The 121,896-nt window shown below is 42.2% G+C and overlaps 7 protein-coding genes across 14 annotated transcripts in view; 4 read left to right on the top strand and 3 right to left on the bottom strand.

Moving 5' to 3' along the window:
* Window positions 1-759: 759 nt before the first annotated feature.
* On the top strand, window positions 760-8,452 carry LOC147304562 (uncharacterized). The gene is made up of 3 exons (XM_086280562.1): window positions 760-823; window positions 1,613-1,658; window positions 6,838-8,452. The coding sequence occupies exons 1-3, from the start codon at window positions 760-762 to the stop codon at window positions 8,444-8,446; spliced, it is 1,719 nt and encodes a 572-aa protein (XP_086136688.1). The 3' UTR covers window positions 8,447-8,452.
* Window positions 8,453-8,801: 349 nt separating this feature from the next.
* On the bottom strand, window positions 8,802-15,157 carry s100v2 (S100 calcium binding protein V2). The gene is made up of 3 exons (XM_086281158.1): window positions 15,018-15,157; window positions 12,950-13,081; window positions 8,802-10,116 (listed from the first exon to the last, which is right to left on the bottom strand). The coding sequence occupies exons 1-3, from the start codon at window positions 15,024-15,026 to the stop codon at window positions 9,946-9,948; spliced, it is 312 nt and encodes a 103-aa protein (XP_086137284.1). The 5' UTR covers window positions 15,027-15,157; the 3' UTR covers window positions 8,802-9,945.
* A 9-nt stretch (window positions 15,158-15,166) lies between these two features.
* On the bottom strand, window positions 15,167-24,702 carry thap7 (THAP domain containing 7). 3 transcript variants are annotated; one of them, XM_086281157.1, is made up of 5 exons: window positions 24,576-24,702; window positions 23,464-23,543; window positions 22,028-22,165; window positions 21,770-21,880; window positions 15,167-20,558 (listed from the first exon to the last, which is right to left on the bottom strand). In XM_086281157.1, the coding sequence occupies exons 2-5, from the start codon at window positions 23,541-23,543 to the stop codon at window positions 19,229-19,231; spliced, it is 1,659 nt and encodes a 552-aa protein (XP_086137283.1). In that variant the 5' UTR covers window positions 24,576-24,702; the 3' UTR covers window positions 15,167-19,228. The 3 variants fall into 3 exon arrangements, with proteins under 3 accessions (XP_086137283.1, XP_086137281.1, XP_086137282.1); XM_086281155.1 differs by having other exon boundaries at window positions 24,563-24,664; XM_086281156.1 differs by having other exon boundaries at window positions 24,260-24,619.
* On the top strand, window positions 24,230-61,969 carry arhgef2a (Rho guanine nucleotide exchange factor (GEF) 2a). 4 transcript variants are annotated; one of them, XM_086281154.1, is made up of 23 exons: window positions 24,230-24,382; window positions 34,020-34,182; window positions 35,448-35,515; window positions 37,654-37,702; window positions 37,911-38,043; window positions 39,247-39,356; window positions 40,396-40,539; window positions 40,745-40,995; window positions 41,070-41,195; window positions 43,185-43,305; window positions 43,676-43,752; window positions 44,561-44,732; window positions 47,170-47,246; window positions 48,086-48,258; window positions 48,842-48,909; window positions 49,974-50,162; window positions 51,713-51,799; window positions 53,498-53,547; window positions 54,312-54,347; window positions 54,433-54,483; window positions 57,274-57,594; window positions 58,110-58,278; window positions 59,823-61,969. In XM_086281154.1, the coding sequence occupies exons 2-23, from the start codon at window positions 34,038-34,040 to the stop codon at window positions 59,849-59,851; spliced, it is 2,646 nt and encodes an 881-aa protein (XP_086137280.1). In that variant the 5' UTR covers window positions 24,230-24,382; window positions 34,020-34,037; the 3' UTR covers window positions 59,852-61,969. The 4 variants fall into 4 exon arrangements, with proteins under 4 accessions (XP_086137280.1, XP_086137278.1, XP_086137277.1 ...); XM_086281152.1 differs by lacking the exon at window positions 24,230-24,382 and adding an exon at window positions 26,138-26,357 and having other exon boundaries at window positions 43,188-43,305; XM_086281151.1 differs by lacking the exon at window positions 24,230-24,382 and adding an exon at window positions 26,138-26,357.
* Window positions 61,970-63,932: 1,963 nt separating this feature from the next.
* LOC147304558 (histone H1.5-like) lies at window positions 63,933-67,756 on the top strand. The gene is made up of 3 exons (XM_086279518.1): window positions 63,933-64,010; window positions 65,375-65,437; window positions 67,373-67,756. Exons 1-3 carry the CDS (start codon window positions 63,933-63,935, stop codon window positions 67,754-67,756), a joined length of 525 nt encoding a protein of 174 aa, XP_086135644.1.
* An 11,759-nt stretch (window positions 67,757-79,515) lies between these two features.
* On the top strand, window positions 79,516-99,300 carry LOC147304557 (tropomyosin alpha-1 chain-like). 2 transcript variants are annotated; one of them, XM_086280023.1, is made up of 10 exons: window positions 79,516-79,706; window positions 79,977-80,102; window positions 85,704-85,837; window positions 87,898-88,015; window positions 88,192-88,262; window positions 88,441-88,516; window positions 88,707-88,769; window positions 88,969-89,038; window positions 97,529-97,607; window positions 98,675-99,300. In XM_086280023.1, the coding sequence occupies exons 1-10, from the start codon at window positions 79,593-79,595 to the stop codon at window positions 98,676-98,678; spliced, it is 855 nt and encodes a 284-aa protein (XP_086136149.1). In that variant the 5' UTR covers window positions 79,516-79,592; the 3' UTR covers window positions 98,679-99,300. The 2 variants fall into 2 exon arrangements, with proteins under 2 accessions (XP_086136149.1, XP_086136150.1); XM_086280024.1 differs by lacking the exon at window positions 98,675-99,300 and having other exon boundaries at window positions 97,529-97,611.
* An 18,558-nt stretch (window positions 99,301-117,858) lies between these two features.
* Window positions 117,859-121,896, bottom strand: part of lrrc3b (leucine rich repeat containing 3B) — a 49,319-nt gene continuing 45,281 nt past the window's right edge. For both annotated transcript variants that reach the window (XM_086280348.1, XM_086280349.1), the window contains exon 2: window positions 117,859-121,896. This exon is cut by the window's right edge and continues 914 nt beyond it. In XM_086280348.1, the coding sequence (XP_086136474.1) occupies window positions 121,882-121,896 (15 nt within the window). In that variant the 3' untranslated portion in view covers window positions 117,859-121,881.

The raw sequence follows: 121,896 nt of genomic DNA, 5'->3' as shown, positions 1-121,896 counted from the left end.
CACCACAACCAATCACAGCAGATGGCCCCGCCCCTCCCTGAGCCTGGTTCTGCCGGAGGTTTCTTCCTGTTAAAATTGAGTTTTTCCTTCCCACTGTCGCCAAAGTGCTGCTCATAGGGGTCATATGATTGTTGGTTTTTTCTCTGTAGGCTCTACCTTACAATATAAAGCACCTTGAGGCGACTGTTGTTGTGAACACCTCGAGCTTATTTTCTTAGCATTGGCTGTTGTCCAGTGCACTTAGGATATGATTATTACTAATGTCACAGTTTTCATTCCACTTTTATGTGTGATATTTTTTTACAAAACAGTCAAACTCTTACAATAGATTCTCTCTTGAAATATAAAGACTCTAATATTTAATCTTGACTCATTTTAATGAGGTGGGAGTCTTTTTTTCATCTCTCACATGATGTTCTTAACAGCAGTGCACCTTGTAAATAATCTACTTGCTGTTTTAAAAGTGAAGTTGTCTGCTGGGACATCTCAGTGGGATCTACACTTACAACATTTGCATGTGTCAATTAGGAAATTGAGTCAGTTATGAATGGTAGTAATTCACAGTCAGAGCAGAAAGAATATGTTGGTGCACACACTTTAAACAGTGAAGTAACTGTTTAACTGCATGGGCATAGATGCAGGTTTGTCATTTACATTACTATCTAACCAAATGTGGGCAGAGATATAACCTGAAGCTCGTCTATCTGCTGAATCCACAGTGAACTTCATTTCAGCTGCACTTCACAGAGCGTCACAGCTATGTTGAAACTCAGTGGATTTTGGCTTATTGTTCAGCTGTCTTTGGCAGCAGGAATGAACTCTGGTAAGATCATTATATGTTTTTTTTTAATGTAAACATATCAGGATGTCTTTTTTTGAAATAGCACTTCTTTCATTGTAGAATTGTTAAAGACGGAATATATATCAGTAACATGATATCTTAAAGTCTACAGCACCATTGTTAGTGGTCTTTACAGTGATAATGTATTTCTGTACATATGTAAAACAAAGCTACTTAATTTTGATCTGCAATAATAAATAAAAATGCATCGGTGGAAAAAAAATGTCCGAAATAACTTTAATTCAGCCACCAAATGAATCCTCAGTAAGAGGATAGTTTGAGCACGTTGGGAGAAGCATGTGTCAAACTCGGGCCAGGCTAGCTTGTTCCTGTTTTTTGGTCCTTTGTTTATTTAGTGGGTGACTGATGTTAGGACTCAGTATGCAGATGATCCAAGCCCGTCATCGGCATACTCTAAACTACCCTTTGCAGTGGGGATAGTGGGTGCTGACCAGTGAGTGTAGAAAACACTACAGTCAATTGGTGCTCACGTAGATCATACTCCAGAATGTTGTTGTGGCAGCCCCGGATCTGGTGGGGTGTGGGGAACTGGGGAGCTGGCCCTCTCCTTCCATGGGTAGTCCTTATTATACATTTCTTAGGCTGGAGTGGGGAGGGAAATTTGTGCGGGTTTGTTGACTGTGCCTTGTGGCCTTGTGGCCATCTGCCCCCCACACTGTCATTATGGCTTATGACATATCACTGTGCACATAGGACCTTCCCTGATAGTACATTCAGACAGATTTATTGTTTGATTCTCTGTCATTGCAGACTGGAATGTTCAAAGGAATCAATCCACCTTCATTCCAGGACACTGGTAAGCCACCGCATGATGTAACAGACCGATACTTTTAACACTAGATTAAGCCTGGCAGGGAACAAGGCAAGGCAAGGCAAGGCAAGTTTATTTGTATAGCACAATTCAACAACAAGGTGATTCAAAGTGCTTTACAGAGACATTAGAAACAAGAACAAATAAAAAGCATGATTTAAAATTGAATAAAACAAGCAAATAAACTAACTAACTAATTAACAAACAAACAAACAACAGTATATAAAATCAAAACAGATAAAATCAGAACAGTAGATAAAATCAGTAGTTAAATGTAAGTTTTGAAATTTAAGCTTAAAGTGTGGATTTGGTGCTTTATTCAAATGCAGCTGAGAACAGGTGAGTCTTCAACCTGGATTTAAATAAACTGAGTGTTTCAGCTGATCTGAGGCTTTCTGGGAGTTTGTTCCAGATATAAGGAGCATAAAAGCTGAATGCAGCTTCTCCGTGTCTGGTTCTGACTCTGGGAACTGATAAAAGACCGGATCCAGATGACCTGAGGGATCTGGAAGGTTCATACTGGGTCAGGAGGTCACTGATGTATTTTGGTCCTAAACCATTCAGAGCTTTATAGGCCAGCATCAGAACTTTAAAGTCTATCCTCTGACGGACAGGCAGCCAGTGTAAAGACCTCAGAGCTGGACTGATGTGGTCCACTTTTTTGGTCTTAGTGAGGACTCGAGCAGCAGAGTTCTGAATGAGCTGTAGTTGTCTGACTGATTTTTTAGGTAGACCTGTAAAGATGCTGTTACAGTAATCAAGCCTACTAAAGATGAATGCATGGACTAGTTTTTCCAGGTCCTGTTGAGACATCAGATCTTTGATCCTTGATATATTCTTGAGGTGATAGTAAGCTGATTTTGTTATTGTCTTAATGTGTTTTTCTAAGTTTAGGTCTGCATCCATCACTACACCCAAATTTCTCGCCTGGTTTGTGGTTTTTAGATGTATAGATTGAAGTTCTCTGGTGACCTGTAATCGTTTTTCTTTGGCGCCAAAGACTATTACCTCAGTTTTGTTTTTGTTTAGCTGGAGAAAATTGTGGCACAACCAGTCATTGATTTCCTCAATGCATTTACCAAGAGCCTGTACAGGGCCTCGGTCTCCTGGTGACATTGTGATATATATTTGTGTGTCATCTGCATAGCTGTGATAGTTTATTTTGTTGTTGTTTATAATCTGTGCCAGTGGGAGCATGTAGATGTTAAACAGAAGGGGTCCCAAGATGGAACAAGCACTGCATATCTGTAGGTTCAATGTTACATAGAAAAACAATGTCCCTTGACATTGACAGGGAATGCTCCTAATGAGACAACAGATCGTGTCCTGGGGCATCTCCTTCCAGATCTGGACCAGGGTATCACTGAGCTCCTGGACAGTCTGAACCTGGCAGTGATGGATGGACTTTCATATACAGTAATGTCCTGGAGGTGTTTTGTTGGATTTACGTCTGTGTAAGGGCAAGTCAGTCATATCAATTTCTTGATCCTTCAATGCTCTGATCAGAGGATGAAGGAATACTCGGGCACTGTTGTGCACCAGGAGGAACCAAGACCGTCTGCACTAGTGTAAAGTCTGATGATGGGTCCATGGATTTCATCCCAATACCTAATGGTAGTCATGGTGTCTGCTTCCCCAGACCATCACTGACCCACCACCAAACCAGTCGTGCTGAATGATAATATAAGCACCAAAACATTCTTCGTGGCTTCACCAGGTGAACCTGCTGTCTGTGCTGTCCTGTGGAAACCAGTGGTTTCCAGTTGTAGACCTACCAATTCTGGTATTTTATGGCATATGCCAGTGAGGCTCCACAGTGTGGAGCACAGGGCCCAGTGTTGATGTCAATTCTTCAGGCCACCCAGACCACACAATCCGTTTCTGATTGTTTGGTCAGAGACATTCACACCAGTGGCCTGGTGGAGGTAGTTTGGTTGGGCTCTGGCAGTGCTTATCCCGTTTCTCCTTTAACAAATGAGCAGATACCCGTTCTGTTGATGTTTAAGGACTTCTCTGGCCCTGTTTAGCTCTCCTAGAGGAACCGCCTCTGTCCTGGAACCTCCTCCATGATTATGAGACTATGCTGGAAGACACAGCAAATCTTCTGGCTATCTGTGCAACCTCTCTAGGGCCAAGGTATTGCCTCATTCAACCGTTAGGAAAATGACCCTAGTAATATGCAAAACTATTGAAAAATTGGTCAGAAATGGTCTAGCTGTTTTGGGGGTTGTGTTGCCTCACTAGTGCACCTGGTGATAGTTTCACTAACACCAAAGCAAATGAAAGTGATCAACAACCCCCCTCTCCCAATTAACTGGCCAGATCAATATTCCAGACGTTTAACTGAGGTGATGATATACTCTGATTAAAAAGAGTTCCTTTAATATTTGAGCGGTGTATTTGAGCTTAAAATCATGAAGATAAATTTGTATTTCTAAGACCTAGAGAAGGATTCAGAGTATCACTAACATAGCTGTAGACTGACGTAAGCAATACTTAAAAGAGGTAATGTTAATAATTCAAATGCTTTTTAGGTGGGGGCAAAGGGCGTAGGTCCTGGCAGACTATTCCCCGCCTATTGAGATGACTGGGAAACAAAATGTGACCTCTCTGGTGGTGAATGAGCCTGAGCTAGTGCGTGAGGTTGGAGACATCGGCTAGATGACTCAGATGTGACTCACACCGATGCACGCCTTGGGTTCTGGAGCCAGTCTGGAGAGGAGCTGGACTTTGTTCTAGTCCAGTGTTGCTCTCAGTGAGAAGCAGCACATTGGGGGTGGGTATTTTTGTAACCCCTTGGCTTTCTGCCTGTATGTTGGAGTTTTTGCTGGTGGACGAGAGGGTTTTTTTCTTGTGCTTTTGGGCCAGGAAATGGGTCCTGACTGTCGTTTGCCCTCATGCGCTGAACGATAGCTCAGGGTATCCAGCCTGTCGCTGGGAGGGGCTCTTGAGGGTGCTCCATTGGGTGACTCCATTGTCCTACTGGGAGACGTCACCGGTCACATGGTCACGTGGTCACATGTTAGTGTTTTGAAATTGCATAATCAGATCTGTGACTGTATGTTCTGAACACTCTTAGGAAGAGAGGAGCTGAGCTGTCAATATATCACCTGATCACCACCTGGTGGTTAGCTGGATCAGTTGGTGGGGGAGAATGCTGGACAGACTTCATGAATCTAAATATGAGGATGCACTGGGAAGGCCTGGTAGAGGCCTCTGCCCATAAGATCTTCAACTCCCACCTCTGGCAGAACTTTGACATCATTTCGAGGAAGGCTGAGGACACTGAGTCCATATTGACCATGTTCTGCACCTACATTGCTGAGGCTGCTGTATGATGCTTTGGCTTCAAGGTGGCTTGTTTCTGTTGTGGTGGTAATCCCCTAACTGGACAGTCAACATCTGAGGTGATCAAGCTGAAGAAGGAATTTTATTAGCCTTGGTTAGTGTATGAGACTTTGGAGGCAGATGATGGACACTGGCAGCCCAACTGGAATGCAACTTGGGCAGTGGTTAAAGCAAAAAGTTGAATGCGGAAGGAGTTGAGTGAGAGCATGGAAAAAGACCAGAATCGCTTTGACGCAGTCCCAAAGTCTTTTTCCAAGGTTCAATTGTAAGGCAACTCAGGAGGGGAAAGAGGTCCTAACACAGTGTATAGTGTGTAGGGAGCACTGCTGACTTCAGTTGAGGACATACTTACACAGTAGAAGGAATTCTTTGTGGACCTCCTTAATCCCACTGACATGCCTTCTGTAGAAGAAGCCAAGTTTGGGGAAGAAGGGGATGATTCACCCATTACTGGAGGCCATTAAGATAGGTAAACAAGGTGTGACAATGTGGTCGGTCTGCCATGCATCTTCTGCAGTGGTGCCAAAACCCAGGATCATGGCATAGCTTGACCACGACCGGGCGGGAGGGGAGGTGCGGGCCCAAATGGTGGCCGAGCTCGCAGTCACGCGGGGGGAGCAGGTGGTGGTGTTTTGCTGCACCCATTCCTGGCAGCTGAGCAAGCTCCACCACCTGCTCATTCACCAAAATAAAGGTGCTGAAATGAACGAACTGTGTCGTTGGGTCCGTCATGCGACATGCTCGTGGCCACTTGGAGGAAGCAAGCGGCGGTGTTTTGCTGCCAGTGGGAACAATTGCAGGACTGGACCAAGCATTGGATCCAGTTGATAGAGGATCTGGGGCAGCTCGGATGGGGTCCTGGCTGACACTTGACCGCATAGTTCGTCATAGGTCGACGTGGTTCGTGGTGTGGCTGCGGTGGAGGTTGTTGCATTGTTGTTGTGAATGTATGGCTGGCAGCTGAAAAGCTGCGGCCGAGTGTTCAAGAAACAACAACCAAAATAAAAGAAAGTGTGGAAAGATGTGACAATGTGGTCGGGTCACCATGCATCTTCTACAAGGGGTCTCACACTCCCCAGCCTCCCGAGCAAGGTCTATGTCAGCATACTGGAAAGGAACTCAGATCTCATCTCTGCTTTTTGGGGATAATGAGGCCATGGTTGTCAGCCGGAAAAGGGTGGAGTTCCCACTTCAGATCAGAGACATAGAGATAGAGTGCGAAATTTAGTCATTCAGAGAGACTGAGTAGAACCGCTACGCCTCTATATCGAAAGGACCCAGTTGAGGTGGTTCTGGCATCTGACTAGGATGCCCCCTGGAAACCCACTGGATGATGTGTACTGGGTATGTCCTACTGAGAGGAGGCACCAGGGTAGACCCAGGACACGCCAAAGAAATTATATTTTTTGGCTGGCCTGGGAACCCATCTGTGTTTTGTTGGATGAGTTGGAAGAGGTGGCTGACTGCTGGCCCTGCGATATGGCACCAGATCATGGACGGATGCATTTCCAATAACTCTAATAGTAAAAACAGTAATAATGCAGACAAATTGGAAAGCCCAAAATGGGACTTCAAATCAAAATTGGCATGTTGATTGTGATTTTCAGACATTTCACAATACCAACACAATGTCAGAGAATAACTAATTGCCAAAATCATGCAGTGTTTTCTTTAACTGGGTGTTGCCTACTTGTTTTTTCTTATGTGATAGATGAAATCATTCCAGTTTATTTAAATTAGTCAGAAAGTTATACATTCACATACAATAACAATTTGAGGCATAATTAATGTCTAACAAAACTCATGTAATCCTCAGGGAAAATGACACAAAATACAGCCATCAAACGATAGTAATCATGGAAGAGGAACCTGCAGTGATTGAGTCAGCCACTTACCTGTTCCAGAAGCATCCCAGTTCATCAAATCTGCTAATGTACCATAAGAGGGCACTGTACGTTCTGCAAGGAAGCAATTTGTTTTCGACTAGAAATCATGACATTGTACTGGTTGGCCATGGTAGTCAAAGCCCTACTGGAGCAGCCCAGTTAGCTGGTTATGACCCAAAGGAACTTGCCAGATTTGTTTTCATCTTAAAAACTAAAACAAACATTGGTCATCTTGGTACCATCAGGCTCATAAGCTGCAATATTGGAAATGACCAACACTTCATGTTGCAGTTCCTACAAAGTCTCCGGTCTTTTAGTGTGGAAACAAAGCTCAGCCTATACAACACACTCCTGTCAGTTAATTCTGATGGTGATATACTGACGACAACTAACGGTGTCTGGAGGTCCCATGAGCACTACAGCACAGTCAAAGCTGAACTAAACCAAAGAGGTGATCTGGTGATAAAAAAGGAACTTGGCTGTCCAGGACCAGTATTTCACAATTATAAAGGAAATATTTTGTATCTGCAGATACTGGACTGGCCAAGCCACCCGCAAATGTTTGTCCCAATGGAACTGCGCAAAAAGTATCACTTTATCGACTGCCTGGAGGGGCTGACTTGGAGCTTGTTTTTTGAGGAAAACGAAAGAAGGCGTGCTCCTGATTATACCACAGATGATTCAAGACACCTTAAAGCAATTTGGCTAGAAAAGCCAGCAGCAGGAGAAGACAACATTATCCTGAAGCATATCATAAGCATTCAACATCTGCTAGTGGAGATACGGTACAATGCCAGAGAAGAAATTCCATTGGACCTTTACTACGTTCTCAATGAATGCATTTACAAAGTAAACGGGAAAACTCTGAATGCAACTCTGGTGGGAAAATTCATGGATCCTGACAATCAAGTGGAAATTCAAAATTTTCTTCAGAGCTTTAAGGACCAGCAGGACGAGTCCTCCCTGGAGAAGCTGAGAGAGGGTCTCAAACCATCAAAATTCAATGACTTCTGTCGCCAAACCTTCCAGTTTCAGCAGTGTAATTACAACTGTGAGCGATGGGGCCATTATTTTATGGCAGCTGTGTTTTCAGCATCGGTGCGTAACTTCAGAACCTTCTCACTTTTCCTCATGACTGTCATTGGTTGTGAAGTAGGCCACTCACGAGGAAGTGACAGTCCCTTGTGCACAGCATTTGTGAGGGATGACCACCCCATGATAACCGATCAACCCTGGCCTGAACATTTGAAACGAGGATTCTATGGCTGTGCTGTTGACAACTTTGAAATGGCACCACAGAACATGCAGATTTGGTTAGATCAAGTTGTTGCAAAGGAAAATGCACTGTACATTAAATCAAAGCAGATTATGAGTGCTATTATCCATGATGAGCAAACAGAGCTAGATATCTTTGGGAGGGTTAAAGTCATGAATAAGTACGCATTTTCATCTTATCTTGAATTCTTCCGAGGTACGCCCGAGGGGAAAAAACTCAAAAGAGGATGTGCACCTTCTTTGCATGGGAATATGAATCCATAATGCTGATGTAACAGTTCATATTGTCCACTTCATTGTTTTCATTGTATAGTTACAATATTTTTCTGTGCTAAAAATACTGTACTCTGGATGAATTACAACATAAAACTAAAAAATGCTTCACAGTCATCTACCGCTTCACTTTTGTAGCTAGAAGAATAAAAGAAAAATCTTGATGCATTAAAATGAAAGATTTAAAACAGAACTCCAGAGGTTTTTGTGATGTCTTCTTATGTCAAAATATAAAATATCTGGAAAAGTCAACACTATTCTAAAATTAAACATTTAACTGCATCATATAAACCAGTTAAATTATGTTTCTTTAAAATCAACAAAGGAACGCTGTAACAACAGGTGATATTGGGAAACTCGTTACATGTTTATTTAAATGTTCATTAAATCACTTTTCTTTTGGCGTCAAAGGTCAGACTACAGAGAATTATAAAATATAAATACACAGAAATCAGAATCAGAGGCAAAGCATTCTAGAATGAGGGAATATTACAAAGGCACAATTTGAGATTTCAAATATAATTCTATTATTAGAAATAATACAAAACAACGTGTTTTGTTACTGAGAAACAATTTACTCGCGAGTCAACTTTCTACAAGCCAGGAAATAAATTCTACACTTCAGAGGTCTGAAAGTGATGAATATTTCCAATGACTTGATGTTAAATCTCTCTTAAAGTTGACCACATAATTGGAACGTCACCTGGCGTGACTATTATTAGGCAAGGGAAGGCGGAGCTTGTTTTTTGTTCCCTTTTCTAAAATAGTAAATCATGTTTTACCTTTTTTTTTGTATTTCATTGACCTAACCATTTAAAATGTTGACCTCTGACCTATTAAGAAATACATATCAAGTTGAAAATACCACACCAGCAGACCATTAATATAGTGATATGGACCAGTTTTAAAGCACCCAACACTTTTGCAAATCAAAAACATGACAAACTGGAGCGACATGAACGGGACAGAAGTTATTCACTCTGGTTTTGACGATAGCTAACAGCTTTCTTTTTCAAACAACCAACTTAGTTCCATGTATGTTTTTATTCAAAGCAGAGGTGTTTGTAAGATTTATAGTTTTAAAATTTGTAGAACACTTTTTGGACCAAACACCCAAAGAACTAAATATGATGAGCATCTTGAAGCAAAGAGAGAAGAACATTCAGACACCAGTGACACTGTGGAGTCTAATCACATAAGGTTTAGGCTATTGTAACATGTGCAGCATGATAAATGGAAAAAAAAAAAATAATACAAAGGAGGACAAATTGAGTATTTTATTCAAAATCAGTTTACATTTTACTTTGAACTTAAACAAAGTAATCTGAATTCAAAGGTAAACTAGTTAAAACTGTAATGTTTAGTCATCAATGCTTAGAATGGATTTTGAACCCTTGTATTATGTTTGACAATTCTTTATGAGCGTGATGTGTATGTGTTACTCTGCTGAGTTAAATTTCCAAATACGTGTTGGGCTGAGAAGCTGCTCTTTACAGGAGAATACAGCTGCATGACGAGCCCTTCTGACCGCTAAGGTGGCCAAACTGCGAGGTGGCTAGTGACTGGATTAAATTCCAGAAGTGCTTGAAAGAGATCCCCTCGCCATCACCTACACCCATCTTCCGCAGGATATCACCAAATCCCTGGTCGGTGCCGACGCCCTGTCAGAACACGACAAAACAACTCACGTTAAAGTGAAAATGTTAACACCTAAACCAGACTTACAAGAAAATATCATTCCAGTTAATTACAAACCGTTAGGTTACTGATCACAGTTCGGAATATCACCTAAGACAAATCTGATCAGACAAAAACAAACGCAAACAGGGAGCACTGAAATGACAGAATTTTACCCAGAATAAAACTAGTACAACTGAAGACACTCTGACAAGACTTGCTCAAGATACTGAGCACCAAAATGGTCCCAACACATCCACCGGTGTATTTGTGCACTCAAGAGTGCATGCATTGTAAGAATGTGGCTATGTGAATGTGCCTTATAGTGTGAAGAGCTCTGAGTGGTAGATACGCCAGTTCATTTACCATGGGTTAATGTTTTTAATGTATTTAACTTTGTAAAGCTGGTGCTTTGAGGACATCCGACAGATGGTTGTGGATCGGCTGGGCCTCATGCCTGAAGACCACCATTGATGCTTCCTGAGGATCTGCCTTTTGTCTATGCCAGACGGCACTTGAACCCGGTACCGTTAATGGAGGTCCCATTTGAGCCATCTGACCATTTCACAGGAGTGCACTGGGATATTGTTTTGAGTTCTTGTGGATTATAAAACACGATAGTGCCACAGTAAAATGACTTGCTAAGTGACGAGGGCCCTTTAGAGTCACCCAGTGAGTGGGGGATGTTGATTTTGAAGTGATGCGGTCGGACCAGGAAGGAGCCACACAGGTATATCACCTCAAAGCATGGAGAGTGGCTGAAACCACTTCTCTGGTGATTCCCGCCTCCCTCCAGTGTGACGACCAACTCACACAGACCCAGACAATGAATGTTGCTGCACTGCAGCAGTAGTTTTCAGATGTGTTCTCCCTTGTCCGGTCACACCACGCTCATGGAGCACCACTTTGACGTGCCCTGATGTGATGGTGCATCACGGCTCTACAGGCTACCAGAACACAAAAGGCAAATAGTTCAGGCAGAACTGGCTGTGATGCTGAAGATGAGGGTGAAAGTCCCACAGTGCCTGGTGTAGCCCCATGATTCTTGCAGTGATGAAAGATGGGTCTATACGGCTCTGTTTGGACTACCGCAAGGTGAATGAGGTGTCACAGTTTGATGTTTCGAATGCTCCGGAGTGCTGACCCAGCAGGAAGGAGCTGAAACCCTACACTACTGTTGCTCGTACATAAAAACACTGTAAATAAACCCTAATCACAATGGAACGCTGCGTGAATTGGGTTGCATCTTCACATGTTTTTAGACAGACTCACTCTGTATGTTTAATTAAATGGATTCATCTTTTACTATATGCAATATTTGCCCACTTTATTAGGTACACATTGGTCACACAGGGTTGGATCCACCTTGTCCTCTCAGAGCTGCCGTAGTACTTTGTCTTGAGATGCGGTGACTGTGGAGTCCATTCAGTAGATGGATATAAAGGGGTTTACATGGTCAGCGATAATCTTCAAATAGGCGGTGGTATATAAACTATGGTCAACTGATGCTAAGGGACCACAAAGGGCCCTAAACCATTACATGCATTGAAAGCAGGATGGAGCAGCAGAACTCAAGACTCAAAAGGTCAGACATCTTCTTCAAATGTTGTCCAATTTGTTGGGGTGGCTGCAGCTCAGGAGGCAGAGCAGATCATCTGCTGATCGGAAGCTTGGTGGTTTGATCTGCATGCCAAAGTATTCTTGGGCAAGATGTGCGTGACTGTTAAATAGAAAAGGACTTGGGCCTAGAAAAAGTGCTTGTGTGAATGAGGTAAGTTGTGCTTTGAGTAGGAAAGTGCTATATAAGAATCAGTCTATTTACCAATTTTGATGAGGCTGTGCAAATTGTGGCCTCATTTCCTGTTCTTAGCGGACAGGACTGGCATCTGGTGTGGTTTCGCATTTATAGATGCTCCACTGCATTCTTTTTTTAATCAAAGTTCCTGTTACCTTCTTATCAGATCGAAGCAATCTGGCCTGTAATTTAAGTCCTTTCTTCCTCATTCTAATACTTGGTTTGAACTTCAGCAGACACTCTTGACAACAGCCTAAATGCATTGTTACCACCACGTGTGATGGCTGGTTAGATTGCCTTAATGAGCAGATGAAAAGGTGTACCTAACAAAGTGGCTGGGGAGAATATATAGTGCTTTTCAAGTCTTACTGACACTCAGAGCTCTTTAGTTTAGTATTAATGATTAAATACTAGAAGTGTGCATGTTGGCATTTTGTCTGATAGCACAGCTGAACCGTAAGTTTGTGCAAAATAACAAAACAAAACTGCCAAAAACTCTCACAGACTTATACAGAATTGTTACCATGAATAGAAATGATTTATATTATTGAGGAGATTAATGAAAAAACATTGAAAAACATGTTTCAGTCACAGTAAATTACAGCAATCTTCAAATGAATCTGTAGAGAGTTGATGATGCAGGAGAGACTGGTGTGCAGTTTTAATCTTAATGCCTGTCCGTTAACCTGACCATGTCAGAATTTACTTGTAAATCTAATCTAAGGTCTAACCAAGTAAGACTGCCTTAGAAACTTTTACAGATCAGCAGTTATGTTTGTATTCAGAGGTTAGGCTGAGACGCTGTTAGATTAATGGAAAGGAGTGCATGTCTTCAGAGGATTAACATTTTTTAGTGTGTGTTTGCCTGTGTGTGGATTAGGCTTGTATAACTCTGTTGTAAGCATGTTCCCCTTAGTCTTTGTGCAAGCTGAATATGGTTAGGTGTGCTGCCACACCCATTTGCTACAGATAACTGCGATCCCGGTCAGAGAGAAGCACAAGGAGGCTTACGGTGGACTTACCTTCATCAGATTGGGCATCTGGGAGGACAAAAGATTTTTGAATTCATCACTTTTCAGCGTCGGAGACTTGTCTGCTGAAGCGGAGTGGAACTGGCTGACCAGTGTATCAATGGCACTCTCCAGGTCAGAATACTGGGAAAAATTAAAGGCGAAAAGAAAAAAACAACAAAAGAGAAAGCCAGGTAATTTTAAAAGAAACCTGTTTTTCTTAAAAAGTTTATTATGTCATTTACCCTAAAACAGAACAAACAAAAAACACTTTCAGATCTTGCTTTATGCACCACATTTAAGTCCAATTTTACCTGTACATTAATTTAGCACTCTGTACCCTTCAACCGTTTTATCTCCCTCAGTCATGGCCAATTTAGAGTCACCAGTGAACCTAACTGGGAAGGACGCTGGAGGACCCAGAGGAAAGTTCCCACTCAGGGTTCAGACCAGGTGCCTTCTCGCTGTGAGGAAACCGCATTACCCACCGGCGCTGTCCAACATGCATTTTAGATCTTGTTGCGGCTGCATTTTGAGCAAACACCAACCTAGAAACGCGACACATCATTGCCCTATGAAGTCATTACAATGAGCCTGTTGAGAAACTCATCCAATTATTATTCGTTGGCCATCAGAACCAGTGCTCCTGCTGTTTCTCAATGCATGTGTGGCAGCAGCTTTGTCAGAACCACACCCTTTCTGACTAACGTACCACAAGCTGCAGCAAGCCTTCTTCACCGTTGTGAAAAAGTATTTCAAAGAAAGTAGCAATGGTCAGGAGATCTATTTATTTCACTGAATTTGTTGTTTTTATATTTCTTTGAAGTCTATTAGTGATTTATCTTAAATAGTTAACGTGGGTGCTCATTAACATATCGAATCCAGCTTGTTGTAAAGCTTGATGTAAACTCCACACAGTGGAGATTCAAAAATGAGGTGCGACAAAGTCTGGGTCAGTTTGTGGCTCTGTAATGGCCGTGTGTTCCTTGATCATGGGTTACAGAGCACTGGCTTTCCTTCAGGAAATTCCTTGCCTTGACTGTTTTGTCTCATTTACTAAACGGTTCAAGATGTAACCATGGAATAATGCGAGATACTCGCTGTTCCTGTGAGCAACAGGGATATGAGAAGGAGCATAGAGAAACAGGAAAATGAGGAAACGCTGCAGAGTCGTGGAGCACACGGACACACAGAGGTGGATCGCTGTCTGAGCTCGTGCAGATAAAACTGCTGTTTCAATAAGTCGAGAGCTACAAACGTGTGTGCAGACTGGTGCCAAATGAAAGGAGTGAGTAAGCCCTTCAGCCATCATGTGGAACAGAATTCTTCCTGGCAGCATTCACCATTTGGTGTCTGAGAGTGGCGAAGAGTCAAAACTCTTCAGCAAATATGAAACTGGTTTGATTTCTGTCACGTGCTGTGGCTGTACAGGCATTAAGCCCTTCCACTATACCCGAGGCTCACTGACACCCTGCAAGAGACAACACCCATCACGATAAATAACATTTCATCAGAGGATAAAGGTGATTACTCAACTTTGCACTCATTCACAGACACTCGTGTAAGTGGACCCGAACCGCGCTACAAAATGCGACCCACAGTATAACAGACACACGCTTTTACGGGTCAAGGTACTTTACCCGCAAGTTAACTGTTTGTTACAAATTAGCACAAAACTGTGATGAATTACACGCGTGTACTGTTACCACTTTGAATTCGTCGTGGAGGAGCGGCAGGACCCTGCGCTTAGCACTTCTTTTCGGGGAGGGGCCGCATACCTCTGGAAGTTTCTCCCCGAAAAAAAAGTTCGAGAATAATCCATTGCTGCTGTTTCAGTCACTTCTGAATGATAAGTATTTACACCTGCGTATCCAAACAGTCCCCCCGCTGATAATCTGACGCCTTGTGTGACACGTCGCTTCTCCGTGAAGCGCACAGAGGCCATTTTTTTAAAAAAAATTCCACATATTGATTTCGCACCAAACCACCTTTTCCCGGTTAAAGAGCCGACGGTGTAAACGTCTGCTGCCAAGAGGTCCAATTTTACATGTCGGCACTAAAAGAAGTTGTCTTTACCTACCTGAGGCATGTTGACTGCGGTAACTCGTCTTCCTGTGTTTCTCGCTGCTGGAGAGGTTCAGTGAAGCCCTGCATCTGTCACCAGCTGGCAGCATTCCGAGATCCTCCCTCCGCCACAAAGAAGAGCCAGGAAGGAGCTGTGCTCTTAGATAACGCCGACGCAATGCCATGAATTTACCACAGTTATACAAGACAGTCACACATGTACATCTCAGGCTGTGTTTTTCGTGAGTGTGTCATTACACAGCACAAAGGATGTGCCACACTTCGGACAGCAGTCAACAGCTTGTTCCACATCTGGAAACTTTTAGCAAAGCTGGAAACTGCTGTTCTCTGCAACAACTGCTTTACTCGGACTGTACACGGTACAGCTTATAGGAAAAGTCCCTAAAAGGATGTTCTCTGATTAAAAAGAAACAAAACTAAAAGAGTAAGGACAGAGACAGCAGGTATGAGCACATTCCTGTTATCCGGTTTGTGTGGTGGCGCAGAGGGGGTGGGGGATATTGGAATTTAAAAAACATTTTTTAAAGAACTGCATCCAAGCTGGGAAAGATAAGAGCAGGCTGCATTTGCCCCTCACCAATAAAGACCCGCTCCCCCTCCTTCTCATGTATGCGCCGGTGTTCGTACGGTTAAGGGTTAATGCCACACCCAATCCCAGAAGCTGCAACGCAGTTTCAGCAGGATGCCGTCAATCATTCTCAGGATTGTAGCTCCTCCCACAGCTTCTACAGTAACAGCCACACGGCCTCCGCTCTTCAGAGCACTTTAAACTTTAATTCTTTGAAATACAAACATTCAGTGAAATTTACCAGCAAAAACGGGCACCAAGCTTTAGCTCTCGGGGCCTTGACAACTGTGCTAAGCTTCAGATGGGTTTTTATTAGTTACCCGGGCAAAAGACTTGTTTCTGAGTTAGTCTTTGATTAAGTATATTAGCATATTACTGGAGAACCGGCTACATCTCTGAAAGCCAGAGACAACCATCCATGTGTTCATTAACTTTCCCCCCACATCGTGACTGTGTGCAGGTGTAAAACCTTGGGCCATATTCAGTTTGGTGTCCTTACCACAGTGTGTAGGAATACATTTCCCAGCATGCCCCTCCACTATCAAAACCTTTCAGTAATGGTCCCTGTTTTAGGCAATGGAGTGAAAAAAATGAGTAAATATTTGTAGATCTAAAATTCAATTCACAGGTAAAATGCACACTGTTTAAAAAGGTTTACACGATCTCTATGATGTAAACATGAGCAGCTCTTGTTTTTTGTACGTTACCTCAATGTTGGGAATATTAGCATCCAGAATAATGTAGAGAAAGGATACTTTGAGTGGTCTCCTCCTACTTTCAGGACCCCGGGGGATATGTTACCTGATGTTGGCAGCTGGCAGGCTCCCTTGCACTGAAACATGTATATCTCTCACCCTGTGCAGTACTGGAGTACTTTGTGAAGCTTTTTCCAAAGTTCATGTTATTAGTTATATTATTATTATTCCACAGCCCTCCACGCTGTGCTGAGTCACCTAGAGCAGCGGCAGAGCTACGTCCGAATGCTCTTCGTGGACTTCAGCTCCGCCTTTAATACAATCACCCCGGACATCCTCATCACCAAACTGGTCACTCTTGGCCTCCCTCCTCTCACATGTGCCTGGATTAAGGACTTTCTCACAAACCGGCCCCAGACTGTAAGACTCGGCCCTCATCTCTCCTCCACTCGCACACTGAGCACCGGCTCCCCACAGAGCTGTGTGCTGAGCCCCCTCCTGTATTCTCTCTACACCCACGACTGCAGCTCAACCCACAACAACACTCACCATCAAGTTTGCTGATGACACCACAGTAGTTGGACTCATCTCAAAGGGAGATGAGGCAGAGTACAGAGAGGAAGTCCTGAAGCTGGCAGCATGGTGTTCAGAAAACAACCTGGCACTGAACACTAAGAAAACCAAAGAGCTCATTGTCGACTTCAGGAGGCACTGACTTGGCCCCCTTTACATCAACAGGGAGTGTGTGGAGAGGGTCCACAGCTTCCGGTTCCTTGGTGTCCTCATCTCTGCTGACATCTCCTGGACAGACAACATCTCAGTGGTTGTCAAGAAGGCCCAACAGCGGCTGCACTTCCTGAGGGTCCTCAGGAAGTAGAAGCTGAACTCCAACCTGCTGCTGACCTTCTACTGCTCGTCCATTGAGAGCCTGCTGACATACTGCATCACGGTATGGTACAGCAGCTGCACTAAGGCGGATAGAGCGAGGCTTCAGAGTGTGGTCAAGACAGCACAAAAGATCATCGGCTGCCCTCCCCCCTCCCTGATGGACATTTATTCCTCCTGCTGCCTCAGCAGAGCAGCAAACATCATCAAGGACAGCTCAGAAAACCCACAGACTCAAAAACAGTTTCTTCCCTAAAGCCATAACCACCCTGAACTCACACATGCACCGATAACACAGAAGGAAAAACTCCCTTGTAAGAGGAAGAAACCTCGGGCAGAACCAGGCTGTGGTGTGACTCATCGGGCACAAAGGGAGAGAGAAGAGATAGAGGAACATGAGACCAAACGCACAGTGGAAGAGAGCCAGCATTTAATACAGGTGTAATGTCAGGCGGGGCAGCCCTGAAGGAAGGAGATTCCCTTCTCTACCATACACTGGATGCTTGTATTCTTAAAAGAGCTCCGCTGTATGTTTAAGTCTTTTAAAGAAACGCCAGCAGTATGAACTATGAACTTTTAGCTCTAAATGTACAGTCACACCGATTAAAGTAGTTACCATCTCTGAAAAGTTTTAATGGTGAGTGGGAGCTGGGAAATGTACTGCTTGCACTTCCTGACCTTGTTTCCTGTCATTTGTGCAAAATATTTGCAAACCTTTGGACCTCAGCTAAGCAAAGCAAAAGAGTAGAGCTTAGAAGAGGAAGTAGAGACGAGAGCAGGGTGAGCATAATGCCAGGAACTTGGATTTAGGCTGTGTTTTCAATGCTTTGGCTGATAGCACAGATGGGTGAGCATTTTTAACCTGCTGCCAGATTGAAATGTGCAGTCACATTAAAATTATACAGATATATATTAGGGCTGCTCAATTAATCGAATTTTAATCACGATTACGATCTGGGCTTTCAACGATCATTAAAAATGACTGAGCCGATTATTAGCCCCTCCCTCATTTATCCGCGACACCTTAAAGGCCGGTCCGTGAAAATATTGTCGGGCATAAACCGTCCGTGGCGCAAAAAAGGTTGGAGACCGCTGATTAAGAGGACCCGAGGGAAGCTCGGAAAGCTAAGCAGAAGTTATTTGGAGAGGAGAGTGACTGCCGTTGGTTGAAAAGAGAAGTAAAAAAACAAACTTCAGTGGTGTTGCACACTATTTTATATTATTTTTTAAAGTCATTGTTAACCCTTTAAAGCCGGTCAGAGCAGCACGCTCCGTTTTGTGTAACTATTGTTAAATCCCTGTAGAACCTGAACCGTGTAAGCTAGCGCAATAATTTGTTTTGCATATGAAACCGGAGGAGTTGTACTTACATCTTATGCCATCAGCTTGTCCTCGGTCACGGTTTCCTTCCACATATAGCTTTGCAAAAATTGCATAAAAAGCGCTTGCAGGAACAGAAACATAATATTCCAGAAACACGCTTTGCCGTTCCTATCAGCTGTTCGTAACACTTCCCACAGTGAAATGATGCACCTGCTGTTTTCTTTGCAAATTTGCATCATAGGATTGTTTTTTGTTTTTCCTGCAGTATATAAAAATTGCTGTATCTCCAAAATAAAACTATGAAGACACTCAAAATAAATTTCCTGTGGTGGGAAACTATTTTTTGCAACTTTATTGTATTTAAAGTTTTGAGGGATAAACCTCTTAAATTTCTCCAAGTAGAAATATATGTAAACAAAACAAAAGCGATTTTCAATTTTTTTTGTAGTTTATTGCACTTTTTTGCAATTTATGTAATTACTATGGACTTAATGCATACATATTATTAAAATATGGGCTATAACAGTTGTATTGATGTATAGCAACTTGAAATGCTCCCACAAATGGCACTACAGCATGTAAAAAAATAATATAAGCTCTGGTGGACTTGGTTCTATAGTAGGTCTTAAAGGGTTAAATAAATATCGTCAAATAATCGTGATCTCAATTTCAGTGAAAATAATCGTGATTATCATTTTTGCCATAATCGAGCAGCCCTAATATATATAATCCTTGTCAGTTTGTAAACTCGGTGCTCAGTTGAAGGTGGAAACCCTCCAGGTGCTCTTTAAGTTTCATCCTGACATCGTCCCGTATTTCCACTAACGCACCATTTGAATTCTGCTCGCTGTGTTGATCCGGTGATGACTCAACTCTGGACATGCCTCCGCTGCTCTCTGTTAAGTATTCCACACCTTTTAGATCCAGTTCTGACAAAAGAGTGTTTTTTTCTTCGCCGGCCACGTTCTCCATCGTGACAAAACGTTGCGGCTCGTCGTCAGTCGGGACAGTCAACAAGATCACCCGCCCGTCTGCGCTGTCCTGTAACCATAGCAGCTGGTGCTGCAGGTCGCGGTGGTGATCCTGACTCGTCACGTCAGACTCTCCGTGGCGTTTGTCAGAGAGCAGCAGCTTCTGCTGAGAGCCTAGATAATGCAAACTCTGCTCGTCAGTTTTAAGAAAGCACACTCCAGCTGAGACTATATGCTGAACACCTGGATTTTGCAACAAAACTTGGGAACTTGTTACACTGGTATCACTGGTTTCAACCTCTTTCCAGGTTGTTTCTTGCTGCCTATCTATCTGAACGTGATCCACATTTTCAGCTGTGTCACAGGAGCTTGTTGCAACATTTCTCTGGGTGTTCGGTGAGTCCTCGTGCTCCAAATGCCCACCACTCTGCCCCTGCCCTTTTCCACAGTACAAACAGTTTCCCTTGTCCGTCTCAGACCAGCTACTGGACTCTGGTAGAAAATTACATCCTGTCTCCATTTGATCAGCACATTTGTCCTCAATCAACTTCATATCTTTGGATTTAGCCTCATTCTCCTCTAGGTCAGGATCTCCTTTGTGCTGTCTTTCTTCTCCCCCCTCTATGCAGCTTCCCCTGTTTTTGCAACCATTCTGTGACAGAAGCAGAATGTGCTTTAGTCGCTTATCACGGAGCCCCAGCACGGTGCTCCGCAGACGGCTTTCCCTCCGCCTGGCTGCATGCAGTTGTCGTAGGGCTTTTTCCAAGCAGTCTACAACTTGGTCATAACGTCTCCTCCACAACAGGGGACAGAGCTGAGCGTAGCTGTGCTCCTTTGACAAGTAGAAGCCTGGAGGGGGGGGCAGACGTCTCATGTAACGTGACGGGGAAACGGGTCGAGACTCTGGAGGTGGAGGACCGAGTTCTTGCTGCGACAGCTGCTCCAACCCTGATGTTTCTTGAGAAAATCCAGGCATGTCTTGAGTAGTCTCCTCAGTGGAGCTCACTGACTTTTCAACTGTGGGTTCTTCTGCAGTGTGACGCTGGTTGATCTCCTGATGTGTGCCATCCTGTGCTCCTGAGTGGGAACTCTTCCTGCAGAAGAAACTGTGACAAATTAGTTTTTCCTGGACAATCAAATAGCCACTAACACTACAGCCGTCTAGCAGATTATGGATGACTGTATTCTTTTTTATTTCTATTCAAACTGCAAATGCAGTAAAAGCATAAACTGAACACTGTGGACCTCAACATAACCGATACAGTGTGGAACCATCTTGACAGAGAATGAAACAAAGGTTATCTTTAAACACTAATGTTAATGTGTGTTTGCACATCTTTAAATGTTTGCAGCCTTTCCTGTTTTTCTAGAAACACATGAAGAAATGAGTGACGGCTCAAAACCTTCACAGCACTGCAGGCTGTGAAGGTTTAACATCTCACATCTGTCACCACTGAGTGCTTCAGATTCATTCACTATTTCACATCTATCTTTTCTTAAACATTTATTTTTTCCTATTTTCTATTCACTATATCATTTCTATTTTTATGATAAATTTTTCTCTGTTCATTTTAATCATCGTGGCAAACCTTTATGCAGCATCACAGTTGTCACAGGATGCTAACATGGTTGATTTCTTCCCTGTTTTTACCCTGACTGCTATGCTGACAGATGTCATGCTAACTGTAGGCCACACCCAGCTGCCCAGCTGGGTGTGGCCTCCTTCCACTGGGGTTCAAAACTTTAGGCACTCATTCATCAACACCTGCTCATTATGGTTTTTCAGTATGGATATATTTACCCTATTCAGGGATCACTTATAGTCATCTCAGATGATTACTTCAACCTTAATTAAAGTAAATCCCTCATCTCATCACCTCAAAGAGCTGGTCCTAGATCAGCCAGCTGGTCTCAGATCTTTTGCATGTAGAGCTGACCCCAGCACGTACTCGGTGCTCGAACCAAGAATCAGAGAGCTGCTGGAATTCTCATGTTTTCCTGATACTTGGTAACTAAAGTAACAATTTCTTAGTTTATTGTAACTTATCACATACTAATTCTTATGCTAAATTACACCAAAAATCATTGCACTTTGACTTGCAGGCATACCTGATGCTCCCGTAACAGAATCAGAAGAATACAAGCGAACGTTAGAGTTGGCCTGTTCTTTCACAGAGCATCCTCACAGAGTGGGAACTGAAGCAAAGACTATGTTTAAATAACTATAAAATAATGAATCACTTCAGGAGCTCAGAATCTGCTCACAGATGATGACAAACTATCAGCCTGTGTGAGGTTTGATTACCTGACAGGGATGTTGTCTTCTTTCTGCTGCCTTCCTGCTCTTTTGTGTTTGGCTGCTGGAGGGAAATCAAATAAAGTAGGAACTGCATCTTCCTTTAGTCGTCTGATTCCACTGTGTGAAAGGGTCAAAAACAATACTTAGGCTGCTATCGCAACACTGCCATAACTGAAAACTACACCAGCAGTTAATAACAGAAAATTCTGGTTTTAGCTGAAGTGGTATCTGTAACCTGTGAAAGTCCAGCTGGTCGATACACACCTGCTTCCACTCAGCTCAAAACTCTCGGGTGGGAAGTGCTTTGAACAAAAATAGACAAAGTCTGTCTGAGGATCCCAGGAGTCTGCGCGGTGACAGTTACTGATCCAAAGGTTTCTCCGAGCCGCTCCTTTGGGTAACCTAGTCAGCCACAACATCAGTCTGTGTTACATTAAGCTTCCATTTCAGGTCAAGTTCAATAAAGATATATTATAATATTTCAAAGAACATAACGTCACAACATCATCAGTACATCTCCATTTGAATGTGAATAACACAAATTCACTGCGACCACGTGCCATGAACTTCCTGTTGAAAGCGTTGCTTTGACGATGGCGACCAGGTGTGTGACCACTCGCAGAGAGATACTGGTGCATCAAAACTCAACAGCAACGTGATGGAGCCTGTCTGCTGAAGGTCTGAATGGGGTCAAAGTGGCAGTCACAGCAGGTACAACAAGTACTGAAATACTGTGTAATTTTAAAAGTGTGTATATAATGTTTATTCTGTGTATTTATTATCTCACTCTTACTGCCTGTTGATGCCCTGTCCTTCTCTTCAAAGTCATGCTGCTCTGTTGGACGGTAACTGCCCCTTGGGGACTGTCCATGCTATTCGCACCTCTCTTTCTTCTTCATGCGTTACTTTTTCCTGAGTCATTTCTCATTATTACACATGACCTAATTTATGGACATCTATGGTTTGATTTCTTTGCATGTGTGGATTGGATGGGTTGTTACCAACATCTGGTGTGAATTCCACGTCAATAGCACCTTTACAAATAAATTTGGTTATGTTTTCCACACTTATTGTACCTGCTGTACATGCAATCTGTTTGTGATAACATGGGAATTAACTTTGTTGCTGCCTGTTGTGTTTGTTTTGTCTGTATACACACAGGTTCACATTAACTACTTAGATTTATATTTCAGTCAGAACCTCATAGATTAGACACATTCAGACAGGTTCCCTCCCACCAGGCAACCCGCGTACTCGCCTCGCGATTCAGCGTTTGAGGGTGTTGTACATGTGGCTCAACTACTTGCAACCTCTTTCCAAATGTGAAAAATTAAATCAACCGTTGATTTTTCTAGTTATAAGGAGGTTGGGTATTATTATGATTAACTTCTCTAACTTTCCACATATTGCTCAAATAAATTATTCTAATCGTGTTATAAAACCCACAAAGTACTACAGCTAAACTCATGTCTTCTGGTTCCAGTTTTACAGAGCTTAATATTAACTGTATTTTGACCTGAACGTCAGCCTTGTGTATTACTGAGTGAATATGAGAACAGGAGAAATATAGATGTGCAGATGATTTGTGAGCTTTTGAGTTCCTCTGTTTCATTCATGTGTCTAAATGTGTGAGAGAATGTGAATAAAAACAATAGCTGGTTACTACACTCTGACCCAAACATAATGTGTAAAGTGCTCACTTGTGAAAGGTGACGCCAGCATTTCGAGTCTCATGGTTGTCCCTGGATTTGCAACCCCCTGCTGAACAATGTCTTGGCATCTGAAAGTAAAACAAAGAGTAGAAAAAGTAGAAAAATGGAGAGTTTATCATGGAAGGGGGTGTGGTTTAGCAGAAAACACATTTTACTGCTTCGAGATGGAGATTTTATTTTGCTTTTTTAGTCTTATTGACCGTCAGTGTCAATTCCTTTCTCTGCCTACCAGCTTTAAAATGGTAGAAAACATTTACTCTGTATCGTATCAACTGACAGCAAGTGAAAAAAAAAAAAAAAGAAATTAAAGACGGATGTTTGAATTTTTGTGTTTTTATTTTTTCCTCCCCAGCTCCTTAGTGTCCAACAACATTAAGCATTCGTCTGACTAAAGTCCTGTTTTCCATTGAAAAGCTGCTTCAGGCTAACAAATAGATTAATACTCATTCTCCTGAATCGAAAGCTTGCAGTTTTTCATTTAAACGTTTCTCTAAATTTGAGTCAAATTTTTAAAAAGGGGGGGGGGCATCATCATATAGACACGCTACACCTAACACAGGCGGGGGGGTCATGCCTGTGTTGGCGTGTTGCCAACATTAGCATTAAGAATACGATCGATATCGAAAAGGATAGAAATGTTTTTGTTTCCATCCACCCCACAGTTGTTCCAAACTTCATGCACCGCCCCCTCCTCATTCGTCCAATCACGGAGTTGCTGATCGCGGTGTGTAGTATCGATACGTTTGCCGCTTATCTGTGACCATCTCGGATGTCTGAATCATACCTGATTAACCCAAGTCCCCATGTAGCTTCAAACAATCGAGTAAACGGGACTAGCTGGTCCTCGATCACCTGACGGTGCAGGTTCAGGTACACATGACCGAGCCGCCTGGAGGCGCGTCACACAGTACGTTACACTGGACATTTAACTTAACAGGGTTTTCTGCTGTTTCTGTAACGAGCAGGCGAAGGGCCTAAAACGCGAAGCCGCCATTACGGAAGGTCTTACTTTCGGTTGTAACGCATTTCAGTTCATGGAAGTGTATATTATTTAAATAATAACATTAATAATAACAAAAATATCAACCCCGGCTGTTGACCTCAGAATGATGGCTGAATTTTTTTCTTCTTTCTTCATCTTCCGCTTCCTTCTTCTTCCTCTTGCCCTGCTCTGCCACTTTTACCGCCGTATACCTGATAGTGGTCGCATTACTGCCACCTACTGGACTGGAGTGTAAGCAGGAACGCGTCCTTTCTGTGGTTCTGCCCCCCCAGAGTAAAATTTGAACTGCTGTCCTCATATAAAGCCACCTCTCTCTCTCATACTTATCAGAGATGAGGGAGACATAAACTCTGATACATAAATTCTTCATATAGTCACTCTGAATTATAATTTCCTCAATTTTTACACTGGGTGCTTTCCTATTACTCTTAGTGTTCATTTTAAATTTAAACAATATATTTATATTGTGTTGCAAATAATGAAATATCTTGTCATTCTTTACAATATAAAGAGCCATGAGGCGACTGCTATCATGATTTGGCGCTATATGAATAGAAAAGAATAGAACAGAATAATTATTACTACTATAAGTGCTACTGTAACGTCAGCTGTGATACGTATTTCAGTGAAGGTGGATGGTTGACAGCCTGCCAGCTGCCTCGCTGTCCACAGAGTCATCGCGTCACAGATTATTTCCTAACAAAAATAACTTCAGTTTCAAACAAACAAACAAAAAACAAGTTGTCTGAGTGCCAAAGGTTCAGCAGACCTGCACTGTGCTACTATGGTCAGTGGTCATAGTAACATAGTAAAATAAGTCCACTGAAGGAATAGGGAAAAGCATACTAACAGTGCAGTCAATACTTGGATAAATAACTGTTGTTATTTATTTTTTTCCATTATTACATGTTGCGCCATATGTTAATATGGGATGTGCTCACATACATATATGTCCATGTTTGAAGTGTGAACCAGCCAGCACACGGTACCATCACTGCATACCCGATGGACTAAAATGCACCTTGTGTAAATGCATACACTGCCGAGCACCATATGGACACGCTGCACCTAACTCAGGCGTGGGTAGCGATGTGAATATGTTGGAGATGTAAATGCAGTGCGTTTTATAACTGTCCTACAGGAAACACCTACATCCTTGTCTGGGCATTTAATTGTGCGAACAAAAAAATCCTTTTTTGTTAAAAAACAAACAAAAAACTCTCAAACATGTCATGATGCGTGTACAACACCAGTAATCCATCTTTGTTACCCTCAGTATCAGAGACTGTGTGATCATCTGTAAGGGCCACAGGTGAGTGGATCACACAGTCACTGGTCGTTGTTCAAACAAGCAGGTTCATGTGTGAACCTGCTTGTTTGACTCCCATAATGTTTTTATTTACAGGCCAAACACATTTATAAATTTAATAGTTAATAGTTTTACATATTTTCATCGTCTTGGTAGCTATTGTAAAATTTCAAGTTTTTAAAATGGTTTCATTTTGCTGCTCAGCAAACAGCAAATGTAGTCTATACTAAAATTTCACAGACGGACGAACACTGTGTACGTGTGTGTGTGGATGCGTATGTGTGTGAGTGTGAGGGGGCGGTGATGATTCAGAAGTCAGATTTCTCACAGGAACAGTCACTTCACTAAAAGCAGAAACACACTGCAGTTGGCTAGTGAGGACAGACTATTCCTTTTTCTCTTTGATGGAGAATTGAATGATTTACAGAAAACTATACAAACTTTCAAACTGAATATTTTATTTCGACTTGCTCACTGCTTTTTCAGTCGGTCTTGAGAAAGTGCGTTATGTCCAGAGTTACCAATCTGTCAAAACTGCGTCAGGAGAGGATGCGGGAGATCAACCTGCGGGTAAGTTGGCATGTTCTCGAGTTCTGCATTAATAATAAAGACTACAGCATCGGTGGCAAGTGTTGGACATATTTTGACGACAGGCAAGAAAGCACATTTACAAAATCTTGTGATTGTTAGAATGTGTGTTCATTAATACAGTATTGTAGGTCATAGACCGTAGCAGTTCATGGTTTTGTCTCCACCCCCACTCACTTCCTCACTCCTTCACCCGCTTTTGCACTCTGAACCATAAATTTGGTCATTTCCGTGTTGTGACAGAGAGCCAGCTCTTGAAAGACATGAGCACAGGGCTGGCAGATCACTGGGCCTTATGTAGCTGCATGGGCTGCAGCTAAGTCTACATGCAGCATGTAGGTGGTTGTGAGTATGTTTGCTTGTACACTGTGTGCGAGCTCCTAGGACTATATTCGACTATAGCAACTGTTGCCATAGAAATGGCTGTGACTGTGTGCTGTTACCAGTTTCTGTTGAGCTTTCTTGGCGCAACAAAGACATTTTCTTTGTTGGGCACAATGTCTTGTCTCCAACCTCCATGCTTGCGATGAGGCAGACTGGGGTGGTGGTTCCCATTTTCGAGATGAGGAGCTGAAGGAATTGTTCCAATTACAGGTTGTTTCACACTGCTCAGTCTTTCTGTGATGTTTCTTCGAAACTATGATTCATTAAGTGTGCTGTGTATTTTCAGCATTCCCAAAAAGTGCTATAGGGAAGTCTAATATGATTTTACTGGACCTCTGAAATCGTCATCAGGGTCAAGAAGGTCAAACTTTCAATCAATCAGACTTTCATAAAAAGTGTTTTATCTTTAAAACTGTGCTTAAAATCCCCCTGCCTTGGTTTTTATTGCCAACATTAACATTAGCATGACCTTAAAATGGCCTCTAATGATTGAAAGCTTTCCAGTGCAGCTGAATTAAAGCAATTCAGTTCAGTTTTATTTATACAGTGTCAAATCACAACAACTGCCTCAAAGTGCATTATATTGTAAGGTAAAGACTAGAGGTGGGAATCACCATATATCCCACGATACGATATTATCACGATACTTAACGCACGATACGACATTATTGCAATTTTTAAAAAATATTTTGCGATATTCAGATTCTGTACATAAAGGTAAACTTTATCAATATTCATTTTATCTAATATCAAAGTCTCACACTCAGTCTTTCTCTCAGTTCAGTTTTATTGTTGACAAACTGAACGGTTTGTATTACAGTCTAGTCCAACTTAACTGAATGCAACCATCTGGTACAATTACAGCTATTCTGAACTATGCAATTTATGAAAACTATGCAGCCCATTCAGCAACTGAAGAATTTGAAAGTAAATTAAAACAAAATATAATTTTACATTAAATAAAAAAGTTTTAAACTTAATTAAAATAAAACATAAATTAAAGTTAAACACATTTGGACAGTGAAGGAATGTCAGGATTCTTGCTCAGAAAAAGGATCAACATGCTCTGAAGTCAGAGTTCCAGTCCACAAAAACTTTTTTGTAACAAAATATCGATTTCTGCTGTCCCTGTATCGATACATTATTAGCAAACAAAATATCACGATACTACACAGTATCGATTTTTTCCCCCACCCCTAGTAAAGCCTCTACAGTAATGCAAAGAATACAGAGAAAACCCCAATAGTTATATGACCCCCCCGTGTGCTTTGGTGACAGGATCCAGGGTCACCTGGTCCAGCCCTAACTATATGCTTTAGATAGTGTCTGTCTCCTGAATCCAAACTGGAAGCTGGTTCCACAGAAGAGGGGTCTGAAAACTGAAGGCTCTGCCTCCAACTCTACTTTTACCTTAGAAACCCCAAGTAAGCGCAGTCTCACACTGAAATAAAGAACGTGTTAAATCAATAGTGGACATTGGTTGCACACATTTGCTTTGGCATAAACTTAAACAACTTAGTTAAATCAACACAACTTATTCACATTCAATAAACCTGTGCATTTTGTGTTGATGAAACGTGATTGAAACATGTTTAAATGAAGTAAGTTGAGCTCTTGGAATATTTTAATCCTTCACAATTTTGTCACTTTATTCCAACAGTATTCAATAACTTTTACCTCAATACTACTTGGTCACTTGAATACTACATGTTGTCTTCATATTACATAATGTTCAACAAAGTCTAGAGTCTGGCTAACATAAATGGTTTTGTCTCCACTTTACAACAACTTCCACTGCCATCCTACTAGCTTTATCCGGGTTGCAGGGGGGCTGGGGCATAACCCAGAAGTGATAGGGTAAGAGGCAGGGTCCACCCTGGACAGGTCACCAGTCTATCACATAGAGACAAACAACAGGTTTAGAATCACCAATTAACCTAACTCGAATAACTACATGACTTTTAACTGTGGGAGGAAACCAGATTACCCAGTGAGAACCAACTGCAAACTAACCAGATTGTTTAACCAACATTAAACAATGTTTGAACAATAACTGCTTCCAGCTAAACCCAGCCAAAGCAGAAACTTTGATTACTGCACCAGGCAGTGCAATACCTGATATTAAACAGCATCTGGGTGATTTAGGTTCCTCACAGAAGCATAAGCTTAGAAACCTGGGTGTTGGTTTTGATGAAGCTTTTTCTTTGGAGGGACATTTAAATCAGACAGTAAGAACCTGCTTTTTTCACTTGAGGAACATTTCAAAACTTAGATCCATCGTGTCAACAAGTGAACTCGAGATGATGATACATGCTTCTGTCTCTACAAGACTGGACTACTGTAACAGCCTGTTTACTTGTCTAAACATGAAAGGGCTAGCTCGTCTACAGGTTGTTCAACTATGCAGTGAGGCTGCTGACCGGCTTGAACAAGGGAGCTTGTATGACCCCTGTGTTAAAGTCGCTGCAGTGGCTACCAATCAGATTTAGGTCCCATTTTAAAACTTTTACACCATTACAGGGACCACCCCCCCCCCCCCATTGCTGATGTGATTCGTACACATACCTCTTCTCGTAACCTGAGGTCATCAAACCAAAACCTTTTAGTGGTCCCCCACACTCGCTGTAAAACTCGAGGGGACCGATCTTTCCAGGCTGCTGCATCCAGACTGTGGAATGCACTTCCTTTATTTCTACGGGCTTTGGACTCAGTGGAGACCTTCAAAAAGCAGCTAAAGACATTTTTATTTCAAAAAGCTTTTAATGCTTTTAAAACAACTAGCTTTTAACGCACTTTGTGACACGTCTGTGAAAGGTGCTGTATAAATAAACTTTACTTACTTATTACAAGGCTTGATGCAGAATTTTCTTTATGTTTTTGTCTTTGACAGGTTAAACCACAATAAATAGTGATAGCATACACATGGTGTGGGCAGTTGTCTGCCTCTTATAACCCGTGATCTTGTGAATTTCATGAGTCCAGCAACTAACCACTCTTACTAGATTGTATCATGTCATCTCAACAAGGACAAAATAAGTTGAATTTCATACAGATCCTACATGATTTAATCATGTTTACCATAGAAACATGAAATTATTTTCTTCAAATTACAAGTTATACTTTTGTAAATGTAACAACCACCCAATTTTCTTTTTTTGAGTGCAGAGTGAAGTGCTCTAATGGGATAACATAGTACTATAAGGTCATTAAGATAAGACGGGGCAAAATGAAGCAAGACCTTGTACGTGATAAGAATGATTTTGAATTTGATTTTGGATTTAACAGGGAGCCAATGAAGCAAAGCCAATATGGGAGAAATATTCTCTCTTTCTAGTGCCTGTCAGGACTATAAAGGAGGAGGACTCTTCACTGACATGAACAAATTGTAAATACAAATACAACTACTCTTTCAAGGATGTTTGATATAAAGGAAGGTTGGAGATTGGCCTATAATTAGCTAAGACTGCTGGGTCTAGAGATGCTTCTTGAGTAAAGGTTTAACTACAGCCAGCTTGAAGGCCTGTGGTACATAGCTGATTATTAGAGATAGGTTGATCATATTTAAGATCGAAGCATTAATTAATGGCAGGACTTCTTTGAGCAGTTTTGTAGGAATGGGGTCTAAAAGACACGTTGATGGTTTGGAGGAAGTAATTATTGAAGTTAACTCAGAAAGATCAATTAGAGAAAAAGAGTCTAACTTAACATCAATGGTACTAAGAGTAGCTGCAGATAATATTTAAGAGTTACATAGAATAGAAGAATAATCCTTTAATTTTCCCACAAGTGAATAATTTGGGTGTGACAGCAGCAAGAGAGACACATATACAAACAAACAGTACACAAGACACAGAACAGAGACATACACAATTTTTACATAATTACAACAAGGACAATAGTTACCGAAAGCAGAGTACTGTACAGTTATTGAAATTAAATAAAATGAAATACAGATAAGAGGCAAACTCAGGTTGTAGTGCGAATCTGTTGATAAAATAGTGTCAAGTTACAGCGCAGATGTAAACATCTGTGTTTGTTGGGAGCAGGTCTGATTGTACAGTCTGACAGCTGCAGGGAGGAAGGACCTGCAGAAACGCTCCTTCATGCATTGAGGATGCAGCAGTCTGTCACTGAAGCAGCTCTGCAGCAACATTTACATGCATGGGCTGGGAGACTCTGTCCATCACAGATGTTATTTTGGCCACAGTCCTTCTGTCTCCCACCACCTGCACTGGGTCCAGGGTGCATCCCAGAACAGAGCTGGGCTTCCTGATGAGTTTATCCAACCTCTTCCTCTCAGCTGCTGATAAACTGCTGCTCCAACATACCACACTGTAAAAAATGCCACCACAGAGTCATAGAAGGTCTTTAAAAGCGCTCCCTGGACTCCAAATGACCTCAGCCGCCTCAGCAGGTAGAGTCTGCTCTGACCCTTCCTGTAAAGAGCATCAGTGTTGTGGCTCCAGTCCAGTTTATTATTCAGGTGAACACCCAGGTACCTATAAGAGTCCAATATCTCAATGTCCACTCCCTGGATGTTCACCGGTGTCAGTGTGGTGGGTCTGCATCTCCAGAAGTCCACCACTAACTCCTTGGTTTTCCCGGCGTTGATCAGCAGGTGGTTCTGCTGACACCAGTCCACAAAGTCCAGAGTCCACTGTCTGTACTCTGAGTCGTCCTCACCTGTGATGAGGCGACTATGGCAGAGTCGTCAGAGAACTTCTGTAGGTGGCAGCGTGGGGAGTTGATGGAGAAGTCTGCAGTGTAGAGGTTGTTCCCTCACATACTGTGGGCGGCCTGTAAGGTAGTCCAGTATCCACTGTGACATGTGGTGGTCCACTCCTGATAGCTTCCAGCTTGTCCCTCAGAAGTCGTGGCTGGATGGTGTTGAAAGCACTGGAGAAATCAAAGAACATGATCCTCACAGTGCTTCCAGGCTTCTCCAGGTGAGTCAGAGCTCGGTGGAGGAGATAGATGATGGCGTCCTCCACTCCGATGCCAGGCTGGTAAGCAAACTGCAGCAGATCCAATGAAGACCTCACCAGGGGGCGCAGATGGTTCAGAACCAACCTCTCGAGGGTCTTCATCAGATGTGATGTCAGGGCTACCGGCCTGTAGCGGCTGAGGTCCTTGGGATGGGAGGTCTTTGGTACCGGTACCACACAGGAGGTCTTCCACAGCCGTGGAACTTTCCCCAGTGACAGGCTCAGGTTGAACTGATAACCTGGGATGCCACACAGTTCATCTGCGCAGCATCTCAGGAACCTGGAGCTGACGCCATCTGGACCTGCAGCCTTCTGCACCTTGATCATGCGAAGCTCGTTCCTCGCTTGAAGTGCAGAGATAGAAAGAGAGGATTTCGTGGGGGGGGGGGGGTATGTTGGAGTCCACAGAAGCCGGGGTGTGTGTGATGGCTGGGAGCTGAGAGGTGTGAAGTCCTGAGATGAAGGACAGGCAGGCCCTAAAGATGAGGGAGATTGCAGCAGGGGGGACGATGCTGGGGGAGGGGTGGGTGGTTGATCAAACCTATTCAAATATTTATTTAGGTCATTCACCCACCCCAAGTCTCCTGCAGCCTGGGGGGTTGGTTTTTGTCCTGAGATTGTCTCCAGGCTGTTCCAAACCCCTCTGATGTTGTCCTGTTGCAGCTGCTCTTCCACCTTCCTCCTGTAGTTTTCCTTCCCTTGCCTTATCTTCCATTTCAGCTTCTTCTGGACAGCTCTCAGCTCCTGTTTGTCTCCAGATCTAAAGACTCTCTTCTTCTCCCTGAGGAGAGGCTTTATTTCAGGATTTATCCATGGCTTGTTAGAAAAACACCGTACCTTCATGATGGGTACGGTGTTGTCCACACAGAAGTTCATGTAATCTGTAATGCACTCTGTGATGCTGTTGAGGTCATCCTCCAGGGGGCTGCAGAGGTTGTCCCACACAGTAGAATGGAAACAGTCCCTCAGGGCCTCTTCAGTCTCTGCCGACCATTTTTTAACTGTGCGTTTCACAACTGGTTCTCTGTAGTAGAGGTTTATACACAGGGCTGCACATAAGTGGTCCGCAGGTGCGCATTCGCTGTCAAAATAAAAGATGCGACGCAAAGAAGTTGCAACGCGCGTTTGCGCATATAAGATTTTCTGGAGGAGGACAGACATTTGTTTAGAACTCTTAAAGATGTCAAGAAGCTCCTTTAAGCAGTTACTTTGGTGTTCCTCCACCTCCAAAGAATAGCAGAAGGAGTCCGAACTACAAAAGAAGCGCGTATTCTCAGAAAAGTGGTTGCAGGAGGTGAGCTGGCTTCAAACAAATGATGGTCGCACAGAGATGTGGTGCAGAATGTGCCGTGAAAATCCCACTCTAGTGGACAAAAACACTGCCTTTTATATGGACGCAAACACAGGTTGCAACTTCTTATCTGGTGCTCGTCTTTTATTTTGACAGCGAATGTGCACCTGCGGACCACTTATGTGTACCCCTGATTATACACAGGCTGGAGATGAACCAGGGGAGGGAGAGGTGATGAGCTGTATGCCTGGTGCTGTGTTTGGAGTCTGCTGGTTACAGTGTGCAGGACCTCACAGGCTGCTGCAGCGTTAGCAGAGGGCGGGGCATGCACAGCTATCATAATGACGTGTGGAAACTCTCGCTGTAGATAGTACGGTTTCATGCTAACCGTCCTGGCTTCATAACTATGTGCTACAAGCATACTCTGATGGGCAAAGTTAAGTGGCAAACCGTCATGCCTACTTAAATTTGTGCTGGAATTACTCTGTGACAGCAGAAATGTGCATAAACTAGTTATGGTAGGACATTTTGCCAAAGTAGGATGGTTTGTCAGAACACTGGAAGTATATCACATACATGGTGATGGTTGTGATCATTACTAGTTAACGTTAAAGGGATGGTTGGCTCAACAGAACTCTGACTGTTTGTCAGCCTGGCTACAGAGCTGCAGAGAAATCTCGGGCTGTTCTTATTTACATCAATCAGTGATGAATAGTCAGATGTTCTGGCTTTATGGAAGATATTACAACATTGCATTTGTTTATGGCCAAGTTAACTGAACATGTAGTTTAGTAATAATTCTGCTTAAATTGCTCCTCTTTCATCCCAATCTGTCTTTAGACTCATGCTATGATGTAAATAAGCAGAACTAATTTCACAGATGTTAAGCAGCAGATTCAGTGCATAAGCTCTACTGTCTCTCAGTAAATGTATGTGAATAAGTATTTCATACTACACGTTTTTTACATTCTGTTTCATTTTCAGAATAAAGAGCGAGAGCGCATGAGGGAGCAAGAGAAAGCTGCAAGGGAGAGTGTGGTGCTCAAGCCCAATGGTCACCTTTTTACATCTCTGACAGTGTCAGGAACCACACTCTGCTCAGCATGCAACAAGAGCATCACTGCAAAGGAGGCTCTCTGCTGCCCTAGTAAGTAACACTCTAGTTATTCCACCACTGTCTCATCATTATGCTTTATATAGTGTAGTATGACGATGTGTAGTATGACGATAGTATGACGATAAAGCCAGAGACACAAACCTCAGAACAAAGTTCTCTCTATGTCTAAAAACACAGGATGTGCACTGAGTTATGCGTCACCTCTCTCTTGGTTTTTTAGTATTTGGTCCCTTTTTATTAACTGAATTAGACTTTAAAAGGAGGGAGACAGGAGGGGTATTTTAAGGCCATTACATTAATATTTAATTCTTAAATTAAACTAAAAAAAACTATTTATGGTCAAAGATGAAGAGACCTGGTTCCACTCTTATTTTCAGTCAGTCTTCACTTTAGTCACAGGAAACAGAGAAGCAACAGAGAAAACCCGACAATCACATGTCCTTTTATGAGCAAGCACTTTGAAAACAGCGGGGAGGAAAACTCCCTTTAAAACAGGAAGAAACGCCCAGCACACCCAAGCTCGGGGGGGGCGGCCGACCGCATCCTGACTACATCAGCAGTCACAGTAATGCTGATGGGAGAATCTTTATTATGATTGGATGACTGAAGAAATAAAGAGCAGTCAGTGAACAGCTTCAATCACCAAATTAAATAACCTGTCAAAATACAACAATAGGAGTTTTTGCTATTTGTTTTTATCACAGTGTGACGATGACAGCTCAGTCCACTCTCAAGTATCAGTGTTTGGATCAGAGCTACTGGCTGGCTGCAGGCTGTGTGCCCTCATGCACAGTATATGCCATAATAAACTATCGCTCACAGCTTATCATGTGTGAAAAATACTGTTGTTAAGTGAAGTATGTTTTAATCTAAACTGTGAGCCAAACAAGTTGTCATCAGTGCATACGACTTTCTGTCAGCTGTTTCTTACTTTCATTCCCGTCCATACCCGTACATTTACACAGCGCCACTGTTTTGCCCACTGAGGACTGATGTGTTTTACATCACAATTGTTGGTTTAACCAGTGGGTTCCTTTGCCCTCTTGCTGTTTTAAAAATGTAGGTAAAATAAGCACTGAATAGGTTCTGGATAAATGAAGAAGAGGAGCCTCCCAGGTTACGTTTGAAAACTGCTGGCTTGCAGGTTTTTGGCAGTGAAAATCGTGACTAAAGAGATTATTTTGGTTGTTGATGTGATTATAGTGAAAGATCTGTGTCTATGAATGTGTTGATTTAACTGCATGTTTTATGTTCCTCACTGTTTACTTTGCCTCTTGTGTCTTCATTTACTCCAGCATGCAGTGCCACTATCCACAACCGATGTCGAGATACTTTGCCAAACTGTGCCAAAATGAAACAGAGGGTAAGACACAGACATCACTACTAATCACAGTTTCTGCAAAGAGTCTCTGTGTATCAGTTTGAACACGTGGTCTTCATCCGTCTGGTCTGGGTGAGGCTGAGCTTGTTCAGATGCATGGTCATCTCATTTTCTTCTTGTTTCCTAAGCACTGGCAGTGTCCAGAGTGTCCTGTTGTATCCATCACTGAGTGGCTGTGTGTGTGAATGGGTCAGTGTGGCTGAGAGCTCTTGTGCAAAAGAGCTTCAAGCATTGACTAAGATTAGCTAAATGCTGTTTAATTGACTGATCTCACAGACATGTCACAGATTTAGAGCTACAGTTACCAAGTAAAACAGTGATGTTATAGTCAAACCAACAGACGCTGCACTAGTGAATCCAAGCAATGGAAGAGTTTTGTACTCCTTTTGTATTTGAAGGTATCAGATCACTTTTTAGAACGATGGTCTTTGGTTAATCAGAAGTTATGAATCACAGCCTGTAACAGTTCATCAAGACTACGAATCGTTTTTGTCAAACTGTGGACGTAGTGCTGCTGACGTTTACATGTAACACTGAAAGTCTGCACTTCAGTGTCTGTGCTGTCCAGATACTTACTGATCTAAACGTATTTCTATTCTGAATAGTTCCCAATAGTTCCAGCTGTGTCTCCTGCTGTTTCCTGTTTGTGTCATAGTCTTTCTGTTCTTGTACTGTTAGTGTTTCTGTGGTTCCTGTAGTTCCAAGCGCAGAGTCATTTCCTAGCGTTACAGCGTTCCCTCATGAACAGCCTATTGGATTACAATGTCACCAGGGTTTTAATAGTTTTGCAGTTTTCATTAGTTTTTATTTTTATTTAGTTTTGACTTCAGATTTTCAATTTTGTATCAGGTTTTATTAGTTTTTACCTTTTGTTTGCTAGTTTAGTTTTTATTTTTTTTAAACCCTTAGTTTCAGTTATAGTTTTCGTCGTGTTTGCAACAATGAAGTGTAACAACATCCCAGTTTCATCATATCAGTCATGCTCTTCTGCTTATCCTTGGGTATGTTGCTCTTCCAGCTACCATACCCTGCACCCTGGACAGGTCGCCAGTCTGTCGCAGGGCTAACACGCAGAGACAGACAACTCACATCCCCACCTATGGGAATAAATAAATAAATGAGGGCAGATGAACAACCATTGATAGCAGGCAACTATAAGATATATATCTTGGCCCCAATGAGACTATTACCTCTTGCAGCTCCGGGTGAATTGCTAAACTTTTTGAAGGCAAAAAGTTGTGTAGATATCCCAGTCTCAATAAACATATTCACCAACGCTTCCTCTCGCTTGTGATGTTCCTGCGAACGGACCAACCAGCAGCCATCGGCTCGCTGTTGGAAGCACTGCATTAATGGTTTTTGTGGAGTTGTCTCGGGATGCATCACACGGGTTAGCTTCTGTTTCTGGGGATGAGGCTTGGGCGTGCTCCCTTACCTTCTCAAGCTAAGCTAGGTTAGCCTTCTTGTGTGAGCTTTTCAAAGGTTCCCTTTAGAAATGTTCCGCATAATTTGTCTCTTTCCACTACAAGACACTTGCTTTATCTAAAACGCAATCATATTCAGAGTAATATGAAATTGGACTCTGGCGATTTCTCCCGACTTTTGCTGACGTGATTCTGCGCGTGGACGGAGCAGCGACACAGACGACTCGACTAACGTACTGCCCCCTGCTGGCACAATGAGACACAGCAAGAAAAAACCTGGAAACTACACTTCACTTTCACCCGACGCTATTGAAAACTAAACACATTTTCGCTATAAATCCAGTTAATTTTAGTTAGTTTTGTGAACGCTCATTACAGTTTTAGTTAGTTTTCCGTTTTTTGCAAAGTCTTGTTTTTATTTTTATTTCCGTTAAAAGAGGTGAAAAGAGTGAAAAATGTTTTTTCACTTCTAGTTTTTGTTATTTCGTTAGTTTTCGTTAACAATAATAACCTTGAATGTCACTGTCAATAAAAGGTTGTTTTAGTTCCTTTTATTTATTCCTAACAGTTTGCTTTTGAGTTCTCAATCAACATTAAATATAATGAATGGTGAATTTATTCTGGTAGCTAAACTGACCTAAAAACTCTCTTTGTTTCATTTTTGTGCTCCTGTAATTGTAGTTTTTGTCCTTTCAGCAACAGAAGACGGCCCTGATGAAGAACAATGTTCCACTGCGTGCAAAAAGTAAGAACAATGGAACAAATCTAAGAAATGAACTGCATATTCTGCCTCACTCTCGTCCTGTCTTCTTTCCTTCCTCCCTCCTATCTATCTCTTTATCAGTATGTTCCTCCGTCATCATTAAAATCCTTTTTAGCTTGCTAACATGTTGGAATATTTTTCCCTTTCTTCAGCCAATTCTCTTTATAATACAACTATTTTCTCCTCTCAGCTCAAGGAATGCGAGAACGTCCAACTTCAGCTATTTACCCCTCTGAAAGCTTCCGACAATCTCTGCTCAGATCACGCCGTGGCCGCTCTCACCTATCCCTGTCCAAGAGTGTCTCCACCAACAACATCGTAGGGTGGGTCATAAACACAGAGCGAATATTAGTGTTGCTCTGTTGTTTGGTTAAAGCTACCTGAGGTCATCAGTGCACGCTGGTTTGCTGGATTAAGGACAGAAACCAGTCACATCCACTAGTTTGGATTTGCTTTGTCGAATGTTCAGCGAACACCAAGAATGCATAAAAAGCAGGACAGGAAATGATCTTTTAAAAACACAGTATGTGACCTTAACCGTGGTCACTCACTGTCACATGGTGGGACAGGAAAGGTCATGAAGCTAATTCAAGATGATTTTGAACTGCAACCACGAGTATTCATGCTTGCTTTCCCCCAACATGTCAATGTTTTTGATGAGTGAGGCACAGAACAGACTGTGGCTGACAGACAGATGATGATGAAGATTATCCATCTTCATGCTACAGTCACTGGCAATGATAAAGATGTATACAGGTTTTGTAAATGCTCACAGGGACGGTGTGATAATATCTCAGATTGCAAAATTTACTCTGCTCCACCTGATTTGAATTCAGCTCAGTTCAGTTTATTTATATGATACAAAATCACAACAGCAGCCGCCTCAAGGCACTTTATGTTGCAAGACCCCACAATACTGAGAAAACCCCAACAAGCACTTAGCGACAGTAGGAAGGAAAAACTGTGAAGGCCCGAGACCCAGACTAAGACATGCAAACTGGACACAGAGACCGGTGGGGGTTACAGGAGGCACACATGGCCCCCGTGAAGTCGTGCAAACAGTGCAGCCTTGTTGCTCTTTTTCTGTGACACATACACCCAAAAAGAGCAGAAAACCTTCAAAAAAGATAATCTATTACAAACCCTCCACTCCATGTTTGTTCGAAACCAAAGAGCTCATCCACTGTGTCTGGGATTGACACTGATTTGTTGAGTTTGTGCTGGCAATTTATACGGCTCCACGCTAATATATATACACGAGGAAATTTTCAGTTAACCCACAAACTTAGTTGGAAACTGTCAGTTTCAGTATGTCTGTCAATCAAAACACCAACATTCCCAACTCCAAAATGTATGAGTTGGTGTGCAGCCAGTGAAATCTCTATGCATTAAACACCACTGTTCAAGGTGCCTCTTATTATTTTAACATTTGGCTCTGTTTGGTTCTCCAGTTTGTTTGCCGCTACATTTATCTCATGCACAATAGTTAGGCACCAATAATACCTGCATGCATGTGTGTGCTGCAGGTCGCTGAATGATGATGCTCCCCTGGGACTACGCAGAATTCTCTCCCAGTCGACAGACTCCCTCAGCTTCAGAAACAGAACGATGTCGATGGAGTCGCTCAATGATGACGGTATCGCAAACATCCAAGCAGCACAAAATCTTAGACAGCTCCATGTGTTCACAGTCAGTTAATTATACATGCATGTTATATACTCACAAGTCTGCAGGCCAAAGACTGGTCATTCTTCCAGCAACATCATAATGCACTGGACTGTAGTAGAAAACAAACCAGAACAGTTCATGAAGTCCATTTCCACCCAGAGAACTGATGCTGCTGATTAGATATGTGCATAAATGAGCAGTTGAACAGGTGTACCTGGAGAATGTAGGTATTTAAAAAAGAAATTCCTTGTGACTATTTTCCACATAGAAAGTAAGGGCTGAATGGGAGACTGCAAAGAGTACAAGTTCCAATAATCTGTCTGATAGTTTATGGATTAATAAGGTGGACAGAACGTTCTGTCCACGCCTGCACACCTTCTTATTGTAACATTGTGACAAATGAATGCATGTTTCCAGAATTTAAGCAAGCTTGTCAACATGAATGCATGTTTGGTGCTTAACTTTAATAGATAATTGCTTAACTACTAGTAGTTGGGGGTGGCTGCAGCTCAGGAGGTGGAGCAGGTGTCCACAGGTGGTTTAATGGGCCGAATATCCTTGGGCAGGATACTGACCCCAAGTTGCATCCATCAGAGTATGAATGTGCGTGAATGCTAGACAGGAAGCACTGTCATATAAAAAAATAAGTGCTTGTATAAATGGCTGAATGACCCTGGTTGTATAAAGTGCTTTGAGTGCTCGGGTAGAGTAGAAAAGTGCCACATGAGAACCAGTCCATTAACCGTTTGGTGCATGCTCTGATTGGTAATAAGATCCTCATAAACATTCTTCCTGAATGTAGTGGAATACAACTGTACAGCAGTAGAAGTGAAACGTGACACATTTCATGAAGAGGTCGTTGAATCTTCAAACCTTCAGGAGAAAGCTCAAGTCGTCTGTTCAAACTTTTGTCTTCAGTCTACAATAATCTCTCATATAACAATAGTAAAATAAACAATAATCTGTGAGTCTGCAGTCTTTCATACTGATCTTCTTTTCCTCTTTAGGAGAACTGTACTACACCTCAGTCCTGGAGGAGATCGAGCTTGAGGGCCAGGACTTTAAGGCTGACTCGTGGAGCATGGCTGTGGATAGCAGTTACTTACAGACACATCGCAAAAATGTTATCAAGAGGCAGGATGTCATCTATGGTGACAAAAACATGATCTATTTTTCATCATTTCTGCCTCATATGCAGACGTTCAGTCTATTGCTAAACGTTATACATGTGTTTGCATATGGACACACATAGAAAACAAATCAGTATGTCACCGTTTAGAAATATGCAATGGTTGTCATTTAAAAATGTCGTATGCATCTCATCTCACCTTTGTTATACGTGTGTGTGTCTCTTAGAGCTGATCCATACAGAGCTGCACCACATGCAGACACTGCAGATCATGGAGAGGGTGTTTCGACAGGGCATGCTGGAGGAGCTTCAGTTAGAGCCCAGCACTGTGCATGCTATGTTTCCCTGCCTGGACCAGCTCATCAAGATACATTCCCAGTTTCTGGCACAACTTCTCCTGCGGCGCAAGAACAGCCTGCAACCTGGATCCAACCACAATTACACCATTCATCAGCTGGGGGATATTCTAGTAGAGCAGGTTTGTGATTCTGCTGACTTCCCCTTACTGACTCATATCCACAGTAACGTGACTTGTTTGTGTTCTTCTGCCAGTTCTCAGGCCAGTCTGCAGATGACATGCAGAAGACTTATGCTGAGTTCTGTAGCCGACACTTAAAGGCTGTCAAATTATACAAGGAGCTGCTCGCTAAAGACAAGAAGTTCCAGTTCTTCATACGGGTAGGAGACACATGCATGGACATATGTATATGTTAACGACCGTACCGACCTACCAAGACTTGTTCCAATTATACTTCCTAATTATTATTTCACCTTCCTCCCTCTCTTCCTCATATTGTTGTTGGGACTGCTGGCCTTCCTGCTGCACTCCTCCACAGCTGTTTCCAGCATCAGCAGCCTCGTGTGACCGCGAGGGCTTGTTACCAGTTGTTGTTGGTGCTGCTGTTGACGACGCAGCAGCATAATAAATATGAACAATAAAGCAACAATAAGCATAAGTAAATAACTGGCTTACTTGGCACCTACAATGTTTCATACTAAAGGCATTTTAATTTTACTAAGCATAGACTAAAGATGTTGATCATGTCGGAGGAGAGCTAAAGGGTTTGAATGAGCATGTCTGAAAGACATAAGGAACCAGATGTCGCTGCTATAATTGGTTAAAAAAGGGCAAAAATGCTGTTTCAGAACAAGAGGACACGTTCAAGAAAAAGAAAACGCAGCTTCAATTGAAGAGTGGAGGAAATGCTTCATCGGTGCCTAAGATAAATTCACTGCCCCCTAAAATTAAAAGAACACTTGGAAAACACATCAGATCTTAATGGGGAAAACATTCATGCTGGATACTGATACTGGTACAGATGGTAATGAGTTAGGAAGGAAAGGATGCCTCATTGTTTGATGGAATGAAATGAAATTATGAACCTACAGACGGCTGAATTTAAAGAATGGCGCAGCAGGCTCTCCCATTTTACTAACGGTACTCAGGAGTTTGTATGACTGACAATGTTGGGACATGCTCCTAATGAGACGGCAGATGGTGACCTGGGGGATCTACTTTTACATCTGCCTGCACATTTGCGCCAGATAAAGTGCACCAGGAGCAGCCCAGTTAACCACTGCACCAGTGCAGGGTACAGTGGGGCAGAGGAATTCCCACTGATACTTAACGACGGTCAGGATGGCGTTGCTCAGCCTGTAGAGACCCGTGTGCGAATTCTTTCCCCCCCATTGATATCTGATGTTTTTTCCAAGTGTTCTGTTCATTTTATCAGGCAGTGCATTTATCTTAGGTACTGATGAAGCACAGACAGGCCACCCCGACCATCACTGGCCCACCACTAAACTTGTCCGGGCAGCAGAGTGTTCCCCACGACTTCTCCGGGTCCTCTTACGTATGTCACGTGTGTTCAGTGTGAACCTGCACTTATGTGTGGACAGCACAGGATACCAGGGTGGACCTGCCAATTCTGCTATTCTGTGACAAATGCCAATCATGCACTCACACATACAGTGTCGATACAGTGTTGATACAGTGTCGATACAGTGTCGATACAGTGTTGATACAGTGTTGATACAGTGTTGATACAGTGTCGATACAGTGTCGATACAGTGTTGATACAGTGTTGATACAGTGTTGATACAGTGTCGATACAGTGTTGATACAGTGTTGATACAGTGTTGATACAGTGTCGATACAGTGTCGATACAGTGTTGATACAGTGTCGATACAGTGTCGATACAGTGTTGATACAGTGTCGATACAGTGTCGATACAGTGTTGATACAGTGTCGATACAGTGTTGATACAGTGTTGATACAGTGTTGATACAGTGTCGATACAGTGTTGATACAGTGTTGATACAGTGTCGATACAGTGTCGATACAGTGTCGATACAGTGTTGATACAGTGTTGATACAGTGTCGATACAGTGTTGATACAGTGTCGATACAGTGTCGATACAGTGTTGATACAGTGTTGATACAGTGTCGATACAGTGTCAATACAGTGTTGATACAGTGTCGATACAGTTAGCACAGGGCTAGCTAGACATTGTCGCGCCCTCAGGCCACCCTCGTGGAAGCTGGTTGAAACCATGACTTCGTGGAGAAAAGTCATACCTTTGACTTCAGCTCTGCTGAGTGTATGATTCAAACTGATCGCTTTTAAATAATGATGAAAAATTAAAGTTTCCTTTCTGTCTCTTAGCAGCAGGTGAGTCGAGGACCCTTGCTACGTTGCCATGGTGTTCAAGAGTGCATCTTATTGGTGACTCAGCGGATGTTCAAGTATCCTGCACTTATTCAGCGCATTCTGGACAACACAACAGGTGACTCATCCCAGTCATCTGCCTCCTTCTTTTCTCAGATCTACAATGTCACTAGAAAATTAAAAAATGCTGGTTTTCACATTTAACTAACATTCATGGTTCCACACAACGAAGCAAAACCAGGCTTCAATGGGAACTTTTTCCTCTTCTCCATTTTTCTGTTATTTACTGTAAACCTAACCCTTTAACACCCAGGGTAATATATTTGGTACATGAAGCTTTTGTGAGCTGGATTTAGTAAATTAAAACTCATATATGCAAATTCATATTTCTTTCTTTCTTTTGAAAAAATTGTCAGAAGATGAAATTCAAACTTCACAGTTTTACTGAAATTAGAGATGAATCAGATGATTGTTTCTATTTTATCCAGATGATGAAGAAGAAGCTTCCTCTGTGGCCCAGGCTCTGCTGATGATCAGAGAACTGCTTAGTTCAATAGACCAACAGGTACTGAAGTGTTTGCTCCCTGTGCAATAATCTGTGCGTCATTCATTCTCTTCATATTCAAATATCAGCAAACTCACAAAGAATTTATGTTCTTTTCTAAATCTTACACATTCAGACATCAAGTACAAGTCAGTGCAAACACTCATTCTTCCTAAATGACGCTTAGATTAGGTCTTTAGATCTCTAGTTTTTAGCTTGTGCTAACAACCCAGCATTCATTTGTTCTCCTACCTCAGCTGTAAAGTGGACGACTTGTTTCACTAACCAGAGAGAGGATTTGTAGCATTTACAGGACAAACAATTGCCTGCCCTGTTCGACAGGCTCTAAACTTCCACACAAGTGCTTTTAGCTCATACTCGAGATCTTTGTTTATTTCTAAGACTGATTTACTTCTGTTTTTTATCTACTGAAAAATCTCATCGTATTTTCTGTCTTATAATGTATTACACTGTAATACAGTCATAATATGTAGTATTTATTAGTTTCAATAGAATAACATTTAGTAATAAGACCTTACTATTCCTCTACTTTTACTAAAACTCAGTAAAACTCAGCTTCATTTTTAAACACTTAGACTTTGTATGTTCATCTTTCCGCCTGACTCCCTCCAATTCACACACATTTATTTTGTCTAAGTGATGTTCATTCCTCTTCTCTTCAGAGCACACCTCCACCTCCATCACCGTTTCGAAACGGATCTTACAAATCTCCTTGTAACATCCATTTTAGCCGACTCAGATTAGCTCGCTGGTTCATTCAGATGATTTAATCAAACTGAAAATGTAAGATTGAATTTCCTGTCGGCAGATGGACGATCTGGAGAAAACGCAGCGGCTTCAGGAAATCCATGCCAAGCTTGACCCAAGGGCTGAGGCCATAGTACGGGATGGAGGAATATTTAAAGCTGGAGAGTTACTCCGAAGGAGACTTATCCGTGAAGGGACCCTTTTCTGGAAAACTCCAGGATCACGACTCAAAGGTACACAACAATTGGGTGATTAATATTTAATTAAATAAACATAATACAACAGGTAGACACTGACTATTGTCCTATTACTAGCTGTCTTAATTCTTTATGGCATAGATTCAACGAGGTGGTGAAAAGACTCCTCAGAGATTTTGGTTCATATTGACAAAATACCATCAAGTCAAAACTGAACATTTAAATCAGCCTCAGTTGACCTTTACAGCAGGGGTGACCAACTCCAGGCCTCGAGGGAGGTTTAGATCTCACCCTGGGTCAACACGCCTGAATCACACGATTAGTTCATTACCAGGCCTCTGGAGAACTTCAGGACATTTTGAGGAGGTCATTTAAATTGTGTTGGATCAAGAACACATCTAAACCTGCAGGACACCGGCCCTCCAGGCCTGGAGTTGGACACCCCTGATGTACAGACTGTATATATAAAACACACGTTATACGTTGGCTTATGTAATTATTCTGTCATTAACACTAAACAACATTAAAATGCACCTTAAAAACCGTGAATCTCAATTATGAAACAAATTCTCAATTTAAAAAATGACAAATATAATGAAATAAAAACAATAATAAAAGTAAGTACGGCTGTGCACAATGAAAAGTTGGGACACTCTGCACAACTAGAATTAAATGGTAAATGGCCTGTATTTGTATAGCGCTTTACACTACATCCACACACACATTCACACACTGGTGATGGCAGCTACATTGTAGCCACAGCCACCCTGGGGTGCACTGACAGAGGCGAGGCTGCCGGACACTGGCGCCACCGGGCCCTCTGACCACCACCAGTAGGCAACGGGTGAAGTGTCTTGCCCGAGGACACAACGACCGAGACTGTCCGAGCCGGGGCTCGAACCGGCAACCTTCCGATTACAAGGCGAACTCCCAACTCTTGAGCCACGATCGCCAAGCAAGAAAGGCAAGCAAGAATAAATGCAGACAGACCGACAAGAGACAGAGGACAGCACAGAGCATAAATACACACAAGGTAACGAGGGAAATGCACAACAGGAGGGAGACACAGCTGAACCTAATTAAACATGAGGACAGGGAGGAAAACAGAATACACTGACATAGGACATGGAGTTTCAAAGTAAAACAGGAAACGCAAGAGACATACACAACAATGCTGTCTTAACACTGAGACATAGAGACATGACTGACTGAGGACACAGAGGGAACACGGAGCACAGGAACAGAAGCCAAGATACTAGAAATGAACTCAAAGACCGACCCAGGACTGTGACATTAACAAGGTAGTTATGTTAATGTTAGTTCCCCGAGGCATGGATTATGGATCCGGTAAAAAAAGAAACATCAAAGCCGATATGAAAAATGAACAACACACCAAAAGACGAAGAAGAATGTCGGTGGAGGACAAGGTCCACCTGATGTGTTTGCCCAGAATAAGAGACTTATGTTGTTACCTTGTATCTTACTGATTAATTTTCATTTCACTCCTCACATTTAACTGATTTTTTGTTGTTGTTTATGCTCATAAAATATGAGCATTTATCTTTTTTGTTTTTCTTTAACAAACAATGTCAGACACGGTCATATTCAATTGCTGGCTGTCCGAGTGGTGTGGGTGATTTTAACACCCATCGAGAAAATGACGGCCTTAACACGACAAATAAGAAATAACATATTACTCCCATACTGGCTTCTCATGATTGGCTCCCTGTTAAATCCAAATGTAAAATCCTTTCAATCACAAACAAGCAAACAAACATCTTAATAGCTTTATAATAACATATCACCCCATTAGAGCATAGCCCAAACTTTCCTTTTTGCTAAAGCATAGTTAGGGCTGGATCAGGTGACCCTGAATCCTCCCTTAGTTAAAGGAGGATCCATTCTTCGTTTTATTATGAATATTCTACTATTATTAATTATAATTAAAAAATATTATTATATTGATTGATAACTTGTCCCGTCTCTGTCCCCTGACCCCAACTGGTTGGAGCAGATGGCCCCGCCCCTCCCTGAGCCTGGTTCTGCTGGAGGTTTCTTCCTGCTAAAAGCACCAAAGGGCTCAAAGGAGATCCAATGATTTCGTTTTTCTCTGTTTTCTCTGTTTTCTCTGTATTATTGTAGGTCCCTACTTTGCAATATTAATCTCTCAGTGCCTTAAGGCAACTGCTGTTGTGATTTGGAGCTGTATAAGTACAACTAAATTGAAATTCAAGTTTTAGAAAGGGGCTGTGTTGTTGTTGCCAAGGTTTGAAAGCCTGGGATTGAACCTGCTGGGTGGTGGCGTCTTTCTCTATGGTTGCCTGCATTGGTTTCCTACAGGTCCTCTGTCTATCTTCCACACTTCCGCATTTAAACCCAGAACCATCCTGCACTGCATTAAGTAAAGATTTTATACAATGACACTAAAGGGTGATTCTAGTCTAAAAAAATGTTTATGTGTGTGTTTGTGTAGATATACAGGTCTTACTGATGTCTGACATCCTGGTGTTTCTGCAGGAGAAGGACCAGAGGTGCATCTTTCCATCTATGGTAAGAAAATATTTGCACACATGTTAAAAACACACAAAAAACTAACCAAAACCCCCCCAAAGCATGCTAAAACTAATTACACAAATGCATCATTTTTGGAAAGACATTTTTTAAACATTGTAACCCTTTTGTTTTGAAAAGGATATTTCAAAACACTAAATAAATATGGATAAATAAGTAAATACTGCTTACACACAGACAGCGATGAAGCAGGTGACAGAGAGCGAATGCAGCAAGAAAGAGAAAGTACAATGACGCGCATTACTGGTAACCAAATAGCTGCGGCATGCTAAGCATGCTAACAGAAATGCACAGAATCTGTATCTTTAGGTGTGTCCTGGCTGTTTTACCTGTTTGTGTGTGTGTGTGTGTGTGTGTGTGTGTGTGCGTGTGCGTGTGTGTGTGCGTGTGCGTGCGTGTGTGTGTGTGTGTGTGTGCGTGTGTGTGCGTGTGTGCGTGTGTGTGTGCGTGTGCGTGCGTGTGTGTGCGCGTGTGCGTGCGTGTGTGTGTGCGTGTGTGTGTGCGTGTGTGTGTGCGTGTGCGTGCGTGTGTGCGTGCGTGTGTGTGTGCGTGTGTGTGTGTGTGTGTGTGTGTGTGTGCGTGTGTGTGTGCGTGTGCGTGCGTGTGTGTGTGCGTGTGCGTGTGTGTGTGCGTGTGTGTGTGTGCGTGTGTGTGTGCGTGTGTGTGTGTGTGTGTGTGTGTGTGTAAGCCTTCATGTAACTGAACTAAGTCGTTTATTTAAAATGGAAAATAAAAGATAAACGAGGGTGAAAAAAACACATAGTTACAACAAGTTTTTCTCTTTATTTCACTAAAACTATCCATGTTGTACGTTTTAGGACAAGCCTCCAGTACTGTCCCTTCAGAACCTAATAGTAAGGGACATAGCCAATCAGGAACGAGGCATGTATCTGATTAGTGATTCCACCCCTCCTGAGATGTACGAGTTTTATGCTGCCTCCAAGGATGACAAGAACATCTGGATACGCCATGTACAGCACGCTGTCAGCAAGTGGGTAAATGCACACACAACACATGCTAAAGCTTTCCATCGGTTTGTAGTCTACAAACTGAAGTTTATTACATCTTGGGTCTTATTTCTGCATTTTGGAAAATATAAAGAAAAATGTAATTACCCAGAGACAATTATGGACTGTAAATCCCACAGAAAACACAAACATTTATTTGCATTTGCAGAGCAGAATAAATGTAGCATGTTTTTCATAGAGCCTGTACTTTCCTCCTATAGGTTATGAGGTCGGCACACTGGTTCCTATATAATAATAATAATAATACTAATAATAACTCCCAGATGGCTGAGCTCCTCACCCCAGAGGCCAGACACTCTTCAGGGGAAGCTCATTTCTGTCTGTACCCGTTTTTTGGTCACTACCCAGAGCTTGTAACCATAGGTGAGGGCAGGGTAATAAAGTCGAGTTACAAAAATGAGACCCAAGTTGTGATAAACTGTTTAATTATTGAGGTATAAATGTCTACTAATTAGTTTATGAACAAAAAAACGACAAATCTAAAACGTTCGTGTCTGTTATGTGACTGATAAGACGGCATGTGTGGTCTGGATTTTGTGTGTTCAGGTGTCCATCAAGAGAGGAGTTTCCCCTGATAGAGTCGGAACACAAGGCTCACCTGAGGAGGCTCAAAGGTCAGGAGAACATACAGACTAACTGAATTACATTCACATTTCAAATACCTGGGAACCAGAAAAAGACGACATGGTAGCTTAGTCTTACTGGTGGCTACGTGTTCTCTACCACAAACTTTAACCAAAAAGATGAATACTCAGGTTTTCTTTCACCCTTTTGGTCCTAAATAGTTATTTAAAGGTTTCCATACTTTTACCAAATACAGAGGTTCCACTGGACCGAACATCACTGTGATCTCCAAACCAAATCCAAAGGCCCTGTCAGAGTATCAAACATACCAAACCTGATCTAAAAATGTAAACTGCTGTAGTATCCACAGGCAGAACATCTGTGCTAGTGTCAGGAATCCTTTAGATCTTCTGACATGCCAGTATTATCTTGGATTGCGTTTTTGCCCACAGTAAATGCTTTTGCACAAGAAGGCAGCATTTCACAAGTTTGGAACAACAGTAAACAGTAAAACCATAAAGAGCAAAGCAGCTTTGGTAACGGTAAAACCATCAAATGCCTCACAGAATTTCTCTCATCAAGCTGCTTTTTTTCTGATGTATTGATTGCAAACAATTTTGGAGCAGTGACATCTAACCAGAAGCAGAGGAAGTGAAGCACGTGACTAAACGAGGAAACAGACATGAACTTATCGGGGAATTGGCACAAGAGTGGAACTAAACTCTCAACAACCAAGAACTGAGAACAGGACAAACTAAAACTAGGAAGTTAAATGAAGATATGAACAAATAACAAGTCGACCAAAGAATCAGCAGGAAAAACCGTTTCTGCTCCACAGTCATAGCTGCACTGGTCTCCTCCTGTTTAGACCATGTCTGAGCTTGTTTCATACAAATAAAATTAAACTGAAAATTGAACTGAATAGTTATTTACATGAACTGTATTTCAAACTAAAGCGTCCTGCATCAGCATTTTCATTTTGTCCAGTGAAGGCTGGGGTCTGCCCGACCTTTCTGTCAGATCAACATGAACCAGGGAGATCTGTGAAGAGGCAGGCTTTGTTTTTCTGCACGTCTGTTTTAGACTGATGACTGATTGATTGTCATCCAATCAGCTGACCTGCAGCACAAGGACCAGGAGATGCTGGAGCTCCTGCAGGAAAGAGTGACTTTATTCTGTGAACTGGCAGAGGTGACAAGTGGCCAGGAGAGCCTGCAGCCTCCCATCACTCGCTACTTGTTTAGGGCTGACACACCACAAGCTCCTCGTGCTGAAAAACTATTACTGGATGCCACATCTGAGGGTAACTATCCACGTTTCATATTAGCATGCTTCACATGTGAAGGTGAATATCTGATCCAACTCAACAAAAAAATAAATAACTGTTTTTGTACATAACTTCACATCATTTTAATTAGAAGTATGAGTAAAAACAAACATTTTGTAGCAAACAAGAATGAAAATATTTACTACCCAAACTCCTACATCCACTTTTTCTCCCTGAATTTTTTCTGAAGTGACCGTGAGCTGTCACATAGTTGAGGCTGAGGCTAAAGCTTCAAGACTGAAGCCGACTTTAGTGGACATGTAGACCGAGGGAACAGAGGTGATGAGGTAGTGCTGGGTAGGTAGGGCTGATGGCTGTGGATTTTTCAAAAACCAAGGTGCCTCTGGAAATCAAGATAAGGAAGTAAGTGAAGGTAAAATCCAGGACTGAATGGCAGAAGCTGGATGAAGCGGTGAGGAAAACTGTACTACAGTATTTTATGTATCGTCTGGAAACAGACTGAATGAGCAAGAACTAAATGTACATCAAATAAGAGATAGAGAGGCAAAGGCTTACAGTGTGCTGTCTGCTGTGAGTAAAGAAAGTGTGTTGAGATGGAAGGAGTTTGATGAGCTGATCAATAAAGAAAATGAGAGCGAAAGCAGGACAGATACGGCAAGTACAGAGGATCATTGTAAGTAAGTGTCACGGTACTGGGCCATGTGGCCCAGGGTTTAAGTTCTAACGCTTGTTTTTGTATCCACATGTGTAGTTTAACACATCTAGTTGTTTTCTAGTTTGCAGTTTAGTCCTTGGTTTCTTAGTCCCTTTTGTCATCTCTCCCTGGTCCGTGTGTCTACCTGTCATGTTTCATGTCTCTGGTTAGGTTAAGTTCATGTTCTATCTCCATGTCTATGTCTCTGTGTTTCCTGTTTTATTTTGAAAGAGTATGGTGTTCTTTGTTTATTGTAGTTAGGGTTACTCTCCCCTGTATTGTCATTATGTTTCCTTCTAGTCAGCTGTGTTCTCATGTGTCTCCACTTCCCCAGATCACCTCATGTGTGCATTTAAGTCCTCAGTCTTCCTTTGTTCGTCGCTGTGTCGTCTGTTCTACTTCCCCCATGTTACGCCAAGATGAAGAGTGGAAGGCAAATGGTCTACATGATATACGTGTGGAGGAACTGAGAGGATGTCTGAGGAATAGTGAACTGGTAGCAATTTTCAAAACAAGGGTGATGAGCAGAGCTGTGGTAACTACAGGGGATAAAGTTGATGAGAAAGGAAGAAACTTTAGCAAAGAGTTGTTGAAGTTAGGTTAAGAAGAGACGCGACGACCCTTTGGAAGTTAACAGCTGTTTTGGCCATATCGAGCTCACTTACCATTGACTGACGCGCTATATATACATCTGACGTGCTGCAGTTTTGACACAGAGAGGAGATCAAACACAAGACATGCAGGAGGAATCAACATGGGAACAGAAAAATAGAAAAAGATGTAAAGTTAATAGAAATATGTGTGTGTTTGTGTTTGTGTGTGCGCGCGCGCGCGCGTGTGTGTGCGCGCGCGTGTGTGTGTGTCCTCACAGTGGACAGGCTGAGTGAACTCCTTCTGGGCTTCAGCATGGACACCCGCCTTTTGTGCCATCACAGCCACATGGAGGTGGTAGACTGTAGTAAGTCAGCGTTTCAGTCTCTCATTCATGATCATCTTAAGTTTGACTGAATTAATTATGGATTTATACATTAAGAAAAATAGTAACAACCTATAATGTGGCACTATCAGGCATTAGTTAGGTATTAGTAAGTGCTTTGGTCATCATTTGGAACACAACACTCCTATTTAGTATGTAATGTATGAATACAGATATAAATGTTCATTCTTGATTAATAAGCTCATAATGTGTTCATGGTAACATTTCTAAATACATAAATAACAAAGTATTTGGACGCTCTATATAATGATTAAGATGATTAAGATATGAGCTCATTGTTTGTGAGGTTAATAGAGGTTTTATAAATGCTGGTTTCATAGTGTAATTCATGGTTAATTAAGACAATTACTATTTGTTAATTGTGAAGTGAAGGTTATTTACGTCTCAGCTATTTTCCCAACAGAGACATGACGCAGACAACACAGAAAGAAGTACAGAACATACAGATGCAAACATAACACACCTGAGGTTTGCACAATAATGCAGGTTTGTAGGCGGGGTTTAAGAGGAAGATGCACCAAGGAGGTGGAGCCACAGGACAGCTCAACTTGAACATACAAAGATTTCTTCATTTAACATAAAACATGAACATTGTTTTTACAAAACAATAATAAATCTTTCACAGAGCTTCACAAATACGTGTATACAATATAAAGAAAGGGTCCATCATATTAAACTGGTAATGCAGGAAAATGTCTCTGGAATGTTTGAGACTTTGGAACTTCTTTAGATCGTTCCCGAGGTTCAGCTTTCGTCTGGTTTGTGGTCTGTTAGCTTTAGTGCAGCTGAATTAGACTAAATAGCGGTTTCACACAGGTGAACAGCTTAAATGAAAGAAGTAAGGACTCCACCTCCTCCTCATTCAGTGAGAACTCAGAGCAGCTCCGTGGGGCGAGGAGGAGATCAGGTTACGAGGTGGTTCTCCACCATGAAGGAGAATCCCAAATCAATGAGCGTTATCATGGAGCCTTGATTTCCCTAGCATGTTACTGCACTCAGTCAGTAAATACTGCTATTTAATGGCCACATAAATCTGAATTCTCAAAAAGGTGCATGAATTCATGGAAAGTAGGGGAGGGGCTGGTTGCAGTAAGGGATGTGATTGGGTGATTTGGTGTCAGTAATGAAAATGAACTGCTGTCAGTGCGATGTGCAGCGGGTCTTCATGCTGCTTACTGGACAGTATAATTACAACGACAAAGGAAAGAAAATATGTGGACACATCAGCCCACATGTGCACTGGGCCACCATCCAAATACTCGGTATGCCAGATTACCAGTCCAGGCCTGCTGGTAACTGCCTGAATTAACCATGAATTATAATCTGAAGTATTAAGAAAACCTTTAAAACACTCAGTCACTGATTTACACTAAATATACCATGGGCGCCTTATGAGTGAGCTTTTTAGTCTAGAATAAACAATTATATCCACATTTATAAATTACATACTAATGAAGAGTAATACTTTATAAATGATGAATTAAGCATACTTACCTTACTAATGCTTAATAGTGTGACATCATTATAAAGTGATACCAGAAAACTATGTTACAACAACAACTTAGAATTACATAAAAAAGCTTCTGTTTTTTTTAAATAAAGGTTAAATTGCACATATCGCTCCAAGACAAGTACTGAGTGTGTTTTGTCTCTTCTCAGGTGACCAAGAGCTGTTGGTCAATGGAGCCCAGCATTTTATTGCAGCAAAGGTGAGGACAAAGAGTTGATGATGGGAAAGGGTTTGGAGGTGCAGTTATGGAACTGAACATGGTCTCAGATTTGGTTTGTGTTGCATATAGTAAAGTTAACGGGACCGATGAGTCATTTTGTCCAGAGACTTTTATTTTATCAGCAAAACTAGAGTTTAATTTTCATCTTTGACATCAATAATGTCAGTAAGAATTTAGCTTTCAATGTCAAATTCAAACTTTACTTGTGTTTAGTAATTTCATTAACTGCAAGTATATCTCTAATAATCATATTTTAATATCAGCACAGCAGGTCATGTATTGTATGACCTCCATTCTTTTATTTTCGAGCCACTATAGATATTTCGGTATAGTTTTTGATGAATACAAAAAGCTCTCCTGTATAATAAAGACAGGACAGAGTGACTCCAGTTCACACTGAAGTCACTGGACTCTTGTTTTAGGGGCGTCTGTGTGTCTGTCCTGATTTGTGGTGGTGGGGGACGTGAGTGGATGTTGCCTTGCAGTGTTGAATGGTGCCTGGGATACTTGTGTTGGTAGGTGCTCCTGGGTTGGGTGTGGGGTCTGGGGCATTGGTGCCTCGGGTCCCCTGGTTCCTTGTTAGTTCTGTCCCTGTGTGGGCGTGTCATGAGTGTAACCATCCAGGTCGAGCTGGATCTGTGCGGAAAATCTGAAATGTTTCTCTGAGTTGGTGAACTGTAATAACTTTGCTTCAACTGTTTTCACTCTCTGCTGTCTGTGGAAAACGTTTTTGCCTAATAAAGGAATGCACGAAGCGACAAGACAAGTCACCGCTAATGGTAAGTAACTTTTAAAGTATGTCTGTTTATTTAAAGTGCATTTAAAACAGAAGTCAGTAATAAGTATGCTGCTCGTGTCTGACAGGAGATCTGCCAAAGGCTGGTGAATCTCAGCGTTTATCTTCATGCACTCCAGGTAAGTCGGACTTAACCTGCCACAGCACTCCATACACCACACCACATGTTACAGACACTGTGTACGAGGTCACCTTCACCTTAGTTTTGTTAAGTTGATAAACTTTAAAGCTTGTCTGAATGCCAATGTTCTGACTACATGTACTTTTTGACTACGATAAAACTAACATGATTAATAACTACATTTTATAAAAGCATGTCTCTGAGGGGAATTAGTTGACATAACTTAACTCAGTATTTCCTGTTCACTTTTGTAATCCTCTTTAACTAAAATTCCTGAAAATTATGTTACAAACCTTTTAAAATGAAGGCAGGCAACTGCCACAACTGCACTGAGTGCTGCTAAATTTAGCAGCTTCAAGAAATATTGAAAATAATTCAAACAAACAAATGAAACAAACTAAAAACAAGGAGCCAGAGTCCAAAGCAAAGCCATGAAATGTTCAAGAACACAGTAAACAGTTCTGAAAGGTTCAGGGGGCCCAGAGGTCGACAGCACAACAGCCCTAAACAGTTCAGTTCACGAGGCCGACTGTGCGAAAGGCAATGGCGGCAGCGGCGCAGGTGAAGGAGGTCTGGAGGCCGGCTGTGCGGCAGGACCAGACAGGCGACGGCAGGACCAGACAACGGCATGGAAGCCGCAGATGGTGGCGCGGCAAGCGATGAAGGCTGGATGGGCCCCTCGGACCCTCCAGCGGGAACAAGACTTACATTCTCTGAATCAACCGATTCAGACAGAATAAATCCTCTGAGTGAAAAACAGTCTTGCTCACAGTGAAAGAAATTGCAGAAGGTTGGGTTGGAATGCTCGAGTGGAGAGGGCAATAAACATTCACTTTCTCCCATGAATGGGGTGTGCTCAGTCGTTCTGGAGTGGCGGCGTTGTGAACGCTGTTTACTCCGGGAAGGGGGTGGGTCGGGCCACGAACCCTCCAGCTGACCGGGCTGCAAATCCTCTGGCTCGTCATACAGGAGCGGTTCTCCAGAACCTCCAGCAGAAACAGTCTGCGGGGGCCATGTTCTGGTCGCGATCTTCTGTCATGTGAAGGCTGTGTGCAGGCAGTAGTGATGGCAAGGTGGACCCAAAAGCGCAGACTCAAAATAAAGATTTATTTCTACATGACACAACTGGCTACACTGGCTACACTGGAAACACTGGAAACACTGGAAACACTGGAAACACTGGAAACTAAACTGGCAGGCAGAAGGCCGGACCACACAGCATGGAGGGATGATAGATCACGACACTGACCCAGAAACACAGGGCTTGAATACACAGAGGGAGCAGTCAGGGAATGAGAGACAGGAGGGAAACACAGCTGGGACAAATCAGGGCTGACGAGACAGGGGAAGCAAAACCAGATACATTAACGTCAGACATGGACCTTCAAAGTAAAACAGGAAACATAACACAGAGACATGGACTTCTCAAGGGGACGCAACAGACAGGGGAGACAGAGCAAGAAACACAGACAGAAACCAGAACATTAAGAAAGAAACCAAAAGACTAGAAACAATAAACAATAAGAATCAAAGTACAATAGTAAAAAAAACCTTCAAAACTCTGCGTCAACGACCCAGGTCTCCTAACACAGTACCTGCTTGGTAACATTCACATCAGGGTGTGTGGAGATTAGTTTGCACTTGTGTTTAGAAGTGCTTGTATGAGTGGGTGTGTTGTCTACAGCGCTTTGAGCACTCCGGGAGAGCGCTCTATAAGAATCAGTCCATTTACCGAAAACATTACTCTCAGGAGTGTCTCATCCAGTTATTGCTATAAAAAAGTGAAAAGAACAAAGGACAGTGTGACAGGATCCAGCCTCAGAAGTTTCTTCCTTGGGCAGTTTACCAGCTTGCAGACTGTCTTCAGAACGAATGCAGTGTCGTTCAGTCCCAGCAGACAGTTGTAGCAGTGCAGGTGTTGTCACGGTCAGTGGGAGCTGACGGTGTGTAGAGTGACCCAAGGTTTAAACAAACAGCGAGATGTTTATTATGGCTGGTAAGCATGAATACAAAAACATAGCCACAACTAACTGAAACCTAAACTGGGAAAACTAAATAACTATGGAAACTGTGGCGAGAGACATGGAACTGAACAGGTTCATGGGACCATGGAACTGTGAAATAAACCCAACATGAACCTGAGCAGTTAGATCTCTGTGACATGACGTGAAACCAAACAGACAACCTGACACAGACTGAACGCACACAGGAGGTGATCACGGGAACACACGAGGAAACAGCTGAACATAAGGACACCACAGGGGAAGTAAAACAAAACACACTGAACATGGAGACTCCTGACTCTACAAAATAAAACAGGAAACACTGAGAGACGTAGCCATGACAACACGAGCCTGACATCATAAGACATGCAGACATGAGACGCATGAGCTCACACTGCAATCTTGTGCTGCTCAAACTTGTACTGCTGCTCACTCCTGCCACTTTTTTATGTGCAATTAATCACTTTTCTATTTCTCTCTCTTATGTCTTTCTGTACATTTAGTGCTTAATATTTCTTTATTTATACATGTTTTGATTTTTTTCACAGTAAAAGCTAAACTAAAGCTGATCCGCAGCAGTCTTTTGGTGCTTATTTGGTCGACTGGTTTGAAATATTTGTAAATAAAAGTCAAATCTACCAGAAACAAAGAAGCGAATCCATCTTTACAAAATAACACAACTGTGGAATCTTTCTAAAACATCACAACACAACAGACACACTTCATATTTGACTCTGTCACAAACCAAAAATATCTGACACTGGATTCTCCTTGTAATATGACAGGGTGCTGTTATTAAGCAAGACTCAATCTTGGAGCTGTTACTGCAGCAGCAGGGCACCATGTCTCCAAGTGAAGTATGGCGCCCTCTGTTGCGAGATGGAGGCCATCGGGAAGCCACTGTATTGTCAACCATAGGAGAACTGGCGCTTCTGCAGAGACAACACAGCCTGCTGCAGGAAGAGCTGCTGAGACTGAGGGATGCAGAAAATCGGTTCAAAGACAGCGAGAGGGCCCGGGCTGAGCTAGAGAGGCAGGTCCGACAAATGAAAGCCACCAGTGGGGTTGCACCTGCTTCACAGCGGTATGGAGAACAGGCCTCTCAGGTAAGTTCAATTACTTATACTGATATAGTATAATAGGGGCAACAAGGGGCGCCAAGACACAGATTTTAAACAAATTTTAACTCCATGGAGGTCAGATCCTTCTGTCATGAACAGAATCATGAACCCACACACAGAGGACACAGGGAAAAGGTCACACAGGTTTATTTACAGAAAGTTGGAACAACGCTACCAGGAGATGCAGGCCATCCATGGGAGTACAGACCATCACATATGCTCGATCAGAACAGACAACGAGGATAGCTGTGAAAAACAAACTGACTGGTAACATGAACAGAACAGACACACTACCTCTGGCTGCTGATCTGGTGATGACTGAGCTAGGTTGATAACCGAACGCGGAGCAGATAGTTTGATCTTTGGAAGTTAAGCATTTGACAAAGAGGCAGAAAAGCCCGAAGAAACAACCTCTGAGAGGAGTAAAATAAACCTGGTGGTTGTTGTAAATCAGCTGTGTTTTCTGTACCCATTACTCATGTTTCTTTGCTCTTTCCTAGATGTCTAAGCCTTTGTCAATGCAGTCAGAAACAGAGATGTCTGGAGTTTATAACATGCAAGCCAACCAAGATTCTGTTCACCAGTCAAGCCTGCAGCAAGTCATTGACCTAGAGGTATATGTGACGTCAGATGATGATGACGATGGGACTGCATCTGAAAGCTCCAAAGGTTAGGTAACAGACAGACACGACGTGACCGACTGCTGTCTATGTATCTATATCTTTCTTGTCCATTTACCATTTCTTTTGTTTTTGGCACAGCGGTTTCTCAAGTGACAGCCCAAATCATATTGAGTGTTAATTGAAAAATAACAAGTTGTTTTTTCTGAAAATAATTTAGTTATTGTGTAAAAAATAGTAATAACTTTTCCTTACTAAAGAAAACTAGAATGTTTGATTCTGTTCATCAGGACGTTTTCAGTGGGAGAAACGTTTCATCATCATCAGGTGACGTCTTCAGTCTCAGCTGACTGCAGGTTTCCAACCTTTAAACAGGACATTTGCACAATGACTGAAACCAGCAGCACTGAAGGAACAATGGGCTGGGAGGTCAGTTCCTTGATCATTAATATCCAAATTGTCATGATCATTGATCAACAACCATGAGTCCCATTCACAGAGAGCTGGGGAATGGCTGCAATCACAGCATTGTAAGATGGTGACAGATGCACCCTTAGGCCCCTCCTCCATTCAGAGATGGTCTTTCCCTTTTCACGTAAATGTCCTCCTTGACTCTGCCCTCAAACCAGCGTTCCTCCCTGTCCAGGATGTTACATCCTCATCATTGAAAGTGTCCACTGGCCTGTAGGTGTGCATAGACTGCAGAGTCCTGGCCTGACGAGGTGGCTCTTCTGTGACTGCAGCCATTCCCCAGCTCTCTGTGAATGGGACTCATGGCCACTGATCAGTGGTTGTTGATCACTGGTCATGACAATTTGCATACTAATGGTCAAGTTACTGACCTGCAGTCAGCTGAGACTGAAGAAGTCACCTGGATGAGTGACGAAACGTTTCTCCCACTGAAAACGTCCTGATGAACAGAGTCAAGCTTTTGGGATTTACCTGTATAACTGAGCATCAGGACAGAAATGTTACAAAACACTTTCTGACAAAATAACTTTATCGTCATTTGTAGATGTAACTAAATGTAACTAAATGTAACTAAAAAAATGTACCAAACTGCTGATGTGGTTTGGTACTCCTAATGTTCCCGTTTGATTTCTTCCATTTTAGTCTAAGCCCTTCTCCTCAGCAACCAAATGCAAATACCACACTTAAGACCTTTTACTGTACTTGGTTGTCTGATTAGGATATAAAGACATAGCCACACCGTTTCCCAAACCATTTACTTTTTGATTTCCCAGAAAAAAGATGGGTTACATGTTTACACTTAGCTTTTTATACAACACCCGCAGCCAACTTGCCAGTCCAGAGGTACTCCCCACAATTTCCATGCAACGTTGCAAAGCTGTATAAATCCGAACAGCTCCACAACATTCAGAGCTTTAAAGAACTTGGGTGACTCCAGAAGTCCAGCCACCAACGAGTTTATTGACTGCCTTTGTATCCTCATCCCTCATTCCTCAAACAAAACACATGAGCTTTAATTTGATTTGTTCCTCCCCCCGTTATGTTTGGATACTTGACACTAAAATACTGCACTGTTAAACTGATGTTAGAGGTCTGAATTTATATTTGTTCTCTTTTTTTCAGATCTTCACGATATTCCAGAGGAGATCTGATCCTGGCATGTTTTCATTCTGCTAATGACTGTATGAATATATTTGCTCATCTGAAGTCTTGATATTTTTGATCTGCTTTGTTTTTGAGTAGTTTGTGTTGACGTGGCAGTGAGTTTTACATTTAATCACACGTTGCATGATAAACTTACAAGTATTACAACTACTAATGTCTTAATGAAATTTATCAACACTTTACCCAAAGCTCTTGGACTTGGAAAAAACACAAAATATAAAATAAAATTAAAAAAACAACTATAACTTAAACATTTTACAAAATCAATACTAACCATCAAACGGTCTGACAGCGACTGGATCATTTCACCTGCTTTTTCCATCAGTAAGCTGTTGATATATTAAAGTTTTGAAGTTCATGCATTAGGTGCTGGCAAATGATGGGCTTCGATTGTAGATACACTGCACTGTTTGTTCGAATGTTGTGTTGAAATTCTTGACGTGATACTTCGGCCTACAGTTTGATCCCTACTGTGACCAACAGCAAGAGGAGGATGCAGCACATACATGTTCTGGTTTTTCATGTTCTGTGTGTCAGTCTATCTTCTGTTGCTCTGTATTATCTGCAGTATTGTTCTTTCATTAATTACTAACCCATGTGCCTAATTGTTGTAGTACTTTGATGACGACACAGTTGTATGCAAAAAGTACTTGTCTCACATATTAACTACTAAGTAACTAGATCAGTGTTGAACTTTTTCTAGCAGGTATCACAACTCTAAATCAGCGCTCCCCAACCCCCGGGCCACGGACCGGTCCGTGAGTCGTTCGGTACCGAGGGTTGAGGCTCGGGAGCGAAATTTATGGTTTTCAGCGTTTTTATCGTTATTTTTTTAAATCGTTTTTATCGTTAACTCGGTTTCCCTGGATCTTTTCCTGTGTTATGAATAAATCTTCTTTTTTTGGTACCGATACTGGTTTTATTTTGTTGTACTTATCCGCAACACCTTAAAGGCCGTGAAAATATTGTCGGACATAAACCGGCCCGTGGCACAAAAAAGGTTGGAGACCGCTGACCTAAATGTTTTCTGAGTGTTTTCATTTTGGATTTAGGAATTTTCAGCCACTGTTCACGTTCTGAGATGTTTTCGATGATCTTTGCATGCAGAGCATGTTTACAATCTCTCCAAAGATGATGTTCAGGTCATGAGATTATGAGGACAACTTTACGTCCCTCAGCTTCTGTTTCTTGAAGACATTTATGATAATTAAGGGCTTTGGGTAGTTCCCCCTATGTTGAAGTCAGGCTTTCATAAATGTTACTGCAGTGACTGATTACATGACATTTGCACTTTGTTTTTGTGGAATCTATTCTTCCCCTCACGGGGGTGCAGACTATATCCTGGTAGGTAAAAGTGTTCAGTTCTCACATCTTCTGTGTCCAGCTTATTCAAATCATGCTTTGCAGACTTAAGACAGGATCAGTGCCATCATCAACACCACCATCTGACTAACTGTGGTAGCCAAGACAGTGGAAGCCTTTTCATGATCACACTATATGATATGGAGTTAAAGGAACAGCTTTTTTCTCAGCATGTGTGCATCTGAACAGATTTTTTCTTCTTTTCTTTTCACCTACAGATGTCAGTAACAGTTTTTGACCACCTTTACAAGTCCTTATTTGGTCCAGATGCATAATTAAAGTTTAGACATTGTAGAAACAATAGTGACTTTTTAAATGGTAATTTATGTGACTGCTGCATGAGATATACTACTGTCATGTCTTTGCCAGAAAAATCAACCGTATTTGATCTGACTTGCATAAAACTGCAAATATGCAGTGAATCTGGATGTAAACTGATTTGAATTAGTTATAACTAATTCACTGGGTCAGCTGAGATATAATTTAGCACATCTATCGATTAAAAAGACAGGATTTGCAACATTTTGACTGTAAACAATGGTCAAAAGCAACTGAGAACAATGATACTGTATGTATGAGAATGTATGAGATAGTAGCATCAAAGTGTGGATTCATTGCAGTGTTTGCCTGTTACAATATAGGGTTGAATGCAATGTAAGCCAAAAACAAGGACTGTAATTACTTTTGCACACCCTTTTCCAATTGTGCTATTTGTATTACTACATAAAATATATAACCTGAAATATATTCTGGTGTCAATTATTTTCTTTATTATATGATTTCTCTTTTCTGAGATTGGTTTCCATGAACTGCAGAAATAGCAGCCACAAAGTAGCGCAGGTGTCCAGATCTGTAGCCACAACCAGGAAACCATTTGTTAATACAACCCCAGGAAAGTAAAAATAATGTCAGCTCGGCATGTTCAATGTTCTCAGTGCATAAGGATTCCCTCTCAAGATGTTTGTATGTGTGACCTCTGTGCATACATCTGGTGTGGGAAAGCCACAGGGCCAAGCAGGTTAGACAGACCCAGTTAAACAATCAGAGCAACACCTCATATACATACTGTATGCTCATATTTACACTGAAAGGTAAGCGGGGACAAGTTCCCCTATAATTTGCTATAGGTTCCACCATGTGCTCCTCCTACTTACAGGGCCCTGGCCATCAGAGGATACACCTTTGTTTTTTTGTTTCAGATCAATTTTCCCAAATGAGCAACTCTGGTAAGCTCTCTGTAGAGGAGTTGCCTCCAATCAAATTTGATCAGACTCCCAATCTGACCACTGATTACATAGCTACATGTCATCCTTCAACCGCTAGCTGTCTATGTGATGCCCAAAAACCAATGTGGGCATTAAAGATAACTGATCTGGTCTTATTAGGAGAGTTTTTGTCATTCCACTTTAGATGGTGCAGCTGTTATTTATAGAAATAAGGATTAATTTATTAAATCAACACTAAGTAAAGACCAGGAATTAAAAGTTGTAGTCTTACTTGGCTCTCTGCAGCTCCCTCCTCCCCCCATAGCCCCAAAACACCACATAGAGCTTTTGTCTGCTCTTAGACCACCTGAGATAAAGCAGCACCAAAGAGCAAAACTATTAAATATGAATTATTAAACATCAGGAGACTCTCTTTATGATCATCTGTTTTGAAAAGACTTTAGAATTGATCAACATATTGATTTATTCTGTCTCAAAACATGTGGTTAAGTTAGAGAGGCGAGGTTAAGATGGTTTGGACATAAGGAGGAAGGACTGTGGGTACATTGGGCAAAAGACCCTGAATGTGGTAGGAGGTTAAAAAAAACACAAAGAGGATTTGTGGATGTAGTGAAGAACAATCTGTAAAAGATTTGTGTGACAGAGGAGGATACTGGAGATGGGGTGAGATGGAAGGCGATGATCTGCTGTGGTGACCCCTGATGGAGGAGGAGGAGTGTTATTAGAATAAAACAAATGTGGCTGCAGCAGGACCCTTAAGACGTCCAGCTGTCATTTTCATGCTCTCAAGACCATGACCTGGGTGACTGTTCCAGCTTATGTAACTCAGCTTCATACAAAATCCCAGCATTTCAATCAGATTCAGGTCAGGATTTTGACCTCCCTCTCCCCAGCCACCTCCTCCAGCTTATCCGGGGGAGCACCAAGGCGTTCCCAGGCCAGCCGAAAGATATAATCTCTCCAGCGTGTCTTGGGTCTGCCCCGGGGCCTCCTCCCGGTGGGACATGCCCGGAACACCTCACCCAAGAGGCGCCCAGGAGGCATCCTTGCCAGATGCCTGAACCACCTCAGCTGGCTCCTTTCGATGTGGAGCAGCAGCGGCTCTACTCTGAGCCCCTCCCGGGTGGCTGAACTTCCAAGAGTCCAGGAGTTCTACGTGGCCTGGTTCTGAGGGTCTTATTTTCTGTTACTGGCTTCCTCTTTTGTATCGTAGAAAGCTCCATCTCTTCAGCCATCAACGGTCACGATGGGACATGTCTCCTTTCCTGATGTTGAGAGCTTTGCTTTTACACTCAGCTCTCTCTTCGCCACAACAGACCGGTACAGCGTCCGCATCACTGCACCAGTCCGTCTATTGATCTCCCGCTCCCTTCTCCCGTCACTTGCGAACAAGATCCCGAGATACTTAAACTCTTCTACTTGGGGCAGGAACTTGTCCCTGACTCGGAGTGGGCACTCCACCCTTTTCAGGCTGAGGACCATGGCCTCGGATTTGGAGGTGCCGATTCTCATTCCCACCATTTCACATTCAGCCGTGAACGTTCCAGTGCAAGCTGAAGTCCGAGTCCTGCAGCCAACAGATGTTCTCCAAGGCTGACTGAAATATCGCTTCAGGGTCTTTGGCCATTTTTGTGGTTGTCAGAATGTCAGATATTTCTGGAAGCCTTGGTTTGTTTGCCTGTTTTTTCATTAGGCTTATGTTTTTGGCTAGCTTGATATTGATTTCTCTTTCTAGTTTTATGTTCCTCCCCTCACCCCGTAGACTTCTTTGGGATGTAACACACTGCATGGTTTTGGATCATTGTCCTGCTGCAGAACCCAACTTCAGCTTGACGTCATGAACAGATGGCCAGACAGTCTCGTTCATGCTTCCATTTACCACAGTGAGTCTTCCAGGTCCTCAGTCAGTACAACAACCCCGGGCCACCACCATATTTTGGTATGATGTTCCTATTCTGAAATGTTGTGTTACTTTTACTGCAGATGAATGGGACACACACCTTCCAAAAGGTTCAGCTTCTGTCTCATCAGTCCATAGAGTATTTTCCCAAAAGTCGTGGGGATCATCAAGATGTTTTCTGGCAACACTGAGACGAGCCTTAATGTTCCTTTTGTTCAACAGTGGTTTTTGTCTTGGAACTTTGCCATGCAGGTCATTTTTGTCCAGTCTCTTGTTTTTATGTTGGAGTCATGAACGCTGTCCATAACTGAGAGAAGTGAGGCAAGCAGTTCTTCGGATATTGTGCTGTTTTTTTGTGACCTCTGGATGAGTCGCAGGATTGTGACATGATATGATTCTGAGAGCCTTTTGGTCTACTCTGCTTTGTCAGGCAGGTCCTATTTAAGTCACCAGGCCTGTGTGAGGCTAGAGAAACTGAACTCAAGTTTCCAAAGATGTCATTCACCACTGTTAATTTATGTTATAAAATCACTGTTTCACACAGGACCATATGGGTTTGAATATTTTAGCCTTGATATTAAACACCTTCATTTATAAACTGCATTTTGTGTTTACTTGTGCTATTTTTGTCTAATATTTAAATTTATTTGATGAAACATTAAAAACAGGAAATCAGGAAGATGACAAACTCTTTTCCACACCACTGTATGTTGTTTAAATGGGCTTCCTGTTGAGACTTTTATTGATTTATTATCATTTCTTTTATTTTATTGTGTCTTATTGTATCTCTATCATGTTTCTGGGTCAGTGTGCCCAGCAGTTTCAGTTTTTTAGACTTTCAAGCCTGTTGATTGTCGGTGTGTGTAATGTTTGCAGTTGCTTCATGTATTTTTAGTGGCTTTGGTCTTATTCTTAGTTCCAAGTTGCTTTAGTCTTGACCTGCTGCTCGTATGTCCTGATGCCCAGCCCATCCGCAGACTGTTTCTCTGTTGGTGTCTCCTGATGTCTCGTCTTCTGTGCAGGGGCAGCAAATTTTGGGGGGTGGCCAGTGCCCCCTGGACCTGCTTGGTGGTGCCCCTGCTTCTGTGAGTAAAGAGGAATTGATGTGGACTGTGGTCTGGTTACTTGATTGTTTCTCCATTTCTTGAACGTTCATATAATCTTAGTGAAATGAACATTTCTGTTTCTGATCAGATTGATGAAGGGAATGAGTTTTCTGTGGGAGAAAGTATAAGTGCATGTTGTGATATTTTGATATCATGGTAGCATTTACAGGATATTGTTTTATAGTGATATTATACAGGAAAACTGTTACTCAATAAGGCCCATTTACTAGTTGTTTTTCTCTTTCTCTGTGACCCAAGAATTAATGTGTAAGAATCACAGGATGGTACCAAGGTCGAAAATACCACAGAGACCACTTCCTTACTCCCATCCTCCCTTCTTTATCTCTTAGAAAAAGGCTCGTTAAAGGCCAGGTGGTTTGTTTCAGAATTCACTAATGAAAGAACTCTGTACTCTATGTCTAGGAGTGTATTTCGCTGGGATGATCATAAATTGTAGCTGAACTATACAAAGGATACTTCTTTGCTCAGAGGGCAGGAAGACGCTTCCTTATTTGGTCTGTACCGGTTTGAACTGAGAATCTGCTGACACACGAACCTTTTTCCTCTATATAAACTGTTGTACTTGTGAATAAAGTTGAGTCAGTTTGGAATGACAACCTAGGACAGTCTCCGCGTCTTCTTGTTCTTCCAAACTGCTCCCGGTACTCCGGCCGGTACCGTGATTAACCGTTGATCATGCATGAGAATATTTTAATTTTGTTATATGTTAAAGGATGAACTCTGCTTATTGGTGCCCACGCCTTAGGAGGAAACTCGATCTACGGATGACGGAGATTTCCCTCAATTTGGTGTCAGAAGTGGGATCAGGCTGACGAAGGTAAATATGCGTCCGTATTATACCTCTCTCAGTGATCGATCCATAAAGAAACGGGATATGCTGACGAAGTTTCACTTAGTGATCCAGAGAGATACACTGACGACTTCCTTAGTCCCCGAATAAAGTAAATTAAAAGCAGAAAGACACAGGAAGTTGCCTGTTGTTTTGCGAGAAGTTGCTCGTTAAGTGAGAAGTTGCTCACCAACAGGTGACACAGGAAGTTGCCTGTTGTCTTGAAACGTACGTTAAAAAGTGAGAAGTTGCTCACTCAGAGAAAGCTAGCAAATAATTAAATTAACCTCAGATGTGCCATCCTTCAAGTGTGTAAACTCTACGTAGAAGAAAAAATGAGTGTGAATGTGTCTGACGTCACGGTGTTTTTGTGCGCTGTGTAAAAATAATTGTTTTTGATTGTGAGAGCTGTGATACTGCAGATCACCAGCTATTTAAAAAAAAAATACAAACAAAAAGAGAGAGATGTGTGTTGATTAAGCAGTGATGATAATAATGAACATGTTTTAGTTTGTCACTTTCAGGTGAAAAGCAGACCTGAATCAATTTTCCACATGCAGCGGTCGGACGAAAATTTAAACAATAGTTGTTAAACAATAGTTTAATAATTGGAAACGTTCAAGCCAAGTTTCTGGCTGACTTATTTACAGCACGATCTGTCTCAAAACTCTCACTCTTACCTGGAAAAAAAACCTGGTCAGCAGCGGCAGTATCGGAGCAGAGGCTGCAGAAGCAATCTAACAAAGCACCAGAGAAGAAGAAAAGCAAACCCATCTTCCTATCTGATTGGATGAATTCCACAGAGGGGCGAGCAAGATGGCGGCGTGAAGAGGAGTTTTTGTTCGAGCTCTTAGAACGAGACATTTATTTGACGTCTTTCTGGCTTTCGGGACTTTTTTGGAGATCAGCGCGCTAAGCTTGCTGGATCTGAGGCCAGGTTCGGCGGCGGCAGCATGTCGAAATGTTCAGAAAGGACTGCTACATGAAAGAAATGGACCCTTAATGATGCGCTCAACGTGCCGGCTGTGGTCGGAAAGGCTCCATCATAAACACGCCCTGTGCAGAGGTCCAAGCCGAAGAAGGTCGGCCCCAGCGTGGGCGAGTTGATCGTGAAAGCCGTGGCCGCTTTCAAGGAGCGCAACGGCGTGTCCGCGGCCGCTCTCAAGCAGGCTCTGGCTGCCGCAGGCTACGATGTGGACAAGAACAAGGCCCGTGTCAAGACCGCCTTCAAGAGCCTGGTGGCGAAGGGCACTCTGGTGCAGACCAAGGGCACCGGGGCCTCCGGATCCTTCAAGATGAACAAGGCTACTGAGACCAAAGCCAAGACGCCCGCTGCGGCCAAAGCCAAGAAACCGGCAGGACCTGCTAAGAAGTTGCCCAAGAAGGCAGCAGCAGCAGTACTTCAGCCACTAGCACGAAGTCAACCGCATCAGAGGACAATAGAATGAGAGTGGTGAGAACACAAATTTTGTTATTAAATATGGGAAATCAAAATTTGGGTTAGCAAACCTGGGGAAAAGAAAACTGACTGCTTAAGTGGAAAATTGAGACGGAGTTTTAAACACTGCGAAAATAGAATATTCAAAATCACACACAAAAGCAGAACATGCATTAACCATACTAACACTCCAAACACAAGAGAGCTCATGAAGATTAGACAACATTTTAAGTGTGTGAGTCTGTTTATCATCTTGTCCAAGTCACCTCGTGTGATGCAAAGACCAGTGGACTCATAGCACATTGCATGCTCTGCTGGATATGCAGCTCCACAGACATGCAATGAAAATTAGCTTGTTATCTTTCATCAGTGTTAAAATAGTGTCAATTTAGCAGACACTTGTTATTAAATACTGAATTTATACAATGCAAAAAAAAAATTGACTCTCTAGGTTGCAGGACAACAATTTAACTTTTGTGGAAAAAAAAAAAAATCCTGGTTTGACGAATCAGTGATCAGACAATAAATTTAGTTGTTAAAATGGTAAATTGGGAGAAGCTTCCTGCTGGATTAATGCAGCATAAGTAATTTACTGTATGAGGGAAATTGTCTTTTGTGATAATATTTTGAACATGCTTTTCTGTCGTCCTGTCAACTTAGTGGGTTAATAGCTGATATGCAAATTAGTTGATCGGTTCTTAGATTAATGAAAGGTGATTGAATTTTAGCACGAGTGAATGAGATGTGTTGGAGTTTGTGTGTTAAGTGGAGACTCTAAAACACTGAGTTTCCTGTTTGATGTGCGAGTGACTTTTGTATTTAGCTACACAACTTTGAATACGTCAGAACAAACTTTTTTTTTTTTTTGTGAAAATTGAATAAAATAGATCTGTGGCTTAAATGAGTGAAGAGCACAGACCTGGTGATTAAACTCATAGCTAATATGACATTAGGCTTATGTTGTGAGTTGTGCAGCTGATGGTTGGTTTGGAGTGAATCTAGCTGATGATTCTTCTCCTGTTGTGAAGTTGATGAGGAGTTTGTGTCATGACTTAACAAGGCCTTTTTTATTTTGATACTTTTACAGTGCACTGAAAGTTTTGTTTGATAATCTCTGTTATTTTTCATTTTTATCTTTTGAACAAGCACTGATTTTGTTTTCTTTAAGCAGATCTGCACGTCGGGAATTAAAAGTGCTAAACGTCGTCGAGAAAATTGTGTCAAGTGAGTTTTCTCCACATTAAAATGGGCTCTGGAGAAAGCTACTTATTTGGGACAATATTAAATGAGAGTCCCTGTCCTAAAAAGGATTCAGCGATGTAATCCTATCTAAAGTTCTTTTTCTTTTATTGAAATGACGTCATTTTGCTGAAAGTGGAAACTAAATGCGATGACAGGTTCCACTATCAGCAAAGAAAGAATGAATGAATGTATGAATGGAAATAAAGAACAAACTGACTGACTGATAGAAGCTGACAAGACTTGACCACGACTCAAGGTTAACCTCCACCTAGACAGGACAAAAGGGTGGATGAATTTATGTGTTTTTGTTACAGGAGCAGAAAGATGACAGCAACATTCGAGGTTGCATGACGATTTAATCTTTTAAATGCCATTTTCTCTGTCTGTGAATTTACTATGTGCGTGTCATTCACTAACTTGCGCAGCGCTAACATTTACATTTCTTTTTACAGCAGATGATTAATCATGTGTTTGATCATGTGGTTTATGAGAGGATTAGTTAATGTTTTTCTACTATAGGATTTCTGGGTTTATATGTGAAAGACATTCTTTCCACAAGAAGGGTTGGCTAACTTTATGGTGTTTTTATGGCACCTCTGGAATGTCGATGGCCGACGCCTGCCCACCAGGATAATCAATGTGCATTGCTAATGTTTGTTTCTCTGAGAATGCTGTGGAGGATTTGGCAGAAACGGACAAGTGACATGAGTAAAACAAATAAGGGGTTACGGTGTTTATGGAATAGTTGAAGATGGGCTATTGAGCTCATGGTGATAAAATGGGAGGAGTGACATTGTTTAAGGAAAGTCACAGATTCAATTGTGGAATAAATTGGGATGATTCATGATTTGGGACAAATTCTGGTAATAATAGTGATTTAATGATTTGAGAAAAACCTGAATATGACACTTGTCTTGCTGATGCTGAATGTTTGTTACCCTTGTGATATACTTGTTTATAAGTGTGAAGTTTGATTTTATTTCCAGATCTTGTGTATGCAGGCTCCTGGTGGAGCCGGTTTTTAAGACAGGGATCCAGGTTTGGTGAGTTGACGCATGAGTGTCCATGCGTCAAGAGGTGGGGTCCAGAATTAACATTAAACAATGTTTACTATTATTGTTGCAGTGATTTGTGTGATTAGCCGTTTATTTACAAGTATTAAACCTATGCAAGTGGTGCATCCAGGTTCAGATGGGGCTTTGATGGCCTATAAGTGAGAGGAATGTTAGGTTTTGTACTGTTTATTGTCATTTATGCTTAGAAATATCCATATATGCTTAGAGTTTATACTTAGTTGTAGATTGGTAGAGGTTTGATCCTTGATAGTCTGCAAACTTTGTGTGTATTAGAGAGCACTCTGGAGCATGGGGGAGTTTGTGCCTTGTTTTATTGTTTTATGGTAGGACGTAAGTGCCATTTGCTTAGGCGAACTCTTGGCAGGTTTGGGGAAGTTATTTATGGGGTCACACTCTGACCCCACAAACAAACACACACACACACACACACACACACACACACACACACACACACACACACACACACACACACACACACACACACACACACACACACAGATCCAGAGGGGAACAGCGTCACTGAAGGCGATTGTCCGACTATGTTTACAATTTGGCAGAAACACTGAATAATAACTATCAGAAAGTTTGTCTTTCTCAGCCTCTCCCCTCCACAGTGGAGACCAGGAGATGCGGTGTTGGTGAAGTCGCTAAAACCAAGGAAACTCGGGGAGGCCGCGCGTTTTCCAGCCCCCAGACTGTACTGGCAGTGACGAGAACCAGCATCCTCACAGACGGACAACCTCAGTCGATTCACGCCAGCAGGGTTAAGACCAGCCCAATCAGACCATCTCAGGCGTCGGATCAAGCAGACGACGACACCGGTGAGCCAGCGCCCGGATCCAATAGATACACACACGCAATCACTGATTAACACACAACGCCTGAAAGAGCCAAGACTCAGAGAGCTCTTTGATCCTTCACGTGAACAACAGCAAGGTGCAGGACAAGAAAGCCGAAAGTACCACATGATGTCTAATCTGATAAAGCTAGACTCATTCTATTTTGATAATGGAGAAAATGAAATGCCCATTGTCATCATACGATGCTTATTTAATGTCTCTCGAACCTGGGACCAGGCCAGGAGACGACTGAAGAACTGCGTTTTTTCTTATATATTTAGGTTATTTATCATATCTATTGCATTACTTTTAGGTTTTTTCTACCTCAATGTATTTGCAATTGGCACAAATTGACCCAGATGATGTGCCAGATGTCACCAATGATGTTCCTGATATATATATATTGAGCATTAGGTTGTGAATTACTCCGTTATCAAAGAAGGGAATGAAGTTTTCTTATTTCTCTTTTTTCTTTTTCTTTTTTCTCTTTCTTTTCTTTCTTAGAATTTTGATATCAAGCTTGCTCGGAGGACAAGTTACGTTTATGATTTGTCTTTAGATTATGTTATTACATTCTGTCTTTATACTATGTTATCATTTCATGATAAAAGGAGGGAACTGTTGTGATATTTTGATATCATGGTAGCATTTACAGGATATTGTTTTATAGTGATATTATACAGGAAAACTGTTACTCAATAAGGGCCATTTACTAGTTGTTTTTCTCTTTCTCTGTGACCCAAGAATTAATGTGTAAGAATCACAGGATGGTACCAAGGTCGAAAATACCACAGAGACCACTCCCTTACTCCCATCCTCCCTTCTTTATCTCTTAGAAAAAGGCTCGTTAAAGGCCAGGTGGTTTGTTTCAGAATTCACTAATGAAAGAACTCTGTACTCTATGTCTAGGAGTGTATTTCGCTGGGATGATCATAAATTGTAGCTGAACTATACAAAGGATACTTCTTTGCTCAGAGGGCAGGAAGACACTTCCTTATTTGGTCTGTACTGGTTTGAACTGAGAATCTGCTGACACACGAACCTTTTTCCTCTATATAAACTGTTGTACTTGTGAATAAAGTTGAGTCAGTTTGGAATGACAACCTAGGACAGTCTCCGCGTCTTCTTGTTCTTCCAAACTGCTCCCGGTACTCCGGCCGGTACCGTGATTAACCGTTGATCATGCATGAGAATATTTTAATTTTGTTATATGTTAAAGGATGAACTCTGCTTATTGGTGCCCACGCCTTAGGAGGAAACTCGATCTACGGATGACGGAGATTTCCTTCAGTGCATATTCTGTTTTTGAGTCCACTGATAACAGGACTAAGTTTAATGAGTCTGTGTGTTCAGTATTTGGGAGACAGACTGTGGTTTCTGTTGCTGTGTCAGAGAATGAACTGTGATTAATAAAGTTACGTGTTGTGGTTTAGAACCTATGCAGGTCTGGAACCTGTGCATAACAAGACTGCGTGTCTTTTTGTGCTGGTGAATAACAACAGTATGTCTGTTGGGCCTGACAGTATTACCTCTGAGACAATGGGTTGTGGTGATCAGCCAGCTCATTCAGAGACTGCCTAGACTGTTGAATGTAGTCCTCTCTCAGAGACCACTCACTGTGTTACCTTGTTAGAAACTACATATGGTACTCCAGAGACTGCTTACATTTCACAGCCTGCATCCTCAGAGGCTAATGCTCCACCATCCTTACTCCAGGCTCAGCCTGATTCTCACCTTACCCCTTTCCTAGGGTGATGGTGGCCAGGCTCCAGCCACAGCTCCAGCTTCCAAGAAGGTCTGCGAATAATGCGAAGCAGCCTGAGTCGCCAGAGGAGTGGCTGTGAACCCTGCACAGTTCCAGGCAGGACAACACAATCTGCTAGACCCTGCTGAGCATCCTTCTGAGAGGACAATGCACCCTACTCAACAGCCTGACTGGGAGTCCTGCTCAGATCAAGCTTCCAGGGAGTCCTGAGCCTCAAGAGTCCCCAGAGAATCTAGGGAATCTCAAGCCTCTAGTATCTTCAAAAAATTCGGAACATCCAGCGTCTCGAGCCAGTGGGCCCTGCTCCACCTGAGTGTGAGCCAAAGTCCAGGAGTTCATGTCCTGGTTCTGAGGGTCTCAGTCTCTGCTGCTGGCTTCCTCTTTTGTATCGTGGAGAGCCCCATCTCTTCAGCCACTGACGGTCATGATGGGACATGTCTCCTTCCGTGATGTTGATCTTCAGAATTGCTCCGTGTCCACTACTGGCCTTCTGGTTGGGCTCCTGGCTGGTACCCAGAGCCTCTTTGTGTCTGCTGTGGGCCTCCTAGCCACCCTGCAGAATTCCTTCATCTCTGTTATTTAGCCATCTGTCATCCCCCAGAGTGGTTTCACATCTGCTGCTGGACACTCTGTCAAGGTCTTGCCCGGTGGCCAGGAAGGCACCAGAACTGCTGATCCAGCGTCGGAGAGAGCACCACACACTCTTAAGTATCTCCTCCGACGAGGCTTGATCAGCTGCGTGATGGTCTTCAGGTGTGGCCAACCACCTGGCAGGGCCACACCCACCTGGCCCGAAGGTGCCTGTAAACAGGTGCTCTCAGAAACACCGGCACAGTTTGACCATTTTGAAAGCTCCACGATGAGTGTTCCTGGTTTGTTCCTGGTTTGTTCCTGGTTTGTTCCTGGTTTGTGCCCGTCACACAAAAATGAACTGCAGTGGACAAAGAAGCAGCCTTAACTGCACATGGAAGTTCAAGATGTGAACGCTGTTTGTAAACTCCATACCTGTCTGATTGAGATCAGCAGATTAAATGACCCAATTCCAATATTTCGTTAGGGGCAAACAGGATAAGTCTCCAGAACATCCACCACAGGTTTTGCTGAAACATGGGCTGCAAGCAACTTTTCCAAATGCGTTCGGGAACTGGCAGCTGGTCTTCACAGTTCCTAGACATTATTGGCCTCTGTCATAGGGAGATGTGGTGCTCTGCAGTGATAAATATGCCCCTGCCCTGACGTTTTATCTCCATTTTACAAAGTGTCTCAATTTTTTCCGATTTGGGATTGTATTATTTTGCATATTAGTTACTCTTTACTTGTTCTGTATTATATCTAGAATTGAATTTCAAATTCTTCTTCTCATATACAGTACAAATATTAAAGTTCCAACAGAGAACTTTCCTCTCAGACTGCAGGCTTATCCATTACAAAGTAGACTGGGAGGCAGACAACTCTTCTGAGGAACCAGTTTCCAGTTTGGATTCAGGAGACAGACACTCTCTCTACAATACAAAGAGGGGACTATTGTTGTGATCTGGCATGATACAAAATTTTTAACTGAACCGATGTTCGCAGAGTTTATAGATATGACATAATGTGGGAATCGTCTGCCTTGCTGCCGACTCGGTCTCTTACTCTAATCCTTCAGACAATGTCAGCCAAAAGATGTTTATTAATAACTAACTGGGGCTTAGGGGGGAATAAGTGACACATTCAACTCCCTGGCTATCTACCCTACTCATCCCAGGGGAGATCCATTTATAGGCAGCAAAGGCAGGTCATGAAATACTGTCGCAGGGCAGGCAGTCCTTCAACAGTGTCAGTTTGGATTGCATTTGTTCTAGCAAACAACCAACCATCTGATCACAGGGACATTTCATTAAAAAAATAAATTTAATTGATACTGTGTTTAGTTATGAAATTACAAATGTAAGTAAAATTTATTCATGTAGTGTTTTTAATAGAAATCATCAATTGTTTCTCAATAAAACAATAAAAATATAATAACAACATTAAAAAATACAAAATGACAGTAAAAGAAATAAAGTTTCAGTAATTTTATGTGGGATTGATCATTAATTAACAGATATTAGATTAGATTAGATAAACTTTATTAATCCCTCGGGTGGGTTCCTCTGGGAAATTCGGTTTCCAGTAGCACAGCACCGACAGAAGTTACAGAACGTGAGCAGAAATATACCATATATACACATTTATAAATACAGAGAATACAAAAGGGATAAATAGAATAAATAGGAATAAGAATACAAGGGAACGGCAGATTTCAAGTATTGAAGTCTATTACACAGTTGGATATTAACAAAGGTATTGCACAGTGAGGTGAAGAGGCACTACAGCTTAGTTGTTCCCCCCTCCTTTGTCCTCCTGTTTCCCCTCCCTCTCCCCTCCAGAGAGGAGTTAAACAGTCTGATGGCGTGTGGGACAAAGGAGTTTTTAAGTCTGTTAGTTCTTGTCTTGGGGAGAAGCAACCTGTCACTGAACAGACTCCTCTGGCCGTGTGCAGAGGATGCCCAGCATTGTTCATAATGTCCAGCAATGCCACTGTCACCAGAGTGTCCAGCTTCATGCCGACCACAGAGCTAGCCCTCCTGATCAGTTTCTCCAGCCTGGATGAGTCCTTCTTTGCTGTGCTGCTCCCCCAGCACACCACAGCATAGAAAAGTACTCCAGCAACCACCGACTGGTAAAACATCCTCAGGAGCTTCCTGCAGATGTTAAAAGACCTCAGCCTCCTGAGGAAGTACAGTCGGCTTTGGGCTTTTTCATACAGGTGCTCTGTGTTGCATGACCAGTCCAGTTTGTTGTCCACCAATAAAATATATTCTTTAATTATGGAAGTTTTGACCACAGAAATGGGTAAAAACAGTATATATGATTTTTATGAGTTCATCTTCAGGTATTAAACTTTTAAAAGCTATGATTATGGTCATTTCCCAGATGCTGTATTTACCATATCCATAACTGGTAAAATAGCAAAAATGACAAAAATAGAATGCACAATGTATCCACAAATTTATTTAATGTGAACAATAAATATTACTTCACATATAACTACTTCAGAGAAAGAAAAGAAAAGTTTGTTAGACTAAACATATGAAAAATATTTTTGTAATTAGTTTTGTAAAATAAAAATACCAAATATTATTCTGCAACCAACCAGATTTAACGTTTAAGTTTTGAAGAGAAACAAAGGTGTAGGTCTGTGGTGCAGCAGGAGCAGTTAACTTTCAAATGAGCACTATACAGGCCATTGCAGATTATCTGTCTTTTAACAAAGGTACAGTGTTGAACGCATTAAACCAACTCTTTCCTCTTATGATGTTGAGGATGGGCTTGCTGAAAAGCTTAGCAGTTTTAGCTCTTCAGATAGCTGCAGCATTCAGCGCTCATACTTCTTTGGATTTAGACAGATTTATCTATTCAAGTGTTTCACATTCTCACACAGATGTTTGCTGTTTCTCTAAGCAGATTCATGATATGAATTCTTGGTGTCAAGAAATATTTAAAGTGAAAAGGTGAATTTGCACAGTTTACATTTTGTATAGAAGGTTCCAAGTCTCACTGCAGAAATCAGAGATCTTTTGAATGTGTTGCTGACTGTCACCATCAGCTTTCATCTTCTGTGTCACAATGTAAATGAAAAGTACTGTAGTCGGTATATTCCTGATAGATTCTTCCCTCGGTGTTCGTGTGCTCGCTCAGTCTTAGTTATTATGCCAAATTCTTGTCTCTGTGTCTTACGTTTAGTTTCGCTTCCTTTGTCTTTCAGTGTGAATATTAGATTAATATGTAGGACTGCATTTGTTCAATATCTCTAAAATCAGAAACGTGCTGTCTCAGAGAGAGGCTGAAAAACTAGTTCATGCATTTATTACTTCCAGGCTGGACGACTGTAATTCAGTTCAGTTATCAAAATGTCCTAAGATCTGCCTGAAAAGCCTTCAGTTGATCCAAAATGTGGTTCCTTCCTAAATCCAGAATCAAATTTAAAGTCCTTGTCCTCACATGCAAAGTCTGGAAGAATCAGTCTTATAGTACCATAGTACAATACCAGAGTACTTTATAATGGGAGGCACTCTGTATTTGTTTATACACCACTCTGCACTTAGTCGTTAGTTATTATTTATCTCTGGATCTCTGGTGTTACTTCTTGTGAAAAAGGAGTTTTTTCTTTCCACTGTCAGTGTTTTTTCATAGGGGGTCGTCTGATCGTTTGAGTTTTCTTCGTATTGTTGCACAGTCGTTCATAAATGTGACTGTTGGTGTGATTTAGTGGTGTGTGAAAAAGGTCCAGGACCCAGTTGCAGAGGTTGCAGTTATCAGCAACAACAGTTTGCTAATAGTATTAAAGGTAGAGTTAAAGTCTAGGAGGAGCAGCCTGACACAGGAGCTGGCCATCTTTGTGAGAGCAGATCGTCAACACTGACCACTCTGCATCCAGTGCACAGTGACAATTTTTATGGCACATGAGTCCATGTTAGTGTATGTAGTGGGTCATAACTAGCCCCTTAATGCATTTCATGACATTGCTGCTGCACTCTTGATGCGCTCTCACTCTCTTCAGACACACTGGCACCGTCTGAAAGAGTGAGATGTTAAAAATATCTGTGCAGACTTGTGTGAGTTCATAAGCTCTGAACCCTCTTTGGAATACTGTTTGGGCCTTTTGCTTTTGCTTTCTGGGGGTTGATGCACGGCAGTGTGCTCGTCACATCTGCGCCAGACATACTGATTGGTCAGCTCAGCTGGTGAGACAGCGATTCTGGAGCTGGAGGAGGAGATTCATAGAAGGAGCCTGTAGGCTCTGTGAAGGGTAACTGAGGGACACTCAGCATCACTTACTATAGTCAGTGATGCACTGAAGAATGGCAATAGCGTGGTTGTTGACTTTGCATATAAGGACTTCATATATTCAACATGACTAATTAAAATTTCTCATCTAAATATAATTTCGACTTGCAGTTTTTACATATCCCTTAAGGATATTCAGTCTATTAGCACGACTCACATCGAAATGAAAGCAAGTCTTGATTTTTCCTCCCGGAGCTCCACCTGGAAAGGTTTTTGGTAGGAAAAAGTTAGTTTTGTTTTTCATTTTCTCTTTTGGAAACTTTAATGTTTCAACACTTTGAAGGAAAAAATACAAAAAGAAATGAATAAGCTCCAAACTAGCTCCATGTTAGCCATGAACAGGCCAGCTCGGGGCTATAACAAGACACCATAGTAATATCCTGGCCATCCTTTTATTTTGGTGAACAGTAAACAGCATGCACTGGGATGATGGAGGATGTAAAGTGGTGAGCTGTGGGAGTGAGATATGGAAAGGAGTGGTCATGTTGTTCTTAGTGTCATTGTGTCTTCTGACCTGAAGGATCCCACGTCTTCAGCTGTTTCAGGTCTTACACTACTTCAGCCTGTATACAGCAGCTGTTTCCTGTGTCTGCTGCTTTGCAAAACAACCTCAACCCCAGTTCTACCATTTCAAGCTGTTCGTGTCATTTCATGAACATTTCTGTTGTCAGTGATGCTTTGCTGTGTTTCATGACGGTGTCTTGGTACTACTCTTTCTCCCTCTATGCTTTCCATGTACAGAGATGGGCAGTAACGCGTTACTGTAATCCGATTACTTTTTTCAAGCAACGAGTAAAGTAAGGGATTACTATTGCAAAAACGGTAATTAGATTACCGTTACTTTCCTGTAGGAACGCTGCGTTACTGCGTTACTAAAACCGTGATTTTTTTGCGAGAATGTCTCATGACAGTGACGTAAGCGAGTGCGCCGTTCGTGACAACAGCTGTGTGCAGATCAACAATGGATAATATATCGAGTGCGGGAGAGAGTATGAGCGTGCAGCGTTTAAAGCGTGGAAGTACTGACCTTACTTTGAGTTTGATTCCATAAAAAGTGACAAAAACATTAGTGTCCGCTGTGCGTGGGAAGAAAACTTCTTTTTACAGCGAAAAAACACCTAAACTTCCAACAAGCACCGAGTAGCTACGACGTAATGGGAAACTCACAGAGAAACTCGCGGATTCTTCAACTGACCGCGGCACACCTGCACCAGGGTAAACCTCCGCCTGCCCCACTCCTGCTTTACAGGTGAAAATAGAGCAACAGGACCGCTGAGTCTGTGACTTTATTTATTTTCTGCTGTGTTTTACTTGCATCTATTTGAAAGACTGAGTGTAAACACAAAAAATATTTTATTTTATGTGCTGGAATGTGCAGAAAATAGCTTTAAATGTTAAACTAATTTCTTCCAGTCAGAGAATGTTGCATATAATTAAATGTTTTGCTTGATGCATAAAGTTAAAAGATTAAAACTGATAAAACAAGTTTTAAAAAGAGACTTTTCCATTTGATTACATTTTGTATGATGGATTATGCAGAAAAAGTAGAATTGGGCTGAAAGATCTATCGCTTTATCACCTCTTCAGGTTGTAAATCGTGTTTTTAAAAAGTAACTAAGTAACTAAGTAATTAATTACTTTTGAAAATAAGTAATCAGTAAAGTAATGGGATTTCTTTTTTGGGGAAGTAATCAGTAATTAGTTACTGATTACTTTTTTCAAGTGACTTAACCAACACTGTCCATGTATGTGCATGGAAGGACAGACAAAAGTGGTCCTGAAAACACATTTCATTTCTGTTTTTTCCTCCTTCTTCACAGCTACATGATAAGAGCAGATCAAAGATATTCTGAGGTGCTTGTGTGGAGGTTCATCTTCCAGCTAATCTGCAGGGTACAGTTGTGTGTGATTTTGGGGGAGTGTCTCCTTGTCTGTCATATAAATAGTCTGCTGCTTTGTTAGAGTTGGTGTCTCTTCCAGTTTGCCAGTCTCAGGTTCTGCACCAATTAGTATTGATCTTTTACAGGAAAACGCTATTACACATCAACAAAAATGGAGGCCATCAAGAAGAAAATGCTTATGCTGAAGTTGGACAAGGAAAATGCGCTGGATCAGGCGGAACAGGCTGAAACGGACAGAAAAGCAGCTGAAGATAGAAGCAAGCAGGTAGGTCACACAGGTGCAAATCACATGAAGCGGACTCATCAGTCTGGTGGTTTATATGAGCTTAGTATGTGGTGTAGTTTAGCATCTTGTACCAATGAATGAATGAAAATAGGAAAGATGACTTTTTGAGACTTCCAGAGACCCAGTTATGTTTTATCTGTGGTTTTGGTGGATGGTAGTCAAACAAGGACCTGAGTCTGCTGCTGAGGAAAGTCTGTCCAAAAATGTACATTAAAATCTAACCCTGTGTTTCTTGTCCCACGCTATCAGCATGAAGACGAGCTTATACAAATGCAAAAGAAGCTGAAAGCAACAGAAGATGAGCTTGATAAATACTCCGAGGCCTTAAAGGATGCTCAGGAGAAGCTTGAAGTTGCTGATAAGAAAGCTGCTGATGTGAGTAAAACTAATTCACAGTGGTGTGTTTGGTGCATTTCATAATACCACATTATTGATTACTGACCAACCTTTACATTCTGAAAATACAAAAGAAAATATGTCTCTTCCACAAAGCAAACAGATTAGCAGGGTGCTGACGTGGATGTGACTCTTTGGGAGATTTTTTTCCCTATTTTATGACTGGGAAGGCCAAGAAACTGTAATACATGATACAGAGCTCTCTCAGTGGTGGCATTGTGTCTCACACAGCATGAACTGATGGCCAGTGTAAACCAAGCCAGTTTGAGTTCCTGTTTCAGCCTTGCATTCCATTCTCATCATGCTTACGTCTCACAGCTGTTGGGGGATTCAGAGCCCTTTTTAACTCTGATGTCAACCACCCAACCTTGGCAGTGAGATTAACAATTGTTCAAGTCCATTTTAGGTACCCATGCCTCCCAGATCACAGTAACTGACGGCCTTTATTTAATGGATGTAGCCTAATTTAGGCTCATTCACTGTGGCTCTCACAGCACAATAAGAACTAGACTATCATAAACCAGTGGGCTATTGCACTCACCTTTCTCCACCTGTTTTACTTTCATCCTTCAGCTCGTGCTACAATGTTTAGTTCTCAAAGGTGTCCATCCAAATGGTTCTCTTTCACACACTGACTTTGAGAATTTAAACTAGCGTCAGATTCACAGGACGGGCTCTCTGTCAGACATCGCTGAAGTGAAATACAAATGCAGGCCATAAGAGGCTGAAAAGAGATGGGGAACAAATGGAAAACAAACAGATGATATGACAAAAGTACTTTTTATACACACACTGAGGGGTGGTTAGAAATGAGACACCACTGAGGAAAGTCAGACACGGATTAAACTACAGAAAAGAGGGTGGGGCAGATAATCATACACAAGGAAAGACAAGACAGGAGTAGAAGGTCAGACACGAGGAAAGTAATGTTCAAAGGGAGGAAGAGGAATTAACCAAAAACCCATAAATAACACAGAAACTGACTAAATCTAAACAGAGACAGAAGAGGAAACGGGGAGATTTCGTCTGAGAGAAGCGATAGTTATTTCTATTTCTCCATATTTTTGTATGTTTATTTGTTTTATGTTATCCATACAAATAAGTGTTCAAAACCTCTTTTGGACAGATGTCCAATGTTATGATCAGAAAGTCATTGGTGCCCACAGGTGCACACAAGTGGTGAGGCGGTGGAGTCCTTTTGTTTAATGGCTGACCCCATTAAATCCAGTCGAACCAGTTGAACCAGTCGAGCCAGTCGAGCCAGCCGAACCAGTCGAACCAGTCGAGCCATTACTTACAGAAACTCAGTCCACTAATTTAGCTCTTAGCTACAGTCCGTATGTTTTTGGACAGTGGCACACTTTTTGTAATTTTGCCTCTATACAGCACCACACTGGATTTTAAATCAAACAATCAAAACCATTTTCAAAAACCCTTTCTTCAAAAGATATGGCAGTTACATCGGATGAGAATCGTGCAAAAACATAGATATATTTATACAAATATTTAAAATATTCCAGGAAAAAGGGAATTTATCTGTCTTTAAAGACAATATCACTATTAATCATTCTTTAGCTCTCATTTTCCAGAGTGTTGATTATGGACACGATTTACCAAAATAAATCTCTTTTGCTATCCATCAGTAGTCCTTCAAATAAACCATAGCTTAAAGATTTTAGTTTGCTGTCAATGATAAAACCTGCTGTTCTGTAGCAGGCTAACAATAAATGTTCAAAGGTTCCACCTTCACCGTGGTTCAGCAGAGGACCTTTTCTTATGGTAATTTAATCTTTCTATATTCTCTTGATTCATAATTATCACCATGACCTCATCAGCACAAGCCATGGCTGCCATTCTGTATGAATCACAGATATTATTACAGACCACTGGACACGCTCAGCCTGAGGATCTATCTCGTTTTGCTGCGCGGCACTGACCAGCGACTCGATCTTCCAGGTGATCCAACGACGAGGGAGGCTGGGAGGATTGGTTCACTCTCTTTGGGGGGAGAGAGCATCTGCGTTGGTGCTCCACGAGTCTGGGAGGTAGAAGTTTGTATAGTTAAACTGGGCAACCAGAAAAAGACCACCTGGCTTGCAGTGAGTTTGATCATTTCTTGTGGTCATCCAAACAACAAAGGGATTTTCAGCTTCCTCTGCAAGTGCCTCCATTCTTCCAGCGCCAGCTTCACCACCAGCAGTTCTCACCTCCCCATGTTGTAATTGTGCTTTGTGGGTGACAGCTGATGAGCAAAGAAAGCCAAGGGGTGCATTTTATCAGCAGCCCTCTGGGACAACACTGCATCTAGAATCCAAAGTGTCAACCTCCTCAATGAACTAGAGTGTGTTGAGCAAGAATAAGCGCAGAGGCGAGCAGATGCTCCAGATGGTCGAAGGTTTCCCAGGCTGAGACATTCCACTAGAAAGGCGTCTTAAGAAAAGTCAGACTTTGCTATTGTTCCGATAAACCAGCGATAGAAGTTGGAAAAACCTAAAAAGTAGACACTGTAGATGTTTCCTGGATATGGGAACTACCACTGCCTGCACTTTCACCATGAATTTGCTGCATTCAACTATCTTTTGGAGCAAAATGTCCTGATTTGAAGTGAGGCCACAAAGAACTCACTCACATTCTCCCCACTTTTGTCATTGGATGGTGATTGCATCCTGGTGCAAATCAGTGTCTGTTGAGCCCATTGTGGTCAGATTGTTGTGTCATAAAACCAGCAGAAAGATGGGCCCACTCACAGATCACTGAGAAAACATCATGACTCAGTGTTTCTGTGTTTCTCAGTTCTGGTATTGTTTAGCTTCCTTGTTCTTCCCACTTTAATCATTTTGTATTTCCAGTTCTGAATTGTTTGTTCCCTTTCGTGTCCTGGTTGTCTTGGTCTCGTCTGTGTTCTCCCCAGCCTGTCATGTCAGTCGCCCTCTCCATCTTCTCAGTCTGTCTCCCCTGTCCCAGTGTTTGTATATCTTAGTCTGCGTCTTAGTATGTTTCCTGTTTTATTTTGGCAGTCTCTCATCCTGTGCTCAGTGTGTTCAGTTTTGCTTCCTCCCTTCCTGTTAGTCTGATTATTTCCTGCTGTGTTCCCTCCTGTTTCCCATCCACTCATTATCCTGTGTGTATTTAAGGCCTCAGTCTCCCTCTCCTCACTGGTGTGTTGTCCACTGGCTGTGTTTCTCAATGCTCCATGTTCTCCTCACTACTCGTTCCACAGAGATAAAGCTGCTTCTTCCAGTTTACCCTCTTCGTGTTTGAGTCCTGTAACTGGGTCCCACTCTTGACAGACATAGCTAAGCATTTTGCAATCTGGCGCCATCTGTTACAGCTGAAATTTCTTAGGTATCAAAAAGCAGAAATGAGGTTTTCTTGGCAGTCGTCATTTTTGCAAAACCAAAAGAACTCAAAAGTACACAATACTGTACACAACAGTACTCCAGTGCATAATGTATCTGTGCGTGAACAAGTCAGTTAGGCAGAAAATAGCAATTCATGATGGAAACTGCCTTCAAGCCCTTGAGCTCTGCAGGAAATGTGGTTTTATCGAGATGGATTTTTTGGTAGCAAGACAGAAAAGACAGAATTGCTGTTAATGTTGTTGAAATGTGAATCGTAATTCTGGTCTTCGTGTGCTGCTGGTTCAGTAAATTTTGTCGTTGCACGATGAAACTGGCAGCTGTGGAATCTGTGAGAGCTGTGCTTTCAGCAGAGACACTGTTTGTGTACTTGTACTTGAATCTGTATTTTGTGTTTACATCTTTTCACTTATACCTGCTCTTTAATTGGTTAAAGAGTTATTCTAGCTGTTTTATTTTGCCCTTTCAATGCTTGTAAACCTTGGTATATTTTAGAAATGGGTCTAATTCCTGAAATAGATTTTTATACCATTAGGAAAACATTCAGAACACCCGACACAGATCTTTCTGTTAAATATACTTTCAATCTTATGTTTATTTGTAAAAATCTACAGAAGTCTTTATTTGTCAGTCCTTTTTCTTTCAAATCTTCAAAACCTTTTTAATTGGTCCCATTAAGTAAATCAAAATATTTAACCAAACCCATATCTTTCCCTTTCTTAAATCAAGTATCCGTTATATTTGGGATAAATCCAGGGTTGTGTGAGTCTATAGGGCTCCTGGTCTGGTTCTGTCTGACCACATTAAACGAAGTCCTAGGACATGCTTGTATGCAGGGACTGGATTCATTAAGGTGTGTGGAGAGGCTTCTATCACCTATTATTACCTGCAGACCAGGTTACATATGTCCACTAGATTGCCAGTTGTGCATAAGATGTATTTCACCTGTGTGCACCTTCCTCCACCTTAACATGCCACCCTGTGTTCCTTCCTCTTCTTGAAACATGCATTGACCAGTCATTTCCATCCTTTGCTGAAATCACTTCCTCATCACCCGTGTTCCCATGTCTGTTAAAGTTGACACCAGTTACCACTCATTACCACTATATTCAACTTTTCTGACTGTGCAGCACACGCATTAACATTCACCTATTTCATGTACAGCTTTGAACTAATGCTCCGGTCTGACAGACGCTTCACCTGAACAGAACTATTCGTATACACTTCCTTCAAAATGACCCATAATCGAGTTCTCTCTCTAGAACAGTTTGAATCCACCTCCAATGCTACTGGCCTCATCACTTCGACCTGGTCTCTTGTACACACAATATGTCTGTTTTCCTTCTCTTCATAATATCTCCCTTCATGAGCCGTAGTCCATACGGACTCCTTACTCTTTTCCACGTTCCTGCATTTCTGTCTTTCTCGATGCCTCCTAACTCACCTTCCCTGCTGAGTCTTCCTTTGTCTTCGGCCAACAGTGGCACCCTGTTTTCGCCCTAACACCCCAACCATTTCTGCAGCATTCCAGCAATCAGGTATGTATCATAGAGTGGCCAGACCAGAGCCACTCCTCAGTAAAAGTAAGTTGGAGTTTTCCAAAAGGCACCTGAAGCACTCTCGCACGATGAGAAACAAAATTCCCTGCTCTGATGAAACAAACACTTAGCTCTTTGGCCTGAATGCCAAGCATGATGTCTGGAGGAAATCAGGCACCGCTCATCACCTGGCCAATGCCATCTCTACAGTGAAGCATGATGGTGGCAACCGGCTCCAAACTGCTCTGGGCCTCGAAGGTCCTAAGCACACAGTCCAGATAACAAAGGAGTCACTTTATGATTACTCTGTCCTTATGTGACCTATAGAGCCAAGACTTGATTTAAGACCTGTTAAATCTAATATTTGTAAATATGTTTAAAAAGAAAATTTCAAGCAAATGGAATAATGGTGTAATAAGACAAAATGTGGAAAAAGAGAGAATACATGCACTGTATCACGATAAGCTTCTGGCTGAGTACATCATCCTAACTCACTGAAAACCAAAAAGGTTATTTGAAGAGATTCTTTGGAAAAGCTTTGTCCACATCCACATTATATTATCCACTTCTTTGGAATAACATGCAATACACTTCTATCAGGAAATGCTGCTTTTACTGTGTTAGACATGTGCAGCGTATGTAACAGACTGTTTTTCTAATTAATCTGCTCCTTGTATTCTCAGGCAGAGGCAGAAGTGGCTTCCCTCAACAGACGTATCCAGCTCGTAGAGGAGGAGCTGGACCGCGCTCAGGAGAGGCTGGCAACAGCTCTGCAGAAACTGGAAGAAGCTGAGAAGGCTGCAGATGAGAGCGAGAGGTGACTCTGCTGTGACCTCTATTGTTCTTCTGCGATGAGTATCACAAGTCAAGCGTTATAGGAACAGCTTGAATGTCAGTGACCACACTTTTCCCGTTGGATGGTTCATGAACATACTGTGCTAGAACCACACAAAAAAGACCTGGGACTGAAAATGTATCTTAATATATCAGTAAAAAACTCCATAGATGTTGAATAGCTACTGAGTATTTGAGCTTAGTGCAGCCATGGAAGCAGATGGAAATTTAAACTGCAAGCGAGATCTTTGTACTGGCTGATCAAACTTTATACAAAACAGGCACCAGGAACTAAACAGGAACCCTAAACTGGGGGTACACTAGAAACCAGGAACACTTGGAGGTCATCAGACCCATGACTGGAACATAAGAGACACTGACAGAGTGTATACATAAGAGAAGTGGAGATGCATAGAAACACAGCTGGAGCAAACTAGACAAACGTTAGAGGGGAAACAAAACTGAACACAATGCACATGAGACAAGGAGCGAGAGAGCGAGGGACATGACGGGCTGGGGGGAACACAGACGAGACCAAGACAACGAGGACACGAAATGGAACAAGTAACTAGAAATGCAAATGATTCAACTAGCTACATACACGTGGCTACAATGAAACTACTTAACAAACTTAGAAATAGCGACCAAACTAACAACCTTGACGAGTCCAACAGAAAACAGGCGTCCTTACAATTGGACAATCTGTGTAACCTCTGTAAGGCCAAGGTATCGCCTCATGCTACTGGTACTCACACCAACACCAGCCAAATGCAAAACTAAAAAGTACCAAAAAAAACATTCAGAAAAGATGAGGAGGGGAAAGAGTCAGTGGCCTCCACCTGTTAAACCTGCTTCTCTGGTGCACTTGTTAGTTTTATTAAGACCAAAGCAGCTCAAACAATCCCCTTTGCTACTTAACAGATCAGGTCAATATCTGAAAGTTTCATTGAGTTGGTGCTATACTCATTTTTTTAATTGTGTATTATTGCACAGTCTATTATTAGCTTCCTCCCAGTCATATGTAAGGCAGCAGCATCTAAACAGAGGTTATTAACACCACGTTCTTATATTTAGCTGACAGATTTTCAAAATGAACTGTTCTATGCATCAAATCCTATCTGCCCCACAGAAAACACTGTGTAGCTATGGTGACAGGTCACTGTGTGGCAGCACCATGACCTAAGTGAGGCTCTTGATTACATATTTGATCACCACACTGGTGAGGAGGAGAGAGGCCAGGAAACTGACAGTGAGGATGGATCAGAAGCTGAAGATGGCACGGAATATAATCCAGATAAAGAGGAATGATGATGACGATGATGGCCATCGAATCATGCTTTGAACTGTTCCTGATTAATTAAACATGATTTACATGTTGTTATGGGCGATTCGCTTTGACAGCCACAATACTATTCAGGGTCATCATCAGCAAGACAAACTGGCAGTGATTAGAGGTTTGTGACGAGTGCGTGGAATAGCAGCCACTCATCACTCATGTCCAAGTCCAAACATCACAGTGTCTGGCCACCGGCAGGGGACGCTGCCCTTTCAAAAAGTAAATGCCAATCAAGCAGTCTAAACATGGCATAAAGATATGTCAGAAGTGCAGTTTTGGGATAATTTCCTAGCCACACAAATAAAACATTCCCGTCCACTTTTGGCCAGGACCACAACAGGTGTTGCTTTATGTGACTATAAAAGATTTGAAATGGTTTAAAAACAAATGTTCTTAACGTTGTAACTTATCCAAAGTAGCCTGTGATAAACAGTAGACTGTGTTTCATCTGATCATTTCTTACAGTCAAACTAATCCAGATGTTTTTTCAGATTAATGAGACTTAGAAAGGCTGTCATGCTCACAAGAACGTGAGCTGATTACAAAAATCTAACACAACATACAGTGATAATACATCTATTATTATAGTTTCTATATCTGATCGAGAACACAAAATTGTTTTACATGAAATGAACGAAGCACGAGGGTTAAAAATGTTTAGCAGTGTATTTGTATTGTCAGAAAGTAAGGATGGTTTGTCTGCACAGAGGCATGAAGGTGATTGAGAACAGAGCTCTGAAAGATGAAGAGAAGATGGAGCTCCAGGAGATTCAGCTGAAGGAAGCTAAACACATCGCTGAGGAGGCTGACCGCAAATACGAGGAGGCGAGTGTTTTTGTTCTTGTCTGTTGCAGTCCGCTGCAGTGATGCACTTTCTTTAGGAACCAAAGACATTTGAAAGGAGCTGGTAACTGTATCTACCTCTGTGTTGTTATTACAATAATACTGAAAAATAGCAAATCCACGGTGCAGGACCTTAAACTCTCACACTTTCTCCTCAGGTTGCTCGTAAACTGGTGATTGTAGAAGGAGAGTTAGAGCGTACAGAGGAGAGGGCAGAGCTGGCTGAGGCGTGAGTACATATACCGTGTTACCTGCCTCATGTTTGGGGTTTTTTGAAGGACAGAAGCAATTATTTCCTAGGAGCACTGCTTCAAGTGTTTACAGGGTTTTTTTTACATGTCATGGCAAACATTTAAACTGTGAGTTTTCTGCACCAACCTGTTTTTGTCTTCTAAAAACTCTAAAAGTAAATGTGCTGAGCTGGAGGATGAACTGAAGAATGTCACCAATAACCTAAAGTCCCTGGAGGCCAGGGCTGAGAAGGTAAGGAAAGGCCAGAGACACTGAGAGTAAACATATATTTTCAAAACGTGACTTTTTACATATAACAATAAAGAAGCTGACACAGTACACTCGGGAGGTTTAGAGTCAAACCAAGTATCTCCTTGCCCCGCTGTGACACTTCACCATCCTGCAGACCTCACCCTCTGAATAATCTTCTCCTTCCACACAGTACTCGCAAAAGGAGGACAAGTATGAGGAAGAAATTAAGATCCTAACTGACAAACTGAAAGAGGTGAGCAAGAAAGAAAAATGACCTGTAGATATTCTAAATGCTGGATTTATTGATCATTTTATTTATCTATTTAAAATATTTTCTACATTTAAATGAGCGCTGGGCTCTAAATTTTTGATGCTTTGAGAGGTCAACATACTGCTGCATTTCTGTTACTTCTTCAACTTCGTTGTCTGATCAAAAGTTGTTGCTTTAACAGGCCGAGACGCGAGCTGAGTTTGCTGAGAGATCTGTGGCCAAGCTGGAGAAGACAATTGATGATCTGGAAGGTAAAACACTCATTTCTCAACAAAGTTCACCCTTTAATTACCGTATTTTTCAGACCATAAGGTGCACCAGATTATAAGACGCACTAAGCGAAACAAAACAGTCAAATAAGTCACACTTTACTCAACTCATTCTTCTTGCTTCCTCCACTTCTGTACCATTGATTCATTAATGTTGAATTCTCTGGCAGCTGCTCTGTTCCCATGTTGTTGCAGTATATTAATCACTAACCTCGTATTGTGGATGGATTATCTCAGTTGTTCTCCTGACTGAAGTTTGGTCCGTTTACAGCATCCTGCCATGCGATTGCATTTGTCTCTAACTATCAGGAACCTTAACATTATCCAGTGGAAAAAAGTTAGCGTTCATCCTCCAGCTTCACTGTGTTTGTTATGCTAACATAGCTGTGTCGCTAGCGACACGTAGCACATCATTATATACAGTAGCAGCTAGCCCAACTTCAGTAACCCTACAAACGTCACTGCTGTTTACTTTCCTGTCTTCATTTATGTTGGAAGTGATAGCAGAGCTGTACGTTTTAATATTTTCAGAAATCTCTCAGTCAGAACATGCTATGGTCATGTCCAAATTCATGGGCTGCATCCTCCTGAGGACCCGGCCTTCGTGGTCTACGTGGGCCGGGTCCTCAGAAGGTCGGGTAGGCCGGAAGTAAACGGCTGTGGAATTGGACGGTCCAGCCTTCTGATCAGCGTCACCACTGTTCTCGGTGGAGTTTAATAAACTCGTCCGTCTGCTTCTTGCTATCTAAAATATAACCAGACACTGGTGTAAATTCTCGACTGTCTCATACTTCTGTTTAATCAGTTTTCTGTTTGACGTTTAGTCAGCTGTGTGAAAACCAAGGAGGAACCCACCCGGGGGATTAATAGTTTTATTTTATCTAATCTAATCTAATAACTTTAATCTCAGCCAAACCGATTTACTCACGAACAAATAAAACACTGAAAAAAGCCCAACAATAACATTTTTAGGTTGTCTAAGTGACTTATATATTACGTTTAACCTGAGTAGCAAAAGTCTGCGGTGATCTGAAAATGATGTGCCGGGAGTTGTGCCATTCTCGGCGGCTTCAGTGACCCTCGAGCTCCCGGCTAGCTATCGAGCTGGTGGGTAACAGACGTCTCCGAAAATGTCGGCACACTTTTGCAAATATGCGATATCTTGATAAACCGAGCAGATATTTGAAGTTTACACAACTACTTTCTCACCTGAAAATATGTTAAAAGTTTATTTTGTGACCCAGAAAGAATAATAAGAGTAATTTTAAAACTTAGTAGCGGACGCCATTGCCAGAAACTGGAGTTTGGCTGGGCCGCGCTATGAATTCTGGGATATGGTGAACCACGAAGGACACACCCGACCCATCCTTCAAATTCGGGGAAAAGGAGGACGCATTTGTCGGCTGCATTCGGAGGAGTCTACGACTTTGGACAGCCTTCGTTCGCTGTATATATATATACATATATACACACACACACACACACACACACACACACATATGTATATATATATATATATATATATATATATATATATATATATATATATATATATATATATATATATGTGTGTGTGTGTGTGTGTATATATATACACACACACACACACACACATATGTATATATATATATATATATATATATATATATATATATATGTGTGTGTGTGTGTGTGTATATATATACACACACACACACACACACACACATATGTATGTATATATATATATATATATATATATTTATACATATGTGTGTGTGTGTGTGTGTGTGTATATATATACACACACACACACACACACATATGCATATATATATATATATATATATATATATATATATATATATGCATATGTGTGTGTGTGTGTATATATATACACATATATATATATACACACACACACATATATATATATATATATATATGTGTGTGTGTGTGTGCGTGTATATATATACACGCACACACACATATGTATATATATATATATATATACATATGTGTGTGTGTGTGTGTGTATATATACACATATATATACACACACACACATATATATATTAGGGGTGCACGGTTCGGTTCGGTTCGATACTTTGGTGTCACGGTTCGATATTTTTTCGATACAAAAAAATGTTCATGCCTTTTTAATTTGTCATTTATTAAAATTATAAATATATATTTTAACTCAAAAGTACAGTTTTTAAATTTAACCCTAACCCTTGTGCGCGTTTTTTATTTTGACAGCGAATGCGCACCTGCGGACCACTTATGTGCACCCCTGGTTATTTAGCTCGTCATATTGCAGCCACAGAAATTCTTTTGTCCATGAAACCATAAAGCTGCACTTTCTTTTTGCCTTATAGTCTCATTTGTCATAACTTCTCCGTTTTGTGGTAAGCTTTTCTTTGGCTGTCACTTCTTCACCCCGACCTGTCTTATTTGGCTCAGCAGAACTAAAATATATATACTGCTACTTTTACACACGACTCACATAAGCTCAGCGATTCTCTGCGCGATCAACCTCTCACATGTTTAAGCTGCGGGAGATTTCACTTGTCATGTTTGCATAGTAAGCTAACGATTAATAAGACGATGTCAGAGGAATTGGTGCACAAATTATCATCACTCACAGATCAGTGCTGTCATTGCAAAGTGAAAGCAAAAAAACAAGCGCAAATTCAAACGCGATTTCAATATGTCACATATTGACAGTGGCTCACCGATGCCAATGACATAATTACCCAGCTACATTTCTGAAAGAATGCAAAAGCATTGACATATATTTTTCCTACAATAGCCCGACGGGCAGGGAAGAGATAGAATTTTGGTAGCCCGACTGGAAAGATCGCTAGCTCCGGGACGTCGGGCTAGCGATTTTGCAAGCCCTGTATCTGATTGAGGAATCACTCATCTTTGGAAAAGAGAGTTTATTACAGAGAAATGTCTCTTTCCAAAATAAAAGCTATACTATCCGCTTCTTCTGGGCTATATTCTCAGCAGCATAAGGAGAATCACGTGCTAACAGCTGTCTAAATGACTCGGCTAAAGTTAGTAGCATGCTTGTTGTTTTTGTCTTTGCACTAGGATGATGTCGGCGTAAATGTGCAGTCATATTCGTTGTGTTCCCACTAGTGCTTTCAGGTTAATCTCGTTGTAATCAGTAATCTTCCGGCGTCAGTAATCTTCCGGCGCCCCCCGTGTGCCTGTTACAGCAGCTCTGCTCAATCTGAGTTTCTTTCTTTCTTATCTTTTCTTCTCGTAATTTTTTATAACTAACGTATCAGTAATTAGACTCTGCAACCATGTTCTACCGTTTTGTGCTAGTTCTGGTCGTTTTTCTTAGTTTATTTCTACTTTTTTCACGCGTGTCTGGGGACCCAGAGCAGGGATCCTTTGTTTACAGTAAGGATCAGCTGTTAGCGCTGCGTCCCGCAGCGGTACTGCCGGCGGACAGACCCGACATTCCCAGCGAGCTGAGGAGGAAAAGACGGGGGTGTCGTGCTGGGAAGGAGCGCCGTCGCCCGAGAAGGAGACGTTATCGACCATCTCTTCCTTCTGTAATCATTGGAAACGTAAGATCTTTGCCCAATAAGATGGATGAGCTCACGTCGCTAACCTGGTCACAGAGGGAGTACCGGCAATGTAGCATCATGATGCTAACGGAGTCGTGGCTAACACCGCTAACTCCGGACACAAGCGTGACACTACCGGGATTTCAGATGCTGCGAGCGGACAGGACGAGAGAGAGCGGTAAGAGGAAAGGAGGGGGACTGGCAGTTTTTGTGAACGACAGATGGTGTAACCCTGGGCACATCACTGTGAAAGAACAACTCTGCAGCAGAGACATTGAGCTGTTAGCCGTTAGCATGCGTCTGTACTATCTGCCCCGGGAATTCTCGCATGTTATCGCGATAACAGCGTATGTCCCCCCCTCGGCCAACGCGGATGCAGCCTGTGACACTCTCCACTCAGTGGTCAGCAGACTGCAAACACAATCTCCGAGAGCCCTTCTCATAATATCAGGGGACTTCAATCATGCCTCTTTGGACTCCACACTGCCCACCTTCACCCAGTATGTGACCTGCTCAACCAGAGACAATAAAACACTGGACTTACTGTATGCCAATGCTGAAGAGGCATACAGTTCATCACCTCTCCCTCCACTGGGCAAATCTGACCACAACCTGGTGCACCTTGTCCCTGTGTATGAGCCCTTAGTGCGCAGGGTGCCACCAGCCACCCGCACAGTACAGAGATGGTCAGAGGAGAGCGAGGAGGCTCTTAAGGACTGTTTTGAGTCGACTGTGTGGGAGGTGATCTGTGACGACCACGGAGAGGACATCGACAGCCTTACTACATGCATTACTGACTATATAAACTTCTGTGTGGATAACACCGTACCTACCAGGACTGTACGGTGTTTCTCCAACAACAAACCTTGGATTACCCCAGAAATTAAAGCTGTCCTCAAGCAGAAGAGGAGAGCCTTCAAATCCAAAGACAAAGAGGAGTTGAAAAGGGTGCAGAGAGAGTTGAGGGGACTGATAAGGAATGGGAAGGACAGCTACAGGCAGAAGATGGAGAACCAGCTTCAGTAAAACAACGTTGGTGAAGTCTGGAGAGGCCTCAGAACCATCTCAGGCCACAAACAGCAGAACTCTCTGCCTGGGAGGGATGTGAGATGGGCAAATGAACTGAATCATTTCTTCAACAGATTTGATTCAACCATGAGACAGTCTACAACATCGGCTGCAGACTCACCCACCCCCACTGCTGCTGTTCCACCTCTGACACTTCACACCTCCTCTATTCACCCTGCTCACTCCCCCCCACCCCCAACAACAGCATCCAATACACACTCAACACAAGGCTCCAGCCTGTCTCTCTCAACCACCCAGGTTAGGAGGGAACTGAGGAGGATTAATGGCAAGAAGGCAGCGGGCCCAGATGGCATCAGCTCGAGGGTCGTCAGGTCCTGCGCGGACCAACTGTGTGGGGTGATGGAGCACCTCTTCAACCTGAGCCTGAGGTTGGGAAGAGTCCCACAGCTCTGGAAAACCTCCTGTGTTGTACCAGTGCCAAAGACTTCACGCCCCAAGGACCTCAACAGCTACAGGCCGGTGGCTCTGACATCCCACCTGATGAAGACCCTGGAGCGGTTGGTCCTGGCTCAGCTTCGGCGCCTAACAAGCTCATCACTGGACCCACTTCAGTTTGCCTACCAGCCTGGCATTGGCGCGGATGATGCCGTCATTCACCTCCTACATCGTTCCCTCGCTCACCTGGAGACCGCTGGAAGCACTGTGAGAATCATGTTCTTTGATTTCTCCAGTGCCTTCAACACTATTCTTCCCTCGGTTCTGAAGGACAAGCTGGAGAACTCTGGAGTGGACCATCACCTCACTACCTGGATTTTGGACTACCTCACCGACCGACCACAGTATGTGAGGACTCAGGGCTGTGTGTCGGACAGGGTCGTCTGCAGTACGGGGGCCCCACAGGGAACGGTTCTGGCTCCGTTCCTCTTCACCATCTACACTGCAGACTTCTCCCACAATTCCACCCAGTGCTTCCTGCAGAAGTTCTCTGATGACTCTGCAATAGTCGGCCTCATCACTGATGGGGACGACAAGGAGTACAGAGGACTGACTCAAGACTTTGTGGACTGGTGCCAGCTGAACTACCTCCAGATCAACGCCAGTAAAACCAAGGAGCTGGTGGTAGACTTCCGCAGGCACAAGCATTCTCCACTGCAACCACTGAACATCCAAGGTATGGACATTGAGGCTGTGGACAGCTACAGGTACCTTGGTGTTCATCTGAACAACAGACTGGACTGGACTCATAACTCAGACGCCCTCTACAGGAAAGGGCAGAGCAGGCTGTACCTGCTGCGGAGACTCAGGTCGTTTGGAGTGGAGGGCCCACTCCTGAAGACCTTCTATGACTCTGTGGTGGCTTCTGCTATCTTTTATGGTGTGGTCTGCTGGGGCGGCAGCATCTCTGCTGGGGACAGGAAGAGACTGAACAGGGTGATCCGAAGGGCCAGCTCTGTTCTAGGATGCCCTCTGGACCCAGTGGAGGTGGTGAGTGACAGGAGAACGGCGGCTAAGCTGTCATCCCTGTTGGACAACGTCTCCCACCCCATGCAGCAGACTGTGACAGCACTGAGCAGCTCCTTCAGTGGGAGACTGCGGCACCCACGGTGTGGGACGGAGAGATTTCGCAGGTCTTTCCTCCCCACTGCTGTCAGACTCCATAATAAAGACTTTAACTGATCAAGCACACACATCCATACATATGCAATAATACTAAGTGCAATAATCCTTTCTGTCATCGTTGTATTTTTACTCAGTTGTATATAGCATTCGTATTCTATTTTTATCTTATTGTATATTTTTATTCTATTTTATTCTACTGTATATAGTATATTATTTTATTCTATTCTGTACAGCTGTGTACTGTATTTATTCTTATTGTATTCTAATTTTTGCGTCATAACTTTTGCACTGTCCACTTCCTGCTGTGACAAAACAAATTTCCCACGTGTTGGACTAATAAAGGTTATCTTATCTTATCTTATCTTGAAATGACCTTAACGCCACAACACGGCAAATCTCCGTTAACGAGCTACCGCCGTGCGTGGGGCTAGACGGCCAACACGTTAACGAGCTAACTGCGCTAACACACTAGTTCACACCAATGTAATTAAGCATTGCATGGCACATCCAACATACTGTTTTACTTTAGTCCATGACGCGCTTACCTTCAGGGTCATACGTCACATGAAAACCAAAATAATTCCAAACGCCAGATCTGAATGAGGGTGGGGGAGGTCCATGTTGCAAGGAGAGCTTAACTTCTGTCTCGCTAGCTTGCCCTGCGCTCTTCCTCCTGACTATGCTGTCTGTGTTGAGCGCTCAGTGGATCTGCGCTCGACAGTGCAGCCTAGGCGGAGTAGTCGAACGCAGATTCACTGAGCGCTCAAAACAGACAGCATCGTCAGAAGGAAAGTTGATTAAATTACAAATGTTGTATTGTTCGATACATATGCGTACCGAACCGAAAGCACTGTATCGAACGGTTCAATATCGATACGAATATCGTTGCACCCCTAATATATATATATATATATATATATATATATATATATATATATATATACCCAATACCCAATTATTAGCACAGACGCATTGTGATTAAATGCTTCCTGGCTCCATTTAAAGCTCATAATGGCAGAGTCATCACAGTACGGATACCGACTACGGAACAGAGCAGTCGTCAGCCACCTCCTGTACATGGATGACATCAAGCTGTATGCCAAGAGTGAACGAGACATCGATTCACTGATCCACACTACCAGGCTATACAGCAATGACATTGGAATGTCGTTCGGACTGGAGAAGTGTAGTCGGATGGTAACAAAGAGAGGGAAGGTAGTCAGAACTGAGGGGATTGAACTACCAGAAGGCAACATTGCAGACATAGAGGACAGTTACAAGTACCTGGGGATCCCGCAGGCGAATGGGAACCATGAAGAGGCCGCTAGAAAAGCTGCAACCACCAAGTACCTGCAGAGGGTCAGGCAAGTCCTGAGGAGTCAGCTGAATGGTAAGAACAAGATCCGGGCCATCAACACGTACGCCCTGCCCGTGATCAGGTACCCTGCTGGGATAATAAGCTGGCCAAAGGAGGAGATAGAAGCCACTGACATCAAGACAAGAAAGCTCCTTACCATGCATGGAGGGTTTCACCCCAAGTCCAGCACCCTGAGGCTGTACGCTAAGCGGAAGGAAGGGGGCCGGGGACTGGTGAGTGTCAGCACCACAGTCCAGGATGAGACAACGAACATCCAAGAATACATTGGGAAGATGGCCCCAACTGACCGAGTGCTCAGTGAATACCTCAGGCAGCAGAAACCCAAGAAAGAGGAGGGAGACGAGGAACCATCATGGAAGGACAGGCCCCTGCACGGTATGTACCACCGGCAGATAGAGGAGGTGGCTGATATCCAGAAATCCTACCAGTGGCTGGACAAAGCTGGACTGAAAGACAGCACAGAGGCACTAATCATGGCAGCACAAGAACAAGCTCTGAGTACAAGATCCATAGAGGCTGGGGTCTATCACACCAGGCAAGACCCCAGGTGCAGGCTGTGTAAAGATGCCCCAGAGACAATCCAGCACATAACAGCAGGGTGCAAGATGCTAGCAGGCAAGGCATACATGCATGTATGGGAGGATGTCTCCAGTACGTTCAGTTGTGATGAAGAGTCCAAGACAGTGAGCAGCACTAACACAGAAAACAAGGCTACTCTTATTAACTGGACTCTTCTATTTAAGAAAGAACTGCTTAGTTCATTTTTTTATAACTTAGTATTTCACTGTGAATGTTTCTGCAGATCAGTTTCAGCCTCTTTGTTCAAACTGTCTGTTTTCTTTCTTCACTTTTGTCTCTTGTCTGTGTTTATACCCACAGATGAACTTTATGCACAAAAGCTCAAGTACAAAGCCATCAGTGAGGAACTGGACCATGCCCTTAATGACATGACCTCTATGTAAGTTGTGACAGCACATGGATGACCAAGAGTCTTGCACATTTAAATCAACCACTTTGTGATTTAATAATGAATTGTGCCATAAAATATGCATTATTAGTAAATTGATTTCAGAGCATCAGGCTGTCCATTTTACTGCATTAATTTAAAAAATGCTTTAGAAAATTACAAAAATCTTAATTATTGTTAAATTAAGTTTTTAATTGAGTGTTTAATCTTTTTTTTCTAAATAAACAACTAAACATTAAAGAGTTTGATAGTGTTTTACCACCCAGAATAAGTGCACTGTAAACTTTAAGGTACTGATGTTCTGTGTGGCCTCTTCTTACTGTTGATAGACAAACAGCGGGTACAGAATTGAGACACTATTGAAGGCTGATATGCTTGTTTTGGGACCTCAAAGATGATGCTGAAAACACACTAAAGGTTTAAACCAGGGGTCAGCAACCGTTAACACCCAAAGAGCCATTTGGAGCCGGTTTCCACGCAAAAGAAAACACTGGGAGCCGCAAATACTTTCTGACATCTAAAATGAAGATAACACTGTATATATTGTTTTTTACTTTTATGCTTTGTGTGAACAACTAAGGTGTGCTGCTTATGAAATCCATGAAGTGCTACAGAGAAAATGACATTTTATTTATGTAATTAACACATTTTGAACTGAAAGAAATATAACAAAAGGAAAGCTGAACTAAAATGATCCAGCAAACAAAAACTGTTGTGAGCCGCCACCCTTATATCTCCTTTGGGCTTTTGGAGCCTTGACCTGACTTTTAAAAAATAATTGAAGAAAAAAACATTCAGCCTAAATACGTATTTTACCTGGTTAATGTGTGTGGCGGGCGTGGTCTGTGCGGAGTCAAATATCTTGTCAGCAAATTGAGCACCTCTGTTAAAGCTGACGGATTCATCAATGGGTTCTTTTGTCGTGGCCACCATGTTATCTGTAAATCTAGACCTGCTTGTAAACATATTGAATGGCCTATCAATGTTGCACTTGTGTTGCCTAAGATGTTATTTCAGATATAATTGCACTTACTGTCTTTTGCTTCTGTTGTTTTCAGCTAAATGTTCAGAATCTCCACCATCCTTCCAGGTTGTGACCTTTTCTTCTGCTGACCATTACTCTCAGCTCTGCGTCTGTGATCGCCTACCTGTATTTACAGTATTCCCTCTAAATCCTCGAAGTTTGCTCCCGTGCAGTTAGCCTCTTATGATTCAGTTGTCCATGGATAATTGTTTGCTCTCTTAAATGTTGTTTTGTTTTGCTCTTCGTTGTGCTTCTGTATCAATTCTGTGCTGTATCCCTGTTTAAGGAAACATCTCTGGGTTACGTCATCTGTATTCATGGTTTATTTTCTTAGTTTGAAGTTATTAATATTTGTCTTGCAATTTCGACGGGCGTTCTGCAGTGTTCAGTCCCTAATGAATGCTTTCAGGATTTTCTTGTCTCAGGAATTCATGGAAAATTTGGTGATGAAAACCACATCTGGATAGAAATATCACCAACCTATATATATAAATATACTTAAAGATTTTCCTGAATTGTGAATTACAAAGTATTATGATTGTAAAGCCCTGGTGAAAGTATGTCTCATGTTCATTTGTCTGTCAGCAAAGTAATTTGAACAGTTTTGGAATTTGGTGGAGACGTGGAGCACAGGCAAAAAAATAAAACCATTTACATTTTGTTGCAAATCTGGATCTCTTTGTTGAAAATTACACGAAAGCAGAGATTTGCTGGACTGGTGCTTTAAACTTTTTGAAAATACGCCGATGCTGTGTTCTGCCCTGGTGGTTAACATGGAAAATTGACATTCATTTTACTCTCGGTTTGTGCACACTGCACATCGATGATACCCTGCAAAGCATTGTGAGATGTAAGAGCTTCAGGCTTTTCTAAAGAAATGTACCTGTTACCAATTTTTGGAGCTAAATGTGAAAAGCAGCACTGCCTCATTGTGCCTGTTGACACTTTTACTGGAAACATGGACTTACCTGGGATCCCCCTGCCTGCCCACTCTCCTCCTCCAAGAGACACCATGATGTTCAACAACTGTAATCAACCCTTAGCGATTGCTGCCTTTAACCACCTCTCTCCCTACCTGCAGATCCCAAAGCCCCCAGGCCTGATACAGTGATCTGTCACACTGGGCCAATGCATTTGTGGGCTGACGGGTCAATATTATTATGTTTTTCTTCGTCAATATAATTCGACAGGCTGAAAGCGAGCTTAAAGGGCTGCTGCACACCGTCCCTACCAGCACTGAGAGCAGCATATTCATCCATTTTCATTACTGACTATTTGAGCGCCTTGAGACAACTGCTGTTAGGATTTGGTGCTATATAAATAAAATTGAATTTAATGTAATTGAACTGACACTGGATTGCACAATCAAATTTACTCATGCAACAGGCCCCTTCCCTTAGCTTTCCTTTGAACTCACACACCTTACAGAAGAGTTTTATGTGGATGGAGTGGATAAAACTGAACAAACAAAAGTAAAAAGATAGAAAAGCTAAGAGAGATATATTAAGAAATAGTTCTTTTTATGTATGTGTCGAATTAACTGGCATGTTAAGAGCTGCACTGTCAACTGTTAACGAGCTCTCACAGTCACAAGAGGCTGCTGTTTCTGACATTAGCTGTGCAGAATTGCAGGAGGAGGGACAGCAGTAACAACAACAGAGTGAGGAATAGAGAGCAGAGACTGTGATTCCAAAATCAGATGTAGGGGTAGAAGTACGAAGGTAGATTCAAATAACAGGAATAGCTACTTTGACCATGAACCACTCTAAAGTGAACCCCTCACGCTAAAGTGGAGCCTTTAATTGGCACTCGTGCTGTCTGATGATCTGCCTGAGGTATTGCCCTCCCTCTTTCCAGTTCATAGAGCCTCGGGATGAGTGTAGGTGAAGACCTGTGTGCATCGTAAGGAGAAACAGGAAGACATGATGACACAGTGAGGAAAGACTGTGACCCTTCAAACAAATGAAACAGGTTTTTAACTATGCTGAGCAAGGGTAAGAATCCGACTTTTAAATTAAATTAAATGAAAACTTTGTCTGGGTTTATGGTTGATGAACAAGCTGGAGTGGAAGATTGCTGCTAATCCTCCTCAGAATGTGCGTCAAAAACAAAATTAAACTTAAGTCAGTTTTATTTTATTTAGTGACTGTAAAATGATCATGTAGTGGTTTGTATAAGAAAGAAGAAAACAAATGGATCAAGATCAGCATCGGAATCTTCTTTATTTGGCCACTTTGTGCACACAAACAAGGAATTTCACTCCTGATGGAATGAGATGAAGATTAAGATGAAATAAATAGGTCTGGGGAAATAAAAATGGGGGAAATACAAAAGAAAAATAATAAAATAAATAAATAAATACAAACAAGTATTTAGGATTTAACAGTTAGTAAGGTGATAAATGTAAAAAGATAATGCCCACCAGCAAAGGACAGCTTAAAGACATTTAATAATGGCCCTATAATAACGACTCAGTAAACACAAATTCTTTTTTTTTTTTTTTTTTGGCCTGTCCCGTTTGGCTCTTTTACCAAATTGACCATCCCAGCCTTGCCGTAATGGTCCATTTGATTCACCTTTTATTGTTTATTTTATTTTCACTTACTGAATACGGGACAGACTTGACTGGGGGAAAGAAGGGGAGAAAGGAAGAGGGAAAGAGAAACAGCTGAGAAGAGGGACGGGGGAGAAGGGCAAAAGACAAAAACCAACAGAACGGGCAGAAAAGAAAATGCATCTATCAATCACCTGGATCACCTGCTGAGAAAGAAAAAAGAAAACAAGCAGAAGAGAACAAGAGTAATAGAATAAACAGCATCACAATGATATATGGGAATATGACAGTAAATACTAAATGTTAAACATTATTGTGCAGCACATAAGATCAACAGAACACAGTGTGCTTTGAGGTAGGAGCCAAAAAGGGTGTAGTTTGTGTGTGTGATCACCCGTGTGTACACCTGTGAGCATGGACGCTTGTTTTTAAAAGGTTCCTTCATGTAATGATCTGCTAGAGGGTGTGGGGGGGCCACAGCCCCGTCCTCCAGGGCATGAAGCAGGTATGGAGGAGATCAAAACTCCAGACATCCAGAGGCCCCCAGAACACAAGAGACCAAGGAAGACCAACAGAGGGGCAGCTGCGCCACTGTCCCAGAAGAGCTGAGGAGAGTCCCAGATGAGGGCTCACTCAGCAGCCGCGGAGCAGAAGCCAGGGGGAGTTGCAGTGACGTGCCCGTGAGCTCCGCCGGCAGCCAGCTGTGCCTGAGTGACCGAGCCCCAGGCCGAGAGGCCGGGGGCACCCCACCTCCGAAGTGGCCCGAGCGAGCCCCAGGCTCCAGGCCCCGATAAGCGGCCGCCAAGGAGTGAGCCGGTGTGTACCTGGACGCCCATCCCCAGACACAAAGAACCACCAACGCACCGATGTCTGAGGGGGTCCGCCACTGGCAGGGGAAGTGGTGGTGGGGGGAGATAGGCCTCCAAACCTTGGAGGGCCTGAGATGTCCCCAGAGAGGTGGCGTCTGATACCCAACCTGACATATAGACACAGACATACAGGCACACACAGATACAAACATCCATTCCCACCCTCATGCTCTCATATGCACTTACTCCACACTCAACCAACGTGGAGACAGACATAAAGAGACGCTGTACACACGATCACACTCCCCAAGCGTACTCTACAAACCGGGTCTAGGTGCCCCCGCCCCTGGAGGGGGAACTGCACCCAGACCCAGGTGGTGTTACCCTTTTCCCTGCGGTGGGGGGAGGCAGACCACCCCGACTCCGCAGCAGCAGGAAGGCCCCACACTCCAGACCGCAGTCGGACGGCCAACTCCTCCTCCTAGCCCCCCCGCTCCAGCAGGTCGCAGAGAACGGGGGTGAGAGAAGACTCCAAACCTCCCTCCACCCGCTCATTGTAGTGTTGATGCATGTGTGTTCTAAGGTGCAATTAAAACCCAGGAGGGCATGGAGCTACCTAAACACAAATTCAATAACCAGTCTAAATTTTCCCTGCTGGCAACAGAAGTGATCAAATGTTTCTTTTAAACATTGTGGCACGATTGTGGCCAGAGGTGGGAAGTAACAAAATACAAATACTCCATTACAGTATTTGAGCTGAATTTTCAGGTATTTGTACTTTATTTTCAAATTGTACATTTAAACGTTAGTTCAATGATATCATTGTATGTTGTGGCCGGTGTTTTCCTCCATGCTGTTGAGTAGGTTTGAGAGTCAGAGATGACAACAGGCTTAATAAACTGATCCGTAAGGCCAGTAATGTTGTGGGGATGGAGCTGCACCCTCTTAAGGTGGTGTGGGAGAGGCGGATGTTGTCCAAGATGAGGACGATGTTGGACAATACCTCCCACCCACTCCATGACATGCTCACCAGTCACAGTTTAGTTTAGTTACTTGCTAAACTTACTGTCTTGGAGCAGCTACTATATTTCCAGCTAGGGAAAAGAGTGAAAGACAACCTCTTTCAGATTTGGCCAAGTGCATCTTGGTCTATGTTTGTGTCACTTTTGTTTTACATTGGCTTTGCGTTTGGTTTGCTGTGTGCCATTAAATCACTGCAAGAACTCCTGTTATCTGGTCTTTAAGTCTGACGTCATTAGCTGTGACTGGGCCCAAAGTCAAACGAACACTGCAGCATCACTGAGAGTTAAAAACTGTCTAAAGTCTTTCATCTTTAATAAAATGATCAGTGTTGCTGCTTTACCAGGTGTAACAATTAAGTTTAACATCCAGGCATCCATGAAAACAGGATTTATTACATTTAACAGAGTTAGAAGTTAGCAGGAAGCTAGCTCACTAGTTTCCATCTAAACATAGATGTTCTGACTGAGAGATTTCTGAAAAATCTAAATGTTCAGCTCTGCTATCACTTTTTCCCATTTGATAAATGTTAACGTGAGGGTTCCCAATGATTTCCATTTTAAAAAAACTGAGCTTTAAAATGAACAGTGGCCAACAGTGATCACTGACTGTTTTTAGGGGCTTGTTGAGATTAAATAGAACAAGATACAAAACATTAAAACATGTTAAAAACACAACAGCCTTATTAAGCGCAGAGTAGTCTGGACCAAGAAGCAGGATTCATACATCATCACCTAACAACCGGATATCCCACCTGCTGTGAATTAGTACAGTACAGCGGAAGTGATGACATCCTTGCATGACATACCTTAGGTTCATTTTCTGCAGGCAGGTTTCTGACAGAGAACAGGCACATTTGCACTATAACCTGCAGCGTTCTATAGATGGATGCATAAAAAAAAGAAAAATTACATGTATGTGCTAACTTTCTAAACACTTTGTTACATTTGTGATAAATGTATTTGAACGTAGATACAACACATTTATGTCGGCCTTGGCTCATTAAAGTTCTTGTCTTTAAATGAACTTTGTGTGTGTTTCAGGTGCTGCACTCTCAAAGACTGAATGAACCAGCATTGCAGCTGTGGGTCATTGTGAGCATCACAGGGAAGGTTGAAGCCGCCCACTGCACCTGTATGGCCGGAGTCGTGGAGACCTGCAGCCATGTCCCTGCTCTTCGGTTTAAAGTAGAAGCAACGGTGTTGATCTGTGGCAGGTAAAAAAAGCCGTCCTCAAAACAGAAAAATACCTCCTGCTACTCTGGAGTTGTCAGCGTGTCACCGTTACTGGATAAACTGCTGGTACACAGTAAAGCTGTGGGTTGTGGGAATGAACCATCATTTTTTTATCTAGGGGTCTAGATTTATGCCTGTAGTGCACTGCCATGTAAATAATGTGCATTTACTGAGTATGTACTGACTGAGTACCACTGTTCAAAAGTTGAATAAAGAAACAAACTAATTTTTGCCTTTTTTTCTTTTAATTAAAACCACTTTAAAGAAAATCACATCAGTTACAGTAGAATCCATGTCATATATAGTTTACAAATGACAAAATGTTTACACAAACTCATGACAGCGTTTCCATAAAATCACCCACTACTAACATTACTTTATTTACTGTGTCTTTTGACAAATTACCGCTACATATACAGCACAAGACTTTTAAGAGTATTTAACAAGAGCAAGTTTCCTTTTTTTTTTTTTTTTTTTTTTTTTTTTGATTTTATTGATTAGCATTCAAATTCAAATCTCAGTGAAAACAGTGAAAAACAAACAAACAGTGAAAACAGAACAAAAATCTACCATAAAGAAAGAAAGCATGAGACAAGGCTAATCAAAAGGTATTGGCTGAAGCATTTGCTTATTACGCCAACCCTTTTCACAAAATATCTTTTTGTATGCAGCTCCTGTACACAGGGCTTGAAGAAAATAATAAAACAAAGCAAAAACCAAACAAACAAACAAACAAACAAAAAAAAACAAAGAAAAAAAAACTTTCCACCTTAGATAAGTAACTACATCAAAGCAAAAGAATCAAGAGGTTGTTTTTTTTTCTCCTTTTTGCTCTTTTCATTCTTGATTTATATATTTTTCTAATACTCTATTTTTAAACATGTTTTTAAACAAGGAAAATGAACTCCACCTTTTTAAATCACTGTCAGAACTATTCCACAGGTTAACTCCTCTAACAGAAACACATCTCTGCTTTATATTTGTCCTGAAATCTGTTCCCCTTAAGTCATATTGACTCTCTCTGACTTTGAACAGCTTCTGAGTACTGGGGCAAAGCAAGTTATTTTGTGCTTTATACATTATCTGTGCCATTTTATATTCAACTAAATCATAAAATTTCAGGGTATTCAGATTAATAAATAAAATGTTAGTTGGTTCTATATAGTTTGATTGGTTTATAATTCTTATAGCTTTTTTTTGTAACTTGAAAATATGAAGAGTGTTCGTTTTATATGCATTACCCCATATCTCCAGACAGTAAGTCATATATGGAAGCAACAGAGTACAATAAAGTGTGTGTATAATGATTTTTTGTTCAGGACATGCTTTGTTTTATAGAGAAAATCAATGGTTTTTGACATTTTTGTTTTCACATGGTTTATATGAGACTTCCAACTCAGCTTATCATCAATTATCACTCCAAGAAATTTATTTTCATTCACTCTTTCAATTTCAATTCCATTAACCCTGATTTTAGATACATTTTTCACTTGTCTAGTGCCAAAAATAGTCAATTTTGTTTTCTTTATATTTAATGATAACTTATTTACATCAAACCAGTTTTTTAATATATTTAACTCCTTTTCCGCTGTAGTCAGAAGCTGTTCTAGGTTTTTACCTGAGCAGTACAGAGTGGTATCATCAGCAAACAATACACATTTTAACAGTTTGGAAATGCTACATATGTCATTTATATATAATATAAATAATTTAGGGCCCAGCACAGAGCCCTGAGGAACACCACAAGTTACCTTCAACTGCTTAGATTTTACATTATTGAATTCGACATATTGATATCTTTCATCCAGGTAACTTTTCATCCACTTGTATGCTATCCCTCTTATGCCATATCTCTCTAGTTTATTCATTAATATAGAATGATCAATTGTATCAAACGCCTTTTTTAAGTCTATAAAAACACCAACAGTATATTCCTTATTATCTATTGCATTAGATATCCCTTCTACAAGTTCCATCACTGCCATCGAAGTGGACCTTTTCACTCTAAAGCCATATTGGTTATCACTTAGGAGATTATGCTTCTCAATATATTTATCAAGTCTATTAACAAATAACTTTTCTAAAATTTTTGAGAACTGTGGGAGTAGTGATATTGGCCTGTAATTGGTAAACTGACATCTCTCTCCGTTTTTATGGATTGGAATAACTTTTGCTATTTTCATTTGTGAGGGAAACACACCAGTTTGAAAGGACAGATTACAAATGTATGCGAAAGGTTGCACTATATATTCTATAATACTTTTAACTAACATCATGTCAATACCAAAACAGTCAGTGGACTTTTTATTTTTAAATGTCTTCACAATGTTAATTATTTCTCTATGAGTTGCAGCACCAATAAACACGGAGGACACATTCTGAGTAATATGTTTATTTAGGTCGTTATTATTTCTTGACTCTGGAATTTCTTTTGCTAAATTAAAGCCAACATTTACAAACAAATCATTAAATTCATTTGCAATGTCTTTAGTTTTATCAAGCACAATATCTTTATCTTTTTTAAAATAATCTGGATAATTCTTATTTTTTGAGCCCTTTTTGATTATACTGTTTAATATCCTCCATGTTTCTTGTGTGTTACTTCTACTTTGCTCCAATAATTTGTGGTAATATTCTTTCTTACTTGTTCTTATAATATTTACTAATCTATTTTTATATAACTTGTACTTTATTTCAGCATCTTTTGTCCTCTGTTTTATGAATCTCTTATATAGATTATTTTTCTTTTTACATGCATCTTCTATCCCCTTTGTGATCCATGGCTTTTTCCCTGGTTTTACTACCACACTGGGGCACATGTTCACCAAAACGCAGCAAACCTTCACCATCTTATCCAGGAGGGTCCCCTCTTCACCCCCACATGGAAGAAGTAATCTGATTGGCATGGTGGTTTGTTTGAAGCAGGGATTTTGAAGTGCCCCTTGTGTAGCGCTGGAACTCAGTCACGATGTTTCATCCATTTCATAGGCTGGTTTGCTGCAATAATGCCAAATAATTAGCAACTCTATAAATAGAAGGTAGTTCTGCAAAATCACTCATTAGAATGTTTGTTCTAATTTACTATGAGCTCAGAGTGCATCGAAAATAAAACTAATAGGCTATAAAGAGTGATATGAACATATTTAGAACTTACCGGAATGAAAATGTCTGGAGCACCGACAGATATTTGAAGATGGAAGAGAACTGCACGTCAGCTCGTCTCACAGCTGCTATCCAGGCTAGCAGATAGCAAGGAAACATTGAAACAATGTAGAGTCAATATCAGGCTGTGTCATTGAATCAACGTTGAAGTGTGACGTTGACCTAACGTCACTCTTGCACCCTTTTTTAATATTGAAACAACGTCAGGTTTTGATATTGAATCAATGTTGAAACCTGACATTGATTCAACGTTATATTTTCTAATACTGTTGACATTGAAACAATGTCAGATTCTGATATTGAAACACTGTTGAGCTATGGTGTTGATTTTCCACCTCTTTCGCAGTTGCTTTTTATTAAAACAACAGTTAAATCATGACTGGAAATCTACCTTTCTTTATAGGTATTTTAACCAATACTAAACTACTGCATGTTTATCATCCTTAGACCACCTAAACACATAATTGTACTTATTCCTCAAATTGGACACCCTTTATAAAAAAAAAACAAATGTCTCACAATGTATCATGTCAGTATTAATATCCTAAAATAAGAAAGAATTGCATGTGATGCAACAGAGAAAAAAAACTAAACAAAAAAAGGTCAATAGATGTCATGGTCCTGGGTCGGTGACCCAGCGCTTTTAGTTTGTTATCATTTTCTAGTTTATGATGATTGTTTAAGTTCTGTGTTATATTCGGTCTGCCTCTGAGTCTGCGTTTGTATCTGTCTGTCTATGGTGTCACCCCATCTGTTTGTGAATCTGTCTGTTTAGTTCAATGTCTTGTCTGGTTCCATGTGTCTGAGTTTCCTGTTTTATTGTGAAGGTCCGTGTCGTATGCGAGTGTGATCAGTTTACGTTTCCCCTGTCCCGTCAGCTCAGATTCCTCCCTTCCTCCCATTCCTCCATCCCCTGATTACTGGTGTGTGTATTTAAGCCCTGTGTGTTCTCCTGCCTGTTGCCGGTTCGTCTGTGTTACTCGGTGTCCTGCTCGTCTCTCTGCCTCTCATCCCTTTTTGTATCTTCTCAGGTTTGTCATTTAGCTTTCCCAGTTCAGGTCTTTAGTTTTGTCTTCCCTCTTGCCTGTTTTGCCTTCTCACCACTGTGTAAATAAATCATCACCAGCGTTATCATCTACTGCCTGCGTTTTGGGTCCTTTCTCCCTTCAATACCACACGGCTCGTCTCAGCAGCCGTGACAATAGACATGTTTTGTTTGCTAAATTCTTTATTAAAAGACAGTTTCCTATTTACATTTCTATGTTTCATAAGTTTGTAATTTTTACTCCGGGATGGGGATGGATGATGTGCGTCCTGTGCCACCCATATGATCCAATCAAGGCAAAGCGTCTCACCTATAGACACATTTTAAGAGATGGAATTAGCGTGTCTCATGTCTTAAGTGTAAGTGCTTGTGTGTATAATCAACATGCCGTCGTTAAGTATTTAAATCACATCTGACAGCTATTACACTTTATAGTTGCAAAGTGTACATAACCTTTATATACTTACCATTGCCTTATTTGCCTCTTGTGATTGAGGAGCTGCCTCTGCATTGTTTAGCTCCTCAATGTTGTGCAAGGGCAAATCCAGAGGCAGTACCCCAGCATCTACCGATTCATTGCAGCATGCTCCGACCTCCTCACGGAGTTCGTTAACTGCTCTGGTCAGGTCTGACAGCATAGTTAACACGAGATGGCGCGGCCACGTCCAGACGCCTTCCTGACCGCTCCGCTCCGACTATCTACTTTTCTTGTTTGTTACCTATTTTTTGCGCTGGTTTTCATCCCAAAATCCTCTAGTCTTATAGTTTACGACAGCGGATCACTTGTAAACATCGGTGCCAAGGTTGCACATCTAATCTTGGACACTTTTAAACCTGACCCTTCCTGGCCGTCAGAGATTCTACGCGGAGAACAACAAAGGACGGGCCGCTCATCCGAGGCGCAGAACAAAGAAGCGCCGGGGGAAACGCGCTGGTATTAGGAACAGACTGAGACAGCAGGCGCATCGCGCACCACTGCCCAGTATCCTAGTGGCCAATGTACAATCCATGGAGAACAAGCTCGATGACCTAAGAGCAAGGGTCACCTTCCAACGTGACATGAGGGACTGCAACATTCTGTGCTTCACGGAGACATGGCTGACCCCCACCGTGCCGGACCAGGCCGTAACTCCGTCGGATTCATTCTTTGTGCTCCGCGCGGACAGAACGGCAGAGTCGAACAAAACCAAAGGTGGAGGAGTGTGTTTCATGGTAAATAGAAAGTGGTGTGATGCCAGGAGCATTTCTACTCTCTCCAGCGGCTGCTCGCCACATCTGGAATTCCTGAGCATTAAGTGCCGCCCTTTCTATCTGCCCTGTGAGTTCACCTCGGTCATCGCCACGGCGGTCTACATCCCACCCCAAGCGGACACAGGTATGGCTTTGTCCGAATTACATGATGTGCTGAGCTCGCTTCAAAACAAGGACCCGGGCGCAGCCCTCATTGTAGCAGGAGACTTTAACAAAGCGAACCTCAGACAAGTCATGCCAAACTTTTACCAGCATGTCTCGTGTCAAGCAGGGCTACAAAGCTGTCTCACACCCGGCTTTTGGGAAGTCTGACCACAACGCCATCTTCCTCATCCCCCAGTATAAACAAAGCATACGGAGGGAAGAAGTAACCATGAGGGAGGTAAAACGGTGGACTGCCCAATCAGAAGCTACGCTACAGGACGCACTCAACGACGTCGACTGGGACATGTTCAGAGCATGCGCAGTCCACATCAACGAGTTTACGGAAGTAGCAGTATGCTTCGTCAATATGCTAGCGGAGGAGATTATCCCCACTGCGAGAGTCACCACATTCCCAAACCAGAAACCGTGGATGGACAGATCGATCTGCACTGCAGTAAACGCCAGGACCGCCTCCTACAACGCGGGTCTCGCCACTGGCGATATGAGCGCCTACAAAGCGGCCTCATACGGCATGCGGCGCGCGGTGAGAGATGCCAAACGCCGGTACCGGGAACGTGTGGAGTCCCGCTTCCACCAGGGCGACACACGGAGTATGTGGCACGGACTACGCACCATTACGGACTACAAAGCCAGGGACACTGCGCCGATCAACGCTGACTCTGCATTCACCAACGAGCTGAATCAGTTCTATGCCCGTTTCGAGGTTAGCCAGGCGGCTAATGCTATCTACCGCCTGACTACCGAGGACAGTGACGTCATCAGCGAGAGCCCGGTGACCAGCATCGCAGAGCATGACGTCCGAGCGGCACTGAGGAGAGTGAACACAAGGAAAGCGGCGGGGCCAGACGGCATCACCGGCCGCCTGCTGCGCTGCTGTGCTGACCAGCTAGCAGGTGTGTTCACTTACATCTTCAACGAGTCTCTGGCGAAGTCTGTGGTCCCCACATGCTTCAAAAGATCCACCATCATCCCTGTGCCCAAGAACAGCAAACCCTCATCCCTGAACGATTACCGGCCAGTTGCACTGACCTCGGTAGTAATGAAGGTGTTTGAGAGGCTGCTGAAGAACATCATCTCCTCCTCCATCCCAGACACCACAGATCCGCTGCAGTTCGCCTACAGATCCAACAGATCCACAGAGGATGCCATCGCCCACGTCCTACACACCACTCTCAGCCACGTGGACAAGAAACAGGGTAACTATGTGCGAATGCTGTTTGTTGATTACAGTTCAGCGTTTAACACAATAGTGCCCTGCAGACTGTTCACAAAGCTCAGGGATCTGGGACTTAACAGCCGTCTGTGTGCATGGGTGTTGGACTTCCTCACTGGCAGAACTCAGGTGGTGAGGGTGGGCAGGTGCTTCTCCAACAGCATCACCATCAACACAGGAGCACCTCAGGGATGTGTCCTCTCGCCACTGCTCTACTCCCTCTACACTTCAGACTGTGTGGCCACCCACGGCTCCAACACCATTGTGAAGTTTGCTGACGACACAGTGGTGTTGGGTGCCATCTCCAACAACAATGAGGTGGGCTACATAGACGAAGTAAAGAATCTGGCATCGTGGTGCCAGGACAATCACCTCCAGCTGAACGTCGGCAAGACCAAGGAGCTGGTGGTGGACTTCAGAAGGAGTCAGCACAGAGACTACAAGCCCATTATCATCAATGGAGCTCCAGTGGAGAGGGTGCAGTCCTTCAAGTATCTTGGTGTCCACATATCCTCAGACCTGACATGGGCTGCCCACATTCAGGTCCAGACCAAAAAGGCTAGGCAGCGCCTGTATCACCTACGACAACTGAGGAAGTTCAGGGTCTCTCCAAAGATCCTCAGGATTTTCTATACAGGCGCTGTGGAGAGCATCCTCACACAGAACATGACATCGTGGTTTGGGAACAGCTGTGTGAAGGACCAAAAAGCTCTCCAGAGAGTGATCCGTACAGCAGAACGCTGCTGCAGGATTGCTCTCCCCCCGCTTCAGGACACCTACACCAGGAGATGCCGGACTAGAGCAGCGCAGATACTGAAGGACCCGTCCCATCCAGGCAACAAACTGTTCCAACTTCTGCAATCTGGTAGAAGGTTCCGCATCTTCCGGGCAAGGACAGAGAGACTCATGAGGAGCTTCTATCCCCAAGCCATCCGTGCCCTAAACACACACACCCGCCCTCTCACATCATCTATAATTGACTGAGACAGGACTCTTCCAGACACTAAACCAAGGCACAATGTACATTTCAAATTCCTTTAATTTTAAATATGTTTATATTGTCTATCCTGTAAAATAGTCAGATGTCTATTCATATTAATGTACAGAATTCACCTGGTTGCTGCTACTACTGCACATTCACCCAATGTATATACTATATATATATATATATATATATATATATATATATATATATATATATATATATATATATATAGTGCTCAGTGAATACCTCAGGCAGCAGAAACCCAAGAAAGAGGAGGGAGACGAGGAACCATCATGGAAGGACAGGCCCCTGCACGGTATGTACCACCGGCAGATAGAGGAGGTGGCTGATATCCAGAAATCCTACCAGTGGCTGGACAAAGCTGGACTGAAAGACAGCACAGAGGCACTAATCATGGCAGCACAAGAACAAGCTCTGAGCACAAGATCCATAGAGGCTGGGGTCTATCACACCAGGCAAGACCCCAGGTGCAGGCTGTGTAAAGATGCCCCAGAGACAATCCAGCACATAACAGCAGGGTGCAAGATGCTAGCAGGCAAGGCATACATGGAACGCCATAACCAAGTGGCCGGCATAGTGTACAGGAACATCTGTGCCGAGTATAACCTGGAAGTCCAGAGGTCAAAATGGGAGATGCCCCCAAGGGTGGTGGAGAATGACCGAGCTAAGATCCTGTGGGACTTCCAGATACAGACGGACAAAATGGTGGTGGCTAACCAACCGGACATAGTGGTGGTAGACAAACAGAAGAAGACGGCCGTAGTGATCGATGTAGCGGTTCCGAATGACAGCAATATCAGGAAGAAGGAACACGAGAAGCTGGAGAAATACCAAGGGCTCAGAGAAGAGCTCGAGAGGATGTGGAGGGTGAAGGTAACGGTGGTCCCCGTGGTAATCGGAGCACTAGGTGCGGTGACTCCCAAGCTAGGCGAGTGGCTCCAGCAGATCCCGGGAATAACATCGGAGATCTCTGTCCAGAAGAGCGCAGTCCTGGGAACAGCTAAGATACTGCGCAGGACCCTCAAGCTCCCAGGCCTCTGGTAGAGGACCCGAGCTTGAAGGATAAACCGCCCGCAGGGGCGTGCTGGGGTGTTTTTATATATATATATATATATATATATATATATATATATATATATATACATATATATATATATATATATATATATATATATATATATATAATGTTCTTCCTCTACACCCCCCCCCCCCCCCCCATTTTTTTGCACATGTCGAGGAGCGTGTCAGGCTACATTTCACTGTGTGTTATACTTGTATAACTATGCATGTGACAAATAAAGAACCTTGAACCTTGAACATCTTTTGTGAGGTCGCATCTGTTTCAAAGAACAATTCTAGAAAGATTAATGGCTTAAGCAGTGAGAGGCGAAAAACTAATATATCCATAAGTGATGGTGTAACATTCTGCATTCAAGTAGAATAGAATTCAATAGAATAGAATTCAATTTTATTGTCATTGCACATGGACAGGTACAGGGCAACGAAATGCAGTTTGCATCCATCCAGAAGTGCTTTAGTGATATAGATATATTACAATATATATTAGCAATAATATAGATATGTGAGTATATTACAGAAATGGGTCTATTATGGTATGTTATAATGTACACGGTATGAAGTATGTTGTGAATATTCTATAACTATAAGTATGTACAGGCTGTAGTGAGTACCAGCTATGAACAGGATATAAATATGAAAAACTATACAGAATATGAAATAAATAACTTTACAGAAATCTGAGATATACAGCTATACAGAAATGGGAACTATGCAAGTTGTAAACAGTTGTAGGGTTAAAAATTATCTAACTATCTAAGTATAAGTTGTTCTAACTGCTAAAAGTGTTTTCTAGTTTTTGCCTGTCACATATATTTGATATTTACAAAATGTGAACATTGGCATCCTCGAAAGAGTGACCTTTATCCTTAAGATGCAGATGGACTGCTGAGTCTTGTCCTGTGGAGGTGGCTCTTCTGTGTTGTGCGCTTGTGAAGTGGCTGTTTGGTCTCTCCAATGTAGAGGTCTGGGCATTCCTCGCTGCACTGTACAGCATACACCACATTGTTAAGTCTGTGTTTTGGAGTTTTGTCTTTCAGGTGAACCAGTTTCTGTCTGAGCGTGTTGCTGGGTCTGAAATGCACCGGGATGTCATGCTTGGAGAAAACTCTCCTGAGTTTCTCTGATACACCGGCTACATAGGGGATGACAATGTTGTTGCGTCTGTCCTTCTTATCCTCCCTCGCTGGTGTCTGGTCTTCTTTTCTGTGCCTCTTTGCTGACTTCAAGAACGCCCATTTAGGATAGCCGCACGTTTTGAGTGCTTCCTTTACATGTGTGTGTTCCTTCTTTTTTCCTTCAGGCTTAGAGGGAACATGTTCTGCCCGGTGTTGTAGGGTCCTGATTACTCCAAGTTTGTGCTCCAGAGGGTGATGGGAGTCAAAGAGGAGGTACTGGTCCGTGTGTGTGGGCTTCCGGTAAACTTCGATGTTGAGGTTGCCGTTCTCTTCAATGTGCACAGCGCAGTCCAGGAAAGGCAAACAGTCGTCCTTTGTGTCTTCCTGGTGAACTTGATGTTTTTATCCACAGCGTTAATGTGCGCAGTGAAGGATTCCACTTCTTGTGTCTTGATTTTGACCCAGGTGTCGTCCACATATCTGTACCAGTGGCTGGGTACTCTTCCTTTGAAAGAGCCAAGAGCCTTCCTTTCCCCTTCCTCCATGTAAAGGTTGGCTACAATAGGTGACACGGGGGAGCCCATGGCACAGCCATGTTTTTGTCTGTAGAAGCCTTTGTTGTATTTGAAGTATGTAGTGGTGAGGCAGAGGTCTAACAGTGTGCAGATCTGATCGTGTGTGAAGTTGGTCCTGTCCTCCAAGGAGCTGTCTTCTTGTAGTCGTTTTCTGACAGTCTCCACGGCCTCCGTGGTGGGTATGCAAGTGAAGAGAGAGACTACATCAAAGGACACCATGGTTTCATCTGGATCCAGGGGAAGTTTCTGGACCTTGTCGGTGAAGTCGGTGGAGTTCTTGATGTGGTGTGGGGTGTTCCCCACGAGAGGAGCAAGGATGGTAGCAAGGTGTTTAGCAATGTTATAAGTGGCTGAGTTTATGCTACTGACTATGGGTCTGAGTGGGACAGCTTCCTTGTGGATTTTAGGAAGTCCGTAAATGCAGGGTATGGCATCCCCTGGGTAAAGGCGGTGATATGTAAGGCGGTCAATGATCATATTGCCGTACATTTTGGGAGGGACACCCTTCAACTGGTGCGGGACTATGAAAGGGAATCAAGGAAACTAGCGGATTATAGGAACCATCTCTGTTTCAACCTAAGATGCAGACAAAGCAGAGTTGTTCCTAAGAGCCTGCGCCTTGGATCCACTGTCAGGGGATACAGAGCAGACTTGATTCTACAGAGAGCACAAAATCACCTTTTAAGTGAAAGGATAAGACAGGTCCATTTCACTATAGATGCCCTCCAGATCAAGATCAGCCAGACCCTGCAGGAACTGGAAATCCTTCTACCCTCTCCAATCTTAGAAGAGGTTTACAAGTTTGTGGACAAGGCTCAGCGGGCCCAACACTCTAAAGGAAAAGAAAGACAACGCAGGAAATTCCACACCGTGCTTTCAAAAACACACACTCCTCATCCTGAACCTACACAACCCAGAGAAGAAAACACACCTGGTGCCAGTCAGGAGAAATGGGTGAAGAACTTTTCAGACCGGAATCTCACTGAACCTGAAAAGAGAGTATTAGCCAAAGGACTCAATTTTGCCATTTCTCCACAACAGTTGCCCATAGTGGACCTCATCACAGCCACAGAAACCGCCATACGGATTAATAAATTATCACAGACAGAAGCAGAGCAAATCAGGATGAAAGTCTCAGCCACCCTCTCCAGTGCCAAAGTCCCTCATCCAACCTCACAATACAAGAAAAGAAGGCCGTCGCTTCCCTGAGCAAAGACCACAACATCACTGTTTTACCAGCTGATAAGGGAAGATGCACCGTGGTCCTAAACACTACAGATTACCACACAAAGATCACTACTCTCCTCAGTGACAACAATACCTACGAAGCCCTAAAGCAAGACCCCACAAGCAGCTACAAAAAGAAAGTTATAGCTTGCCTTCAAGACTTTGAAAAGGACAAAATCATTGACCGCCTTACATATCACCGCCTTTACCCAGGGGATGCCATACCCTGCATTTACGGACTTCCTAAAATCCACAAGGAAGCTGTCCCACTCAGACCCATAGTCAGTATCATAAACTCAGCCACTTATAACATTGCTAAACACCTTGCTACCATCCTTGCTCCTCTCGTGGGGAACACCCCACACCACATCAAGAACTCCACCGACTTCACCGACAAGGTCCAGAAACTTCCCCTGGATCCAGATGAAACCATGGTGTCCTTTGATGTAGTCTCTCTCTTCACCTGCATACCCACCACGGAGGCCGTGGAGACTGTCAGAAAACGACTACAAGAAGACAGCTCATTGGAAGACAGGACCAATTTCACCACGATCAGATTTGCACACTGTTAGACCTCTGCCTCACCACTACATACTTCAAATACAACAAAGGCTTCTACAGTCAAAAACATGGCTGTGCCATGGGCTCCCCGTGTCACCTATTGTAGTGGGGGGAAACTCCCACTAGGTTTAAATCTGGGACTCTCCACCATTTGACCTTAGAACTGAAGAAGCTTCTCGGATGAGAGGTGAAACGTCTTCTAGCAACTTAAAGAAGTCCAGACGCTTTTCTTTGCAAGCTCCTTTGACTACGATGACCTGGATGACTGAGAACCTTCACAGACATTTTGGAGATTTACTTTCCAGGATGGTTGAGAATGCATCAAGACGCTTTATGAACTGTGTTAATTCTACCTCCGTGTGCCCAGGTTACTATCCGGGGTTTGTGTCTGCCACCTGCCTGTCCTCCTGGCTGCTCAGATCTCTAAGTGCACCATCTGTCCTCATCCCTGCCTCCATGGATTCGCTTCCCACTAACTCGCTCCCCCTCTTCAGAGCCCCACGGTCCGGCTCTGGTCGTAAGCTAAATTACTATAGCCCTGTTTAGTAATGTCCCTCAATCCAACTGCTCACTAGTAATTTTCTCCCCTTTCCGTTGCAGCCCCCCACAGTCCTGATTATGGCTTCCCTGTGTAATTTGTCTTCCCGGTTTCCTTCAGTTCTGCGATTTTGCTTTCTTGGTTGTTCCGGGTCACCTTTTGTTAAAACAATAAAATCTGCACGCTCACATTAAGCGTATTGAGTCTGCTTTTGGATCCTGCTTGTGTGCATGAACTGCGGTTCATGACAATAGGAGGTTAGGGCTAGGGTACCGTCGTTCTACTGGATTTCATCCATAACCCGGCGCGTAGCATAGGAACGCTGAAAGTCATCTTTCGCGTTCCTATGGAACACCTTGGGACGTGACAAACCGTCAGTATATTACGCCTCAAGAGTGAGAACGGTCTGCTATTTTCACTGAAACAAGCTAAATTCTCTCCAAATCTTTCTTAGAATGTTATATATTTGCTGCAGATTACCATTTGAGAAAAACTGTCTCTTTGACATAATGATAATCATTATTGTACACCTATAGTTTACTACCCTACTAACTTTGAAATGTTGGCTTAACAGACAAGAGTTATCTGTTTAGCCAAAGGTAATCCATCACTCACTAGCAAATGCTGCGAAAAGAAAATACCATGAACCATTACATACCTTCTTTATTTTATTTTCTGTATTTCATGCCACAACTATGAAAGTCAATGCTAACATGGTGTGTTAGTCTATTACACACTGCTCTTGTTGTGCAAGATCTGCAATATGGTATACTATAGTTCATATATCGTATGGTTGATTCTGCTTTTTCTAGCTAGCACAAATCCACTAAACAGTAATAATCCTAAACTCTGAAAGTCCAAGCAAAGAGATGGAAAAAGAAGACATAAAAAGAAAAGAACTGTAAGAGAAATATTCAGGCACTTAGAAAAACTCTCAAATCCTTGGCTACACTTTGCTTCATGACATTGTACATGTATTTCACAGACTGATCCTGATCCCATCTTGTGGAGTAGGATATTGTCTTTTGAAGACAAGACCAACAAATTAAAGGGTTTTCAGGTATTTCACAAAACATCCAGGTATTTCACAAAACATCCACATTGCTATTTACATGTGATCCTAGCACTCAATAGCTACATATTCTCACGACGTATTCCCTTAGTCAATTTTATAACCGCTACTGTACAACATGAATTGAACATTCAGATTCAGAGAAAATACATCACTTGTTTGCAGGACAACTTAAAATTATTGTTTTGTGGAGAGAATATAATTTCTTGTACTTTTCCATATGTATCTTTTTTATCAGTACTGGTTTTCCATCGGGTTTCCATTAATCTTCAATGCTAATGTGTTTCAATTAGAACAAAGTTATAAAACAAAAACAGAATCATCAGAACAGTGTGGCCTGTTACAAAGGAATGCAATGAAGAGATAATTCTGAGACTGAAGGAAAGTAACACTACCAACAATTAGAGTCAGCTGCAACTGACATTTAGTATTGTGCTCCCTTTGCACAGTACAGACATACAAAGATTTACTCTGATTGACAACAGCAATAGCAATAAACAAAGATGCCACAAACTGAAGGAACAAATGCACAGTACAATAAAGCAACCTGTAGTTGTAGCATGTTTTTGAGTTGTCATCATGTGATCAACATACTATTACAAATATTCTGGAGGGAAACCTGGAAGTCTTGTCTGATCTCTTCATGGCACCTTTGGCATGATTATAATTTGGAAAATGTAAAAACTTGAAGGCCTGTATCCTCTAGAAAGGCCAAAGCCAGAGTTTATGTTCATGATTAGAGTAATAAAAAACAGAAATAATGATTTATAGAGGGCTTGGGATAGGAGTGAAGAGTGGAGTCAGTTACTACACTAGTCAGATAACCTTCTGCTAACCCAGCTGCTTTCTATACTGAAGCTGAATGCAAGCAAACGTAGATCTTCCATGTCTGTTTTTGTGTAGAGATCTTAGTTTGGTACAAATTCCTTCTGAGTTCCTTACAGGATAAAATGAGGGGATTGTTCCATCAGGATGTACTGGAAGAAATCCTAAGCTGTTAATGTGGCTGACTTCTGACTCTATGACTCAGACTTTGTCTCACGATTGAGTACTTCCATGAATAAAAGAAACTTCTCCAGGGTCCATGACCAAAGTCCCTCATATGTTGGTGTTACTCATCATATCCTACCCCTCAACATTAAGGGTTTTCATTTAAACTGCATTACCAAGCACATTACGTTTCCTGCTGTGGTAGCACTGAAGGCAAGAGTTCATATTCAAAACCAAATACTACACTGGATGTTATTACTTCCAGCCAACCATGCTGGAAGTAATATGTTGATATTTTAAGATCTACTTCTAACCATTAATATGCTAAAATATGAATCAAACGTCTTGAAACATTTGTTTAAAATCAGAAATATGTGTATAAATTCATAATGAACAACTCCAAAACTGAGAGAGATTATTATGAATCCTGTTCTTAACAAGACTTAGAGCCCACTGATTGTGTCCTCCAGATTGTATAAAAAACAAGAAAGCTCTTTGAAAGTTGCAATATGATGTCAGGACACATTTAAATTTCACACATTTCACATTTTCAGACAGCCTCTGTAGGAAGACATTCAAACATACATATGTTTCTGCCAAGCATAGCGTGATGTGGATGTGATGGTCAAGTTTCAACTTTGGGAAGTTCAATTAATGTCTGGATACAACCACACTCTGCAGCTTTCAAAGCCCCTGAAAATGCTTTTACTTCAAACAACCACTTAAAAGGTTTCAAGCTAAGAAAAATGTCAGTCGTGATTTAACAGTGTAAGAACCCAATGACATTTGCTGGGATGTTTGATCACTCAAATCTAATCAGACCTTGATGAAGCAGATTATTCCACTTTAAATATTCAAAATATTTAAATGAAACACTGACATCATTATAGATTGATTATTTACATATTTGAAGTTTTCAGCGGTTTTACTCTTTAATCAATAAATTTGCAATTTGTGAAAACACGCACACACACACACACGGACATACCACAGATAGCTCCATCCTGTACAGGAGCTTAGTTTGTGCATTTTAAGCTGAAGTGACTTAGTTTAGTTTAGTGATTTAAAATGTTTGATAAAAGAAGTGAAGTTTTTAATGTTGCAATACACAGAAACACCATGGAATATCTAATTGCTGCAGTGATAGTATAGACTGACACGAACACATTCGATCCAACGCAAACACATTTGGAAAAAAAAGTAAATTCCAGACTTTGGACATATTTGCAGAAATGGATCATATTCATATTCCAAATGATCTTACTTTGGACTTTGACGTTTCTATGATAGCTTACCAAACAAACCAATGGACCTTCCCATTATTATCTGCAACCAGATAATGCCTAAATCAACAAGCACACTGCAAATGCAAAACATCAGATTTAGTGGTATTAAGCATGGTGTCTGACTATATGTTGGACAAGTCAGTGTTTGGTGGGTTTTATTATTGTAGGGTCTTTACCTTACAATATAAAGCGCATTGCGGCAACTGTTATTGTGGTTTGGTGCAATATAAGGAAACTGAACTGAACTGGTTGCCAGGAGAACGGTGCTTGTCTGACTGCATTGTGCCAAGTGTAAAGTTTAGTGGAAGGGGGACTATGGTGTGCTATTGTTTTTCTGGAGCTGGGCTCTGCACTTTTTGAAAAATCTTTCAAAAGTTCCCATAAACACACTCCTAAACCTCGTGGAAAGCCTTCCCAGAAGAGCTGAAGCTGTTATAGCTGCAACATTTGGGCCGACATCACATTAAACTCTATGGATTAAAAATGGGATGTCACTCAAGTTCATGTGCTTGTGAAAGCGAACCAGTAATTTTAGCAATATGGTGTATTTTAATAGCACTTTCTGGCTTTTAAACGCCTTGTTTTTATTAGCTATTTGTTTTTAGCTTTTGTTTTTAGCTATGTTGTTATGGTACCACATATGACTTTACAGGCTTTTAATGTAAAGCCTCAATGCCTGACCTGTGCAGTTTATCATGGCAGCACGTCGCTAAAACCATAATAAAATAGCTTGTTATAACAAGATACTTTTATGTCATAAAAACGTATTATTTGTGCAATTACTTTTGCTACACAAAGGGGGTACTTTTAAAAATGGTTAGTAAGCTTTTCATAATAAACTTGTAAATAAAATTAAAAAGCCACATTATTGGCTACATTTAATGCTATATCCCAATTATAAACCTACATTTGAAAAGACCTTGTTGTATTGTAGCTACAAAAACCTAAAATTTAAGATTGTCAGCAATCTAGACAGATAGATCAATCAACAGATAGACGGCAAATGAAACAGACAAATGGGAAAAACAGTGTGTCATGTTTTACAAATAATTTTGCTTTTTTCAGATGTTCCACTGCCTCTACAAAAGTCATTACCATTTAAATATTTAAACCTGAGATTCTAATTTTTCAAGACTTTCTTTGTACTGTAAAAACCAAAATGTTGGTGCGGCCTTCCTCCTGTCATCGTAGTCATGAGCAAACCCTATCAAAGACAGACAGTCAAATACATTTTGATGCTCATATTACATAAAAGTTTGGTATAGTAAATGCTAAAAATGTAAAACATTTTGGTGTTCACCAGGTTTCTGCTGAACACAGTCACGGGGCCACTGCTGTCAGACAACAGTGCT

The sequence above is a fragment of the Aulonocara sp. 'chitande type north' Nkhata Bay genome, linkage group LG22 (genome assembly GCF_057382095.1).
Source record: "Aulonocara sp. 'chitande type north' Nkhata Bay isolate Kocher_YH1m ecotype deep benthic linkage group LG22, A_spYH_male_GT1.1, whole genome shotgun sequence".
Taxonomy (NCBI): Eukaryota; Metazoa; Chordata; class Actinopteri; order Cichliformes; family Cichlidae; genus Aulonocara; species Aulonocara sp. 'chitande type north' Nkhata Bay.
Note: the sequence above shows the minus strand (reverse complement) of the source record. Positions and strands in the feature narration are given on the sequence as shown.

Excerpts from the sequence above, each read along its gene's own strand:
- thap7 (XM_086281155.1), bottom strand. The coding sequence starts at position 24,613 with ATGAAGAAAGAAGAAAAAAATTCAGCCATCATTCTGAGGTCAACAGCC. Across the intron at positions 22,166-23,463 it reads GCTGGCGTCACCTTTCACAA|GTTACCCAAAGGAGCGGCTC; the intron begins GTGAGCACTTTA and ends GTGGCTGACTAG. Across the intron at positions 20,559-21,769 it reads GAAGACAACATCCCTGTCAG|GAAGAGTTCCCACTCAGGAG; the intron begins GTAATCAAACCT and ends TTTCTTCTGCAG.
- s100v2 (XM_086281158.1), bottom strand. Across the intron at positions 10,117-12,949 it reads AGATGCCCAATCTGATGAAG|GGCGTCGGCACCGACCAGGG; the intron begins GTAAGTCCACCG and ends GTGTTCTGACAG.
- LOC147304562 (XM_086280562.1), top strand. The coding sequence starts at position 760 with ATGTTGAAACTCAGTGGATTTTGGCTTATTGTTCAGCTGTCTTTGGCA. Across the intron at positions 824-1,612 it reads GGCAGCAGGAATGAACTCTG|ACTGGAATGTTCAAAGGAAT; the intron begins GTAAGATCATTA and ends CTGTCATTGCAG. Across the intron at positions 1,659-6,837 it reads ACCTTCATTCCAGGACACTG|GGAAAATGACACAAAATACA; the intron begins GTAAGCCACCGC and ends TGTAATCCTCAG.
- arhgef2a (XM_086281151.1), top strand. The coding sequence starts at position 26,295 with ATGTCCAGAGTTACCAATCTGTCAAAACTGCGTCAGGAGAGGATGCGG. Across the intron at positions 38,044-39,246 it reads TCCACCAACAACATCGTAGG|GTCGCTGAATGATGATGCTC; the intron begins GTGGGTCATAAA and ends TGTGTGCTGCAG. Across the intron at positions 48,910-49,973 it reads TCACCTGAGGAGGCTCAAAG|CTGACCTGCAGCACAAGGAC; the intron begins GTCAGGAGAACA and ends TCATCCAATCAG.
- LOC147304558 (XM_086279518.1), top strand. The coding sequence starts at position 63,933 with ATGGCCTCGGATTTGGAGGTGCCGATTCTCATTCCCACCATTTCACAT. Across the intron at positions 64,011-65,374 it reads ACGTTCCAGTGCAAGCTGAA|GGGCAGCAAATTTTGGGGGG; the intron begins GTCCGAGTCCTG and ends TCTTCTGTGCAG. Across the intron at positions 65,438-67,372 it reads TTGGTGGTGCCCCTGCTTCT|AGGTCCAAGCCGAAGAAGGT; the intron begins GTGAGTAAAGAG and ends CGCCCTGTGCAG.
- LOC147304557 (XM_086280023.1), top strand. The coding sequence starts at position 79,593 with ATGGAGGCCATCAAGAAGAAAATGCTTATGCTGAAGTTGGACAAGGAA. Across the intron at positions 88,016-88,191 it reads CTGACCGCAAATACGAGGAG|GTTGCTCGTAAACTGGTGAT; the intron begins GCGAGTGTTTTT and ends CTTTCTCCTCAG. Across the intron at positions 88,517-88,706 it reads TGGAGGCCAGGGCTGAGAAG|TACTCGCAAAAGGAGGACAA; the intron begins GTAAGGAAAGGC and ends CCTTCCACACAG.